Raw genomic sequence first — 131,121 nt, 5'->3', positions numbered from 1 at the left:
AATAAAGGGGATGTAAATAGTGTGCTGAAAATATCTAGCCTAGACAGGACTCGCAGCAATGGTTTTAAGTTGGAAAAATTCAGATTCAGGAGGGATATAGGAAAGTACTGGTTTGGTAATAGAGTTGTGGATGAGTGGAACAAACTCCCAAGTACCGTTATAGAGGCCAGAACGTTGTGTAGCTTTAAAAATAGGTTGGATAAATACATGAGTAGATGTGGGTGGGTGTGAGTTAGACCTGATAGCTTGTGCTACCAGGTCGGTTGCCGTGTTCCTCCCTTAAGTCAATGTGACCTGACCTGACTAGGTTGGGTGCATTGGCTTAAGCCGGTAGGAGACTTGGACCTGCCTCGCATGGGCCAGTAGGCCTTCTGCAGTGTTCCTTCGTTCTTATGTTCTTATGAATCGACCCCTGCGACCACAACTAGGTGAGTACACACACACACACACACATACAGCCAGGAGCTGAGTCTCGACCCCTGCAACCACAATTAGGTGAGTACACACACGTACCACGAAGCAAACTGTACCAAACATGAAGAAAAGAAACAAGGAAAATAAATTTCATGGTTCAGCTGGGAGTGCAGAGGCCAAGGGAAGGGAGCAAGAACGCTGGCAAGAAATCTAGAAATATAGAGCAAATCAACAGCAGATATCCGTGAAAGAAACGAGACATAAGCAAGAAAATGATATCGTACCAAAGATCAAAACAGAATCAAACTCACATAAGAAAAAAGAAAACTGCGAACAAGTTGATAATTCTGAAGGAAGAGGAACTGACGCTGACGAAGAATGACTAAGTATGCGGAGAGTATACAAATAAAGAGATCCCTACGACAACATTCTGGTACGACTTTGTAAATGGTCCAAGTCGGACCGAAAGGTAATCGTAAGCTTCTCTCTCCTGTGTGAGGGTTATTTGTATATTGTTCCAGTCACAGTATTGTGCCTTTTTGTTCTTTATACGGAGAGCTTCACAAAAGACTGACAGAAGTCTTGACGGAAGATTATTATTATTATAATGGGGAGCGCTAAACCCGTAGGGTTATGCAGCGCATGTGTGGGGGATGGTGGAGCACAGATCTAATTCCCTAGATCAAGAGCCCCTCACCAACGTCAAGGAACCTCCCTTGAGGGGCTTGACGGAAGAAAGTGGCGAGTAATCAGAAGGAACTGTAGTTAGACCAGATCAACAGATACTAGAAAGTATCAGCACAACAAAAGAGGTGATGCAATTATTTAAGTGATCTTGATCACTTAAATAGTTGCATCACCTCTTTTTGATGTAACAAAAACAATGGGGCCGGAACATATCTCCATGTGTGCTAAGAGAAGGAAAAGAACCACTATGTGATCCAATGGCAAATGTATAAAACCAGTCTCTCCAATCAGGAAAAAGTGACAAAAAATGTAAAAAAGGCAAATGTGGTGCCCAGATATAAAAAGACAACAGACAAGACGCTCATAGCTATAAGTTATTATTTCTAACATAAATACTGTCAACAACTTTGGAGAAGAGAACAAGAAAAAAGGATATCAGAGTACTTGAAGAAAATGAGATTCTTTATAGAAAGCCAATAAGGATTTAGGAAAAGAATACACTGCCTTAAAAATTCGCTGGAGGGAGTCGCAGAGATAAGAAAGACGGGGCTGGGCGAATTATATCTTCTTGGACTGTAGGACAGCATTGGATACAGTACCACACAAGAGATTATTCCAGAGATTGGAGGAATAGGCAGGGTTAAAAAAAAAAAAATTGTGTTCCTGCGGGTCAGGAAGAAACTGAATTATAAAAAGCAGAGAATAACAGAGACATCAGAATGGGAAAGAGTAACGAGTGGGGTTCCGCAAAGATCAGTACTAGGACAGCTACTGTTCCTTATGTAAGTGAGCGACCTACCGTAAAGGACTGAGTCCTGTCTCCGTTTGCGGATAATGTATAACTAATGAGAAGAACAAGAACGGGAGACATTTACTGCGTTCAGGAATACCTCAAGTGACTACAGATACACTCAAACAAGTGTCTTCTAGAGTCAGATCCAAACAAATGCAAGGTCATGCATATCTGAGGTGAGGACAGACCAAACATATAGTACATCATACGCTGAAGAAAGTTTGCAAATATCAGAGAATGAAAAGGAGACCAGGGGGATAAAGAAAACAACGAGCATATCACCAGAAATGCACATAAACTGTGTAACATCAGCAATATATGCCAGGTTAGCAAACCTCAGAATAACATTCAAGAACTTGAATAAAGAATCTTAAGTAGCCTATATATGCGATATATGTTAGGCTAGTCACTGAGTACACGGTCCCAGCATAGAGACCACACCTGATAAAGCATGTGAACAAACTGGAAAAGTTTGTAACCAGGCTAGTACCAGAGGTGAGAGAGAAGTGCACTATGAGACGTTGAAGGAACTGGATCTAACCACCCTGGCGGACAGAAGAAAGACTAGCAACGAAATTCCCTCCATAAGAAACTCTTGTTCTAGGTGAGTGGAGCTATCTTCCCATTCCTCACGACCCAAAGTGTTTATAAGAATAATGATAATAATAATAATAATAATAATAATAATAATAATAATAATAACAATAATAATAATAATAATAATTTATAATTATAAATACAACAGCAGCGAAATTAGAATACACATGGGTGCCACAAACAGCTAACAGAAAAACAGTTAAGAGAACAACAGACATGGTAAGGAAACAGTTAACGAACAACAGACATATAGTAAGCAAACAGTTAGTAGAACAACAGACATATAGTAAGCAAACAGTTAACAGAACAACAGACATCGTAAACAGTGTTCTAGATAATACGGTTGCGGGAAGTTACGTCACCAGCGATCGCAAGTCACTTATTATAATAATAAAGCTTAAGAAATCAAGAGTGAAGCCCTACCAAGCTTACTTGCAAAACTTTTATTTTACATAAGACATTTTCAATGAAAACAAAGAGAAGGAACGGCAAAGCAAATGAATTAATTAAGAAGAATTCTGGGGAGAGTCAGTCTCCTGAACGAATCTGCCTGGATTTCCTACTCTATTTCAGCAACATTGCACGTGCCTGATGATGTGTTGAATGCAACATGAAAGGCCTAAAGCTTTCATTCAACTCCCCCTGTGGTTATCTTGCATCTTTTATCGCTCGTTAGCGATTATTGCAGGGATGAGCAAGGAAGTTTTAGAGTGGGTAGGGGATGTGTAGATCAAGTGTTTACATTGAAGCATATATGTGAACAGTATTTAGATAAAGGTAGGGAAGTTTTTATTGCATTTATGGATTTAGAAAAGGCATATGATAGAGTGGATAGGGGAGCAATGTGGCAGATGTTGCAAGTATATGGAATAGGTGGTAAGTTACTAAATGCTGTAAAGAGCTTTTATGAGGATAGTGAGGCTCAGGTTAGGGTGTGTAGAAGAGAAAAAAAATTGCTTCCCGGTAAAAGTAGGTCTTAGACAGGGATGTGTATTGTCACCATGGTTGTTTAATATATTTACAGATGGTGTTGTAAAAGAAGTAAATGCTAGGGTGTTCGGGGGAGGGGTGGGATTAAATTATGGGGAATCAAATACAAAATGGGAATTGACAGTTACTTTTTGCTGATGATACTGTGCTTATGGGAGATTCTAAAGAAAAATTGCAAAGGTTAGTGGACGAGTTTGGGAGAGTGTGTAAAGGTAGAAAGTTGAAAGTGAACATAGAAAAGAGTAAGGTGATGAGGGTATCAAATGATTTAGATAAAGAAAAATTGGATATCAAATTGGAGAGGAGGAGTATGGAAGAAGTGAATGTTTTCAGATATTTGGGAGTTGACGTGTCAGCGGATGGATTTATGAAGGATGAGGTTAATCATAGAATTGATGAAGAAAAAAAGGTGAGTGGTGCGTTGAGGTATATGTGGAGACAAAAAACGTTTTCTATGGAGGCAAAGAAGGGAATGTATGAAAGTATAGTAGTACCAACACTCTTATAAGGGTGTGAAGCTTGGGTTGTAAATGCTGCAGCGAGGAGACGGTTGGAGGCAGTAAGGTCACGTCTAAGGGCAATGTGTGGTGTAAATATTATGCAGAAAATTCGGAGTATAGAAATTAGGAGAAGGTGCAGAGTTAATAAAAGTATTAGTCAGAGGGCAGAAGAGGGGTTGTTGAGGTGGTTTGGTCATTTAGAGAGAATGGATCAAAGTAGAATGACATGGAGAGCGTATAAATCTGTAGGGGAAGGAAGTCAGGAGAGGGGTCGTCCTCGGAAAGGTTGGAGGGATGGGGTAAAGGAGGTTTTGTGGGCGAGGGGCTTGGACTTCCAGCAAGCGTGAATGAGCATATTAGATAGGAGTGAATGGAGACTAATGGTATTTGGGACCTGACGAGCTGTTGGAGTGTGAGCAGGGTAATATTTAGTGAAGGGATTGAAGGAAACCGGTTATTTTTATATAGCCGGACTTGAGTCCTGGAAATTGGAAGTACAATGCCTGCACTTTAAAGGAGGGGTTTGGGATATTGGCAGTTTGAAGGGATATGTTGTGTATCTTTACACGTATAAGTTTCTAAACTGTTGTGTTCCGAGCACCTCTGCAAAAACAGTGATTATGTGTGTGAGGTGAAAGTGTTGAATGATGATGAAAGTATTTTCTTTTTGGGTCACCCTGCTTCGGTGGGAGACGGCCGTTGTTAAATACATATATATATATATATATATATATATATATATATATATATATATATATATATATATATATATATATATATATATATATATATATATATATATATATATATATATACTGCAGAAGCGTTTTCGGTCTTTGTTTAAGGTCCTCCCCAGGATGCGACCAACGAGAATTTCTGAACTCCCAGGCAACTATTCATTGCTAGGTAAGAGGGAGCAGCAGCAGGTGTTTAGGAGATTTGCTGATACGTCTCGCCTCGTCTAGGGTTCGACCCGGGGTACTTTCACTTGTGAACTGAACACTCTTACTAACACTGGTGTTGCGAGGCGCTCAAGGTCGAAGCACGTCAGTAGTGTTCTAACATTAATTTAAATTAAGTAATATTTCCTAAACTTGTAGATTTCAATGAACTTTTAAATTAAGAAAAAAAAATAGGGAAACATCATACATAGCAAAGCATAAAAAAATTATTACTTAATATCTTCACACGTTACTGGAAAAAAAATATTGGCGTCACAATGCTCAAGGAATGCTGGCATTTGCTAGCATTTTTTTTTTCTCCGTTGGCCGAGTTTTGGGAATTATTTGACTGGAAATGGGTCCCATTGTATATGCGCCTGAATCTGTAAATGCGTCATTATGAACATCTTTGGTTGTATAAAACGCATCCGGTTCTGGAGTGCCTTTGGTTGTGTAAACACGTTTGGTTCTGGAGTTCCTTTGCTTGTGTAAACACGTGGTTCTGGTAGCGCCTTTGGCTGTGTAAACACGTCTGGTTCTGGAATGCCATTGGTTGTGTAAACACATCTGCTTCTTGCAATGCCTTTGGCTGTGTAAACATGTCTGGTTATGGAGTGCCTTCGGTTATGTAAATATATCTGGTTATGGAGTGCCTTTGGTTGTGTAAACAAGACTGACGTCCGCTGTCAATTCATCCATGTCACTTATGATGCAGTCCGATGAGTGTTGTAGCAAAACTTTCCATAAACATAATAATAACGATGTTAGTAATAATAATAATAATAATAATAATAATAATAATAATAATAATAATAATAATAATAATAATAATAATAATAATAATAATAATAATAATTAATAATAATAATAATAATAATAACAATAATAATAATAATAATAATAATTAATAATAATAATAATAATAATAATAAATCAATAATAATAATAATAATGCTGACATCGGTCACGTCTCAGATCAGTTGGAAGAAAAAAAAACTGGACTCGCAGGTAATGTTTGATGTCGGAAACGAACATTCAACGCCTATTAACTCCCCCCCCCCAATCACTCCCATTGCAACTTGCAGATGCACTGCAATCCTGCCAGGTGAAATGTTTCGAACCTCCTACCAGCAGGGAGCTTCCTGCAGGTCTAACACCACGTTGATGGTGAAGGCTGCTAAACAAGAACATTACATCACTGCCTTGCAATTGATTTATCAATACATCAACAGCTGGGGCAAGTTTACACTTTTAAAGCTTCAGTGTGTTTGTTCCACTGTGTTACGATGTACATCTTTCTTTGCATGAGATAAAACTGTCTTTGCACATCTGTCGTCACTTCACAATGTAAAATAAAGTATTAGTACATCTATTTCAGGGCAAAATAGTATATATAGATTCGTAAATCAGAGAAATTTCTTCCCATTCAGGGTACACGGCATTGATTTTTTACCACACACACACTGTCTGGTTAAGAGCGAACCCGGAGGAATGAACTTGACGGAAAATAAGAAACGCGTGAGTATATGATGAAACACTAATGAGAGGTGAGAGAGACGCAGAGCGACACATCCCCTATTGCAGTCATAGCGGTACTGAGGTTCAGGCCAACTGGCCAGGTTCTTATATCTCTCTATGAAGCGTCCATTGCCAAGCCGCAACAATCAACTTCTTTGCAATTTTTCTCCCCCCAGACGGAATGATAGATCTCGATGTCACTCCTCGGAGAAGTTGTTGTGCATCATGGAGCTGTCCAGTTGCTCTGAGTCTAGTGTACTGGTAGTGGTGGTGCTGGAATATATTCGTTGAGGGCTGGTCCATTACCGAGAAGCAATGACTGCAATTCCACAGCTTCGGGGAAGTTATTATTTGCCTCCTGCTTTAGTTCGTTTTTTGTTCTTTTAGCAGTTATTGAAGTTATGGATTTAACTGTTAAGTTCATTAATACCGTTAGTTTCTAAGCTCCTTGCCGTGCTTGTGTCTACGAAAGGTACAAAACAAGAAATGCTCTCCTGCTGTCGTTGCATGTGTCTCAGCGATGAGGTGCTATGGATGAGTAAGACACATGTGTAACACCTAGGCATCTTTACTGAAGATGTTACGCCAACCCGTGTATTTTTTAAGACAATACTGAGAATGGTCGAGACAGTGGAATCTCTCTATGCTTCAGCTAAATCCCCCACTGCTTCTCACCAGCTCTTACAATTGCCGCACAATATCGACCTTATTTTTTTCGCCAGGGGCGCATTTATAATTCATATATCATCAGCTAGTGCAAGGGTAGATAATCTCTCAGCTGCCTTCAGAAACTTCAATAAAGATTCCATCTGAACAAAGTACACGCCGTATATTAGACAAGTTGTAGAATACGCAGCACCAGCATGGAGCCCACTGCTTGAGGAAGCATGTTCAGATGCTAGAAAAGTTCCAAAGGTTTCTGAAATAAGAGGGCTGAACCGTGAGGATTATTTCAGTGTGTACATTACCGAGGTATTAAACGTGTCTAATTCATCAACGTGTCGGTATCCTATACCATGAATGATACGTTTCAGCACTATGGAACGTTGATACAGACTTATACAACCTGTCTGCTAACTTCTGGACCAATTCTCGGACGTGACCTCTTTCCATGAATTCATAGTATGCATTAATGGGGTAAAATAAGAATTGGGACCAGTCACAAGTGGCGTTCCACAAGGATCATTTTTAGACCCTATACTGTTCACACTTTACATAAATAACCTTGAAGAGGGAATAAATAGCGACATGACTAAACTAGCTGACGACACAAAAACAACGTGAATAATAGATTCTGAGGAAGATACTACTGAACTTCAGGAAGACTTAGAGAAATTAATGTCGTGGTCCGAAAAATGGCAAATGCTGTTATTGTGGATAAATACAAAGTGCAGTGCCTGGAGAATGCAAATAACCTATGAAGTTATAAAGAATCTAGTCATACAGAATGTGAAAAGGTCTTTGGAGCCACGGCAAGCAGATATCTGAAGGCAAGACAGCAGGGCCTAAGCGTACGAATTAAGGCCACCTGATTGCTTGGATTTTGATCAAGTGTAACAGGAATCAAGAGGTTACACTGGTTAAACATCATCAGTAAGGTCACATTTTTTGAAGGCTGAGGGACCGATTTCCTCATTTTCTACTGTCTCCAATTAATAACCCATGTATTAAATTAATAAAATCACTGGTTGGCGAAGCGTCTTCAAAATAGAAATATCCAACAATTGCACATTTGTCTAATTCATCAATTGCTCTTTGATCCTCGGAATTCGAAATATGCCTTTTCCCCACCCCGGATCAAAGCTGATTACTTCCTATTCCCCGGGCGCTGCATAACCTCCTTCAGGTTCTGCTCCTCCTGATAATAATAATAATAATAATAATAATAATAATAATAATAATAATAATAATAATAATAATAATAATAATAATAATAATAATAATAATAATAACTTGACTCAAATCACGGAACGGATTGAACCCATGACAGTTTAGTGAGTCTTAGTACTCGCCATATTTCAGATTCAACCCATTTCGTGATTTAATATTACATGTGTTATGAACGCCCTATAGCGTCCTGAGTGACGTCTGCGTCAGTGAGCGTCGGAACACGGGTCTGCGGCGGCGGACGTCACCAACGACCTTCCTACACTCGTCTTTCTCTATCCTCACTTGATTACTGGCGACGATAGTCTCCATTTAGTAAGTAAGTAAGTAAGTAAATTTATTCAGGTATACACAATACAGTTACATAGAATTATCATACATAGCAGCATATGTGTAGAGAACCTAGGATAACCCAAAAAAGTCAGAGTGACTTATTTCCATTGGGGTCCTCTCCGGACGTTTGTCCACGTCATACACTACATGCTGGCCACTTGGTCGTCCCGGCATACAGCCATATACACTGAGTCCATCTCACTGAATCAGTTTTACTGTGAATATCATTAATGTCGCATACAAATGCATGTAAAATATTATCTCATTACATTCTGTAATAATACAGGTAACTAGTTTCACTCTTATTGTAACTTTTATCTGAATTATATTGTAAATTATGGAATAACCTTAAGGTACTATAATCTAAGTGTTCTTATTCCCGCGTAACTTACCATGATTTTAACTGCTTCATATACTTTATTTAATATTCATGTAATCTATTTTATTGTGAAAATCATTACTGTATTGTATACATATGGTAAAATTCTTTAGTCCTTGTGGACGTGGGTTAGGTTTAAGCTTGTCAGAAATGCTCTACATAACTTAAGATACTTTTTATGTGAGAGTTGTAATGTCATCTAATGTTACACAATGTTGTATTATGTGGAAATAAATGGATTAACTGACATACATTTTTTCTTTTTTTTTTCTCTCTGCTCTCGCGGATTTTTACGGCTTGGGTGAAGCCGGTTGCTGATTTATTGGTGCATGGCCGTCTGGCTATGCCGGGGTTTATGGGGGTCCACCTGACCCCATTGAAAAATTATTTTTCCCCTTCTCTTTTTCGAAAAGAAACTCATTTTCCATTCCCGGTTCCCATCTTGTTTCGGGCACAATTCCTTTCCCAGAGACCTAGGATGCAGGGTTCATTACGACGCAAGGTTTGGTGGCCCTATACACCCCCAACAAAGTTAGACGTGGCAGGGAAAGGTGTCTTCTTAACTAACTACAAATACTCTTCACTCAGCACGAAAAAAGAATAAATGGAGCTTCATGTCGTATAAAAAGAAGTAGAAATAGAACTTCTTGCCATTTTTACCTTCAAAAATTGATTGATTAACCTCTTGACGTCTAACTCAGGAACTCTGCGTAATTTTGTGGTGATTATTTCATGTTATTTGTTAATGTGGCTTTGTTGGTTTGCTTGTTTATCTTATAAATGAGTAAAGCAATAACTAAAACAAATTGAAGAAATAGTGGAAATCTAAGCCATTAAAAAAAAGAATAACTAACAGTTTGATTATTGATTTTTATTCAGGTTAATGTCAGAAACATGACTTATTTACTCCAGCCTTGAAATGACGAAGTGATTAATATTAAATATAATAAAATTTAGCTTAAAAAATGTAAATCATATGTCTAGCTTAAGTCGTCTGATGTAGACTACAGATATAGATGGATGGAATAAACTGTCTTGACCAGCTTCTTATTAAGTTTATATTAATATTGTCTCCTCAAGGGAGATTCCTTGATGCTGGTGAGGGGCTCTTGATCTAGGGAATTGGATTACATGCGCTGTATAATCCTATGGGTTTAGTGCTCCCCCATGATTATAATAATAATATATTGTATAGTATTAAAAGATTGAAGTCAGGCTAACCAGTTTACCTGAATTCCTTCATAAATGTTAACCTTCCTTATTCTTCAACAGTGCATCATACCCTAAAAATACACTTATCATCACTTATTTTAATCTAAAATCCACTTATCACTCATTTTGATCTAAAATCCACTTATCACTCATTTTGATCTAAAATCCACTTATCACTCATTTCAGTTTAAAATCCACTTATTATCACTCTGAACTAACATGCTTAAACATACTTCCATCACTTACAACATCTTGCAACCCCCATACCTCCTTTCCATTCTGGGATAACCCTATCCCTTACATCCCTCCAGCCCTGATTCATATGCCCTCTTTGCCATGCCATTCTGCTCCTTTTCTAAATGGCTAAACTCTCAACTTCCCCTTGTCAGCCCTTCAAATTGTGTCTTTAGTAACCTTTTGTTGTCTTCTAATTTCTTCACTCCCAATTCTCTGCATAATATTCACACCACAAATTGTTCTCCAAGTGGATACTATTTCCAGGGTTTCTAGCATTCTCTTCTCTGCAACATTTAAAGTCCATACCTCACACCCATATAACAATGTTGGCACTACTTTCCTCAGGTACATTCCCCATTTTGTCTTCATGGATTAACATCTGTGCATAAATGCTTCAAAACACTATTTATCTTTGGAGAAATGGGCTGCTATCTTTCTGACAGACTTAAAGAGCACAAAAACAGTGTTATGCTTGTCGACACCAATAATGCTATTTTCTGTTATGTTAGAGATCACAGTCATCCTGTTGACTGGACCTCTGCCAAAACTGTCTTATCCTACTTCTAGCCTTCACAGCCATTATCTTGTTGAAACATCCCTTAAGCACTGCTTTCTTAGTATGAATATTATTCCTGGCTTTGTCTCTGTTGATGCCTTCCTTTCTCTATACATTGTCAAATGCTCCAAACTTCAGACTTGACCTAACCCTTTCTTCTCTCCCTACTCCTTCTCCTTTCCTGTTTTTTGTTATTTCTTTCTTTGTTTTTCCTTTCTTCTGCCTAGTTTGTTCTGTCCTTCAGTTCATCCCCCCTCCTTCCTCATCCCCTGTGTTTTTGGTCCTATCCCTTGTGGGCTCTTAGCTCTCCTGCAGTGCTTTTTTTCTTGTCCTTAGATTTACCCCACTTCTACTATTATTATTACAATGACCACCACTCCTTTACTACTATTACTGCTTCTACCTTCTACCTTTTCTACTACTATTACTACTACTATTGCCTCCCTTCTCTCTCCTTTCTATCTCTTCTGGCAAAAAAACTACTCCCCATACTTTTCTGCTACTACTGTACTTCCACTACTGTTTCCATTACCAGCATTACCACTACCTTTACTTTTTCTTCCTCTCTTTCTCTGTTGTAGTGGTTGCTTATTTGTCAGGAAGTAGTGCAGTGTCTCCTGAGAAATTTTACCTAAATGATGCTTACAGCACCTTATTTTAATGTAAAAAGGTTCTTGTCAGGTTTTCTTGCAGTGTTACCAGTACATACTCTGTAAATTACATGTTTTTTTAATATAGTACTGAATTTTATTATTTAATAGTAAATTCAGTAGTACCTTTGTTTTTCAGTTAAGATGAGTAAGAGTAGCAGTGTGAGTGTGACATTAGGGGAGACTGTCGGTCAACCTAAAAAGAATGTTGTGGAGCTCTTTGGGTTCCCAGTGTCCAGGCTCCCGCCTACACCACAGTTTATTTTCCTCTCAACGGCTGTCTTTATTTTCTACATTGCCTACGGCTACATGCTTGTAAGTAGAATTAATTATTAACCATAGGGATATCTCTTTAACGATGCCATCATTTTTTGTCTTCAGATTCACCGTGTACTTTAGATTTTAGTAAACTAGTTAATTCTGATGGTGTTTCATTTTGACATTTAAATTAGAATGATAATTTATTATTTTGTTTTTATTTTATTACCTTAGGAATTTCAATATTTTTTTTACAAATAAAGTTGTGTTTACACATATAGCAGTTGATTTATTCACATGTATTAAGACAGAGTACTAATTCTTGTCCAGTTGTATACAGTATTCTTGCATAGTGTCTTCATAATATTTTGTAATCAGTCTAAACTGATTATTATTATTATTATTATTATTATTATTATTATTATTATTATTATTATTATTATTATTATTATTATTATTATTATTATTATTATTATTATTATTATTTTCTTTCTTCTTTCAATGTACCAGCCATATCCCACTGAGGTGGGGTGGCCCAAAAGAAAAAACTAAAGTTTCTCCTTTTAAATTTAGTAATATATACAGGAGAAGGGGTTACTAGCCCCCTTGCTCCCGGCATTTTAGTCGCCTCTTACGACATGCATGGCTTACAGAGGAAGAATTCTGTTCCACTTCCCCATGGAGATAAGAGGAAATAAACAAGAACAAGAATTTGAAAGAAAATAGAAGAAAACCCAGAGGGGTGTGTATATATATGCTTGTACACATATGTGTAGTGTGACCTAAGTGTAAGTAGAAGTAGCAAGACGTACCTGTAATCTTGCATATTTATGAGACAGACAAAAGACACCAGCAATCCTACCATCATGTAAAACAATTGTGCAAGAATGGTATATAATGCCAACAAGATGAAATTAAGACACATGTGCAACATCTGGGTATCTTTATTGTAGACGTTTCACCATCCAGTGGCTTTATCAGTACAAATTCCAGGACATATACCATTCTTGCACAACTTGTCAGACACTGCAACATCATGGAATCTTGATTCTGAGGACATGTACATAACCTTCACGACTACGACAACTACTACTACAACTAACCCATCTCTTTGGGAAGGACGTACTTCCACTGGGGAATCCCGCCTACCAGTGATTATGCCCTCGTCTGCTACACCTGACGTTGGTATATAAATGCCAGGCTCCTTGCTTCTGCTTCAGAATCTCCATGACTACAGTGCTCTTCGCGCCTACTCCAAGGTTGAGGGACTGATTACCTCATCTTCTGTATATAGTCCTACTGTCTTCAAGTTATGTCCTGGGATTTGTATTGATAAAGCCAATGGATGGCAAAACGTCTACAATAAAGATACCCAGATGTTGCACATGTGTCTTAATTTCATGTAAAACAATTACAGGCTTTCGTTTTACACTCACTTGGCAGGACGGTAGTACCTAAATAACAAAAAAAGGCACAATACCATGACTGGAACGATACACAAATAACCCGCACATAAAAGAGAGAAGCTTACGACGACGTTTCGGTCCGACTTGGACCAAGTCTGACCGAAACGTCGCCGTAAGCTTCTCTCTTTTATGTGCAGGTTATTTGTGTATAGTGTACAGTAGTACCTCCCTGGGTGGTTGCTGTCTACCAACCTACTACCTACAATTATTCTTATTATTATTATTATTATTATTATTATTATTATTATTATTATTATTATTATTATTATTATTATTATTATTATTATTATTATTGTTGTTGTGAGGAAGTACTGAAACCAATAAGAGTTATACTGCACCAAGGTGGTGGTAGTCTTGGAGAGGCAAATTTACTTGACTTTGGAAATATAAACACATATGCAGTATAATGTGATCCTTTATTGACTATGTTTCGCCCACACAATGAGCTTTTTCAAGTCACAAACAGATCTACCTGGGGTGGAAGGGACGCGAGTATTTATAGTCAGGTTCAGAATGCTGAGGTCAGGTGGAGAATGCTGCATCTGATGATGTACTGAGTGGGGTTATAGAGTCTAAAATCTTGGGTAGCTTGGAAAGGAGATTGGATAAATTTGTGAGCAGACCTTCTACAGTGTTCTTCCATTCTTGTGTTCTTATGTGGGATAGCGATGAAGAAGTTTCTTGGCAAGTGGTTCAGCTATGTTATAGAAGCCACTATTCTGGTTGAAGTTGTCGGATATAGAAATAAGTGATGATTCCAGGATTCTTCGGTATTGAGTGTTGTCTTCTGTGGCGATAAGTCTTGAGTTTCTGTAGTTTATCAAGTGGTTGTGTGAATTACGGTGTTGTACACAGGCATTCCTTGTGTCGTCAGACCTGCTTGCGTATTGATGTTCTGAAATACGTGTTTGGAGGTCCCTTGATGTTTCGCCCACGTATAATTTGTTGCAGTCATTACAAGGGATTATGTATACCCCTGCAGAGGGTGGAAGCTTGTCCTGTCTATCACTGGTAATGTCCTTGACTTTGTTGTTGCATTTTTAGTGATTATGACAGCTTATACCATATGAGCCCTGCTTCCTGAAGTTTGTTCACTTAGCAATTAAACATTGGACTAACCAGCTTGCTTGTGACATATAGAAAGGAAAACATAGATACATGAACAGTGGACCCTCGTTTTTTGTAAGGCTCGAAAGTTGTAATTTTAAAAAATCTTAACTTTTTTTCGTCAAAACATTGACGAATCGCCTTTTGACTTGCAAATAGTCATTCACCTCGGACGCGTACTCACAGCCCCGAGTCGCCTCGCACTCCATTCCCAGCCAGTGTAGCATCGTTTACCAGTGAGTGACCATCCCATTCATTTTAGTGCTTGCAACTGCTAAATAAGCTACCATGGCTCCAAAGAAAGCTCCTAGTGCCATGCCTTTGGTAAAGAAAGTGAGAACGACTGAATTCAAGAAAAACATCATTGAACAATATGAAAGTGGTGTACATGTGGCAGAACTGGCCAGGAAGAAACCCCATACAACCATAGCTTCTATCATGGCCAAGAAAAAGAAAATCAAGGGAGCTGTTGTTGCAAAGGGGGTAAATAGGCTGATAAAAATGAGATTGCCAGTACTCGAAGATGTTGAGAAGCTATTGTTGGTGTGGATCAACTAGAAACAATTAACAGGAGATAGTCTTATGCAGCCGCTTGTTTGTGAAAAGGCTAGGCAGTTGCATGACGATCTCGCAAAGAAATTGCCTGCAACAAGTACAGTGGTCCCTCGTTTTTCGTAATTAATCCGTTCCTGGAAGTGTGACTATTATCGAAATTGACGATTTTCGAATAAATTTTCCCCATAAGAAATAATGAAAGTACAATTAATCCGTTCCTGACACCCAGAAGTATTAAAACAAAATTTTTTTTTACGTGAAATATAGATGCAGTACATAAACAATACAATGGGACATGATGAATGAAACATTAACAGCATAACACTTACCTTTATTGGCGATTCTTCTTAGTGTATGGAAGACTGGAAGAGGAGAGAGATTGGATTAGTTACTGTTTGGAAGGGGAATCAATCCCCTTCCATTAACACCTCAGGTACCAAGTGCTTTTCTGGGGTTACTTCTCTTCTCTGTCTCTTAATGCCACTAGGACCAGCTTGAGAGTCATTGGAGTCCTGTCTCACAAAAAAAGTGTCCAGTGAGCTCTGTTTCTGGCGTCTCTTTAAAACTTCCCTAAAATGGGCCAAGACTCTGTCACTGTACAAGTTGCCGATATGGCTTGCAACATCCTTCTCAGGGTGATGTTTCTCCATAAATCTTTCCATCCTACCCCACATTTCACCATGCCTTATCACACTGTGTATGCCACTATGCTTCTTAAATCTCTCAAACCAATCTTTGCTGGCCTTAAATTCACAATTATCAGTACTCGTTGCAGGCAATTTCTTTACCAGATCGTCATGCAGCTGCCTAGCCTTTTCACAAATAATTGACGTCATAAGAGTATCTCCTGCTAATTGTTTCTTGTTTATCCACACCAATAATAACTTCTCAACATCTTCGGGTACTGGTGATCTCATTTTTGTCAGCATATTTACCCCCTTTGCAACAACAGCTTCCTTGATTTCCTTTTTCTTGGTCATGATGGAAACTATGGTTGTATGGGGTTTGTTATACATCCTGGCCATTTCAGCCACATGTACGCCACTTTCATATTGTTCAATGATGTTTTTCTTAAATTCAATCGTATTTCTCACCTTCTTTACCAAAGGCTTGGCACTAGGAGCTTTCTTTGGAGCCATGGTAGCTCATTTAGTAGTTGCAAGCACTAAAATGAATGGAATATTATGTAATATTTCGTATGAACAAGTGACGGGACCGTCACTCACTGGTAAACAATGGCACGCTGGCTGGGAACGGCTCAGAGCCATGAGTATGCGTCCCAGATGAATGACTATTCGCGAGTCAAACGACGATTAGCGAGCCAATGTTTTGACGAAAATAACGTTACGATTTTCGAAAATTACAACTATCGAGCCTTACGATTATTGAGGGACCACTGTACTGATATTTGTGAATTTAAGGCCAGCAAAGGTTGGTTTGAGACATTTAAGAATGGTAGTGGCATATACAGTGTGATAAGGCATGGTGAGGCTGCCATTTCTGACAAAAATGCAGCTACAAAATTCGTAAGTGAATTCAAGGAGTACATACAGACTGAACAATTAAAACCTCAACAAATGTTCAATTGTGACGAAACAGGCCTCTTTTGGAAGAAGATGCCAAAGAGGACCTACATTACTTAGGAGGAAAAGGCACTGCCAGGACACAAGTCTATTTATGAAAGACAGGCTGACTCTCATGTTTTGTAGTAATGATAGTGGGGATTGCAAAGTGAAGCCATTACTAGTGTACCATTTTGAAAATCCCAGAGTGTTCAAGAAAATGTCATGAAGAGTAAATTGTGTGTGTATTGGAAAGCTAACACTAATAAGACATGGGTCACGAGGGAAATTTTCCTTGAGTGGTTCAATGAAGTGTTTGGCCCCAGTGTGAAGAATTACCTCCTGGAAAATAAATTAGATCTCAAGTGCCTCCTGCTAATGGATAATGCACCTGCTCATCCTCCAAACTTGGATGACCTAATTCTGGAGGAGTTTGGGTTTATCAAAGTGAAGTTCTTGCCCCCTAATACCACTCCTCTCCTCATGCCCATGGACCAGCAGATCATTTCAAACTTTAGAAAACTCTACACCAAAGCAATGTTTCAAAGGTGCTTTAATGTGACCTCAGACACTCACTTGACCCTAAGAGAATTTTGGAAAGACCACTTCAGTATCCTCCTTTGCATAAGCCTTATAGGTAAGGCTTGGGAGGGAGTTACTACCAGGACTTTAAACTCTGCTTGGAGAAAATTGTGGCCAGATTGTGTCCACAAGAGGGATTATGAAGGGTTTGGGGTTGACCCTGACAAGCCTGTGGCAGTTGTGGAATCTATTGTGGCATTGGGGAATTCCATGGGGTTGGATGTGAGTTTGGAGGATGTGGAAGAGTTGTTGGAAGACCACAACGAAGAGCTAACTACTGACGAGCTGCAAGAGCTTCAGCTGGAACAGCAACATACTGCAGCTCAGAATATTGCTTCAGAGGAGGAGGAAGAGAGATGGAAGAAGTTGCCTTCTTCAGAAATTAAGGAGATTTTTGAAATGTGGAGTAGGATGGAAAGATTTATGGAGAAACATCACCCTGACAAAGCTGTTGCAAGCCATGTCAGCAACATGTACAGTGACAAAGTCTTGGCCCATTTTAGGGAAGTTTTAAAGAGATGCTGGAAACAGAGCTCACTGGACAAATATTTAGTGCCACAGGTGTACAGTGACTCTCAAGCTGGCCCTAGTGGCATTAAAAAACAAAGAAGAGAAGTAACCCCAGAGAAGCACTTGGTACCTGAAGTCTTTATGGAAGGGGATTCCCCTTCCAAACAGTAAATAATCCAATCTCTCCCTTCCTCCAGTCTTCCATACACTAAGAAGAATCGCCAATAAAGGTAAGTGTTATGCTGTTAATGTTTCATTCATCATGTCCCATTGTTTTGTGTATGTACATCCATATTTCATGTAAAATAAATTTTTGTTTTAATACTTCTGGGTGTCTGGAACTGATTAATTGTATTTACATTATTTCTTATGGGGAAAATGGTTTCACAGCTTGTTAATTTTGATAATAGTCACACTTTCTGGAACGGATTAATTACGAAAAACGAGGGTCCACTGTATGTTAATATTGTGGTCAAAACTAGAGTCTCTCGAAAGGACTGAAACTGTAAGATTTTGAAGCCTTCTTGAGCCAGATCCTGGCAGTCTTGTAAGAGCAGTGTAAAATGTTTGACACTTTTCACTGAGAGAAAATTAAAAAATTACACACACCCCAATTTTGGTGAAAAGTCTCTCACTCACGATATGTGAATGTACTGCTGTGAAAAACATTACACTTCTTTTCCCCACTAGTTGATCTTCCAGCATTATCAAATCCAACCTTGACTGCTACAATATTTAGGAATTTCATTTCATTTTTTTTTTAACTCACTGGCCATTTACCAAGGCATGGTGACCCAAAGAAGAAAACCCATTTATCATAATTCATTCAATTGCTGTCTTTCCAGCAGTGTTCTTCCATCACAGTCAGATTACCCTCACACTGCAACATCCCCAGTCCAAGTGCAGGCAGTTGCTTTGCTCACCTTTCATACTATCATCGTTCTTTAATTGCAGGACAGTTAATTGTAATTTTTGTTAAATTTTTTTCTAATTCTAGTTATCATCTACTGTATTATTTAAATTATAACTATGTACTGTATTTGTCAGATTAATTCTAATGCCCTGATAATGATATTTGTTTAGGGAAATATCTTAAGTTGTGCACTATCAACTGGATATAATAATAATAATAATAATAATAATAATAATAATAATAATAATAATAATAATAATAATAATAATAATAGCAATAACAATAATAATAATAATAATACAGTTTAACCTCGTTTTTTGGCCGTAATCCATTCCAGGTAGTCAGCCTAAATTCGAAACGGCCTAAATTCGAAGCAGTATTTCCCATAATAATTTTTTAAAGGCTAATTATAGTTTTACATGCACAAAACAATGAAACTAAATAAAATAAATTAAGAACATTTAAATCACTATTAAATACCTTTATTGAAGATGCTTGTTGACTTATGGAAGACTGGGAGGAGAAAGGGAGGGCAAATTATTGTTTGGAAGGGGAGTCCTCCTCCATAAGGACTGTAGGTATCAAAGCCCTCTCTGGGGTTACTTCCCTTCTTTGTCTCTTAATGCCACTAGGACCAGCTTGAGAGTCACTGCACCCCTGTTGCACAAAATAACTGTCCAGAGTGCTCTATTGCTGGCATCTCTTTAAGATTTCACTAAAATGGGACAAGGTTTTGTCACTGATCATGTTGCAGATATGGCTTGTTTCAGCTTGGCCAGGGTGATATTTCTCCACAAAAGTTTGCACCTCATTCCACTTTGCACAAATGTCCTTAATCACTGAAGAAGGCGCATTCTTCCCTCTCTGTTCCTCCTCCTCCTCTGAATCAAGTTCCTCAACTGTGGTCTGTTGCTGTTCCAGTTGAAGGTGTTGCAGCTCTTCAGTGGTTAGCTCTTCCCTGTGGTCCTCCACCAACTCTTCCACATTCTCGCCACTCACATCCAACCCCATGGACTTCCCCAATGCCACAATAGATTCGACAACAGGCAGAGGGTCGACAGCGTCAGAGTCAGCCTCAAACCCTTCAAAATCCTTTTCGAGGACACAGTCTGGCCGCAGTTGTCTCCAAGAAGAGTTCAAAGTCCTGGAAGTCACTCCCTGCCAAGCCTTACCTATAAGGCTTGTGCAGTTATAGATATTGAAGTGATTCCTCCAGAACTCTCTTAGGGTCAATTCAGTGTCTGAGGTCACTTCAAAGCACTTTTGAAACACTGCTTTTGTGTAGAGTTTTTTGAAGTTAGAAATGATCTGCTGGTCCATGGGCTGAATGAGAGGAGTGGTGTCAGGAGGCAAGAACTTCACTGTTATAAAATGGAAATCCCTAGACAATAGGTCTACCAAGTTTGGACGATGAGCAGGAACATTGTCCATTACAAGGAGGCACTTGAGTGGCAATTTATTTTCCAGGAGGTAAACACTTCATGAACCCAGTCAATGAAAGTTGCCTCGTGACCCATGCCTTATGATTAGCTTTCCACATCACACACAATTTACTCTTGACGACATTGTTTTTCTTGAACACACTTGGATTTTCCGAGTGATACATGAGTAAAAGCTCACTTTGAAATCCCTACTAGCATTAGCACAGAACAAAAGAGTTAGCCTGTCTTTCATAGGCTTGTGTCCTGGCAGTACCTTTTCCTCCTCTGTGATGTTGGTCCTCTTTGGCATTTTCTTCCAAAAGAGGCCTGTTTCGTCACAATTGAACACTTGTTGGGGTTGATATTCTTCAGTCTGTACATACCCTTTGAATTCCTGCACAAATTTTTCAGCCGCATGTTTGTCGGAACTTGCAGCCTCACCATGTCTTACAACACTGTGTATGCTATTATGCTTCTTAAATCTCTCAAACCAGCCTCTGCTGGCATTAAATTCACTAACAACATCACTAGTTCCAGGCATTTTCTTTATGAGATCAGCATGCAACTGCCTTGCCTTTTCACAAATGATCATGTCTGAAACACTATCTCCCGCTAACTTTTTTTCCCTGATCCACAACAACAACTTCTCCACATCTTCATTTGTTTGTGATTTCTTTTTTGTTAACATGTTTACCCCTTTTGCCAGGATAGAAGTGATTGTTGATTTGTTATTGCCATACATCCTGGCAAATTCCAGCATCCGCACACCACTCTCATATTTTTCTATTACTTCCTTCTTAAATTCCATTGTGTTTCTCACTTTCTTTACCAAAGGAACTTTACTAGGAACTTTTTTGGGGCCCATGGTGACTTATTTCACAGTCGCACTTAATAAAAAAAACACAAAAAATGTTTGGATGAATGCACGGAATATATGCTCACTCGCTGACAGACAAAGGGAGACTGACTTGCTATGCATAGCGTCCCAGTGGGAGGTAGGCTGACACGTCTAATACGGCCGGTATGCAAGGCAATGGCCAAAATACGGAGCAAAATTTCTGCCGAAAAAACGGCCTAAATATGAATCGGCCAATAAAAGCAACGGCTGAAAAATGAGGTTCCGCTGTATCTTTATTTCTACAAGTACATGTACAAGGTATACAGGCCTAGTTGACATCAGTGACATACTACTATATAGAAAGCCGCTTGTTATACCTGGAGTTTACCTGGAGAGAGTTTCGGGGGTCAATGCCCCCGCGGCCCGGTCTGTGACCCGGCTGATCAGGAACTGACTTTAGGTGCTTGTCCAGTGCCAGCTTGAAGACTGCCAGGGGTCTGTTGGTAATCCCCCTTATGTGTGCTGGGAGGCAAATTAGGTCAGTTTTGTCCCAGGATGCGACCCACACCAGTCGACTAACACCCAGGTACCCATTTTATACTGATGGGTGAACAGGACAGCAGGTGTCTTATGGAAACATGTTCTAGTGTTTTCCAGCTGTACCGGGGATTTAAACTCCAGACCTCAGTGTTTGAGCTGATTGCTCTAACGATCAAGCTACGGGAACACAAATAAATATGAATGAAAACTAAAATACTGCATAGGTATTTGCTACTCAGATAATCCATAATCTTATTTTTAATTAATAATTTTATAAGTTGTGATTAACTGTTTTAGTAATTTAATGTATTAGGGAGAACAGGATGCAGAGCATCATGTTTCCAGCAAACATTTAGTGTACACTAATACTTAATATAGATCCATTTTTTTAAATGCCTGATGCTATTTGCTAATCAGTTACCTTTTTGGTGACTGTGATTATTTCTCTGCTTCAGGAACTGATATTTACGTTGGAAGGCATGCAGCCTCACGGCTGGTATCTGACGTTGGTGCAGTTTGCTTTTTATACAATATTTGCGCTCCTTCAGATAATTTTATCTGGCAGTGCTCTTACTAGAAAGTAAGTAATTTTCAGATAACTATCAGGAGTAGTGAATTCTTTAAGTGGGTAAGGAAGAGTTTTAAAGTGTGATAAACAGAAATTAGGAGCATTTCAGGACAAGACAACCAGTGCCTAACACCAATTCAGATTTTGTATTCAAGATTATCCATTGCTCTGAACTCAGGTCTGTAAATCTTAGCTCAGCCTGGCCTGTAGGTCAAGAGTTATGACCTATATCATTTTGAGGTCATGACTTGGAACACCATAATATTGGTAACAACCATTTTTATACCTCTTAGAGACAGAAGCACAGGAGGTTGATTGATCTGTATATTTTGACCCCCTTCTGGGATCCTCTTCTGCTGAAGAGGATTCCAGAAGGGGGTCAAAATATACAGATCAATCAACCTCTTGTGTGTCTGTCTCCATCTGGGTTATTATTGAGTGTTGACAAGTGTTCGTTACACTTCGGTTATTTGTATCTCTTAAATTATAAGTATATACAGAAGTTAGTTCAGAGCATTGGATAACTTTGAATACCAAATTTGAAGAGATTTAAAGAGGGTAGTGTGTGTTAAATTCCAAAAATATTGGTTATCTTGTACTGGAATTTCCTGCATGAGAGGAACATTTGTTAAGAGGAAGCATTGCAGTTTAAGGAAGATGAGATTATAAACAAACAAATTTTATTTCTTTGTCCATTATAAGAATGTAGTTTACATGTAATCATGCATGCTTATGCATTTCAGGAGTACAGTGTATGTATTTTAAAATATTTGCTGGTTGAAAACCAATTTGTTTGCTAGTTAAAATAACTAATTAATTTTGTGTCTCTTTTTAATAATAAAGCTTAAAATTAACAAAAATAAAAAAAATGCTGTGCACTAATAAAATAATAAAAATCATCTCTTCGTCACGAATATTTATACTGGTTGGTGGGTAAGACACTTGAGCAACAGTTAGGCAACTTTATTCCAAAACGTTTCACTTATACAGTAGGCTTTTTCAGTCGAGTACAGAAAGCAGGCAGGAGCAGTAGAGATATGAAGACGATGTAATCAGTCTGGCACCCTTGAAGTCGTAGATTTGAGGTTGTCAGTCCCTCAGCCTGGAGAAGAGTTCTGTTCCATAGTCTGAAACAGTTGGAGGAGACAAGTGACAGTGTGGAGACTTATATACTGTCGGAAGGAGAGGTGCAGGGTTGTAGAAGAGAGACTGTAGTCACTGAGAGGTCATGTCCCTCTCAGATCCAACAGGTCTCGCTTGAAAAAATTGTCCAAGGTGTTTTCCCTTCTGTACCAAGATGGTACAGAAGAGTACTTTCTGTACTCGACTGAAGAAGCCTACTATGTAGGCAAAAAGTTTTGGTATAAAGTTGATTAACTGTTGCCCATGTGTCTTACCTACCATCCTGTTGGTATTGTATGCCATTTTGATACTCACAATATTTGTACTGGAGAACTTAATAATAAAATATTATTGTGTTGTAAGCGTGCCTCTGGCAAGACAGTGATGGAGTGAATGATGATGAAAGTGTTTCTTCTTCTTTTTTGGGTCACCCTACCTTGGTGGGAAATGGCTCATGTGTTAATAAAAAAAATATTGTATTGTATGTGGTATTATACAGTGGACCCTCAACCAATGGCTTTAATCCGTTCCAGAGAGCTAGCCTTTAGTCGAATTAGCCATTAGTTGAATTAATTTTCCTTATAAGAAATAATGGAAATGGAATTAATCCGTTCCAGACACCCAGAAGTATTAAAAATATTTTTTTTTACAAGAAATATACATTTCCCTACACAGAAACCAATGGTACATGCAAAATAAACAATAATTAAATGCCACTTACCTTTATTGTGGAGTTGTTGATGAGTGATGTGCCAGGAGCAGGGGAGATTCAAGTGTTCTATTGTTTGGAAGGGGAATCCCCTTCCATAAAGACTTCAGGTACCAAGTCCTTTGCTGGGGTTACATATGCACTCCACTTTCATATTTTTCAATTATCTCTTTCTTCAATTCCATTGTAATTCTCACCCTTTTTATCACAGGATTGGCACTAGAAGCTTTCTTGGGGCCCATGGTGGCTTATTTAGTGGTTACAAGCACTAAAAACAAAGGAATAATACAAAATATATCGCAGGTACACATGGAATCGACTGCAATGGCTTGTAAACAATGGCACACTGGCTATATATGGGGTCTTGAAGTGGCTGGGCCTGCTCAGGCTGCATGGACACGTTCAGGATGCAAGCCTTTAGATGAGTTTTTTACCGTTGGTAGAGCCAATACAGTGGACCCCCGGTTAACGAACTTTTTTCATTCCAGTAGTATGTTCAGGTGCCAGTACTGACCGAATTTTTTCCCATAAGGAATATTGTGAAGTAGATTAGTCCATTTCAGACCCCCAAACATACACATACAAACGCACTTACATAAATACACTTACATAATTGGTCGCATTTGGAGGCGATCGTTAAGCGGGGGTCCACTGTATTTTGATGCCAAAGAGCGCCGTTAGTCGATTTTGGCGTTAGTCGATGCTGCCATTGGTTGAGGGTCCATTGTAATTCTTAAAATTAAATTACCTAGTTTAGATTGTTCTCATTATCTCTTACAGAATACCTTTGAAAACCTATGTAATAATTGCTATACTAACCGTTGGCACAATGGGATTTTCGAATTCATCTGTTGGGTATCTTAACTACCCTACTCAGGTATGATGGCACTGCTAAATTATTGCAATTGCTTGAAATTAATAGAATATCGCTACTATAGCTTTATGTATAATAGGTATATATGACATTAATATCAAATTCCCTGTAGAATATGTAAAAGCTGACTTTGTTAAGTTTCAATACTGTACTTGCTTGTCAGGGAGGAAGTATAAGATTTATTTCTCATATTCAGGTTATATTCAAGTCTTGCAAGTTGATACCAGTCATGATTGGGTCAATACTCATTCTTGGAAAACGATACTCAATTTTGGAGGTCGTAGCGTGTCTGTGTATGAGTTCAGGCTTAATCTGGTTCACACTCGCAGATTCCACATTACAACCTGATTTCTCTTTTACTGGTAAGTTATATTGTTTGTCAAAAATATAGTTTTAACATGGAGTAGATATATCAAAATTATAACACTCTAGTAAGTACAGACTATAGCTTTATGCCTTTTTTCTTACTGTAATAAAATATTTTCTCCTGAGATATTGTCATGGCAAGTACAGAATTATTTTGCACTGCATGACATGAGTAGAACATGGGCAACTGTTTGTAGCAGTGGAAGAGCAACTGCCCAACCACTGGATCAGACCTGTGTTAAGAGAGAACAACTATATTTGGGAAAAAATGGTATGGTAATATTGACAAGATGTGGAAAAAAGAGACTTATGGACAGTTCAGGACATTTATTAGAGGAAATGTTTTGACACATGGCAAAATGTTTCCTCTAATTAATGTCCTGAACTGTATGTAAGTGTCTTTTTCCACATTCACAGTATATTTATGTCAGTCTCTGAGTTTCCCTGTCCTCTTGCACTCCCCAAAAAATGTTTGCCCCAATCCTGGGAAAAGTTCTAGTTGAGGGAACCATCCTGTGAATTGAAGCCATGCATGGAGAAATTAAGTGGTTAAGTGTTGCTCTTCGGTGAGGCTCTCACACGTATATAGAATTTGTTAGAGTAATTATTTTCTTCCATACTATCCCACATTAAAATTTTATGTGGCTTCTCTTGGAGATTATTATTGTCAAATGTTGGTTCTTTATATTAATAATTCAGTAACAATGCCCAGTCATCAGAGAAAATAATTTTGTTCATCATTGTTATAATGTACTATATTTAGAGTACAAACAGGAAGTGCATCTGCCTCGCACTCAACAGACAGAGGATCAAGCCTTCACCATGTCTTACACTGAATGACCCATAGGGGTTTAGTGCTTACATGAATTAAATATAAAATATTTAAATTTAAAAAATATAGTATGTATTGTGCACCTGTATTGTAGAACAGAATTTTGTTTTTCAACGAACTGGCCGTATCTCACCAAAGCAGGGTGACCTAAAGAGAAAAATGAAAGTTTCTCTTTTTAAATTTAGTAATGCATGCAGGAGAAGGGGTTAAAAGCCGCTTGCTCCCGGCATTTTAGTTGTCTCTTACAACATGCATGGCTTGTGGAGGAAGAATTCTGTAGAATGGAATTATTCTTTTTTCAACAAACCGGCCATATCCCACTGAAGCTAGAATAGAATTATAATTGGTATATTACTCCAAGTACACACTGTATGTATTGTTATTTTGCAGGGGTGATGTTAGTAAGTCTAGCATTGATATGTGATGCTATCATTGGAAATGTTCAAGAAGGAGCCATCAGAAAGTACAGTGAAAGTACAGCACATGTTGTTCTCTACTCGTATAGCATTGGCTTCTTCTTGATTTTGATTGGTCTTTTATTAATTGACCAGTTGGTACCTGCTGTCTCCTTTGCCTCTCAGGTGAGAAAAGTCAATTCTTTACTTTTATTTCTTAATAATATTTTGACTTTGCAAGTTAAATCATAAAATAGTTCAGGATCTGCCAGTGTAATTCAGTTTCATCTGGCTGGGTGTCAGTTTTCTTTTGATGTGGCGCAAGATATAGACTGAAATTGGAAATTGATCATAGTATTTTGTTCAAAATGTGCTCATTGGATTTAACAAACAAATCTGTTTTCTTTCCTAAAAGTCTTTCATACAATATCAATATAAACCCTTTTAAAATGATATTTTAAGAGATTTTTATTTTTTTCAACAAGTCAGCCAACTCCCACTGAGGCAGGGTGATCTAAAAAGAAAGAAAATCCCCAAAAAGAAAATACTTTCATCATCATTCAGCACTTTCACCTCACTCATACATAATAACTGTTTTTGCAGAGGCACCCAGATGCAACAGTTTAGAAGCATACATAAAGATATATAACATATACTGCAACATATCCCTCCAAACTGCCAATATTGCAAACCCCTCCTTTAAAGTGCAGGCATTGTACTTCCCATTTCAAGTCCAGCTATATAAAAATAACCAGTTTCCTTGAATCCCTTCACTAAATATTACCCTGCTCACACTCCAACAGCTTGTCAGGCCCCAAAAACCATTCGTCTCCATTCACTCCTATCTAACACGCTCACATACGCTTGCTGGAAGTCCAAGCCCCTTGCCCACAAAACCTTTACCCCCTCCCTCCAACCTTTTCGAGGATGATCCCTACCCTGCCTTCCTTCCCCTACAGATTTATACGCTCTCCATGTCATTCTACTTTGATCCTTTCTCTCTAAATGACCAAACCACGGTCAACAACCCCTCTTCAGCCCTCTGACTAATACTTTTATTAACTCCACACCTTCTCCTAATTTCCACACTCCAAATTTTCTGCATAATATTTACACCACACATTGCCCTGAGACAGGACATCTCCGCTGCTTCACACCCATATAATAGAGTTGGTACCCCTATACTTTCATACATTCCCTTCTTTGCCTCCATAGATAACATTTATTGTCTCCACATATACCTCAACACACCAATCACCTTTTTTTCTTCATCAGTTCCATGGTTAGCCTCATCCTTCATATACTCATCCACTGACATGTCAGCTCCCAAATATCTGAAAACATTCACTTCTTCCATACTCCCTCTCTCCAATGTGATATCTTCCACACTCCCTCTCTCCAATGTGATATCCCGGGTCACCACTCTTGGAAAAGACCCGGGCCGGGAGAGTACCGGCAAATAAAAAAAAAAAAAATATCCAATTTTTCTTTATCTAAATCATTTGATACCCTCATCACCTTACTCTTATCTATGTTCACTTTCAACTTTCTACCTTTACACACCCTCCAAAACTCGTCCACTAACCTTTGTAATTTTTCTTTAGTCTCCCATAAGCACAATATCATCAGCAAAAAGTAATTGTGTCAGCTCCCATTTTTAATTCCCCATAATTTAATCCCACCCTTCTCCTGAAAACCCTAGCATTTACTTCTTTCACAACCCCATCTGTAAATAAATTAACCTTTTCACTTTTTCGGTCGTATATATACGGTTTATGAGCCAATGTGTTTGATGTACAGTGGACCCCTGGTTAACGATATTTTTTCATTCCAGAAGTATGTTCAGGTGCCAGTACTGACCGAATTTGTTCCCATAAGGAATGTTGTGAAGTAGATTAGTCCATTTCAGACCCCCAAACATACACGTACAAACGCACTAACATAAATACACTTACATAATTGGTCGCATTGGGAGGTGATCGTTATGCGGGGGTCCACTGTATATAGTATACTCAAAAATTCTAGTGGCTTCAAATCAAGCAGGAGAAAGCTGGTAGGCCCACATGTGAGAGAATCGGTCTGTGTGGTCAGTGTGCACAACATGAAAAATATCCTGCAGCATGCAATGCATAATGAGAAAAAAAAACTCCAACCCTGTTTTTGGATTAAAATGCTGACTTTGAGGTGTATTTTTGTATAGTTTTTATGGTTATATTATTGTTTTCGTAGTCACATTTGATAGAATGGAAAATATGTTATAGAAATAGAGGTGATTTTGATTGGTTTTACTATGAAAAGGACCTTAAAATGGAGCTCAAAGTAGGGGAAATGTTTGATTTTTGCTGATGTTCAAGAGTAAGCAAATGATGTCATTTTCCAATAAATGTCCAACTAGCCATTCTAATATGCAGTCATGAATGGGTTGATATTATTTTTACAAGTATTACAATATTGCAGTAGTCTGCATAACAGTGAATCTTCTATTTTTTGTTTGCATAAAAATTCAAAATAGAAAGCAAGAGTAATATCAGAGGGGCCTGGAGATGTGACTGATGAACAAAGAAAATGTTGTTTTAGAGCCAAGAATGTCTGCATTGTTCATTCTGGACCCTATTTTGAAATTGGCATATTTTTTAATTTGCATGAAATTGGCCAAATTGCCAATTTCTGACCACTTTATTGGGTAGTTGAAATTGGTAAATGGGGAGTTTCTTGTACTCAATTGATAGAAGAAATGGAGTTCTAAAGAAATAGTTATGAGTTTGCTCAACTGGAACAATGGAATTAGCGGAAAATAGGGCTCAAAGTGGGTGAAATCGCCGATTCGTAAATATCACCAAGGTCACTAACTTTGCGAGAGTGTAATTTCGTAAGTTGTCCATCAAATTTCGTGCCTTTGGTGTCATTACCATCGGGAAAAGATTCTCTATTATTTCATAAGAATTTTTTTTTTTTTTTTCAAATACAGTGGACCCCCGCTTAACGATCACCTCCCAATGCGACCAATTATGTAAGTGTATTTATGTAAGTGCATTTGTACGTGTATGTTTGGGGGTCTGAAATGGACTGATCTACTTCACAATATTCCTTATGGGAACAAATTCGGTCAGTACTGGCACCTGAACATACTTTTGGAATGAAAAAATATCATTAAACGGGGGTCCACTGTATTTTGCGACACCAGGAGACACCTCAGGATTTGCGGTTGTGTCAGTCAAAGGGCTGAACAACTGTAGTTACATTGCACATCCCTGTCTAAGACCTACTTTTACCAGGAAGTAATTTTTTTCTCTTCTACACACCCTAACCTGAGCCTCACTATCCTCATAAAAACTCTTTACAGCATTTAGTAATTTACTACCTATTCCATATACTTGCAACATCTGCCACATTGCTCCCCTATCCACTCTATCATATGCCTTTTCTAAATCCATAAATGCAATGAAAACTTCCCTACCTTTATCTAAATACTGTTCACATATATGCTTCAATGTAAACACTTGATCTACACATCCCCTACCCACTCTAAAGCCTCCTTGCTCATCTGAAATTCTACTCTGTCTTACCTGTAATTCTTTCAATAATAACCCTACCGTACACTTTTCTTGGTATACTCAGTAAACTTTTTCTCCTATAATTTTTACAATCTCTTTTGCCCCCCTTCCCTTCATATAAAGGAACTTTACAAGCTCTGCCAATCCCTAGGTACCTTCCCCTCTTTCATACATTCATTAAACAAAAATACTGACAGTAAGAGATATTGTTAAAAAATTGTCTGGCTGGGTGCCCATCTTTGTTTGGTGTGAGACACTGAATTTAAAAACTAATCATAGGATTTCATTCAAAATCTTTAGGGATATTAATGCATACTGTGCTTATTGGGACAGACCAGATATGTATTAGTAATGGCTGATGATGATTATAACAGTTGGAAAAAATACTCTTTTATCTCGGACCATTTTCATTAGCTCTTTTTTGTGAATGATGCTTAAAAATAATTCTCCTTTCCAAAGGAAGTGCATAAAAAAATTAGTAGAAGGAATGTTCATCCTAGTTTAATTGTGAACACTTGTCTAAACTTTTATTATTCAACTCTTTTTGTTTTTTATTTCTTAAGATGCATTTGATGAAATGTAAACAGTTATTATAGTTGTAAATTGTAAACTGATGTATATTACATTATGTATTATATTTTCTCTGGAAGTTTCCTTGGGAGGTGTATGGGCGTGCAGTGGTACTCTCTGCTGCCGGGTTCTGTGGGGTGCAAGTAGTACTAACCTTGGTAACACTACACGGTGCCCTGGTGGCAGTCACTGTTACCACCTTCCGCAAGGCCCTCACTATATGCTTGTCCTTCCTCCTCTTCAGGAAGCCTTTCACTGTGCAGTAAGTTCTTAGACTTCAGTACTAAATTTGAATGTAGAGAAGAGTTAATAATTTCTCTTAAGTCTTTCTTAAATAATTAAAATTGTACTATACAACGCTCATTGTAACTTAATCTGTTGTTTCTTGTAATGGTGTGCATATATATGTATCAGAATTTATTCGTGATTATATTATTATTTATTTTTTTGATATATCATCCATCTCCCACTGAGGCAGGGTAACCTAAAAAGAGACACCAGAGTCTTTTTGTATTTAGTAATTTATACAGGAGAAGGGGTTACTAGCACTTTGCTCCCAGCATTTTAGTCACCTCTTATGACATGCCTGGCTTACAGAGGAAAGATTCTTCGCCACTTTTCCATGGAGTATTTCAACTACACATCTATATAATGTCAAGTAGTTTTAAGTTCTAGTTTTAGTTTGCTCAAAATGATGTGCGTGATCAGGGACTTTCCATAATGTATGAAATGACAATTATGTAGTACTTTTTTTGTAAGTGAAACATGTTTTTATACCTCTCCATTCATAAAATATTATTTCACATGCTTAGTCTAATCTTTCTCGAAGTCAACAAATGAATACAAAAATTACTTTTTATTAAATTTTTTTTTTTTTTTTTTTTTGCTCTTTCTTCAGATATGTATGGGGTGGGCTGCTAGTTGTAGCTGGGATATATCTAAATATTTATGGAAAGAAGAGCAAGAGTTCTACTCCTTTCCTTGTGTCCATTCAGCAGATGTACATGCAGATCCAACAACAACTTGCTCCAAAGATTAGCCAAATCCACAAAGGTGACAGCTCCACATTCAACGTGTGAAGTATTCGCAATTTTTAATTTTGTTATTCTTTGCACTTTTTATTTGGCACTTTGGTTCACTGTTCATCTGGGGTATTTTTGGCTATTTTAATGTGAAGTTTTATATTGCAATATCAGTCTTCAAGGATGTGACTTAAGAATCAAATATAATTTGGAGAAATTAGAATATATTAATTAATTTGATACATTCTTGTGACCAGCAGCAGATCTACTATGAAATTAATGAAGCTTAAGCTTCAAGGCCTCTAATCCTGGAGGGGCCCCAAAAGAGACTTTAGACCACATTGCTTAAAAATTTTGGCTACTGTATGAGAAGGGTTTTTTAAGAAATAATAATAATAATAATAATATAGTGTAATTCAATACACAATAATAATTAAAATAAAAATTAGAAGGTTATTAAAGTTTGTAGGCTAGTTGTTGCTGGTTGCAAAGGTTACCCCATACAGTTCAAGCTTATGGGCCCCAAAAATGTAAGTCCGCCGCTGGTTGTGTCAACGAGGTGGATTAGAACCATGTTTAGTGCTCTGCTGTGTTCAGTGGTAGTGCGTTTGTCTCGCATTTAGCAGACAGAGGATTGAGCTACTACTGTACCACTACTTTTTGTTGAGTGGTCCTCGTATGGGTTTAGAGCTTCACATAACCTGGAGTTTACCTGGAGAGAGTTCCGGGGGTCAACGCCCCCGCGGCCCGGTCTGTGACCAGGCCTCCTGGTTAGGCCAGTAATTTTATATTGTGATTGAACAAAGCAAGTTAAGTGTATTTGCACTGTCCATCAGTGCTGTATGACCTTTGAAGGTGGCAACAACAAGTAAGAGGGAAGTGAAAGTGTATAAACTAAGGGAGGAGGAAGTTCGGGTGAGATATAAGCGACTATTGGCAGAAAGGTGGGCTAGTGCAAAGATGAGTAGTGGGGGGGTTGAAGAGGGTTGGAATAGTTTTAAAAATGCAGTATTAGAATGTGGGGCAGAAGTTTGTGGTTATAGGAGGGTGGGGGCAGGAGGAAAGAGGAGTGATTGGTGGAATGATGAAGTAAAGGGTGTGATAAAAGAGAAAAAGGTAGCTTATGAGAGGTTTTTACAAAGCAGAAGTGTTATAAGAAGAGCAGAGTATATGGAGAGTAAAAGAAAGGTAAAGAGAGTGGTGAGAGAGTGCAAAAGGAGAGCAGATGATAGAGTGGGAGAGGCACTGTCAAGAAATTTTAATGAAAATAAGAAAAAATTTTGGAGTGAGTTAAACAAGTTAAGAAAGCCTAGGGAAAATATGGATTTGTCAGTTAAAAACAGAGTAGGGGAGTTAGTAGATGGGGAGATGGAGGTATTGGGTAGATGGCGAGAATATTTTGAGGAACTTTTAAATGTTAAGGAAGAAACAGAGGCAGTAATTTCATGCACTGGTCAGGGAGGTATACCATCTTTTAGGAGTGAAGAAGAGCAGAATGTAAGTGTGAGGGAGGTACGTGAGGCATTACGTAAAATGAAAGGGGGTAAAGCAGCTGGAACTGATGGGATCATGACAGAAATGTTAAAAGCAGGGGGGGATATAGTGTTGGAGTGGTTGGTACTTTTGTTTAATAAATGTATGAAAGAGGGGAAGGTACCTAGGGATTGGCAGAGAGCATGTATAGTCCCTTTATATAAAGGGAAAGGGGACAAAAGAGACTGTAAAAATTATAGAGGAATAAGCTTACTGAGTATACCAGGAAAAGTGTACGGTAGGGTTATAATTGAAAGAATTAGAGGTAAGACAGAATGTAGGATTGCGGATGAGCAAGGAGGTTTTAGAGTGGGTAGGATGGATTTAGTACCTACAATGAATTAATAATAATAATAATAATAATAATAATAATGATAATGATGTATTGCCAAGGATGAATGCATAGGCTTTATGTTTTATCCAGAGGATAGTGTAGACTCTGTAGTGCAATGACTGTGTATAACACTACAGGTGTCCCTTGTTTTATGCTGTAGATATATTCCAATCCCTGACACATCTGTACTTAGCTCAACCTGGACATAAACACTTAATTATGCATAATAGAAATCTTCAGTGCACCTTGCAAAGTGTGCTGTTCGAATATACCTACTATAAATTGCATATACAAAATTGCTAATAGAAACAGGATCTGGCTTAATAGCCAGCTTGCAGAAAAGGAATCTGCTTAGAGCGAGAGAAACCTGTATTCGACTGTCTGTCAATAATTTTTCATCTGCTAGATCTCATGACTTTTTTTTTTTTTTAGGTTGTATTACATTCTTTTTGTATTGTGGTATTGTTATCAGTAATATAAATCATTACAGTATTTATAAATGTTTGTATATTTATAATTGTTTAAATATATTGTATATAATACTAGTATTTCTTTTATTCAAAATGTTATATTACATATACTGGAGTGTCGGACTTGAGTCCTGGAAACAGGAAGTACAATGCCTGCACTTTAAAGGAGAGGTTTGGGATATTGGCAGTTTGGAGGGATATGTTGTGTATTTTTATACGTATATGCTTCTAAGCTGTTGTATTCTGAGCACCTCTGCAAAAACAGTGATTATGTGTGAGTGTGGTGAAAGCATTGAATGATGATGAAAGTATTTTCTTTTTTGGGATTTTCTTTCTTTTTGGGTCACCCTGTCTCGGTGGGAGACGGCTGACTTGTTAAAAAAAAAAAATGTATAATAACAATTGGATGTATTTTTTTCTTATTTGATAAGGAAAAATATTAATAGAAATCAGATATATCTTTATTTTGATAAAGTAATTCTCAAGCAAAATATGAATGTATTAAGTTTTACATGCAATCTGCAACTGACAGACGTACCAGCTATGAACTTCCAAGTCATGAATGGATCTCTTTGAAACCTCTTAGTTTCTTATGACTGTTACTTTGTAGATACATGCATGCATTGTAAACATTTTCACACAAATTATTTTTCAAATATTATTTCTTTGTCTCCTTCTGAGGTACGGTGACCTGATAGAAGAAAACACTTTCACTGTCACTCATTCAGTCACTGTCTCACCACCAGAAGTGCACTTTCATTACAGTTCAGATGACACTCCAAACTGCAACTTCCCTAACTCAACTTCAGGGTGCAGGCACTGTACTTTCCACCTCCAGGACACAAAGACCAGCTAACCCGTTTCCCTGAATCCTTCAATAAATGTTACCTTGCTCACTCTCCAGCAACATGTCAAATTATAAAAACCACTTGCTTCTACTTACTACTATCTAACATGCTCATACAAGCCTGTTGGATGTCCAAGCATCTAGCAGTTAACTCCTCTACTCCCCCCTTCCTCCTTCCCTCTACCCCAGATTTATATTTCCTTTTAGCTAACCTGTTTTTCTCCATTCTCACTAAATTTCCAAACCACTTAAGCAACCCCTCCTGAGGCCTCTGAATAATATTTTTCCTACCTCCACACCTCTATAATCTTCAACCTCTGAATTCTCTGCATGATATTTACACCACACATTGCCCTCAAACACGACATCTCTACTGCCTTCAGCTTCCTCCTCACTGCAATGTTCAAAACCCATGCTTCACACTGCTTCACACCCATACAACAGTGTTGGTTCCACTATACTCTGGTACATTCCCCTTTTTGCCTCCATGGATAAAGTTCTTTGTCTCCACAGATACCTCCATGCACCATCCACCTTTTCCCCTTCATCAATTCTATGGTATTTATGTAATAAGTTTGTGCATGAATTGTAGGCTCATGTTTTCTGGTAGAAATTGGTCATGAACTGTAGAATTAATAATTATGATTTTTTCTAGGTTATTTTTTCAAGCAAATACTGTTAATTGATATTTTTTATGTTAATTTTATACATGTGTCAGATGCAGAAACCTTATTGACTCTTTTTATTAAAGAAGCAGTGCAAAAGCCCAAATGAGCTCTTCTTATTTTAAGATTACAAAATGACACTATATTTTTTTATAATCAGTTGTGTGGTTACATGATGTAGCAGAATGGTTAATTAAGTTTTTCTTCTTTCTTCATTTACATCTGTAAGAAGCCAGCTGTAATGTCTTAACTATGTCCAACATATTTATCACATATTTCTGTACTATAATGTATTCAGATACTCACTTATTTTTAATGATTCAAAACTTTTTTTTTTTGCATGATACTGGACATTCATATTGTTTGCATTGAATATATATCTGTCATCTATTACCACCATTTTTATAGCTCTCTGGTCTACCATTGGCATTATTCGAGGTAGCTAGATTGTAGATAAAGTAATTCTGATTCCATTTTCTTCCAAGACACTGTATGACCTCTACAGGTTTAGTGCTGCATTGTGAATATAATCATAGTCACGTAGCTGGTTGTAAGCAGATAGCCATGATATGGAAAGTTTGTTCTTGAACTGTCTCTTTCCCAAGTACTTCCACATACCCTTATAGTTGAAGCAAGCCTTTCGGTTAGGGATTCTGTGTTCTTAGTATCTGCATCACTGTGTCCAAATTTTGTTATTTTTTTTTTATTGCTAGTGCTTTCCCTTTCCCTTTTGAATATATTGTACTTTGGTAAATGTGTAATGAAGTTTCAAGACTGATAATTTGAGTACCATCTACTGTTCCCTTAAGCTTACCATTCCTTCTATTGAATTTTAAAAATGCCCTGTAGGGGGTAGCATTGTCCAGGTTGGGAAATGCTGATCCATGCCATCCAACCATTATTTTTTTTTTATCATAGGCACTGGCTGATTAGTCTACATATATCTTTAACTTTTTCATTATCTTGTCTGCTTCTCACTAAACAAATTTTTATGATTTGCATTCCAAGCTGCAACATATTTGTTGTAATTATTTATTTAAACCATACTATAAATTCTTGTGTGACATTATTTAAGGAGTACAGTATTTTGTTATTAATTTTTAAAAGAAAACCATATGCTTTATTTTTTTAGTGTAAACAGACTAGTTGAAGGAAAAGGATATGTGAGCAAACACTTAGGATTTTTTATTAGGAAAACATTTCAGTCCAGGGCATTATTCATTCCTTGTTCACTTCATCATAGGTGTGAATAAGGTTCCAGGACCGATAATGTTACCTTATAAAATGTTGTGTGCTTTTCCTCAGCATGGCAGTATCATACACTGTACTGCATGTAGCATTTTTAAACTTTGTAAGTTAATGATGCATTGTGGCAAGTCAGGAATTTCAGTACTCTTTATGATGTAAATGATTTAGAAAACTGACAAGTTGAAGAATGAGACATTTGTGCAGCTTTTGAGATTCTTTATTAAGGAAATGTTTCGCCAGTGGCTTCTTCAGTCCAGTGCAGAAAAGAATGGTGGAAAATGAAGTGTTTGAGGTAATCAGTCCCTCAGACTGAAGAAGCCACTGGCTGGCAAATATTTTTTATTATTTTTTTTATTAACACATTGGCCGTCTCCTACCAAGGCAGGGTGGCCCAAAAAAATAAAAACTTTCATAATCATTCACTCTATCACTGTCTTGCCAGAGGTGCACTCACACTACAATTCTAAAACTGCAACATTAACACCCCTCCTTCAGAGTGCAGGTGGTTGGAGGCGGTGGAGCTGTCCTGTCTAAGGGCAATGTGTGGTGTAAATATTATGCAGAGAATTCGGAGTGTGGAATTAGGAAAAGGTGTGGAGTTAATAAAAGTATTAGTCAGGGGGCTGAAGAGGGGTTGTTGAGGTGATTTGGTCATTTAGAGAGAATGGATCAAAGTAGAATGACATGGAGAGCGTATAAATCTGTAGGGGAAGGAAGGCAGGGTAGGGGTCGCCCTCGAAAAGGTTGGAGGGAGGGGGTAAAGGAGGTTTTGTGGGCGAGGGGCTTGGACTTCCAGCAAGCAAGCGTGAATGAGCGTGTTAGATAGGAGTGAATGGAGACGAATGGTATTTAGGACCTGACGAGCTGTTGGAGTGTGAGCAGGGTAATATTTAGTGAAGGGATTAAGGGAAACCGGTTATTTTTATGTAGCCAGACTTGAGTACTGGAAATGGGAAATACAGTGCCTGCACTTTAAAGGAGGGGTTCGGGATATTGGCAGTTTGGAGGGATGTGTTGTGTATCTTTATATGTATATGTTTCGAAACTATTGCTTTCTGGGCACCTCTGCAAAAACAGTGATTATGTATGAGTGAGGTGAAAGTGTTGAAGGATGACGAAATTATTTTCTTTTTGGGGATTTTCTTTTTGGGTCACCCTGCCTCGGTGGGAGATGGCCGACTTGTTAAAAAAAAAAATATATATATATATAAATATAAATATAAATAAAAGTAGGTCTTAGACAGGGATGTGTAATGTCACCATGGTTGTTTAATATATTTATAGATGGGGTTGTAAAAGAAGTAAATGCTAGGGTTTTCAGGAGAGGGGTGGGATTAAATTATGGGGAATTAAATACAAAATGGGAATTGACACAGTTGCTTTTTGCTGATGATACTGTGCTTATGGGAGATTCTAAATAAAAATTGCAAAGGTTAGTGGATGAGTTTGGGAGTGTGTAAAGATAGAAAATTGAAAGTGAACATAGAAAAGAGTAAGGTGATGAGGGTATCAAATGATTTAGATAAAGAAAAATTGGATATTAAATTGGGGAGGAGGAGTATGGAAGAAGTGAATGTTTTCAGATACTTGGGAGTTGACGTGTCGGCGGATGGATTTATGAAGGATGAGGTTAATCATAGAATTGATGAGGGAAAAAAAGATGAGTGGTGCGTTGAGGTATATGTAGAGACAAAAAACGTTATCTATGGAGGCAAAGAAGGGAATGTATGAAAGTATAGTAGTACCAACACTCTTATATGGGTGTGAAGCTTGGGTTGTGAATGCAGCAGCGAGGAGACGGTTGGAGGCAGTGGAGATGTCCTGTCTAAGGGCAGTGTGTGGTGTAAATATTATGCAGAAAATTTGGAGTGTGGAAATTAGGAGAAGGTGTGGAGTTAATAAAAGTATTAGTCAGAGGGCTGAAAAGGGGTTGTTGAGGTGGTTTGGTCATTTAGAGAGAATGGATCAAAGTAGAATGACATGGAGAGCATGTAAATCTGTAGGGGAAGAAAGGTGGGGTAGGGGTCGTCCTCGAAAAGGTTGGTAGGAAGGGGTAAGGGAGGTTTTGTGGGCGAGGGGCTTGGACTTCCAGCAGGCGTGCATGAGCGTGTTAGATAGGAGTGAATGGAGACGAATGGTATTTGGGACCTGATGATTTGTTGGAGTGTGAGCAGGGTAATATTTAGCGAAGGGATTCAGGGAAACCGGTTATTTTTGTATAGCTGGACTTGAGTCCTGGAAATGGGAAGTACAATGCCTGCACTCTAAAGGAGGGGTTCGGGATACGTATAAGCAGTTTGGAGGGATATGTTGTGTATCTTTATACGTATATGCTTCTAAGCTGTTGTGTTCTGAGCACCTATGCAAAAACAGTGATTATGTGTGAGTGAGGTAAAAGTGTTGAATGATGATGAAAGTATTTTCTTTTTGGGGATTTTTCTGTTTTTTTGGGTCACCCTGCCTCGGTGGGAGATGGCCGACTTGTTAAAAATAAATAAATAAATAAATAAATATATATATATATATATGCAAAACAACCACTCTGAAAGAATAGAGAAATTCCAAGCGCTTTCGTGACTACTCACATTATCAAGGAACTATGAAAGTGAAGCATCCAAGGAAGCTATATAAGGGGTCCGGCCAGCACCTCACTATCAGATCCCACAACGGTTAAACACGTGACGTGCGGCGAGCCAACTTGGATAGGTCCTTTGCAAAACTCACCCCCAAGCTATTTATTTGTCCAGTGTATTATTAAATTCTTCCCAAATTCTATTAATTATAAATGGATCTAATTTATATAAACCAAAGGAAATATTCATATTATTGTCAAAACTGCTTTTTATGAAACAAGATTCAATTATATTCCTGTCGACCATGGACTTGAGAAAGTAGTATCAAGCAAGTCCATGGTCGACAGGAATATAATTGAATCTTGTTTCATAAAAAGCAGTTTTGACAATAATATGAATATTTCCTTTGGTTTATATAAATTAGATTCATTTATAATTAATAGAATTTGGGAAGAATTTAATAATACACTGGACAAATAAATAGCTTGGGGGTGAGTTTTGCAAAGGACCTATCCAAGTTGGCTCGCCGCGCGTCACGTGTTTAACCGTTGTGAGATCTGATAGTGAGGTGCTAGCCGGACCCCTTATATAGCTTCCTTGGATGCTTCACTTTCATAGTTCCTTGATAATGTGAGTAGTCACGAAAGCGCTTGGAATTTCTCTATTCTTTCAGAGTGGTTGTTTTGCATATTTTGAAATCACCTGTTTACTGTGATCTTATTGTGTGTGTGTGTATATATATATATATATATATATATATGTATATATATATATATATATATATATATATATGTATATTATATATATATATATATATATATGTATGTATATTATATATATATATATATATATATATATACAGTGGACCCCCGGTTAACGAACTTTTTTCATTCCAGTAGTATGTTCAGGTGCCAGTACTGACCGAATTTTTTCCCATAAGGAATATTGTGAAGTAGATTAGTCCATTTCAGACCCCCAAACATACACGTACAAACGCACTTACATAAATACACTTACATAATTGGTCGCATTTGGAGGTGATCGTTAAGCGGGGGTCCACTGTATATATATATATATATATATATATATATATTTATATATATATATTTATATATATATATATATAGATATATATATATATATATATATATATATATATATTATATATATAGACATATATATATATATATAGACATATATATATATATATAGACATATATATATATATATATATATATATATATATATATATATATATATATATATATATATGGAAGAAGTGAGTGTTTTCAGATACTTGGGAGTTGACGTGTCGGTGGATGGATTTATGAAGGATGAGGTTAATCATAGAACTGATGAGGGAAAAAAGGTGAGTTGTGCGTTGAGGTATATGTGGAGTCAAAAAACGATATCTATGGAGGCAAAGAAGGGAATGTATGAAAGTATAGTAGTACCAACACTTATATGGATGTGAAGCTTGGGTGGTAAATGCAGCAGCGAGGAGATGGTTGGAGGCAGTGGAGATGTCCTGTCTAAGGGCAATGTGTGGTGTAAATATTATGCAGAAAATTCGGAGTGTGGAAATTAGGAGAAGGTGTGGAGCTAATAAAAGTATTAGTCAGAGGGCAGAAGAGGGGTTGTTGAGGTGGTTTGGTCATTTAGAGAGAATGAATCAAAGTAGAATGACATGGAAAGCATATAAATCTATAGGGGAAGGAAGGAGGGTAGGGGTCGTCCTCGAAAGGGTTGGAAAGAGGAGGTAAAGGAGGTTTTGTGGGCGAGGGGCTTGGACTTCCAGCAAGCGTGCATGAGCGTGTTAGATAGGAGTGAATGGAGACGAATGATACTTGGGACCTGACGATCTGTTGGAGTGTGAGCAGGGTAATATTTAGTGAAGGGATTCAGGGAAACCGGTTATTTTCATATAGTCGGACTTGAGTCCTGGAAATGGCAAGTACAATGGCTGCACTTTAAAGGAGGGGTTTGGGATATTGGCAGTTTGGAGGGATATGTTGTGTATCTTTATGCGTACGTATATGCTTCTAAACTGTTGTATTCTGAGCACCTCTGCAAAAGCAGTGATAATGTGTTAGTGTGGTGAAAGTGTTGAATGATGATGAAAGTATTATCTTTTTTGGGGATTTTCTTTCTTTTTTGGGTCACCCTGCTTCAGTGGGAGACGGCCGACTTGTTGAAAAAAAAAAAAAAAAAAAAAAAAAAAAAAAAAAAAAAAAAAAAAATATATATATATATATATATATATATATATATATATATATGTATATATATATATATATATATATATATATATATATATATATATATATATATATATATATATATATATATATATATATATATATATATATATATATATATAGAGAGAGAGAGAGAGAGAGAGAGAGAGAGAGAGAGAGAGAGAGAGATATAGATAGATAGATAGATAGATAGATAGATAGATAGATATAGATAGATAGATAGATAGATAGATATAGATAGATAGATATAGATAGATATAGATAGATAGATAGATATAGATAGATAGATAGATATAGATAGATAGATAGATATAGATAGATAGATAGATATAGATAGATAGATATAGATAGATAGATAGATATAGATAGATAGATATAGATAGATAGATATAGATAGATATAGATAGATATAGATAGATAGATATAGATAGATAGATAGATATAGATAGATAGATATAGATAGATATAGATAGATAACAGAGTTATAAACTAAACTCAAATTTGAAGCCAAATTTGTAATGAAGGTATCATTTTCGAGGGTTAAGTATACATAAATTGGTAATGAAAATACAATACACCATTATTGATACTACAAAAATACTGGTATTTTTTGTTTAGTTCTTTAACCAAAGCATAGTTTACTAGACCATAATCTAAATACATGATTAATAAACTATACACTAAGCTCTTGATATAATGGACCTCGATATAATGGACTTGTGAAATAACAGACAAAATCCACTGAGTAAATTGTATCTATAAATCCTTCATTTTCAATATTTATTGCAGTATATGTATAAACTGTGAGTACTGTACTGTATTAGGTTTACAGTGGAGTACCTTAGTGCTTTTTTCTGCATTTTTTAACCTGATTTTGATTTTTACGGACACTCAGAGAATCCCCCCCCATTAATTCGTTATATCGAGGGTTAACTTTTAGTTTCATGGTGCAGGCAGAGCAGAATAGAGTACAGTACTGTAGTGTCATTTTTATGGGTATGCTGAATTAGTCACTTCCATACTGGTTAGCGTTCTACGGTATACTACTTAACTTTGCAATGAGAGTTAACAGAGTAGTAATAGAAAGCAATGAAGTGCAATATTTTAGTGTGTTTGTGGTATTCTTTTTGTTAAGTATATGTAAATTAAAACAGGTAGAGGGTTCTGAAAAGAGTGCATCCAGTTGATTGCTCATAATAGGTATATGAAGGATGTGATTTATACCTACCACTTCTCTCTGAGACCTGTGTACCTTAAGGAAGGCAAGATTTGCTATCTGAAGAAGAGAGAGGACATAGCTGTAAACCATTTTTTTTGGATAAGTTTTCAAATTTTGATTTGCTGTAGCTGTTAAAATGTTGTGTAGTTATTTCTTTTATGGAATACTTGTGATAATCATTGGGTGAGCTGTATATTGTTTGCTTGTACAGTATATGCCTTTAAAAAGATATTTTTTAAGTCGTGCTGTACACTAATAATTTACTCAAATATTTGTAATTCTTAGGTGTAACACAAGTACGTGTTATAGTCATTGAAATTGTTGCATAATTTAGATAAAGCGTTTACTATCAAATCGCAAATTGAATATTTTAATAATATTTATTTATGATTGTATACTGGCTCAGCTGTTCTGGGCTAAATTTTGAGTCCCTGGATGATATGTGTAGAAGGTAAGAAGGCCAGTCTGTTCAGTTTGAGTCGAGTCATTTCAGAGTGGATATTTTTAGTTTTTACACACACGTCTTGCTGCACTTACCTTGCATGGTATTTGTTTGCTTTTAAGTATGTACATTTTTTTTATACAGTAGTCTATTCTTAATAGAAATATTTATTCCTGTTCTTAGTTTTTATTTTTATAAGCTGAGTTATAGGAAACTCCCACATGATAAAGCTCCCAAAAACTAACCATTAATTGGTACACTTCCCTTTATGTGGTAAATTAGTACTGTACTTTAATCATACTAAAAGTAGAAAGTATACAATAGTAAGGCCACTGATGACGAAGAATTAAAATGAATGTCATTGCCCTGTGTCTCATGATTCCTGCTCAAGTGGCCTTGTGACATGATGCAGTAATACTGGTTGTTGTGTGTATTAACTCCGGCTTTGCTATCATTTCTTTACACTCTTGTGAAAGTCTCAAAATATAAGGTAGAATACAGGAGTTTTATCGAATATACAGTATTATGTTTATTTTTAGTCTAGCACAAAGTGGAATCAAGGAAAATAGTAATGTGCATGTCTCCCAACACAAATATATTGGTGTCGTGAAAATGTTTCAGTTGGTCATCCAATGTTTATTGTTATTAACGTTCGCAATGTTTAGTACAGTTTAATAAAAATCTGATAATTTTAATCTTTATTTAGTAAAGAATGAAATAAACAGTGTTGGTACTGTATATATATTTTTAATTACCCTATTTTTAGTGTAGTGACAAAACTCAATATTTTTATCTATATTTAGTCAAGACTAAAATACAGTGCTGGCAATATTTATTTTTCAATTAAACTTTTATTTTAAATAACTTACCGTTATATTCATCAGGAAGATTTGAAGGTTGGCAGAATCGATGTAGCATTTCCAGTGTTAGCTAGTAAGTACTACAAGAAATTCCAATTTCTGCACAACTTTGCCAACTTTAGGCTTCAAGGAAGGATGCCTCTGTACTTGTCAAGGTCTCTTGATCAAATAACTGCATCTACACTCCCCACCACCTATCCCTTCCTCTTGGATCAAATCTGATTACTTTCCATTTCATAGGTACTGTATGAGCCCCTACAGGTTTAGTACTTCATTGTGAATATAACATTAACAATTTTCCTGCTTTGATCCTATTAAAAGTTTTTTTTTTTTTAGAAAAAATTTTGACTACAAAATTAAATTTTGAAGATGTGCTTAGTTGTAATTATTCAAGGGAAATGCCTAGATGTGGGTGAAAGGTTCTTGATCCAAGAAATTTGAGCTAACTTTTTCCTCATTAAACCTGATTCTCTCCCCATTTTCTGGATAGTGAAGGACCCCAAAGAGCTAGAGCTGTTCATAATGTAATAAATAAGAATGTCTAACTACAGTTGTAATGTTATTGACTCTAACCTAATGGTGTATTATTTTTGCATCCTCAGGTGAAGATGATGGTTTTAGAGTGATAGCTGATACTCAAACAACGCAAATGAAAGACAAGCGAGCATTCTTAGTACTCGTAGATGTCCACGCCTCGATAATGACTGGGCGGTAGTTGATACACTTCCAGTTGTTCGCAAAAATTGTTTTTGGAGTTAGAGGGTAATGCTATTGGAGTGTGAGCAAGGTAACATTTATGAAGGGATTCAGGGAAACCTATTAGCTGGATTTGAGTCCTGAAGGTAGGAAGTACAGTACCTACGCTCTGAATGAAGGGTGTGGTGAATGGTTTGAAAAACCGACAAGTTGAAGATTGAGACACTTATGCAGCATATGGGAATCTTTATTCAGGAAACGATTCGCCACACAGTGGCTTCATCAGTCCAATACAAAGAGGAAGGCGTAAGGAGAGGAGTATGAGGTAATCAGTCCCTCAGCCTGGAGTGATGTGTTCAGTCCATCAATCTTGTAGAATTGATGGACTGAACACATCGACTCCAGGCTGAGGGACTGATTACCTCATACTCCTCTCCTTACGCCTTCCTCTTTGTATTGGACTGATGAAGCCGCTGTGTGGCGAATCGTTTCCTGAATAAAGATTCCCATATGCTGCATAAGTGTCTCAATCTTGAATGAAGGGTGTAGACGTTATAGTTCAATGTCATCTGAACTGTGATGTCAACACGCTTTTGTCAAGACAGTGAATGCCTTTCCTCTTCTCTGGTGGACTCTATCTTGGTGGGAAATGGCCTGTGTGTTAAAAGAAAGACTAATTTGAATACACAAATAATCCGCACATAGGAGAATGACTCTTATGATGATGTTTCGGTCCGACTTGGCCTATTAACTAGTCACATGACTGAAAAGTTGTCATGTGACTAGTTAATGGTCCAAGTTGGACCAAACTATCATCATAAGTTTCATTCTCCTAAGTGTGGGTTATTTGCGTATTGTTCCAGTCATACCTTTTTATTCACTGAATTGAATATTATGAATGAACTGAAAAATTATTTTAAATGCCTGTTTACAAATTGGAGGTAGCAATGATAACTAGATTAGGAAAGAAGGTCAGCTTTTAATAGCCTTTTTATCCTTTCAATTGAGGAATTTGGTACCAGTGAAGGCAGGGAATTTGAAATACTCTCCCCCCCCCCTTTTGTTTTGTTTTTGATCAAGCCATTGCCTCCTATGGGTTGAGCTCTTCCCATAAATTTAATAATATCAATAATGTGACTGCTAATGGAGGAGGAACACTGCATGCATGGACATGACAGATCTATATTATTTCTCTATGTACAGTGGACCCCCGGTTAACGATATTTTTTCACTCCAGAAGTATGTTCAGGTGCCAGTACTGACCGAATTTGTTCCCATAAGGAATATTGTGAAGTAGATTAGTCCATTTCAGACCCCCAAACATACACGTACAAACGCACTTACATAAATACACTTACATAATTGGTCGCATTCGGAGGTGATCGTTATGCGGGGGTCCACCGTACTTTCCAAAATTGCATGACAGTAGGATTCTTCTTCTTTCAACAAACCAGCCATTTCCCACTGAAGCAGGGTGGCCCAAAAAGAAAAACAAAAGTTTCTCTTTTTAACTTTAGTAATGTATATAGAAGAAGGGTTACTAGCCCCTTGCTCCCGTCATTTTAGTTACCTGTTATGGCACGCATGGCTTATGGAGGAAAAATTCTGTTCCGCTTCCCCATGGACAGATGGTAGGATTATGTTCAATTATTCTTATTCATCCATCCATCACTTAATAAGAAATGTCATAGCTGTTTGATAATTTGTGTAAGAATTTTCAGGTCAGAATAAAAAGTTGAATGAGGTGAATCATAGAATTGATGAGGGAAAAAGAGTGAGTGGTGCACGTAGGAGTCTGTGGAGACAAAGAACTTTGTCCTTGGAGGCAAAGAGGGGAATGTATGAGAGTATAGTTTTACCAACGCTCTTATATGGGTGTGAAGCGTGGGTGATGAATGTTGCAGCGAGGAGAAGGCTGGAGGCAGTGGAGATGTCATGTCTGAGGGCAATGTGTGGTGTGAATATAATGCAGAGAATTCGTAGTTTGGAAGTTAGGAGGAGGTGCGGGATTACCAAAACTGTTGTCCAGAGGGCTGAGGAAGGGTTGTTGAGGTGGTTCGGACATGTAGAGAGAATGGAGCGAAACAGAATGACTTCAAGAGTGTATCAGTCTGTAGTGGAAGGAAGGTGGGGTAGGGGTCGGCCTAGGAAAGGTTGGAGGGAGGGGGTAAAGGAGGTTTTGTGTGCGAGGGGCTTGGATTTCCAGCAGGCATGCATGAGCGTGTTTGATAGGAGTGAATGGAGACAAATGGTTTTTAATACTTGACGTGCTGTTGGAGTGTGAGCAAAGTAACATTTATGAAGGGATTCAGGGAAACCGGCAGGCCGGACTTGAGTCCTGGAGATGGGAAGTACAGTGCCTGCACTCTGAAGGAGGGGTGTTAATGTTGCAGTTTAAAAACTGTAGTGTAAAGCATCCTTCTGGCAAGACAGTGATGGAGTGAATGATGGTGAAAGTTTTTCTTTTTCGGGCCACCCTGCCTTGGTGGGAATCGGCCAGTGTGATAATAAATAAAAAAATAATAAAAAGTTGTCATACACTGGCCAGGGAGGTATCACATCTTTCAGGAGTGAAGAAGAGCAGGATGTGAGTGTGGAGGAGGTGTGTGAGGCATTACGTAGAATGAAAGGGGGTAAAGCAGCTGGAACTGATGGGATCATGACAGAAATGTTAAAAGCAGGGGGGTATATAGTGTTGGAGTGGTTGATATTTTTGTTTAAAAAATGTATGAAAGAGGGGAAGGTACCTAGGGATTGGCAGAGACCGTGTATAGTTCCTTTATATAAAGGGAAGGGGGACAAAAGAGATTGTAAAAATTATAGGGGAATAAGTTTACTGAGTATACCAGGAAAAGTATATGGTAGGGTTATTATTGAAAGAATTAGAGGTAAGACAGAGTAGGATTGCAGATGAGCAAAGAGGCTTTAGAATGAGTAGGGGATGTGTAAATCAAGTGTTTATATTAAAGCATATATGTGAACAGTATTTAGATAAAGGTAGGGAAGTTTTCATTGCATTTATGGATTTAAAAAGCATATGATAGAATGGATAGGGGAGCAGTGTGGCAGATGTTACAAGTGTATGGAATAGATAGTAACTTATTAAATGCTGTAAAGAGTTTTTATGAGGATATCGAGGCTCAGGTTAGGGTGTGTAGGAGAGAGGGAGATTATTTCCCGTAGGTCTTAGACAGGAATGTGTAATGTCACCATGGTTATTTAATATATTTATAGATGGGGTTGTGAAAGAAGTAAATGTTAGGGGGTTGGGGAGAGGGGTGGGATTGAGTTGTGGGGAATCAAGTACAAAATAGGAATTGACACAGTTGCTTTTTGCTGTTGATAATGTGCTTATGGGTGATTCTAAAGAAAAGTTGCAAAGGTTAGTGGATGAGTTTGGGAGGGTGTGTTAAGGTAGAAAGTTGAAAGTGAACATAGATAAGAAAAAAGTGATGAAGGTATCAAATGATTTAAATAAAAGAAAATTACATATCACATTGGAGAGAGGGAGTATGGAAGAAATGAATGTTTTCAGATATTTGGGAGTTGACGTGTCGGTGGATGGGTTTATGAAGGATGAGGTTAATCATAGAATTGATGAAGGGAAAAAAGGTGAGTGGTGCATTGAGGTATTTGTGGAGACAAAAAACATTATTCATGGAGGCAAAGAAGGGAATGTATGAAAGTATAGTGGTACCAACACTCTTATATGGGTGTGAAGCTTGGGTTGTAAATGCTGCAGCGAGGAGGTGGCTGGAGGCAGTGGAGATGTCCTGTCTAAGGGCAATGTGTGGTGTAAATATTATGCAGAGAATTCGGAGTGTGGAAATTAGAAGGTGTGGAGTTAATAAAATTATTAGTCAGAGGACTGAAGAGGGGTTGTTGAGGTGGTTTGGTCATTTAGAGAGAAATGATCAAAGTAGAATGACTTGGAGAGCATATAAATCTGTAGGGGAAGGAAGGTGGGGTTCATCCTTGAAAAGGTTGGAGGGAGGGGGTAAAGGAGGTTTTGTGGGCAAGGGGCTTGGACTTCCAGCAAGAGTGCATGAGCGTGTTAGATAGGAGTGAATGGAGATGAATGGTTTTTGGGACCTGACGAGCTGTTGGAGTGTGAGCAAGGTATTATTTAGTGAAGGGATTCAGGGAAACCAGTGATTTTAATATATAGCCAGACTTGAGTACTGGAAATGGGAAGTACAATGCCTGCACTTTGAAGGAGGGGTTTGGGATATTGGCAGTTTGGAGTGATATGTTATATATTTTTATATATGCTTCTAAACTGTTGTATCTGGGCACTTCTGCAAAGACAGTGATTGTGTATGAGTGAGGTGAGTGTTGAATGATGATGAAAGTATTTTCTTTTTTGGGATTTTCTTTCTTTTTGGGTCACCCTGCCTCGGTGGGAGATGGCTGACTTGTTGAAAAAAAAAGAAAAAAAAAAAACATACGTACATGGCATACAGGCCTAGCTGACATCAATGACATACTACTACATAGCAAGCCCCTTGTTATACTGAGCATTTTGGGCAAATTAGATCCTTGTCCCAGGATGCAACCCACACCAGTCGACTGACTCCTAGGTACCCATTTTTACTGATAGGTGAACATAGTCAACATTTGTAAAGAAACACGCGCAATGTTTCTACCCTGGCTGGGAATCAAACCCAGACCCTCACCATGTGAAGCGAGAGCTTTAGCCACCAGAGCCCTATCAGTAACCAATTTCTCATGAAGTTCTACATTCAGGTCTGCAGGAAAACAGTGTGTACAGGCAAGATGTGTGTCTTATGGGCAAATTTCTAGTCGTATTTCTTCAATTTTTATATTGAAGAATTGAGACACTCTTGCAACATATGGGAATCTTTAGTGAAGAAACGTTTTGCTACAGTGGCTTCATCAGTCCAGTACAAGGCAGGAAGGTATAAGGAGAGGAGTAGTTTGAGGTAATCAGTCCTACAAGAGTGTTGGACTGAACACATCAATTCCAGGCTAAGGGACTGATTACCTCAAACTCCTCCTCTCCTTATACTGTACCTTCCTGCTTTGTATTGGACTGATGAAGCCACTGTGTGGCAAAACGTTTCTTCACTAAAGATTCCCATATGTTGCATAAGTGTCTCAATTCTTCAACTTGTCGGTTTTCAAAACCATTCATCACAATTTTTATATTGCCAGATCTAGTCAAAACTGTGATGATTTATTTTATTTCCATTCATACATATATATCATTGTGGAATGTGCACAGAATTTGTCTTTGTGCTCAGGCAGACTCATATCTTGTATACAGTTAGTCACTGCAAAAACTAAACTGATTCACCATGTGAAGTGTGCTGCTTGATTATTGAAACTGAATCTACCCACACCTTCCTTTGATTAAATGTAATTATCTCTTTATCCCATCCCAGACCTTTAATGGTATAGTGTTTTCCTGCAAAATCTTCACAAGGAATACCTTACTTGTATTAGATTTCAATATACATGTTATAGCAATATTGTTTCTGTATTAGACATTGTCATCTTGTTCAGCCGATGCTGGAAGTTTGCCAACTTTGTAGCATTCATGATTTGATTATCCAACACTTTTACTTTTATCTTATGATTCTTCTCTTATTCACAAGTTTTTTTCACAGTGCTCTTTTTTATTGGCTTATCCCATAATGCCTACATTTAAAACTAACCATATGATTGCACTGAATGATGCCATAGATCAAAGAGTTCTTCAAATCTCACACCTTCCTCTGTCCTCAGACTAGATTATCACCTAATGGAAATTTCTATCTTCACCTCAACCTTCACACTTCCTTCCTTTATCAGTATTTACTTCCTGAGTACTATTTTCTGCTGTATTCCTTCAAGGGTGGTGCTTTTATGCTAGTAAAGAGCTCTTGATCCAGTTATTAATTGTTTGTTAAAACTAGCTTCTGTATCATTCTCAATAAGCCCTACACTCTTTTATCAATTCTCTCCTCTTTCAACTTCCATGTAAAGATCATAATATATATTAATATATTAACAACAAACTTGTGGCATTAATTTGTGCATTTATTGTAGTTTTAGTATGTACTTACCTTTATGTGGTTGGAAGGATTGAGTCCATGCTTTTGGTCCTCCTCTCAACTTGCCTCCATCACTTCCTCATCGAGATTATTCCATTTCCTGACCACTCTGAGATTGAAGAAATAAACCATACCACGGGCGGGATTTGAACCCGCGGTCAGAGAGTCTCAAAAATCCCGCCCGTGGCATGGTTTGTTTGCAATCGTGTCATTACGATTTCGTGAGTCACATTGAAGAAATACTTCTTAACTTCCCTTGGCTCATCCTATGTGTCTTTAACTTACATCTGTATCGTCAAGTACTTGTTTCTTTCCTCTCAAACAGCCTGTTCCTGTCTAACCTATCAATTCCTCAGAGTATATTGTATTTTGTTATCATGCCTCCCTTGGTTTTTCTGTCCTCTGTGTGTGTGTGTGTGTGTGTGTGTTTTGTTTGTTTGTTTGTTTGTGTGTGTGTGTGTGTGTGTGTGTGTGTGTGTGTGTGTGTGTGTGTGTGTGTGTGTGTGTGTGTGTGTGTGTTTTGTTGTTTGTGTGTTTTGTTGTTTGTGTACGTGTGTTTTTTATATGGGATTAAATGTGAGCTTTGTCATAGAGTGTGCTTAACAATCTTTCAGTGCCAGGGCTGTGTATATTCACAATCCCATCATCTTACAGGAGGTTGCCCATTTCTGACTAGTAACTAGGATTATTCCCACTTATTGAATGACCCATGTGGGTTGAACACTTTTATTATGAATATACTAATACAGTACCAATACTTCCTTGACTGCAAGAAGCACTGTTGGTCAAAACTACTGACCAACAACTTATCATCTTAAAATTCAGTTGCATTTTGGGTTATTCTTTTGTCACTTGAGTTTTGTGTTTTTTTAATACTATATTATGCACACACAGGTGACTTCTGTGCAGCTTGGGTGGGTACAAGTGAGCATTGACCCTGCCCTCAGCAGCCCAGGTGTGTTGCAGGCACTCTGACTCTCCCTGCTTGGTGCCATGCTTCTTAATGTATTGGTAATTTGAGTTCTGGTGATGTTCTGTATTCAGGTCTGTGGGAAAACATGATTTACAGGGAAGACATGTTAATTCCATGGCAAAATATCTAGTCCTATTTCCTCATTGTTGACATTCCCAAATGTAGTCAGAATTATTATAATAATTTTATGTATTTTATTTTCACATACACCTCCTCTACACCTCACCATGTCTAGTCAGCTCAACATTGTTATAGACATAATAAGTAGTAAGCCATAGAAATCATCATAGAATTATTTACTAGGATTTCTTTTAAGTGCTGTAAGACTGATTTTTTTATTTGCTCACTAATAAACTTTAATTAAAACCTTTTATTGAATTTTAATTACATTTTGAAGTGATTTTTTAGGTATCTTTGAAAGTTTCCTTTTAAGCAGTTGCCTGATTTAGATTCTTTTCCTTCATTTAGAACTTTAGAATGCCTCATTTGATCAACTTCAAATTTTCAGCACAGTTGTGCTGTAACTAGGAAAAAATTCATGCAGCTATTGGCATGTCCAGGAGCCCTCTGGTGAGTTTTATACACAATATTTCTGGATTTAGTTTCCATGGGATAACTTGAGAAAACCTCTTCTGATCAGCTTCAAGCTTTTAACACTGGTATTGCTAACTCCCCTGGGTTACTAACCCTCTGGGTTACTAACTCCCCTGGGTTACTAACTCCCCTGGGTTACTAACCCTCTGGGTTCACTAACCCTCTGGGTGTAGTAACCCCCTGGGTTACTAATCTGATTAACGTCTTGTTTGTTTATATCTTGTGTATTTTGCGGGGCTAAATTATTCACTTCTCCATGGGGAAGTGGAATAGAATTCTTCCTCCGTAAGCCATGCGTGTTGTAAGAGGCGACTAAAATGCCGGGAGCAAGGGGCTAGTAACCTCTTCTCCTGTATATATTACTAAATGTAAAAGGAGAAACTTTCGTTTTTCCTTTTGGGCCACCCTGCCTTGGTGGGATACGGCCGATGTGTTGAAAGAAAGAAAGAAATTATTCACTGCACTGCCTTTGTGTAGAAATTCATTATAATCCAGGAAAGGGGCTTTTGATCCAAGAAATAGAACCCTTTTCCTCCCCTTCCTTGGATCTAGCCTGCTTCTCATTCCCACGGCAGTGTGACCTGCTATGTGTTTAGTGTTCCTTCCTTCATAAATTTAATGATAATCAAGAACCCCCCTACTGTTTTAGTGTTTCTCCCTGAAGATATTAAAAATGAAAATAATAATCATAATAATAATAACTTCAACATGAGTAAAATGGCAGGTAATAAATGAAAAGTTATAGAATTCTTTCCTCTAAGTTTATATACATTATACTGTATTTACATCACTACAATGTGGATCAAGAGCCAAGACACAGAACTATAATCCATCCTCAAATTTACATTTGTCTTGCAGCACCGCCACCACCTTATGATAGGGGACCTTGAATACTGTAAACTCTTCTATCAAGCTATTCCATATAGTTCAGTTTTTCTGCAAGTACAATTGAACTCCATGTACTATGAAGGTCTTTTTGTAGTCTATTCAATTTTAGGTGCACTTTTTCTGTCGCTTTTACAAAAAAAAAAAAAAATGAAAATTGCCTAGTATAGAGGAGCTTTATACCATTAAGGCATCCTCTTTCTTAATGGTGGTGAGGGGCTCGTGATCCAAGGAATTGTGACTGCCTTTCTCCTCCTAGACTTGAATCTAATTGCCTCCCATTTCCTGGGCACTGCATGACCCCTATGGGTTTAGAGCTTCTTATGAATGTGAGACCCCAGTTCAACAGACTAATAGGTAGAAAATACAGGTTGTGCATTAAAACTGATTGATGAAATTATTTTTTCATGATTGTAACAGTAATAAACAGTTTTGTGAACAAATTTTGTCCAGTAAATCAGAAATCAATTTACTCAAGGGACTGTATTATTATTATCATAACTAAGCACTAAACCCATAAGAGCCACATGGCACTGCCAGCAGACTGTAACAAGACTGGACAGCTCTTTGAAACCTCTGGCCAGTAGACTGTAACTAACCAACAATTCTGGAAAGGGCAGACTTCGACTGTTGTTCACTGACTGTCCAGCCTGTTAAATCCAAAACCCGTTAACTGAGAGCCTATTAAATCAAGGTTTTTATTATAACGAATATAAGAAAATAATGGAGTCCTGAGTTGGGCATCATTATGGCATATGATTCAAACTCATCAATGAAAGTGCCTTGATGCCAGTAATGGGCTTTTGATCAAGGGAAGACTTATCCTCCCATTGAATCAAACCTGAATGCCTCCCATTCCCCAAACATTATATGATTCCTACAGATTTAGAGCCTCCATCCAATTAAAAAAAAAAGTATATGGCACATTACACTAAAATTACAAGTTTTGGGTAGTGGTCAGAGTGGAATTCCATCAAGGAAGGTGTCTCGATGGTGGTGAAGGGCTTGTGTTAATAATAATAACAATAACAATGATAATAATAATAATAACAATAACAATGATAATAATAATAATAATAATAATAATTAATAATAATAATAATAATAATAGTAATAAAAATAGGGGAAAGTGGAGGAGAATCTTTCCTCTGTAAGCCATGCGTGTCATAAGAGGAGGCTAAAATGCCAAGACCAAGGAGCTAGTAACCCCTTCTCCTGTATAAATTACTAAATGTAAAAAGATGAAAAACTTTCGTTTCTTCTTTTTTGGGTCACCCTGCCTTGGTGGGAGACAGCTGGTGTGCTAAATAACAATAATGAGTGGAATGAGACAGGCTGAATCTTCATTCTTTAACTCATATAGAAGTCTGCCCTGAGATGATCTTTCTGCTTGAAAGACTGAAAATGAGCTGAAAAATGATGCACCTTGGAGCACTTGGGAAAAGTAAATAGTCTATCTTTCAGTCGACATTGACTTGTCCCCAACAATCAAGGGATCTTTGGAGATGAGATTTTGTGATCCTTTGACTGCAAGATGTGTTTCTTTCCATATCTGAAGAGATCATCAATCTGCTCTAGGGAAAGACCACTGGTGTCTGGCAGTATGTGGCCCACCACCAGTGCTATGAGTACACAAGTGGCGGCATAGCTCCAGAAGGCGCCATACTGCCCGATTGTGGCTACCATAGCAGGGAAGGTGTAAGTAGCTGCAAACATCCCCATGAAGAAGAACACATACACGATGGCTGCCGAAAATGCCCGGATGGAGGTGGGTAAAATCTCTGCACGCAGGATGGTTAGCACTGCCTGAATTATGCAGACGAATGGTGTGTATACCATGAGGGCGGTCAGAGGTAACCAGCCTATGTTACTGACATCTAAACCTTGGTTCTGAGCACAGAAGTACCCCCCGAGGGTTAGCAACGTTGCTGTGCATGCCAGGCAAGGACCTATGAGCATGAATCTACGGCTCATACGATCTACCACTAGCTGGGAGATCACCGTCCCCACCACACGGATACCCCCAATCAAAATGGCACTAGTGTAGGAGCTCATGTTGGAATTTGTCGCTTGGAAGATCGGCACGACGTAAGTGGCTATTGACATGTTCCCAGTGAACTGCACTGCCACCATAAGGAAAACTAGAAACACCAGGCGGCGGAACACAGAAGGTTCACGCATCTGGTGCAGCTGGTCCATAAAGCCCATCTTGCTGTTGGTTGTCTGTTCGAACTGATGAATAATGTCGTCATATTCCAACTGGCAGTTATAGTGAGGACCTCGGAAGAATGAGAGAGCCTTCTGAGCTTCATCCAAACGACCTTTGGTAACCAACCAGCGTGGGGAGTCTGGCATGAAGAGGAAGCCGATGAAGGGAGGAATAGCAGTAACACAGCCACATACAAGCATCACCTCCCGCCACGTCAGATCCAGACTGCCCATTATATACACCAGCAGGAACCCCACCTGCCGACCAGTGTCTGTGAACCCTGTTAGTCGTCCACGTATGTCTTTTTGTGAAATTTCTACTACGTAGTTACCGGAGGCAGCACCGACGAGCCCCTGCACTGCTCCCAGCAGTGTTCGAAGAAAGAGGAGGAGCCAGACAGCGTTGGTGAAGAACAGTGCCACCCATAGCACCAGTGTCATTGGCATTGATATCAGCAATGTGATGCGCTGGCCAAGATGTATATTCAACACTCCACCTACCACAGAGCCGAAGATTCCACCAATGTGGATCAAACTTCCTGCAAAGATACTATATGTGAGGGTCAATGTATTTTTTCTTCTAAAATGAAAGCATTTGTTCACATTTCCTGAAGTAAATTATTACAAAATGACTCTTAAATCTTTGATTTATAACAATTTTCTAATACATTTGCATTTTTATAGTCCTAGGAAATGTACATACATTATAATTTATCAATACTACAGTTAAGAGATCCCCTGGGAAAGATAGACAAAAAGTGTTACGATCTATATCGATATTAGATGTGTGATCCCTACAGATCTAGGGTTTCCCTATGAGTATATGTCGAGGAGATCTGCTTAGGACTACCTAGTTTTATATCACTACTACAGCTATACCTAGTTTATAAACTAGGAGTACATGTGGTGTGGTCTCTGACCTGAGATACATGGTCTATGCCACTTGGTCTGGGACTGAGAGATTATTATTATAATCATGAGGAGCGCTAAACCTGTAAGGATTATACAGTGCCTGTAGGGAGGTGGGGAATAGAAGGTATTCAGGCTCACTTCAGGTAACTGGAGCACAGATCCAATTCTATAAATCAAGAGCCCCTCACCAGCATTAAGGAACCTCCCTTGAGGGGTGGGACTGAGAGATATATAGTCTATGGCATCTGGTCTGGGTCGTGAGAGATACATGGTCTATGATACTTGGTCTGAAAGATACATACTCTATGGCATCTGCTCTGAGAGATACATGCTCTATGATGGTAAAATTTTTGTGTTGTGCGAGGTCTGGTCATGGACTGGGCCGGTGGGCGTTGACCCCTGAAATGCCCTTCAGGTAACATGTTGGTAAATTATTGTAAATATGACACATAATGCTCTTTATGGCATTCTATTGTGAAGATGTTTCATGCACCGGGGACATCAAAAAGTCCCTTGTGGGCGAAACAATTAAATGCCATAACCCACATTGTGTGTCTTATTTACATACTGTATGATCCCTAATCTGAGAGACAGATGCTTGGTCTATGATAAAGCGAGATAAATGTTATTTACAACATCTACAAATGCTTTGTAAAGACAGTCGCATAAATTTGTTTATTGGGTTTGAGGGCAAATAGATGATGTAGGCATATGTGAAAAAATTAGTACATTATGTAGGTTTAACATAAATTAACAAAATAAAATGTGATTTTTATTCTATTGTGAATTATATATCTGCTTTATCTGGGTTTTCTGTCTATGATTCAAGCCAAGGTATGTACTAAAGTCCTACCTGGCTAGTACTAAGGTCATGGTGCTTACCAAGGTGCTACCTGGCTAGCAGTAAGACTACGACACTTAAGTGCTATCTTGCTAGTGTCAAGTTGCTTCCTAAAGGGCTATCTGGATAGTACTAAGGGCAGGGTACTTACTGTGGAAAATTTTTGAATTTTCCTAAATTCAGCATGTGTAGATTTGAATAATATGATAATTGTTTATTAAAATGTGATGCTGATTTAACCCTTCGAGAAATTTTGAGTGAGGGGGAGATATGGAACAGCCGCAAGGAAGATGTGGGAGGATGTCATAGTGAATTTAATGTGTGTGTACTGGTTGTTACAAGAGCCATGTAACCAGGAGTCATCAAAGTTCAGTTTGTGTAAATAGGTCTGAATTTGAAATCTAGAAATTGTTGACAAGTTCCTTCTGAAGAACTGGGATAAATAGTGTGGAAAACCCTTACAATTCAGGTACAGTGGAACCTCAAATATCGAACTTAATCCGTTCCAGGAGTTAGTTCTAAATTTGAAAAGTCTGAAAAGCAAAGCAATATTTTCCATAAGAAATAATGGAAATACAATAAATCCGTTCCAGAAACCCAAAAATATTCACAAAAAAAAAAAATACATTTTATAAAGATTAATTATAGTTTTACATACACACAACAAATATAGTGTTCAATTATGTATTAATAAATTTAAACAAACATATAAAATAACATTTTACTTACCTTTTTTGAAGAGTGGTGATGGCATCTGAAAGATAGGGAGGAGCAGAGAGGGAGTTGGGGTTAGTGTTTGGAAGGAGAATCCCCGCCCATGAGGACTTCAGATATCAAAGCCCTCTCTGGGGTTACTTTCTTTCTATGGCTTTTAATGCCACTAGGACCAGCTTGAGAGTCACTGGACCCTTGTCTCACAAAATAACTGTCCACAGTTCTCTGTTTCTGGTGCCTCTTTAAAATTTCCCTAAACTGGGACATGCCTCTATCACTGAACTTGTTGCAAAGATGGCTTGTTTCAGCTTGCTCAGGGCGGTACTTCTCCACAAACATTTGGACGTCATTCCACTCGGACATCATTCCACTTCTGTATTATTTCCTTATTCACATCTATGGTGTTTCTCACTTTCTTTACCACAGGGGTATGACTAGCAAGTTTCTTTTGGCCCATTGTAGCTTATTTCACAGTCCCACAAGCACTAAACACAATGAAGTAATCGTAAAATGTTTGGAGAGTGCAGGTTAGTGTTCACTCAAGCATCAACAAAACCAGACTGGCTTATGGTGCCTGCGTGGGGACGCAGACAGAGCAGGCTGCTGGACAGGTCCGGTACCCGGCGGTTCGAAAAAAGGGGCGAGTTCGATATTAGGGACAAAGTTGGTTTGAAAAAAGGGTTCTATTTTCGAAGAGTTCGATAAGCGGTACGTTCGAAATTGGATAGAAAACTAAGGGGACTCCAATCCTTCCCAGTAGCGTACAAGGATAGAAAACTAAGGGGACTCCAATCCTTCCCAGTAGCACACCTTAACTAAGTGATGCTTACCCATAATGTATAATAGTTTTGTATTGGCCATCGTAAACTCTAGCTATTGGGGTAGCATTACGATGTGTTGCAAATAAAAATTGTGGTCCACTAATTAAATGGTAAGTAGTAATACGAATTTCTTTTCTAAGAACACCATTATAATTTATGTACAATAATTATATTCTGTTACCCAGCAAGCCAAATCATATACAGTTCACATTATTTTATAATTTACCATTACAGTGGACCCCCGCATAACGATTACCTCCGAATGCGACCAATTATGTAAGTGTATTTATGTAAGTGCGTTTGTACGTGTATGTTTGGGGGTCTGAAATGGACTAATCTACTTCACAATATTTCTTATGGGAACAAATTCGGTCAGTACTGGCACCTGAACATACATCTGGAGTGAAAAAATATCGTTAACCGGGGGTCCACTGTATTAGTATAAATGTTTATTACTGTAATTATTAATTTAATATTAAGTCAAGCTTTTTGTGAGAGTGGTGATGAAGTGGGCGTTGAGGAAGTAACAGTTCGGCAACCTACTGTGACTAAGTCCCACTTACCGTGCCCAAATTACTTGCATGTAATAATTCAGGTAATACCCTGTAAACCTCATGTACGCAATTTCTCACATAATAATTCATACCAAAGAGTGCCACTTAGCTAGTTCTAATGTTAAGGTACTTAGAAAAAAGTGCCTCGTAGCTAGTACTAAGGTCAGGGTACTTACTAAAGAGTGCCACCTAGATAGTACTAAGATAAGGGTACTTACCAAAGAGTGCCACTTGGTTGATGCCAAGGTAGAGGTCGGAGGAGTGTCTGTCTGTGAGCTGGGGCAGGATGACCCCAGGAAGACCAATGATGGTGCCCAGAGCTACTTGGGTCAAGGCTGCTAGCACAGAAGCCACGACCTGCATGGGGTCAAAGGACATACTTACGAGTCATCATACCTTAGCTATTTAACATACTTGATTAATTAGTTGTATACCTGTGTGTATGTCTGCTTATATATATATTCTTCATTGAAGCCTTTTTATCCACTTCTCCGAGGCTATGGGTCCCACAATTTACACCAGAGGTGGACCCCATCTTATATGTAAAAAAAAAAAAAAAAAAAAAAAAAAATATATATATATATATATATATATATATATATATATATATATATATATATATATATATATATATATATAATAATATATATATAAAGAGGTCTTTGTGGCATTTATGGATTTGGAAAAGGCGTATGACAGGGTGGATAGGGGGGCAATGTGGCAGATGTTGCAGGTGTATGGTGTAGGAGGTAGGTTACTGAAAGCAGTGAAGAGTTTTTACGAGGATAGTGAGGCTCAAGTTAGAGTACATAGGAAAGAGGGAAATTATTTCCCAGTAAAAGTAGGCCTTAGACAAGGATGTGTGATATCACCGTGGTTGTTTAATATATTTATAGATGGGGTTGTAAGAGAAGTAAATGCGAGGGTCTTGACAAGAGGCGTGGAGTTAAAAGATAAAGAATCACACATAAAGTGGGAGTTGTCACAGTTGCTCTTTGCTGATGACACTGTGCTCTTGGGAGATTCTGAAGAGAAGTTGCAGAGATTGGTGGATGAATTTGGTAGGGTGTGCAAAAGAAGAAAATTAAAAGTGAATACAGGAAAGAGTAAGGTTATGAGGATAACAAAAATATTAGGTGATGAAAGATTGGATATCAGATTGGAGGGAGAGAGTATGGAGGAGGTGAATGTATTCAGATATTTGGGAGTGGACGTGTCAGCGGATGGGTCTATGAAGGATGAGGTGAATCATAGAATTGATGAGGGGAAAAGGGTGAGTGGTGCACTTAGGAGTCTGTGGAGACAAAGAACTTTGTCCTTGGAGGCAAAGAGGGGAATGTATGAGAGTATAGTTTTACCAACACTCTTATATGGGTGTGAAGCATGGGTGATGAATGTTGCAGCGAGGAGAAGGCTGGAGGCAGTGGAGATGTCATGTCTGAGGGCAATGTGTGGTGTGAATATAATGCAGAGAATTCGTAGTTTGGAAGTTAGGAGGAGGTGCGGGATTACCAAAACTGTTGTCCAGAGGGCTGAGGAAGGGTTGTTGAGGTGGTTCGGACATGTAGAGAGAATGGAGCGAAACAGAATGACTTCAAGAGTGTATCAGTCTGTAGTGGAAGGAAGGCGGGGTAGGGGTCGGCCTAGGAAAGGTTGGAGGGTGGGGGTAAAGGAGGTTTTGTGTGCGAGGGGCTTGGACTTCCAGCAGGCGTGCGTGAGCGTGTTTGATAGGAGTGAATGGAGACGAATGGTTTTTAATACTTGACGTGCTGTTGGAGTGTGAGCAAAGTAACATTTATGAAGGGATTCAGGGAAACCGGCAGGCCGGACTTGAGTCCTGGAGATGGGAAGTACAGTGCCTGCACTCTGAAGGAGGGGTGTTAATGTTGCAGTTTAAAAACTGTAGTGTAAAGCATCCTTCTGGCAAGACAGTGATGGAGTGAATGATGGTGAAAGTTTTTCTTTTTCGGGCCACCCTGCCTTGGTGGAAATCGGCAAGAGTGATAATAAAAAAATAATAATATATATATATATATATATATATATATATATATATATATATATATATATATATATATATATATATATATATATATATATATATATATATATATATATATATGTCGTGCCGAAGAGGCAGAACTTGCTATCTTGGCTTAAATAGCAACGCTCATCTTGCCATATAGGACAAGTGAAAATTTGTGTATGCAATAATTTCGCAAAAATCATTCTAAACCTAACGAAAAAAACATATTTCATTGTGTTTGTTTAGTATTAAATTACTGTAAACGTATTTAAAATATATTTAGTATGATTAGGCTAAATTAAATTGCGCTTGTTATAATAAGGCTAGGTAAGTTTTCTAAGATTCTTTTGGTGCAAAATTAAAATTTTTTACATTAACATTAATGAAAAAAATATATCCTTAAACGTATAAGAGAAATTTTTTTAAAGGTCTTAATTTTAAATGAGTTCTTGCTAATTGGCCAGTTTTACATATTCGGCACGACACACACACACACACACACACACACACACACACACACTCACACACACACACACACAAACACACACATATATATATATATATATATATATATATATATATATATATATATATATATATATATATATATATATATAATGTCGTGCTGAATGGGTAACTTGCGATTTTAGCTTAGATAGCAATTATCTTCTTGCCGTATAAGAGAAAAGTATAGAAAGGACTTAATTTTAAATGAGTTCTTACTAAGTGATCAGTTTTACCTATTTGGCACCACACACACACACACACACACACACACACACACACACATGGGGCAGAGAGAGAGAGAGGACCTAGTAGCAATCAGCGAAGAGGCGGGGCCAGGAGCTATGAATCGACCCCTGCAATCACAAATAGGTGAGTACACACACACACACTGGACTTAGTATTCACCTTGAGTAGTGCAGATATCGAGGACATCACATATGAAAGACCCCTTGGGGCCAGTGACCATGTGGTTTTAAGCTTCGAATACACAGTAGAGCTACAAGTGGAGGGAGAAGCAGGAAGGCCAGGACGAATGAAGCCAAACTACAAGAAAGGGGACTACACAGGAATGAGGAACTACCTGAACGGGGTTCAGTGGGACAGAGAACTGGCAGGGAAGCCAGTTAATGAGATGATGGAATATGTAGCAACAAAATGCAAGGAGGCTGAGGAGAGGTTTGTTCCCAAGGGTAACAGGATTAATGAAAAAGCCAGGATGAGCCCATGGTTTACCCAAAGGTGCAGGGAGGCAAAAACCAAGTGTGCTAGGGAATGGAAGAAATATAGAAGGCAAAGGACCCAGGAGAATAAGGAGAACAGTCGTAGAGCCAGAAACGAATATGCACAGATAAGAAGGGAGGCCCAAAGACAATATGAAAATGACATAGCAGCGAAAGCCAAATCTGACCCGAAACTGTTGTACAGCCACATCAGGAGGAAAACAACAGTCAAGGACCAGGTAATCAGGCTAAGGAAGGAAGGAGGAGAGACAACAAGAAATGACCGTGAAGTATGTGAAGAACTCAACAAGAGATTCAAAGAAGTGTTCACAGAGGAGACAGAAGGGACTCCAGAAAGACGGAGAGGTGGGGCACACCACCAAGTGCTGGACACTGTGCACACAACCGAGGAAGAAGTGAAGAGGCTTCTGAGTGAGCTAGATACCTCAAAGGCAATGGGGCCAGATAACATCTCCCCATGGGTATTGAGAGAGGGAGCAGAGGTGCTATGTGTACCCCTAACAACAATATTCAATACATCTATTGAAACAGGGAGATTGCCTGAGGCATGGAAGACAGCAAATGTAGTCCCAATCTTTAAAAAAGGAGACAGACATGAAGCATTAAACTACAGACCAGTGTCACTGACATGTATAGTATGCAAAATCATGGAGAAGATTATCAGGAGAAGAGTGGTGGAACACCTAGAAAGGAATGATCTCATCAACAGCAGCCAACATGGTTTCAGGGACGGGAAATCCTGTGTCACAAACCTACTGGAGTTCTATGACATGGTGACAGCAGTAAGACAAGAGAGAGAGGGGTGGGTGGATTGCATTTTCTTGGACTGCAAGAAGGCGTTTGACACAGTTCCACACAAGAGATTGGTGCAAAAACTGGAGGACCAAGCAGGGATAACAGGGAAGGCACTACAATGGATCAGGGAATACTTGTCAGGAAGACTGCAGCGAGTCATGGTACGTGGCGAGGTGTCAGAGTGGGCACCTGTGACCAGCTGGGTCCCGCAGGGGTCAGTCCTAGGACCAGTGCTGTTTCTGGTATTTGTGAACGACATGACGGAAGGAATAGACTCTGAGGTGTCCCTGTTTGCAGATGACGTGAAGTTGATGAGAAGAATTCACTCGATCGAAGACCAGGCAGAACTACAAAGGGATCTGGACAGGCTGCAGACCTGGTCCAGCAATTGGCTCCTGGAGTTCAATCCCACCAAGTGCAAAGTCATGAAGATTGGGGAAGGGCAAAGAAGGCCGCAGACGGAGTACAGTCTAGGGGGTCAGAGACTACAAACCTCACTCAAGGAAAAAGATCTTGGGGTGAGTATAACACCAGGCACATCTCCTGAAGCGCACATCAACCAAGTAACTGCTGCAGCATATGGGCGCCTAGCAAACCTCAGAACAGCATTCCGACATCTTAATAAGGAATCATTCAGGACCCTGTACACCGTGTATGTTAGGCCCATATTGGAGTATGCGGCACCAGTTTGGAACCCACACCTAGCCAAGCACGTGAAGAAACTAGAGAAAGTGCAAAGGTTTGCAACAAGACTAGTCCCAGAGCTAAGAGGTATGTCCTACGAGGAGAGGTTAAGGGAAATCAACCTGACGACACTGGAGGACAGGAGAGATAGGGGGGACATGATAACGACATACAAAATACTGAGAGGAATTGACAAGGTGGACAAAGACAGGATGTTCCAGAGATTGGACACAGTAACAAGGGGACACAGTTGGAAGCTGAAGACACAGATGAATCACAGGGATGTTAGGAAGTATTTCTTCAGCCACAGAGTAGTCAGTAAGTGGAATAGTTTGGGAAGCGATGTAGTGGAGGCAGGATCCATACATAGCTTTAAATGATAAAGCTCACGGCTCAGGGAGAGTGACCTAGTAGCGATCAGTGAAGAGGCGGGGCCAGGAGCTCGGACTCGACCCCCGCAACCTCAACTAGGTGAGTACAACTAGGTGAGTACACACACACACACCCAACCAGGTCAACCCCAGTGCAGCCAAACACTCTAAACCAAAACACCCATGCCACATCCAATGCCCCCACCCACTACATTACAAACTCCACCCCCACAGCAACCACCCATAGTTCCTTATCAGGTCTCCCACTTCCCCAACCCCAATACACCTCCCAGACCACAGTCTTAGAAAAGAAGTTGAAGGTGTGGTATACAAATGCAGATGGAATAACAAATAAGTATGAGGAGTGGCACGAAAGAATCAAGGAGACATCCCCAGACATAATAGCACTCACAGAAACAAAACTCACCAGAATAATAACAGATTCAATCTTTCCACCCGGATATCAAATCCTCAGGAAAGACAGAGGGAGGAGAGGGGGAGGAGGAGTTGCACTGCTCATTAAAAACCAGTGGGGTTTTGAGAAAATGGAAGGAATGGATGGCACGGGTGAAAGGGACTACTTAGTAGGAACAATCCAGTCTGAGGGACATAAGATGATAATTGCAGTAATGTACAACCCACCACAGAACTGCAGGAGACCAAGAGAAGAATACGATGAGAGCAACAGAGCCATGGTCGACACACTAGCCGAGGTGGCCAGGAGAGCACACATGGGGGGAGCAAAGTTACTAGTTATGGGTGATTTCAATCACAAGGAGATTGACTGGGAAAACCTGGAGCCCCATGGGGGTCCCGAAACATGGAGAGCCAAGATGATGGATGTAGTACTGGAAAACCTCATGCATCAACATGTTAGAGACACTACCAGAGAGAGAGGAGAAGATGAACCAGCAAGACTGGACCTTGTATTCACCTTGAGTAGTTCAGACATCGAGGATATCTTGTATGAAAGGCCCCTGGGAGCTAGTGATCATGTGGTTCTGAGCTTCGACTACATAGTTGAGCTCCAAGTGGAGAGAGTAGCAGGAATAGGGTGGGAAAAACCAAACTACAAAAGGGGGAACTACTCAGGCATGAGGAACTTCCTTCAAAACATTCAGTGGGAGAGGGAACTGACAGGAAAACCAGTACAAGAAATGATGGACTATGTGGCAACAAAATGCAAGGAGGCAGAGGAGAGGTTTGTTCCCAAGGGAAACAGAAATAATGGGAAGAACACAACGAGTCCTTGGTTCACCCAAAGGTGTAGGGAGGCAAAAACTAGGTGTACTAGAGAATGGAAAAGGTACAGAAGACAGAAAACTCAGGAAAATAAAGAGATTAGCCGAAGAGCCAGAAACGAATATGCACAGATAAGAAGGGAGGCTCAGCGACAATATGAAAATGACATAGCATCGAAAGTCAAGACTGACCCGAAGCTGTTGTACAGCCACATCAGGAGGAAAACAACAGTCAAGGACCAGGTAATCAGACTGAGGAAGGGTGATGGGGAATTCACAAGAAACGACCGAGAGGTATGTCAGGAGCTCAACACGAGATTTAAAGAAGTATTTACAGTGGAAACCAGTAGGACTCCAGGAAATCAGAACAGGGGGGTACACCAGCAAGTGCTGGATGAGGTACATATAACCAAGGAGGAAGTGAAGAAGCTGCTATGCGAACTTGACACCTCAAAGGCGGTGGGACCAGACAACATCTCTCCGTGGGTCCTTAAAGAGGGAGCAGATATATTGTGTGTGCCATTAACAAAGATCTTCAATGCATCATTTGAAACTGGGCAACTCCCTGAGGTATGGAAGATGGCAAATGTAGTCCAATTTTTAAAAAGGGAGACAGACATGAGGCACTAAACTACAGACCTGTATCACTAACGTGTATAGTATGCAAGGTCATGGAGAAGATCATCAGGAGGAGAGCGGTGGAGCACCTGGAAAGAAACAAGTGTATAATTGACAACCAGCACGGTTTTAGGGAAGGAAAATCCTGTGTCACAAACCTACTAGAGTTTTATGACAAGGTGACAGAAGTAAGACAAGAGAGAGAGGAGTGGATCGACTGCATTTTTTTGGACTGCAAAAAGGCCTTCGACACAGTTCCTCACAAGAGGTTACTGCAAAAGCTAGAGGATCAGGCACACATAACAGGAAAGGCACTGCAATGGATCAGAGAATACCTGACAGGGAGGCAACAACGAGTCATGGTACGTGACGAGGTGTCAGAGTGGGCGCTTGTGACAAGCGGGGTTCCATAGGGGTCAGTCCTAGGACCTGTGCTGTTCTTGGTATATGTGAACGACATAACGGAAGGGATAGACTCAGAAGTGTCCTTGTTTGCAGATGATGTGAAGTTAATGAGAAGAATCAAATCGGATGAGGATCAGGCAGGACTACAAAGAGACCTGGACAGGCTACAAGCCTGGTTCAGCAACTGGCTCCTTGAGTTTAACCCTGCCAAATGCAAAGTCATGAAGATTGGGGAAGGGCAAAGAAGACTGCAGACACAATATAGTTTAGATGGCCAAAGACTGCAAACCTCACTCAAGGAAAAAGATCTGGGGGTGAGTATAACACCGAGCATATCTCCTGAGGTGCACATCAATCAGATAACTGCTGCAGCATACGGGCGCCTGGCAAACCTACGGATAGAGTTCCGATACCTCAGTAAGGATTCGTTCAAGACTCTGTATACCATTTACGTCAGGCCCATACTGGAGTATGCAGCACCAGTTTGGAATCCACACCTAGTCAAGCACGTCAAGAAATTAGAGAAAGTGCAAAGGTTTGCAACAAGGCTAGTCCCAGAGCTACGGGGATTGTCTTACGAAGAAAGGTTGAGGGAAATCGGCCTGACGACACTGGAGGACAGGAGGGTCAGGGGAGACATGATAACGACATATAAAATACTGCGCGGAATAGACAAGGTGGACAAAGACGGGATGTTCCAGAGAGGGGACACAGACACAAGAGGTCACAATTGGAAGTTGAAGACTCAGATGAATCAAAGGGATGTTAGGAAGTATTTCTTCAATCATAGAGTAGTCAGACCGTGGAATAGCCTAGAAAGTGACGTAGTGGAGGCGGGAACCATACATAGTTTTAAGGCGAGGTATGATAAAGCTCATGGGGCAGGGAGAGAGAGGACCTAGTAGCAATCAGCGAAGAGGCGGGGCCAGGAGCTATGAATCGACCCCTGCAACCACAAATAGGTGAGTACACACACACACACACACACACACACACACACACACACACACACACACACGTTCAAGACTTTGTATACCATTTACGTCAGGCCCATACTGGAGTATGCAGCACCGGTCTGGAACCCACACCTGGTCAAGCACGTCAAGAAGTTAGAGAAAGTACAAAGGTTTGCAACAAGGCTAGTCCCAGAGCTCATGGGAATGTCGTACGAGGAAAGGTTGAGGGAAATCGGACTGACGACACTGGAGGACAGAAGGGTCAGGGGAGACATGATAACGACATACAAGATACAGCGGGACAGAGATAGGATGTTCCAGAGAGGGGACACAGGGACAAGGGGTCACAACTGGAAGCTGAAGACTCAGAAGAGTCACAGGGACGTTAGGAAGTATTTCTTCAGTCATAGAGTTGTCAGGAAGTGGAATAGCCTAGCAAGTGAAGTAGTGGAGGCAGGAACCATACATAGTTTTAAGAAGAGGTATGACAAAGCTCAAGAAGCAGAGAGAGAGAGAGGACCTAGTAGCAATCAGTGAAGAGGCGGGGCCAGGAACTGAGTCTCGACCCCTGCAACCACAATTAGGTAAGTACATATATATGTCGTGCCGAATAGGCAGAACTTGCGATCTTGGCTTAAATAGCAACGCTCATCTTGCCATATAGGACAAGTGAAAATTTGTAAATGCAATGATTTCGCCAAAATCATTCTGAACCTAACGAAAAAAATATATTTCACTGTGTTTGTTTGGTATTAAATTATTGTAAACAAATCTAAAATATATTTAGTTGGGTTAGGCTAAAATAAATTGCACTTGTTACAATAAGGTTAGGTAAGTTTTCTAAGATTCGTTTGGAGCAAAATTAAAATTTTTTACATTAACATTAATGAAAAAATATATCTTTTAACGTATAAGAGAAAATTTTAGAAAGGACTTAATTTTAAATGAGTTCTTGCTAATTGACCAGTTTTACATATTCGGCACGACACACACACACTCATATATATATATATATATATATATATATATATATATATATATATATATATATATATATATATATATATATATATATATATATATATATGGTGGTGATAATAGTGGTAGGGAATTATATACAATTTTAAGGGTCAGAAAAGGAGAGTCCATGAGACAGACAACTAGTCAAACTGGCAGGGCCAGGAACCGAGTTTGCCTAGAGATGCTTCTGGAAGTCACCGCCCCCGTAGCCCGGTCCTGGTTGCTAGCCGGGTCGATTGAGCTGTTAGTGTCCACAGTTCAATGTATGCACCACAGCCCGGTTGATCAGGAGCTGTTTTGAGGACTGTCGAATTCCCTCTTGAAGATACCTAGGAGATTGTTGGTGATTCCCCTTATGCATGATGGGAAAGCGCTGAAGAGTCGTGGTCCCTTGACACTAAGTGTTAAGGGATCACTTGAGGTTTCCCGCACCGTCTGCCAAACCTCTGGTGTTCAATAATTAGTAATTTCGGAGTGCAGGTCTGATACCAATCCCTCAGCTGTCACTTCCTTTCTCACCTCCCCTTCCCTCTCACTCTTCCCTTCCCTCTCACCCTTCCCCATCCCCCCACTTCTTTCCCCCACCTCTCTCCTTCCCCTCACCTCAAACGAGTGAACCTGAACAATAATAACAAGGCCAGTGAGACTATTGACTGTTCAAAGTCAGGGTCACTCTCTTCACTCTCCATATTATATTATGTTCTTCCCCCCACCACCACTACCCCTTCCCCCCACCACCACTACCCCATCCCCCCACCACACTACCCCATCCCCCACGACCGCAACCCCATCCCCCCACCACCACTACCCCTTCCCCCACCACACTACCCCATCCCCCCACCACCACTACCCCTTCCCCCCACCACACTACCCCATCCCCCCACCACCACTACCCTTACCCCAACATCATCTCCCCACCAACAGCGGGTGTGTAAGGTATCTTGTCAACACGTTTCGCCCTCTTCCCCTCCCGCCTAATATCACGAGTATACTTGGAGAGGGTTTCGGGGGGTCAACGCCCCCGCGGCCCGGTCTGTGACCAGGTCTCGCGGTGGATCAGGGCCTAATCAACCAGGCTGTTACTGCTGGCCGCATGTAAACTGACGTACGAACCACAGCCCGGCTGGTCAGGTACTAACTTTAGGTACCTGTTCAGTGCCTTATTGAAGACAGCCAGGGGTCTATTGGTAATCCCCCTTATGTATGCTGGTAGGCAGTTGAACAGTCTTGTTTCCCTGACACTTACTGTGTTATGTCTTAGCATGCTCGTGGCTTTTCATTGTTGGAATGTTGCACCGCCTGCCAAGTCTTTTGCTTTCGTAGGGAGTAATTTTCGTGTGCAAATTTGGTACTAAGCCTCTAGGATTTTCCAAGTATATATTATCATGTATCTTTCCCGCCTGTGTTCCAAGGAATACAAGTCAAGGAACTTCAACCATTCCCAGTAATTTAGGTGCTTTATCGCACCTATGTGTGCTATGAAGGTTTCTCTGTACACTCCAGGTCTGATTCATTACCTTTGTAACTTATTATGATTGTGACCAGATCTACCTGGAGTTCATTACCTTTGTAACTAGTTCAGCTATGTGAGGGAAAAGTTCAATAGATAGGAGTAGCGATATAGTAACAATAGTTTCATTGCCGGCTACAAGTTAAGGTAGGGTAATTCAAGCTCCCGTTTTTCCAGCCTTTTTTTCCCCCTCCCTGAAAGTGATAGTTTGACTGCCGGCTGCTTGTTAACGTAGGGTCAGTCTAGCTCCCGCTATCCCTTTCCCTCCCTCTTCCCCCCCCCGAAAGGTGACGTGTGGGGCTCTGGTCAAACAGTAAATCACTCGACTCACAGCTCCCAACACTACTGTAAGTACATGCCTGCCTTGTATTCTAGTGGATTTATTGGTTAAAAGCTTCACTTTTGACCAATAATAAAATTAGTCCTTTCAGTCTTGCTCTAGGTTGACTGTTGTAATAATCACCACGTCTTTTGAGTATTGTACTTGCCATGGAGAGTGATTATTTAAGCAGTGGGTAACCTGTCTATCTTTTCAGCTTGGATGACAGGGAGGGTCACCTGTCAATCAACGAGCAGAACAGAAGACGGACTAACGTCCTGGAGACGTCTCATTTTGGATTGAATTACCTGTGCACCTGTATGAAATTGCAGGACGTAACCCCACATCATTGCAGCGGTAAAGAACCTGCTTTCCTGTCATCGGGATACTACTCGAGGCTCTATCTACTGTGAAGAACTAGCCAGTGGGTCGTAACCAACACCTGCGACCCCCCTCCCCCATCATCAGCAACGGCTACGATTTCAACAACAGTGTCACCAACACCAGACACCCCTATCTACATTAGCGTTGAATTCAGTTATCATTTATATTTTTCATTTTTCATTTTCTTTAATGTAGGATTAATATTTCATATTTAAGTGTTTTACATTTTATATTTTCTATATAATAAAGTGTTTATGTTTGTCTGTTATTATTTCTTTTTCTATTCACTAATTTTCCTGAGGAGCCAGCCTTGGTAATACTGTCTGAAGTTGTTACAGGGCTGAGTAAGCCTTCACAAGTGGCGACCTTGCCAGGATCAACTCTACTGAATCAAGATTCGACTCCATCTCGAATCTACCATTGGAACTTCAACGCCGCATACCACAGACAGTTACCACCAGCCATGAGTAATCATTCTCTATGGTAGGACTACAGTACAGGTATTTAAAAGATTTGGTGATTGTTATAGTCTCAATTTATTGTAAGTCAAGTCAGGCAGGATATAATATTTAATTCTGCCACCTAATTGTGTGTGAGCTTGAAACACTTTGGAGGATTAGACTCTAGGGACCCGAGATTTTCCAGTGACAACTTGTTTCATTGAGCTCTTTATTATATCAAGGGAACTGTCATAGGACACTCTTGATTTGTTGGTGAGAAGATTGGATGGTCAAGTGACCCCATTCTACTTACTGTTTGCTCGGAGCCGGCATAGAACCCTTCGTTTTCATTAATACATATTGTTTAATTGAAGCAGGGATCGAGCCCTCTGGTTTATTTACAGTTTGAGTGGAGCAGGAATTGAACCCTCCATTTTCTTTAATACCCGTTTTATTTCCCCTGATAGTTTAAGTTATTCTTGCAAGTATGGATGAATACCAGTTTTGGATGAACGCTGGAAGTAAGTTAGGAATAACAGGGAAAAATTTAGAATCTTTCATTAGTGCTAAGATCCAGGAAAGACTTGAAAGAGAGAGAATTGAGAGAGAAGAAAGACAGCTAGAAAGGGAAAGAGAAGAGAATAAGGAGAGAGAGAGAATCGAAAGAGAAGAGAAAAAGGAGAGAGAGAGAATTGAGAGAGAAATCCAAGAAAGACAATTAGAAAGAGAGCGAGAAGACCAAAAAGAGCGTGATAGACTTGATCGTGAGAAAAGAGCTAGGGAACGTGAGGAACAAGCTAAGATACGTGAGGAACAGGTTAAATTAAGAGAACTTGAGGAAAGAGCAAAGGATAGAGAAGTTGAGGAAAAAGCTAGAGAACGTGAGGAAAAAGCTAGAGAACATGAGTTAATAGAGAGAGAAAAGGATCGCGAGCTCGAAAAATCTCACCTTGAATTGGAGAATAAAAAGCTAACTCTTACACAACAACAATTAGAGGAAGGAGTAATGGAACAACGGGCAGTCAGTGCACATATTCCAACACCTAATTTGCCTCCCTTCACAGAGGGGGAAGACATAACTTCATACATTATCAGGTTTGAAAATACCGCTACCCTCTGTGAATGGCCTGCTGACACCTGGGCTACCAGGTTAGGAATGTTATTTTCTGGTACCGCTTTGAATATCTATGCAACTTTGTCGCAGGATATCATATGTAATTATAACCTACTGAAGAAGGCAATCCTTAAAGCATATCAAAAAACCACTAATTCTTACAGGAAAGATTTCAGGTATGCCACCTTACAGCCTGGTCAGAACTTTCAGCAGTTACAGGTAACACTCGTTTGTTCGACTTTTGGATAGAGAGTTCAGGAATTGATCACAGTTATGAATCTCTTAGAGACTTCATGGTTGCTGACCAGTTCCTGACAGCTCTTCCCCATCAGATACGAACATTCATCAGAGAACGTAACCTGATTAAAGCTGAGGAAGTTGCTGAGGCTGCTGACCTGTATGCTGAGGCTCACAATTCCTATAAAGACCTAAAGGGATCGAACCCTAAAGGCATGGGTTCATCAGACCTTAAGAAATCAAAGCCTCTAGTGGAAAGTAAAATGACTTCTTTTGTTCCTGTTTGTCATTTGTGTGGTGTTAAGGGACATAAACGTCCAGATTGTCCTTCTAAGAAGGTCCAAAAAGTTGGAAGATGTTTTAAAGACTGTAATGACCAAGCACCCTTCTGTTCAGGAACAGTTAATGGACTTAATGTATCTACCATTTTACGAGACACTGGATGCACATGTATAGTCATTTCTGATAAGCTGTTCCCTAACCTTAAGAAACTCATTCCTCTGCTATACTTTCAGACTACTTGGTCCGTACGGACACTTTTCCTACCATCCGTTGTTACATTAAGTCTAAATGGTTCACAGGTTGGTCTGAAGCCTTACTAGCTCCCATCACTTCTTGCTCCGTACTAATAGGTAATGTAAAAGGTGCAATTCTTCCTTCTGAGGTTGACCTTTCATCACCAAAGATGGATATAAGTGTTTCAGATCCTCTTCCTGTAGAGTCAGAGAAGCCCCTCGAAAGCTCAGATGAGACAATGTCTTGCGATATTCATGTGGGATTAAAAACCAGTGATGCTACTCTCGAAAGCGAGGAAGTAGGATCACAAGTTCAATTGTTAGATGAAAGTGAAGATATCACCTCCGATACCATAAATGTCTTGACTAGGGCTCAGACCAAAGCCCAGGCTTCTCCTACTATCCATACTTTGATTTTCCCTGACTTTAAGTCTTTAGACATATCGAAGGACTCCTTTGTCAAGTTACAACGTAATTGCCCTTCTCTTCAGAGTTGCCATAATGCCGCTAAACAAAATCAAGTTATCCAAAGGAAAAACTTTTCATATAAATCTGAATATATAAAAGATATCTTGTACAAGTCAGTATTCAAATTAAATTCAGATGAGATTGACTATTCCATCTTAGTTGTTCCAAGTCAATGCAAAGAGACTGTTCTTAAAATGGCTCATGACCTGCCAGTGGCCGGACATTTCTCGCATCGTAAAACCTTAAATAAAATTAGGGAAACCTATTTTTGGCCAAAAATGTCCTCAGCTATCACTACCTATTGTAGATCGTGTAAAGTTTGCCAACTGTCATCCTCCCGAGGTACCAGGCGAGTACCTATGGTCAAAATGCCTATCTTTACGGTACCGTTTGAAAGAGTAGCTATTGACATCGTTGGTCCTTTATCTCCACTTTCATCTGGGGGACACAGATATATATTAACATTAGTTGATTATGCTTCGAGTTTCCCTGAAGCCATACCCTTAAAGACCATAACTACTACAGAGGTGGCTGAAGCCCTTTTGTCCATCTTCTCCAGAGTGGGCATCCCTAGAGAAATTTTGTCTGACCGGGGGACACAATTCACATCTGACTTAATGCAACATCTATACCAACTTCTGGGAGTGAAGCCTCTCTTCACCACACCCTATCATCCCAGCTGTAATGGGAGGATTGAGCACCAGCATTCGATTCTCAAGTCCATTTTAAGGAAACTTTGCTCCCTTAAACCTAAGGAGTGGCATCGTTACCTACCCTGTGCTTTGTTTGCCATGAGGGAAGTTCCCAGTGACTCTTTGGGATTTTCACCTTTTGAACTTCTCTATGGTAGACAGGCCAGAGGCCCATTGTCCATCCTTCATGACTTATGGACTAATGAGGAGGTAAATGCTGAGGTTCAGTCTTCTTACCAGTTTCTCCTTGACCTTAGATCCAAACTTGAGGAGACCTCTGACATAGTTTCGAAAAACCTAAGCTTGTCAATGGACCAGTACAAAACCTATTTTGATTCCAAAAGTCAGAGGAGAAGTTTTAAAGTAGGAGATGAAGTTCTTGTACTTTTGCCTATTAAGTCAAATAAATTATTAGTAGCATGGAAAGGTCCATATAAAGTATTAAAAATTTGTGGGAAAGTTGACTACCTCATAGAAGTCAAGGGGAAACCTAAGCTTTATCATATCAACATCCTTAAGAAATATTACCGAAGAAATTCGGTTAAGTGCCTTAATAACTTTGACTTAGTTTTTCCACACGAACTTGATAAGACAACTGAAGAATGTAAAGTGTGCGTAATTGACACCTCTAACTTAGACCATGATGAAGAACTACATGACTTGGTGACTCTTGACCACTCGGACGCAACCACCATTAATATTAATGAATCTTTGGATGACCATAAGAGACATGAACTACTTCAATGTGTGAGTAACTTTTCAGACGTCTTTACTGATATTCCAGGTGTTACCTCCACGGTAGTCCATAAGATTGACTTAGTGACGGACAATCCTATCAAACGAAAATTATACCCAGTTCCAGTTCACCTTAGGGATGCATTTGACCGAGAGGTAGACAAATTATTAAAACTAAAGATCATTGAACCTTCAGTATCTTCATATTGTTCACCAGTAGTCATGGTTAAGGAGGAGGATAATTCATATGGACTTGCTATTGACTTCAGAGGCCTTAATGCTATAACTCGGTGGGATACTGAGCCTATGTCCTTAATAGATTGCGATCTACACAAATTTTATGACGCTTCCTTCTTTTCAGAGATTGATACTGCGCAGGCATATCATCAAGTAATGTTAGATCCTTCTTCTAAGCAGTACACTGCTTTTCCTACACACCAAGGACTGATGCAGTATAGAACTATGCCCTTCGGTTTGGTAACTGCCTGTGCTACCTACGTGAGACTGATGAGAAAGGTCTTGGGTAATATGCCAAATGTTTCAGTTTATTTTGATAACATTTACATAATGACATATACGTGGGGCGAACATATCCAAATATTAACATAAGTTTTGCGTAGGTTACGCTCACATGGCCTCACTGCCAAGCCGAAGAAATGCTTCCTTGGGTATAATAAGATTAGATATCTTGGACTGATACTTTCTAATAACTCTCTGCAGCCTCTCCCCAGTAAGATCAAAGCTTTATTAGAATTTAAATTCCCCAAAACCAAGAAGCTCATGCGAAGCTTTCTTGGTTCTGTAAATTTTTATGCACGGTTTATCCCTAACCTTACTGATCTTACAGGCTTCTTATCCGACTTCCTTAAAAAGTCTGTGAAGGAACCTCTTGAACTTTCCGACGTAGCTCGGGAAAAGTTGAATGAGATTAAAAGCATCTTTTCGAAAGACCCTATACTTAAGATTCCAGATATTAATAAAACATTTTGTTTGAGAACTGATGCCTCCAATACTGGCTTAGGTGTGGTGTTACTACAATACCATGATGGTACTCCCTTCCCTGTATGCTTCCTAAGCCGGAAACTCCTTCCCGCAGAAACAAGATACTCTACAATAGAAAAGAAATGTTTAGCCCTTGTGTGGGGTATCTCCAAACTTAAATTTTATTTGCTGGGAAAAGACTGAGGGGCTGACCCCCAAAACTACTTCCCTGGCTGAGGGACTGACCACCCCAAACTGCTTCTCCAGACTGAGGGACTGACCACCCCAAACTACTTCCCCTGGCTGAGGGAGTGACCACCCCAAACTACTTCCCCTGGCTGAGGGACTGACCACCCCAAACTACTTCCCTTGGCTGAGGGACTGACCACCCTAAACTACTTCCCCTGGACTGACCACCCCATATTTACATCTCCACGACTTATCTAGCCTTCTCTGCATTTCGACTGAAGATACCTACTGAGCAAGCATAACTGTCTCATCAACACAGATACTGACACACAGAGGTTCCTCACTCATCCATACATAGAACCAGCGTCAGCTAGATGAACCAGCATCAACCATGAGACACCACTGACAACGCCGGTCCTTTTTTTTTGCAACTGAGACTGGAATTAATGTGGTTGAAAATATACATTTCTGAGTGTATACCTTAATATGCATAGACAGTCCTGGAAATGTGTGCAAGTGTATGCAATGTTTATATATATATATATATATATATATATATATATATATATATATATATATATATATATATATATATATAGGAAAGTCAGGTAAAAAGAAAAACAAAAACACGCTACGGTTAACATGATCACAGTAATTCTCAAGTGTCAGAAGGTAATGGAGGTTGTGTGAGAGAGAGAGAGAGAGAGAGAGAGAGAGAGAGAGACAGAGAGAGAGAGAGAGAGAGAGAGAGAGAGAGAGAGAGAGAGACAGAGAGAGAGAGAGAGAGAGAGAGAGAGAGAGAGAGAGAGAGAGAGAGAGAGACAGAGACAGAGACAGAGACAGAGACAGAGACAGAGACAGAGAGAGAGAGAGAGAGAGAGAGAGAGAGAGAGAGAGAGAGAGAGAGAGAGCACAAATCAGGAAAATAGTGGGAAAATTCAGAGTGAGCAATTTGTTATAGAATCTCCCACAAGGAGGAGAGGCGTCACGACACACACAAACACACACACACACACACACACACACACACACACACACACACACACACACATAAACACACACACATGAGAAATGGCAAGAAATAATCAATTAGAAGTCCCCAGACATCATAGCAGTTACAGAAACAAAACTCACAGAGACAATAACAGATGCAATCTTCCCACCAGGATACCAGATCATGAGGAAAGATAGAAGGGGCAGAGGGGGAGGAGGGGTTGCTCTGCTCGTAAAAGCAGATGGAAATTCGAGAAAAAAGGAGGCATAGACGAGACGGGAGAAAGAGACTACATAGTAGGTACACTTCAGTCTGGGGAGCACAAGGTGGTCATTGCAGTGATGTATAATCCACCACAGAACTGCAGGAGGCCAAGAGAGGAATATGAAGTGAGCAACAGAGCAATGGTGGACACACTTGCTGAGGTGGCAAGAAGAGCTCACTCCAGCAGAGCAAAGTTGCTGGTTATGGGGGATTTCAGCCACAGGGAGATTGACTGGGAAAAACTGGAGCCACATGGGGGTCCCGACACATGGAGAGCCAGGATGTTGGACGTGGTGCTGGAAAACCTCATGCACCAACATGTTAAGGACACTACCAGAGTGAGAGGGGAGGATGAACCAGAAAGATTGGACCTTGTGTTCACCCTGGGCAGTTCAGACATTGAAGACATCACGTATGAGAGTCCCCTAGGAGCTAGCGACCACGTGGTTCTGTGCTTTGAATACATAGTAGAGTTGCAAGTGGAGAGAGTAACAGGAGTTGAATGGGAAAAGCCTGACTATAAAAGAGGGCACTACATAGGGTTGAGGAACTTCCTGCAGGAGGTTCCATGGGACAGAGAACTGGCAGGAAAGCCAGTAAACGAAATGATGGAATATGTAACAACAAAATGCTAGGAGGCAGTGGAAAGGTTTATTCCCAAGGGCAACAGAAACAATGGGAAGACCAGAACGAGCCCCTGGTTTACCCGACGGTGTAAGGAGGCAAAAACAAAGTGCAATAGAGAATGGAAAAAGTACAGAAGGCAGAGAACACACGAAAATAGGGAGATCAGTCGCAGAGCCAGGAACGAGTATGCACAGGTAAAGAGGGAGGCCCAGCGACAGTATGAAAATGGCATAGCATCGAAAATCAAGACTGACCCGAAACTGTTGTATAGCCACATCAGGAGGAAGACAACAGTCAAAGACCAGGTGATCAGATTGAGGACAGAAGGTGGAGAACTCACAAGAAATGATCAGGGGGTATGTGAGGAGCTAAACAGGAGATTTAAGGAAGTTTTCATAGTAGTGACAGGAAGGGCTGTGGGAAGACAGCACAGAAGGGAACATCAAGAGGGAATATACCAACAAGTGTTGGAGGACATACGAACAACTGAGGAGGAGGTGAAGAAGCTCCTAAGTGACCTTGATACCTCAAAGGCGATGGGACCGGATAACATCTCCCCATGGGTCCTAAGAAAAGGAGCAGAGATGCTGTGCGTGCCCCTAACCACAATCTTCAACACATCCCTTGAAACTGGGCAACTACCCGAGAAATGGAAGACAGCAAATGTAGTCCCCATATTTAAGAAAGGAAACAGAAATGAGGCACTAAACTACAGACCTGTGTCTCTGACATGTATTGTGTGCAAAGTCATGGAGAAGATTATCAGGAGGAGAGTGGTGGAACACCTGGAACGGAACAAAATTATAAATGAAAACCAGCATGGGTTCACGGAAGGCAAATCCTGTGTCACAAACCTCCTGAAGTTTTATGACAAGGTAACAGAAGTAAGACACGAGAGAGAGGGGTGGGTTGATTGCGTTTTCCTAGACTGCAGGAAGGCCTTTGACACAGTTCCCCACAAGAGATTAATGCAGAAGCTGGAGGATCAGGCGCATATAACAGGGAGGGCACTGCAATGGATCAGGGAATACCTGACAGGGAGGCAGCAACGAGTCATGGTACGTGAAGAGGTATCACAGTGGGCGCCTGTGACGAGCGGGGTCCCACAGGGGTCAGTTCTAGGACCAGTGCTATTTTTGATATATGCGAACGACATGATGGAAGGAGTAGACTCTGAAGCGTCTCTATTCGCAGATGATGTGAAGTTGATGAGAAGAATTAAATCGGATGAGGATGAGGCAGGACTGCAAAGAGACCTGGACAGGCTGGACATGTGGTCCAGAAACTGGCTTCTCGAATTCAATCTTGCCAAATGCAGTCATGGAGATTGGGGAGGGGCAAAGAAGACCGCAGACAGAGTATAGGCTAGGTGGACAAAGACTACAGACCTCACTCAGGGAGAAAGACCTTGGGGTGACCATAACACCGAGCACGTCACCGGAGGCACATATCAACCAAATAACTGCTGCAGCATACGGGTGCCTGGCAAACCTGAGAATAGCGTTCCGATACTTTAATAAGGAATCGTTCAAGACACTGTACACTGTGTATGTTAGGCCCATACTGGAGTATGCAGCACCAGTTTGGAACCAACACCTGATCAAGCATATCAAGAAGTTAGAGAAAGTACAAAGGTTTGCAACAAGGCTAGTCCCAGAGCTCAGGGGAATGTCGTACGAGGAAAGGTTGAGGGAAATCGGACTGACGACACTAGAGGACAGAAGGGTCAGGGGAGACATGATAACGACATAGAAGATACTGCTGGGAATAGACAAGGTGGACAGAGATAGGATGTTTCAGAGAGGGGACACAGAAACAAGGGGTCACAACTGGAAGCTGAAGACTCAGACGAGTCACAGGGACGTTAGGAAGTATTTCTTCAGTCATAGAGTCGTCAGGAAGTGGAATAGCCTAGCAAGTGAAGTAGTGGAGGCAGGAACCATACATAGTTTTAAGAAGAGGTATGACAAAGCTCAGGAAGCAGAGAGGGAGAGGACCTAGTAGCGATCAGTGAAGAGGCGGGGCCAGGAGCTGAGTATCGACCCCTGCAACCACAATTAGGTGAGTACACACACACACGTGGACAAACATGAACGAAAGAAAACAACTGCCATCGTAATATTTTTTTTCTGTCAGCAAATTAGAAAATAAATCGACAGAGATCTTGATCTACAAGTAGCAGCAATAGTAGTAGTCTTGTATAGTAATAGCAGTAGTAGAGACATGGAGCATCAGCAGGAAGTGGAGACGTGTAATACTGAGGAAGATGTTACAAAAGTTGAGTAGGATAAAAAGACGAGGCGGAGGGTGCCAAGGGAGGGGGGTTAATGGACACTTAATGGGTCAGTAAACCCTCCCAGAATACCATTCATGGTTGTCCATTGTACAACACCTGAGACGACGGGAGAGACTGTATGGTGGATGAAATCATGAGCTAATCTTGCGACTGTAGGAGGCTGTGGTCTTTTCAATGTCTTTTCGTGGATGTGAGATGTTGTATGTGTCTTTTAGATGTGGGAAGCAGTGGGAGTCTTCCAGGGGATGTGGGAAGCTATAAGATCATTTTAGGAGATGCGAAAATGTGTGAAAGTGTTTTAGATGTGGGAAGTTGTGAGATCATGTGAAATATTAGGAGAGTGGAATACGTAGGCGGGGTATGGAGGGTATAAAAAACTGACGTGGGAGGCAGTGACAGGTTTTGGGGGATGACGTTGGAAAATACCGGGAAATATTTCTGGCAATCTGGATCAGAACAGTAGCCTTTTGAAGGGTAAGAGGAGGTGCGGGTGGTGATCCAGCTGCCCCCGTCTGGCCGCCCTCTCCAGTAGTTGGAATTAGTTTTTTTTAAGAGTCATTCCTTGTAAATGTTTATACTCACTCAACTGAGGGTGCTGGAGGTCGATTCTCTGTTATTGGCCTGTCTTCATAACTACGTACGACTGGTCTTACTAGTTTCCTGATCAGTTGGTCCTGTTGTGCCTAACCTCTCTGAGGATGAAGAAGTATTTCCTAATATTCCTGAGATTCAGTTGCGTCATTTACTTTAGTTAACCCTCCACATTTCCAAAGCCAGATATTTATCCCAGTCGGTCCTGGTCTGTTTTGGTTAGTTGGGTACTGGGGGTTTGAAGCCTCTCCACCACACGGGGGGTCATTAAATCAAGAATATTTTAATCCATAAAACAGGGATTGAAGTAAACTCTTAGCATATATACGCTGAGTGAAATACGCCTCTCGGTGTATATATCCCAGCGTCTCTCTTTTCAAGTCATCCGAGTATCTTGTAAGAGTGTTTGTATGAATGTATGAGGCACAGATTACCTATGCGTGTTTATTTTTAATGGCAGGAGCAGATCAATGCTCACGGTGCTCTGTTCTCCTTGTTTTTCTAAATATTTCACCTTTTCTTCGAACTGCGACCCACAACATCCCACTAACAACCAGGTGGATATTTGCTTCTGGGTAAACAGGAATAGCTGGCGTAAGGATTTTATTATTATTAAAGGTTCGCCGGTATTCTCCCGGCCCGAGCCTTTTCCAAGTGGCGGGGCCGCCTTGGCTCCCTGTCTTGGGAGTATCTTGAGACCTAAGTCTCTCACTGGAGGAGGCACAAGTACCTCCTCATCTTTGGGACCAACTGTCCCCAGGCCTAGCCACATTCCCCGCCCTCACGGGGCTTGTAGGGAGAAGCTAGGCCTCTCTGGTCTGCCATCCCCGCCCCAAGGGGGCTAATGGGAATGACAGTCTTGTGAGCTACAAGCTCTGGCTCAGGCACCTACCCTACCCTAAAAGAGCTAGGCATGGTGTCGATCGGCGTAAGGATGATTTAATTATTATATTTCTGGAGAGCGCTAAGACCGTGCGAGTTACTCAGGGTGAGAGGAACGGCGGTGCAAATACCAAAAAAAGAAAGAAGAAAGACTTTTCCGTAATGTTTGTTCAGCGCTGATATTGAACCCAAGACCTTTCCGTTGTAGGCCTACTGCTCTAGCAGATGTAGATTGTGCTAATCAAAATATTCTTAAAAAAATCATATAAAAATTCATCAAAAAATCTATCGCTCTATGACCCTTGAGAATTTAGAGCTTAACTTTGCTAATAATAATAATAATAATAATAATAATAATAATAATAATAATAATAATAATAATTACAGCATATAAGATTATGCAATTTTACTAAAAAATAAAGAAGTTTTAGCCAAAATATTATTTTTAGCTAGCTGTGGTGCGCGAGTACTGGAGCGCGAGTACTGGAGCGCGAGTACTGGAGCGCGAGTACTGGAGCGCGAGTACTGGAGCGCGAGTACTGGAGAGCGAGTACTGGAGCGCGAGTACTGGAGCGCGAGTACTGGAGAGCGAGTACTGGAGCGCGAGTACTGGAGCGCGAGTACTGGAGCGCGAGTACTGGAGCGCGAGTACTGGAGCGCGAGTACTGGAGAGCGAGTACTGGAGAGCGAGTACTGGAGCGCGAGTACTGGAGCGCGAGTACTGGAGCGCGAGTACTGGAGCGCGAGTACTGGAGCGCGAGTACTGGAGCGCGAGTACTGGAGCGCGAGTACTGGAGAGCGAGTACTGGAGAGCGAGTACTGGAGCGCGAGTACTGGAGCGCGAGTACTGGAGAGCGAGTACTGGAGCGCGAGTACTGGAGCGCGTGTACTGGAGCGCGAGTACTGGAGCGCGAGTACTGGAGCGCGAGTACTGGAGCGCGAGTACTGGAGAGCGAGTACTGGAGAGCGAGTACTGGAGCGCGAGTACTGGAGCGCGAGTACTGGAGCGCGAGTACTGGAGCGCGAGTACTGGAGCGCGAGTACTGGAGCGCGAGTACTGGAGCGCGAGTACTGGAGCGCGAGTACTGGAGCGCGAGTACTGGAGCGCGAGTACTGGAGCGCGAGTAATGGAGCGCGAGTACTGGAGCGCGAGTACTGGAGCGCGAGTACTGGAGCGCGAGTACTGGAGCGCGAGTACTGGAGCGCGAGTACTGGAGCGCGAGTACTGGAGCGCGAGTACTGGAGCGCGAGTACTGGAGCGCGAGTGCTGGAGCGCGAGTACTGGAGCGCGAGTATTAGAGCGCGAGTACTGGAGCGCGAGTACTGGAGCGCGAGTACTGGAGAGCGAGTACTGGAGCGCGAGTACTGGAGAGCGAGTACTGGAGAGCGAGTACTGGAGCGCGAGTACTGGAGAGCGAGTACTGGAGAGCGAGTACTGGAGCGCGAGTACATTCTCCTGTGCTTAGTACATGCGGAAAGTTACAACTTCTGGCCTCGCCTCTCAGAAACTAATAGCCAATCACTTCCTGGCATCAGGAGCCCTTTCCTGCCCATTCTTAATATTATGTGCATGACCTGATTTCATCACCTCCAGATCATTTTCCATTCTAACTACTGATAAACTGATACAGTTCCTTCACCAGTGTTCCTATGTCTCACTTGCTGGTATGTCCGGCTCTTATATCCTCTTGATTTTGTGTCGTCTTACTGAGATCTCCGAATACCTTCTACGTCGTAATAGTATCGACCCTGGTTCTCCTTTCTTCTGCGATGGAGTGCTTAATTCCTTCATAAATCATTCCTCTCAGAACTAAAGTAAATTTATATTCTCCAGAATTACCTACGTCGTTGTGGATATTCAGTTGATGTTCGTTTACAATGATGTGGCCAGTATCATGACTACATTTAAATTATTTTTTCTTGACCTTTGTAGCTGTTGTACTTCCAGCCTTCCCTCTTTCGTCAGTCTTCATGACCTTGTCGTATCAGTCCTTCACTCTACACAGGTTTCAAATTCAAATTCAAATTCAAAGTTTATTCTCTATAAGGATTACAATGCTGAGTTTACAGAATTTGGTTATTGTGTGGTTTACATGTAGTAAAATAATAATTACAGAGTGTACCACTAGAACACCTAGCATGGCTAGGCATTTCGGGCAGACTTAGATTAAATCTTAAATTTAAAATATTACAAATTATGAGGTAAGTTGGTATTATGGCTGACTAAATACTAGTTTGTGAGTTTAGCAATGTGAATGCTTTTGTTTTGGCATAATACATAGTTTCAGTATTGGAGTATCACAGGCCAACTTATGACTAGTTAGGATTCATTATTTTAAGATTGAGATTGATATTTCTGTTTATGGTCAAATGGGAGAGTGAGTGTAAGTGTGAACCACCAGGTGGTATTCGTGTAATTAGTTGACAGGGTGTATCAGGGAGATAAGATGTTTTCTAATGGTAGTTTTGAAGGTGATGAATGTGTCTGCAGTTCTAAAGTTTTCAGGTAGGGTGTTCCAGATTTTAGGGCCTTTGACATACATTGAATTTTTGTAAAGGTTTAGTCGGACACGGGGAATGTTGTAGAGATGTTTGTGTCTGGTGTTATGCCTGTGGGTTCTGTCACAACTATCAAGAAAGCGTTTTAGGTCATGGTTACTATTGGAATTTAAGGTCCTGTAGATGTAGATTGCACAGTAGTAAGTGTAGATGTACTGAACAGGGAGTAAGTTTTGATCTATGAAGAGTGGGGGGGTGTGTTGCCAGGGATGGGATTTAGTGATTATTCTTACTGCGGCTTTTTGTTGGGTTATTATTGGCTTTAGGTGTGTTGCTGCAGTTGATCCCCAAGCACAAATAGCATAGGTGAGGTATGGATAAATAAGTGAGTGATATAGTGTGAGAAGGGCATTTTGCGGCACGTAGTATCGTATCTTGGAGAGGATCCCAACCGTTTTGGATACTTTTTTGGTTATGTGTTGGATATGGGTGCTGAAATTCAGGTTGTGGTCGAGGTTTAGGACTAGGAATTTGCCCTCATTATGTCTGGCAATTAGAGTGTTGTCGATCTTAATGTTATTTTGCGCAACTCCTGCTCTGCTACCAAACATAATGTAGTAGGTTTTGTCAGTGTTAAGCGTAAGTTTATTGGCTGTCAACCAAGTCGATATTTTGATCAGCTCCTCGTTAACAATGGTGTTGAGGGTGGCAAGATTAGGGTGGGAGATGACATAAGTTGTGTCGTCAGCAAAGAGAATGGGGTTCAGGTGTTGGGATACGTTTCCGTATAACTTGCCCGGTGTTTTTCTGGTATGTATTTTGTCCACTGTTTACATCGACAATAGAGATACATACAGTTACCCCGTCAAACGTGGTATAAATCTGTAAGGGAAGGGAGGCGGGGTAGGGGTCGTCCTCGAAAAGGTTGGAGGGAGGGGGTAAAGGAGGTTTTGTGGGCAAGGGGCTTGGACTTCCAGCAAACATGTGTGAACGTGTTAGGAGTGAATGGATTCGAATGGTTTTTGGGAACTGACGAGCTGTTGGAGTGTGAGCAGGATAATATTTAGTGAAGGGATTCAGAGAAACCGGTTATTTTTATATAGTCGGACTTGAGTCCTGGAAAAGGGAAGTACAATGCCTGCACTTTAAAGGAGGGGTTTGGGATATTAGCAGTTTGGAGGGATATGTTGTGTATCTTTATATGTGTATGCTTCTAAACTGTTGTATTCTGAGCACCTCTGCAAAAACAGTGATAATGTGTGAGTGTGGTGAAAGTGTTGAATGATGATGAAAGTATTTTCTTTTTGGGGATTTTCTTTCTTTTTTTGGGTCGCCCTGCCTCGGTGGGAGACGGCCGACTTGTTGAATAATATATATATATATATATATATATATATATATATATATATATATATATATATATATATATATATATATATATATATATATATATATATATATAATGTCGTGCCTAATAGGTAAAACTGGTCAATTAGCAAGAACTCATTTAAAATTAAGTCCTTTCTAAAAATTTCTCTTATACGTTTAAAGATATATTTTTTTTATTTATATTAATGCAAAAATTATTAATTTTGTACCAAAAGAACCTTAGAAAACTTACCTAACCTTATTATAACAAGCACAATTTAATTTATCCTACTCCAACTAAATATATTTTAGATAAATTTACAAAAATTTAATATTAAACCAACGGAATGAAGCATATTTTTATCGTTAGGTTCAGAATGATTTTTGCGAAAGTATTGCTTACACAAAATTTCGCTTGCTCTATTCAGCAAGAAGAGCATTGCTATTTAAGCCAAAATAGCAAGTTTTTCCTATTCGGCACGACATATATATGGAGCAGTGGAGGTCCCGGGAAAGATCCTTGCGGAACACCTTTCGTCACCCTTTTTTCATCACCTTATCTCTTCCCTCACTATTATTTTTTTTTTCCACTTTGATATTCCTTGATCAGTTGCAACTGTTATTGTCGTCTCTTCCTCTGTAGGAATTAGACGCTTGTGATGCACGCTTTTAAATAACTCATTAATATCTAAGAATGAACAGTTCACCCAGGCTTGTCTTCCTAACATGATGTATTGTTCCATATATAAAGGAAGTCCAGTAGATTTATGGAATAGTTCTCTAATCCCATGATGGTTCAAGTCTTTGATGACGTTTTTCTTCGGGCATTTCATTACTTTCTTTATCTTCCGCGTCTATTATCAAAGATATATTAATTAAGTAAACCGGCTTGCTGCCTTTCTATACCTTGTGTATATAATATAATAACGTCTGTTGTTTACAGTTTTTGGAAGGTTGCCTGTTGTTAATGACTATTGTAGAATTCCGCTAGTGTTCCATTGTTTTCAACTTGACCATCTTGATTAGGAAAAAGGGAAGGATGCAGCAGAGAAAGATGGATGCGAGATGGGGCAAGAACAGGTGTGAGAAACATGGTACGGAATATAGAAGAGGATAACGAAGGTTGCAGGTCGGGAAGTTCAAGAGCAGGAGTTATTAGTGGTCGTGTTAACTCCATGTATGAAGTTAACTTTCACTACATCCCCTTTTAATGCATTCCCTTCGTTTACTACCCTCACAGTGAAAGGATTCTTTCATATGTCCTTCTAGCTCATGTGAAGATCTAGTCTACATTTATGTCCGCCTCGTTCTGTTTCCTTCCTCTTCTTTGTGTGCGTTTGTGTGTACTCGCCTAATTGTGGTTGCTGGGGTATAGTCTTAACTCCTGGCCCCTCTTCTCTGCTGGCTTCTACTGGTTACGCTCACCGGTAAGCCAGCGAAAGGCCTCGGTCAGATGGTCAAAAGCTCCAATGGCGGGTCATCATATGACTAAGACCCGCGTCAGGAGACACTTGTCCTGTTTCCTGAAGAATTGTACCTAACCTAGCTTAACTCTATCCTGGTCTGTTTGTGTGTGTGTATACTCACCTAATTGTGGTTGCAGGGGTCGAGTCATAGCTCCTGGCCCCGCCTCTTCACTGGTCGCTACTAAGTCCTCTCCCTGCTCCATAAGCTTTTTCAAATCTCGTGTGTGTGTGTGTGTGTCAGATGTCAGAGATACCGTTCTACAAGCGCACATAATTGTTTACTGGGCAGAAAAAATAATTCCACGTCAAATAATAACAATATTACTCTCCTTCACATTTCTTAGATAAACTGTGTCCAATCCTCGTCAACCTGTGGTCGAGGTCCTTCCTCTTAGCGTAACAGAAACTCAACTTTCTATTAATGTCAAGTCACAATGTGGAACAGATAACATTGCATTATTCCTGATACCATTACAATCCAGAGAACCATAGCTAATAATAAGGTATACAACTGAAGTCATGACAAGATGAACTGTGGTTTAAAAAAAAGTTGAAAAAACTCATCAGCCATAATGCGAGTGAAGATTTCCAAGCCAGAGTTTTTTCTCTGTGTGAAGAGGCCACTAGAGACGATGGCCTCAGGTCTGTCCCTAAAAAGGACATCAGAGACGATGGCCTCATGTTTCTTGGCCTTAAAGAGGCCACTTGAGATGGTGACCAACATGTAAATATACACCATACCCCGGCCGGGATTGAACCCGCGGTCAGAGACTTGCATTTGTGGTCACAGTGGTGCCTGTGCTAACCTTCCTATGGTGTAGAAATATACCTAGTTGGACGAATCTTATTGTGGCTAGCTGGTCTAGTGGCTAACGCGACGGGCTGGAGTTTTGAGACTCTCTGACCGCGGGTTCAATCCCGGCCGGGGTATGGTTTGTTTGTTAGGTAAGACACATATGCAACAGTTAGACAACTTTATTCCGAAACGTTTCGCCTACACAGTAGGCTTCTTCAGTAGGCGAAACGTTTCGGAATAAAGTTGTCTAACTGTTGCATATGTGTCTTACCTAACAACCTGTCGGTATTGTATACCATTTTGATGTTCATGGTTTGTTTGCAATCGTGTCATTACGATTTCGTGAGTCATGTAAATATACACGTACACCTCAAGACAACTAATCCGTAAATTTTAAACGAAACCTAGACTATGTTTCTGCCCGTGCTGAGTCATTGTCAGTCACGAGTGAGAACGATCTACGGCAGACTAACAGGGCGTAAAGATTTTTTCTAATCTGTGAATGAGTTGTGAACTGTTCCGGCACCCACAACCCTCTCTAAATCTATTCCTTGCAGTCTGTATGATCCTTATAGGATTAGTGCTTTCATTAATAATAATAATAATAATAATAATAATAATAATAATAATAATAATAATGATAATAATACTTTTAATATTACTACTGCTACTACTAATAATACTCAAATTAGTTTAAAATACATAATTTCTCCCCACAATACACATTTACAAATAAATTAATAACAAACAAATATATCATTGAATACCATGAGCCGCCGCGTCTTACCTGCGGAGCAACAGCAGACTTGCCCTCCTCCTCTGAGCTGTGGATATCTTCTTTTGGTGTCTCACGCTGCTGGGATCTCTTGTCCTTGGGTAGCTCCTGCGTGTTTTGCTTGAGCGAGAGAACTTTCTCGGGGAGGGCGTGGCCCTTGCCTGTCTGAGGTGATACGCTGATGGTGTGTACAGCAGCGTCATGAGTGCTGCTGCTGGTCTGCGGGCTCGCTGTGGCTTCGCCTTCTTCAGTTACTCCGACGAAGGCTGGATTGTCGTGGCCCCACGAGGTAATGGTGTCGTCCTCGTCTTCATGTCTCATTCTGTATCGGTAACCTACCACTGGGCTCTTCGAGGAAGGCATCGCTCTGTTTCCTCCACCAGTTGAAGCTCTTCCAAGCAAGATCCAAATATAAGGCAGCAACAGCCTTCAGAGGCACTCGTGAGCGATCGTTCCTTATTTTCAAAAGGCAATCACCGTATCATATTTAATGTGAAGCGCAAAACCCGTGTAGGTTATTAAGCACCACGGCTAATGGAGGTTCAGTGGTCCGTCGGCTAATCACTAAAACAAAGTTACAAAACCGCAGCCACTCTAAGTTACCTCTGAACAGCCTCTTCAGTTACCTCTTCGCACCGACAAGTCCAAGCACTGAGTGGTCACACCAGCCTCCCATGGAAGGCTGCGCTCACTACCTTGTCTCAGCACCAAGTGATCTTACCTAGCGTGGAGACTCCATGACGTGGGAATACCTGATTGGCTCTTGCTCTTTTATGTATATATTTTTTATTGCTTTTGTTCTCGTTGTAACTAACATTTTTTGTATTTCTGTAAGAAAAAGCATGTGTCCTTCAAAATATATATTTAATTTTGTGTTTTGATGAAGTCCAGACAGTTTTCCTTCAGCGACAACCCTCAGGGAAGGTTCCTTGATGTTGGTGAGGGGCTCTTGATTTAGGGAATTAGATCTGTGCTCCAGTTCCTCGAATTAAGCCTGAATGCCTTCCACATCCCCCCCCCCAGGTGCTGTATAATCCTCCGGGTTTAGCGCTTCCCCCTTGATTATAATAATAATAATTATCTTCAGCGACAACCAAATTCATTTTTTATTATGAATTCTTACTAGTTACATTTACCCATTATATATATTTTTAATATCATAACTATTAAACTAAACATAATAATAATAATAATAATAATAATAATAATAATAATAATAATAATAATAATAATAATAATTATTATTATTATTATTATTATTATTATTATTATTATTATTATTATTATTATTATAATTATTATTATTATTATTATTATTATTATTATTATTATTATTATTATTATCTCCTCAAAAGAGGCCTTTTAATTAATGCAGATGGAGGTCTATGAATAAATTGCATAGAAAACTGTTTAGAAAACTGACAAGTTGATTCAACCTCACATTCCCCAGGCGCTGCATGATCCACAGGGCAGCACGAGACCCTAAGATTCAGAGCTAGTTGAGCACTCACACAGCACCAACAACCCGAAACAGAAGGAAGATGCCAAGAGATACAAATCCTTAATGAAGGTGATTAGGATGAGAGAACTGGCTTCCCCTACTCTGAGAATCATCCTTCAAGTCAGATGCGGAAAACCTAGTTCACTCACCTGGTTAATGGTGGTGTGAGCCGACGGGCGAAGAAAAACTCCCAGGGTGATTTCCGGGGTGAGCGAAACGTATAGAGACAAAGCTGGGACACATCAGCTGTGCTGCTACCCTACTCTATATAATAGTCACACGGTGGGAGAACCAAAGTTAGCTAGATTTCTTCCCCCTTTCCCTGTCGTATGCCATTACACAGGATGGGTCATACAGATTGGGGAAGGCCAAAGAAGACCGCAGATAGAGTATAGGCTTGGTGGACAAAGACTGCAAATCTCACTCAAGGAGAAAGATCTTGGGGTGACCATAACACCGAGCACATCTCCGGAGGAACATATCAACAAGATAACTGCTGCAGCATATGGGTGCCTGGCAAACCTGAGAATAGCATTCCGATACCTTAGTAAGGAACCGTTCAAGACACTGTACACTGTGTACGTCAGGCCCATACTTGAGTATGCAGCACCAGTTTGGAACCCACACCTGGTCAAGCACGTCAAGAAGTTAGAGATGCAAATTACTGCGTGGAATACATAAGGTGGACTAAGATGGATGTTCCAGAGAGGGGACACAGAAACAAGGGGTCAAAATTGGAAGTTGAAGACTCAGACGAGTCACAGGGATGTTAGGAAGTATTTCTTCAGTCATAGAGTCATGCGAAACAAAATTATTTGGTGTTTCTGGTAGCGCTGGTTTCTTGCTGACTCTCTCAGCGGCCTAGACTCAGTCAACAGGGTGACTCCTATCTCCTCGCAGCCATGGCCCTCCTGGGCCATGGGGACTTAACACACGGCATGGGCACCCCAGATACCGCAGTTAAAAGAAGTGTCCTGGAACCACATCTGTAATTGAACCCCGCTTCCAGCATCACCAAACAATCTGGTTATAAATGGTGGGAAGAGGTGGTCGCAGCAGTTGTGTTTGCCTGGAGAGAGGAAGGAATGAAGTTGTTCACTTCATCACCCTGCACAACAAGCATCCGTCTCTCAACGAGTTATCCTGATGTCGTGTCTGCACGTTTCATCATCCAGACACAGGTACAAGCAGGATCTAGCCGAAATTTGCCGAATTTCTTCGAGAATTGTAAGAGGCGTCCCAGCGACCCCACGTCACAGCATCCCACCGCTGCCACCAATGTGAAACAAAATTATTTGGTGTTTCTGGTAGCGGGGAGTAAATGATACGTCTTCAGAGGCTTCTTATTTTATTTGCAAAGTTGTGGTGGGTACACAGGCTTGTGTGTTGTGCCCATGGCTAGGGAGGGCAATGCCCACGAAGGAGAGAGGGAGTAGACTTGTTGACTGCTTCTAGGCCGCTGAGTGAGTGAGCGAGTGGGACCAGCGTCCCACTGACCTGGACAGGCCTAGAGGGCAGCACCTGAATGCCGCGAAATATGAACTAAGCTGGCACACAGCATAGGCTGTCTATGCAGACAGTACAGGCTGTCTACAGTCGTCAGAAAGTGGAATAGCCTAGCAAGTGATGTAGTGGAGGCAGGAACTATACATAGCTTTAAGAACATAAGAACATAAGAAAGAAGGAACACTGCAACAGGCCTACTGACCCATGCGAAGCAGGTCCATGCCACCCCCCGGCCTAGAACAATGACCACCTAGTCAGGTCACTTCCACTTAAGGAAGGAGCACGGCACCAGACCTGGTAGCCCAAGCTAGTCAGGTCCAACTCACACCCACCCACACCCACTAATGTATTTATCCAACTTATTTTTAAAACTACACAAGGTCTTAGCTTCTATGATGGTACTCGGGAGTTTGTCCCACTCATCCACAACTCTGGAGATGGGGTAGCGAAGATGGAGATACGGCAATTGACCGAGGAAAACAAGAGGATTAGTAGTAGTCCTCCTGTTTCGAGTCCTCAGGTCAAGAAGGGATCGTGGTCAGTGGCTGGACAGCAGGGGACGACGAAGTTGACGATCAAGAAGACGAATGGAAAGCCAGAAACGATGAAGAAGAAAGAGACTGCTGTGGAAACTCTTGTGAAACCTCCAACGCATTCTCGGTGCTACCGGACGAATGTGAGTCGACTACTGGGACCCTCACGACGAACGACAACAAGGAAGGTAAGAATATTGTTGCTGTTGGGGACAGCCAGGTTAGATACATGGATAGGGCATTCTGCTTGAAGGACAGGAGTAGGAGACAGAGGGTTTGCTTTCCTGGGGCTGGGATGGAGGACATTGTTAGCCGGCTTGACAACATCATGAACGGTAATGGGATCAATCCTATTATTTGCCTCAGTGCTGGAGGCAATGATGTAGGCAAGCGTGGAAGTGAGGATTTAGTTAGAAAGTTCAGGACAGCTATAGACATCATTATGAAGAAGGGGGGCGCCCTGTTATATGTGGCATTTTGCCAAGAAGAGGTGTTGGTAATGAATGGTTGTCCAGAGCAATTGGTATTAATTGTTGGCTGGATAAACACTGCAAGGATAATGCAGTACCATTCATTGACAACTGGGACAACTTCTATGGCCGAAATGACATGTATGCCAGGGATGGGGTTCACTTATCCAGGGCAGGTGTGGGTTTTCTTGCTAACTCAGTTGAGGGGGTTGTTAGGACTTTAAACTAGGATTAGTTAGAGGTATGGGTTTAGAAATGATAAATAATGAGTATGGATATATTGACTTATGCTCTCATATTAAGAATCTTAATAGTAACTGTCATGGAGTAACTCTGGGTAATGATAATTTCAGAAATTGTGTAAAAACAAAGATGAATAGGAAAAATGTGCAGAAGAAAAAACATATGATGGTATTTTATGCTAACAGTCGAAGTGCAAGAAATAAAATTAATGAACTACGTTTGGTAGCATGTGCTGGGAACTTTGATATCATTGCATTAACTGAAACGTGGTATGATTTAAAGAGTCGGGATATGACTGCTGAGTGTAATATTCAGGGATTTAAGTTGTTCAATGTGGATAGATGTAATGGGAAGGGGGGAGGAGTTGCATTATATGTTCGAGAAAATATTAATTGTTGCATAAAAACAGGTATAAAAATAGATGGAGCAGTAACAGAATCTGTTTGGGTAGAGTTTGTAGAGGGTCAAGAAAAACTAATTCTAGGTGTAATATACCGACCTCCAGGCTTGGATCACGATAGAGGGAGACTTCTTTGGGACGAAATTGTTAGGGCTTCTAGACACAATAACATAGTCATAGTAGGGGACTTTAACTTTAGTCAAAATGACTGGAATTCTTTGACAGGTAATCTAGAGTCCAGTGACTTTATGGAAACAGTTCAGGACTGTTTTCTGAAGCAGAGAGTGACAGAGCCTACCAGGGGTGATAATTTGCTAGACCTAGTCTTGTCAAATAAGGAAACACTCATGAATAATTTGGAGATCACTGAAGAGCTTGGCGCAAGTGATCACAAATCCATCACTTTTAGCATTAACTGGGAATGCAAGAATAATGATAATACAGTAAAAATCCCTGATTTCCGTTCTGCTGACTATAATGGACTTAGAGAACATCTGTCTAATCTTGATTGGGGTTATCTAGCTAATGATTTTATTGGCGATGATCATACTTATGATTATGAAAGGATCTGCTTTTATGATTTTTTTCTTAATAATGTACACCGTGCCCAGAGTATATACATTCCCCAGAGAGATATTAGGTCTAATAATAACGATCCCAAATGGGTTAACAGTAGGTTAAAGCATCTATTAGGGGAGAAAAGGAGAATTTATAGGCACATCAGAAGAGGAGAGGTTAACCTTACTGACCAATATGTTCAGCTTAAAAGAGAAGTAAAAAAGGGGATTAGAAAGGCTAAACGTGACTATGAAATTAGAGTTGCTAGTGAATCAAAGACTAATCCAAAGGGGTTCTTTCAAGTGTATAGGACGAAGGTGAAGGAAAAAGTAGGACCTCTGAAAACTGGGAATGGACAGCTGACGGATAACGAACTGGAAATGTGTTCCTTATTTAATGACTATTTTTTGTCAGTTTTTACACAGGAAAATGTAAATGAAATTCCAGTAATTAACAATTATTTAGTTCCTGATGAATTTAAATTAACTAATATTACTGTCACGAGGGACATGGTTATTAAACAGATAGACAAACTGAAGCAAAATAAGTCCCCGGGACCCGATGAGTTGTTTTCCAGGGTACTTAAGGAATGCAAGATGGAGCTTAGTCAGCCATTAACGAGTGTGTTTAATGCGTCCATCCTTACCGGTGTTGTGCCAGAGTTGTGGAAGATGGGTAATGTGGTTCCTATATTCAAATCAGGGGATAAGTCCGTTCCTTCAAATTACCGTCCAATAAGCCTGACATCTATAGTGGGCAAGTTATTAGAATCAATTATAGCTGACATTATCAGAAGTCACCTTGAAGAGCATAACTTGATAAATGAATCTCAGCATGGATTCACGAGAGGTCGTTCCTGCCTGACAAACTTGCTGACGTTCTTCAATAGAACATTTGAGGCAGTTGACAGTGATAAGGAATATGATATTGTTTATTTGGATTTTAGTAAAGCCTACGATAGAGTACCTCACAGGAGACTCTTGAAAAAAGTGGCAGTTCATGGTATAGGAGGTAAAGTCCTAGCATGGATAGAGGCATGGCTTACCAATAGAAAGCAGAGAGTTACCATTAATGGAGTGAAATCTGAATGGGGATTAGTCACTAGTGGCGTTCCACAAGGATCAGTTTTAGGCCCTCTCTTGTTCATAATTTACATTAATGACCTTTGTAGATGAATGGTTCAGAGAACCGACATGTTGATAAATTAGACACATGTGCAACTCTTGGGTATCTTTATTGAGGAAACGTTTCGCCACACAGTGGGTTCATCAGTCCATACAAAGGAGAATCTTGAAGAACAGGAGGAGAATGAGGTAATCAGTCCCTCAACCTTGAGTCGATATGGTCAGTCCATCAATCTTGAATAGAATCATTCTATTCAAGATTGATGGACTGACCACATCGACTCAAGGTTGAGGGACTGATTACCTCATTCTCCTCCTGTTCTTCAAGATTCTCCTTTGTATGGACTGATGAACCCACTGTGTGGCGAAACGTTTCCTCAATAAAGATACCCAAGAGTTGCACATGTGTCTAATTTATCAACATTAATGACCTTGATGAAGGGATTACGAGTAACATGAGTAAGTTTGCTGATGATACAAAGATAGGCCGTATAATTCACTCTGAGGAGGATAGCAATGAGCTCCAGGAGGATTTGGACAAATTAATGTCCTGGTCTGAAAATGGCAGATGAAGTTCAATGTTGATAAGTGTAAGGTAATGAAAATAACCCTCGAAGCTATAATCTAGGTGAAGTAGAGCTTGATCATACAGAATGTGAAAAGGACTTGAGAGTCTTGGTGAGCAGAAATCTAAAGCCAAGACAGCAGTGCCTTAGTGTGTGCAACAAGGCCAACAGATTACTTGGATTTATCTCAAGAAGTATAAGTAACAGAAGTCCAAAAGTTATTTTACAGCTCTATACATCACTATTGAGGCCTCATTTAGATTATGCTGCTCAGTTTTGGTCCCCTTACTACAGGATCGATATAGACTCATTAGAGAACGTACAGAGAAGAATGACTAAAATGATTTACTGTGTAAGGAATCTCCCGTATGAAGATAGACTTAAAGCCTTAAATCTCCACTCTCTGGAGAGGCGTAGAATGAGGGGAGATATCATTGAAGTGTATAAGTGGATGACGGGCATAAACAAGGGAGATATTAATAAAGTACTGAGGGTGTCGAACCAGGTAAGAACCAGAAATAATGGATTTAAGTTGGATAAATTTAGATTTAGAAAGGACATAGGTAAGTACTGGTTTTCTAACAGAGTTGTAGATGCGTGGAACAGTCTTCCCAGTGGGGTGATAGAGGCTAAGACCTTGGGTAGCTTTAAGAAGAGATTGGACAAGTATATGAGTGGGAGGGGCTGGGTTTGATTGGTGTCATGGGGTACGGGAGTTATTTCTTGGGTAGCTTTAGGTAGAGGTTGTTTTGTTAGGTAAGACACATATGCAACAGTTAGGTATCTGTATTATGAAACGTTTCGCCTACACAGTAGGCTTCTTCAGTCAAGTACAGAAAAGTTGATAGAAGCAGAAGATACTTGAAGACGATGTAATCAGTCCATCACCCTTAAAGTTTTGAGGTGGTCAGTCCCTCAGTCTGGAGAAGAGCATTGTTCCATAGTATGAAACAATATGGAGAAGAAGTGACAGGATGGAGCTTTTTATAGCGCCAAGAGGTGAGACGTAGGCCACTAGGAGAGGTAAGAACTCAGATGTTGAGAAGTCAGGTCCCTCTCAAATCCAGCCCCTCTCACTAGTGGAAGTTGTCGAAGTTGATTGCAGGTCTGTACCAAGATACCCTTGTGTTGCAGTGTCTGACAGATTGAACATTAAAATGGTATAAAATACCGACAGGTTGTTAGGTAAGACACATATGCAACAGTTAGGTATCTTTATTATGAAACGTTTCGCCTACACAGTAGGCTTCTTCAGTCAAGTACAGAAAAGTTGATAGAAGCAGAAGATACTTGAAGACGATGTAATCAGTCCATCACCCTTAAAGTTTTGAGGTGGTCAGTCCCTCAGTCTGGAGAAGAGCATTGTTCCATAGTATGAAACAATATGGAGAAGAAGTGACAGGATGGAGCTTTTTATAGCGCCAAGAGGTGAGACGTAGGCCACTAGGAGAGGTAAGAACTCAGATGTTGAGAAGTCAGGTCCCTACGTCTCACCTCTTGGCGCTATAAAAAGCTCCATCCTGTCACTTCTTCTCCATATTGTTTCATACTATGGAACAATGCTCTTCTCCAGACTGAGGGACTGACCACCTCAAAACTTTAAGGGCGATGGACTGATTACATCGTCTTCAAGTATCTTCTGCTTCTATCAACTTTTCTGTACTTGACTGAAGAAGCCTACTGTGTAGGCGAAACGTTTCATAATAAAGATACCTATCTGTTGCATATGTGTCTTACCTAACAACCTGTCGGTATTTTAAACCATTTTAATGTTCAATCTGTCAGACACTGCAACACAAGGGTATCTTGGTACAGACCTGCAATCAACTTCGACAACTTCCACTAGTGAGATGGGCTGGATTTGAGAGGGACCTGACCTCTCAACATCTGAGTTCTTACCTCTCCTAGTGGCCTACGTCTCACCTCTTGGCGCTATAAAAAGCTCCATCCTGTCACTTCTTCTCCATATTGTTTCATACTATGGAACAATGCTCTTCTCCAGACTGAGGGACTGACCACCTCAAAACTTTAAGGGTGATGGACTGATTACATCGTCTTCAAGTATCTTCTGCTTCTATCAACTTTTCTGTACTTGACTGAAGAAGCCTACTGTGTAGGCGAAACGTTTCATAATAAAGATACCTAACTGTTGCATATGTGTCTTACCTAACAACCTGTCGGTATTTTATACCATTTTAATGTTCAGAGGTTGTTTTGATAAGGACCTGCCTCGCATGGGCCAGTGGGCCTTCTGAAGTGTTCCTCCATTCTTATGTTCTTATGTTCTTAAACCAGTGCTTTCCTATATCCTTCCTGAATCAGAACTTTTCCAACTTGGCTGGATATTTTCAGCACTCTATTTACATCCCCTTTATTTATTCCCGTTTTCCATTTATACACCTCAATCATATCCCCCCTAAATCTACGCCTTTCGAGAGAGTGCAGATTCAGGGCCCTCAGTCTATCCTCATAGGGAAGATTTCTGATACATGGGATTAACTTTGTCATCCTCCTCTTTACGTTTTCCAGAGCATTTACATCCATTCTGTAATATGGTAACCAGAACTGTGCAGCATAATCTAAATGAGGCCTAACCAAGGATATATAGAGTTGAAGAACAACCTGAGGACTTGAATATCAAAATGGTATACAATACCGACAGGTTGGTAGGTAAGACACATAGGCAATACTTAGGCAACTTTAGTCCGAAACGTTTCGCCTACACAGTAAGCTTCTTCAGTCGAATACAGAAAGTAGGCAGGAACAGTAGAGATGTGAAGACGATGTAATCAGTCCATCACCTTTGAAGTCGTAGATTTGAGGTTGTCAGTCCCTCAGCCTGGAGAACTTCAGTTCCATAGTCTGGAATTACAGTTAGTTGCCTAACTGTTGCCTATGTGTCTTACCTACCAACCTGAGGACTTCTATTATTTATACTTCTTGTTAGCTTTATTGCTAACACTTATGCGCTGTTGTCTTGGTTTCAGATTACTGCTAACTAGAACTCCTAAATCCTTTTCGCAATCAGTAGAATTAAGATCTTCACTATTCAGTTTATAAGTGACATGGTTATTGTCCTGTCCAGCATTTAGCACTTTGCATTTGTCTATATTAAACTGCATCTGCCACTTCTCCGACCACTGCATCAATCTATTGAAATCATCCAGGAGTGCACTAATGTCCTCAATAGAATGAATTGGACGGCCTATTTTGGTGTCATCAGCAAATTTGCTTATTTCGCTATTTATTCCCTCATCTATATCGTTTATGTAAATTGTGAACAACAAGGGGCCCAACACTGACCCCTGTGGAACACCGCTTGTGACGTGCCCCCATTCTGATTTCTCCCCATTTATGCAAACTCTTTGCTGCCTATTTGTCAACCACGCCTCTACCCAGGAAAAAAATTCTCCTACTATTCCGTGTGCCTTAAGTTTCCTCAAAAGTCTCTGATGTGGAACTCTATCGAAAGCCTTACTGAAGTCCATATACACAATATCACATTCAATACCATGATCTACCTCCTTAAACACCTTAGCGAAAAAAGTTAGTAAATTCGTAAGACAGGAACGCTCTTTAGTAAAACCGTGTTGAGATTCATTTATCAATTTATGCCTATCAAGATGGCTACGAATTGCCTCGGCAAGTATTGATTCTATAAATTTTCCCACTGTGGAGGTAAGGCTTGTTAGGTAAGACACATATGAGGTAAGGCTTATTGATCTATAGTTCGAAGCTAAGGACCTGTCACCTGCCTTGTAAATAGGTATTACATTTGCCATTTTCCACTTATCAGGCACTATGCCAGTTTGATAAATTAGACACATGTGCAACTCTTGGGTATCTTTATTGAGGAAACGTTTCGCCACACAGTGGCTTCATCAGTCCATACGTAGGAGAAACTTGAAGAACAGGAGGAGAATGAGGTAATCAGTCCCTCAACCTTGAGTCGATGTGTTCAGTCCATCAGTCTATTCAAGATTGATCATCCAATTTAGCCCATCCAGGTAATTTTTCAGTCCCATGAAATCAGCCAATCGAAAGTCTGGGACAGAGACTTGATTGCAGTTTACTGGGTAATTCCATAATATATTGAAACTAAGTGATTTGTGATCACTTTCCCCAAGCTCATCATTAACCTCAAGATTATTAATTAGTGAATCTTTGTTGGCAAGACCCAAGTCAAGCAGACTGTTTCCTCTAGTTGGTTCTGTCACAAACTTTTAAAAAGCAATCCTGAACTGTATCAAGAAAGTCACTAGACTCAAAATTTCCTGTCAAATTGTTCCAATCAATTTGTCTAAAGTTTAAATCCCCCATTAACACAACATTTTCATATCTAGATGCCTTATGAATTTCGTCCCATAACAGCTTACTGCACTCCCTATCAAGGGTTGGGGGCCTATATATCATAACCATTATTATTATTATAATCAAAAAGAAGCGCTAAGCCACAAGGACTATACAGCATATCATAACCAAAATTAATTTTTCATACCCCTCGAGAAACTATAGCCAAACAGATTCTGTGTCCGATGTTTCTATTCTTATATCATGTCTAACACAACAATTTAAATTACCTGACATATATCGCCACACCACCACCCTTCCTGTTGGCCCTGTCAGTGTAGAATAGTTTATAACCCTGTTGTATTCAGAAGGCATTTCTCTATCCTTCAAGTTGAACCAGGTCTCAGTTATGGCAATAATATCTATATTACCTACACTTGCAAGTAATCTTAGCTCATCTATCATCTATCTCCTACTGTTTGTATAGTAAACCTTAAGAGAGCTAGTCACTCGTTGCTCTCTACTATCTCCCTTTGTTTGTTGATCAGTTGCTTTGCCTTTATTAGGAACTTTATTTTGAATATTGTCTTTTAAACATATCCCTGAGGTATCCTGGTAATATTTGCTGTTTTCAACAATAATATGACAAAGCTCAGGAAGCAGAGAGAGAGGACCTAGTAGCGATCAGTGAAGAGGCGGGGCCAGGAGCTGAGTATCGACCCCTGCAACCACAATTAGGTGAGTACACACTGTTGCACTCTCTTAACCTTGGAGGTTGTCGTCAAGTGCCCCATAGCGCTCACTTCTTGCTATGTGTGTTAGTCGGCTGTTCATGACTAAGACACATGTGTAACATCCGAGTATATTTGAGAGACGTTTCGTCCCACAACGGGTGAAATTTCTTAAATAAAGGTACCCAGATGTTGTGCATGACTCTTGTTCGTTAACTAACCTTTGAGCTGACTATACACAAATAACCCACACATAGGAGAGAGGATTCTTACGACGATGTTTTGTGTTGTATTGCTCCAGTCAAGGTACTGTGTATTTTTGTTCTTCGAGCTGACTTTGACTGAAGTGGGAGGCGTACATACATGCTACCATCCTGACCTTGTTACCACTTGGTATTATCTTTTACTGCTCTCTGCCTGACCTTCGTACCAGGCCTGATGCTGGGTAGCGTCCTACCAGACTTACCTTGTTACCAGGCTAGCAGTTATTCACCCCCGCAATTATCCAGCCTTGAAGGAGTGACTTATTGTGTTGGTCCTTAGCTTCACTGAAGTCCCGTAGCTTGGTTGGTAGCGCACTCAGCTTACATACTGAATGTCTGTGGTTCGATCCACGGTTAGTTTTTTTAGTTTAATATGTTTATTATGCACCCCATACCCATCCTGTGGGCGGTAGTCAAAAGATTACAGAGGTACATAATTGGTCCAGGGACTGGACTCCAAAGTTTTGAGAGCTGAGCAAGTTACAGAGGTAATGAACTCACAATTTACAAAGGTAATGAACTCACAATTTACAAAGGTAATGAACTCACAATTTACAAAGGTAATGAACTCACAATTTACAAAGGTAATGAACTCACAATTTACAAAGGTAATGAACTCACAATTTACAAAGGTAATGAACTCACAATTTACAAAGGTAATGAACTCCAGGTAGGTCTGGTCACAATCATGACAAGTTATAAAGGTATTTACAAATTACAGAGGTACGTAATGGGTCCAGGGACCGGGCCCCTAAAGTTTTGATAGCTGAACTAGGTACAAAGGTAATGAACTCAAGTTACAAAGGTAATGAATCCTGTATGAATGGTTACTTACGTTTATACATGGGTACAATCATGAACAAATTATAGAGTAATGAGCAATTCACACTTCCACACCCGGTCACAACTGTAGTGAGTTATTGGTGCAAATATTGATTGTTGAGTTACACACACACACACACACACACACACACACACACACACACACACACACACACGGCCGGGTGAAAATGTTGTGGGTCGCATCCTGGGGCTGGGCTTTGAAATGAGTTGAGACAGGATAACAAACTGATATGTAAAAAAAAAAAATCTCTCATGGCAGAGTTGAAGCATCTCTCACCACCACAACAACACCATGTACTGACTATTCCACATATATATCAACAATGACCTTCTACAGTGTTCTTATGTGGGATAGCGATGAAGAAGTTTCTGGGCAAGTGGTTCAGCTATGTTATAGAAGCCACTATTCTGGTTGAATCGGATATAGAAATAAGTGATGATTCCAGGATTCTTCGGTATTGAATAACCCATGCAGCCGACTTCCAAACAAACAGTCGGAGTCATTATAAAACATGTAGGAATGAGTCCTACAATCATATATATGTGTATACATATACGCATGCATATACACACATACGTGTATGTGCACTTGTTCGTACAGAACAAACTGGATCATACATAGAAATAAAGCGCTAAATGACTTGTCTGCAAATAAACTAAAAAATATTGCATTCAATGATAGAACTATACCTAAGACATTGGTTCCCACAAACACACCTACACATACACAAAGTTAATGTTACCGATTAACACTCAATATATAATAGGACCTTCCATACAAAATAAGGGTATATATAAACCCCATCAAATACTTATATATGTTAGTACATAGTTCATAAAGTACTCATTCAATACGATAAAAAAGAGACGTATGACAAGGATAAATCTATCATCAGATTCGAATATATAAATCATAACCTCACAATATACATATAAATATAAACCCCCTATATAAAATGGTTCTTATAACAATAAGAGAAAAAACAGAAAATCACATACAACTTTTGACTCTGTGATTTTACAAAATCATAAGGTCTACATACCCCGGAGCCCCCGACGGCTCCCTGCAAATAAACTTTACCCACATCTACCACCTTGCAAACCAATCAACCTTCCTCATCAGGCTTCCAATCACTCCAAGAGGACACACCACTGAAGAGACCAACCCCTTGCCTCTCACCCCGTCACCAAACGGAGTAGACGTTCAACAGTAAGTTCACGATATCCCTCCGGAAAACTAATTACCCACCTTCCCCCATATAATTGTTTGTTCCTACATGCTGTTCTATAAAAACACGCCGCCAACGCTTTTATCCTAATGTTTCCCTCCACCTCCCTCATCCCCCAAGAAACATACAAGTAATCAACTATTACGTATCTGATAGCCCTCCCCACCTCTTTGGGTACCCCTCCTATATCTAACATTAAAGCCCTAAGGGGTGATATCTGTCCCCCCCCAATAAAAAGAAAACCCTCTTCAACCACAATCTTACCACCTCCAAAGCAGAACAAAAATATACTACATGAAAAGCCGTTTCAACTTCCCCACAAAAACCGCATGACGCCTCTCTCACAAAACCCATTCGTCTTAGCACCTCTTTCGATGCTAACGTCCCCATAAGAAATCTATATACTAATTCCCTCGCTCTTGCCGGTATTCTTAATTTACTAAATTCCACCCATATCACTCTCCAATCATATGTGGGATACACTGCCATCCCTTGCATTGATTCCTGACGACGACCCACACCCACTAACCGTTTTACCTTGAGTTTTTTAACATTGCGTACCTTTAACATAAACCGCAACATATCTTCACACTCCACTAAGTCCCTGCCACCCCACCATTTGCGGATATCCCCCATCACCTCCCCCACCCGAAGACCCCTTTCCCCCGCTGCCCGAATATACCTCTGCTTCACATATAGCGCCTTCACCCTAGACCCTAATGCCATCAATCCCAATCCTCCCTGTCTTACCGCAGTCATTACTACATCTTTGCCCAACCATGCCCTCCCATAACCCCACACATATCTTAAGACTCTTCTTTGTAATTCCATAATATCCTGACTTCGTAATGGGTAAATTTCCGCCACTCCCCACACCTTACTATAAATCAGCGTATTTACCACCACAACCCTTTGATGCAAGGTTACATCCCCGGCCCTTAGACTCCTGAGCCTACTCAAAGCTCTGTCCATTACCATTTCTGAATTAACCCTCCTGCTCTCCTGTGCATCTGCCAAATACAAAATCCCACAAATCTTTAGCCTATCTACAGTTATCCAACCAAACTCCTCCCCCAAGGTCCCGCCTACCCAAGCGCCTACCTCCAGCAATCGTGATTTCTGCTTATTAACTCTCATCCCAGTAGCATTCCCAAAAATCTCAATTACCCTTCCCACTTTACTTAAATCTTCTATCTCATTAAGTAAAACAGTTGTATCATCTACATAACCAACAACATTCCCACAAAATCCTCCACTCTCCCCCATCCTTCCCATCCCACCATCAACCAGAACATAGAAAGGATTCTGCATACATGCAAAGAGTATTTGGGAGAGTGGACACCCCTGCCTTAAACCCCTCCCCATGCTTACAGAACTACCCAACCTCCCATTTACCTGTACTCTCATTGATGCATTCTCATACAAAGTCCTCACCCATCCAACCACCCTCCCTCCAAAACCCATTCTCACCATACTCTCAATCAAAAATTCCCTATCCACATAATCATAAGCTTTCTCCCAATCCAGACCTAGAATACCTCCCTTATTACTACCCTCAAGGAAATCCCGAATACGTCCATGACCTACCCGCATACTCCTCCCCGGGATACCAAACTGTCCCCCATGTATCACCGACCCCATGACCTTCTTCAGTCTCTTACCCAAAATTTTTGCAAAAACCTTGTAATCTGCGCACATCAAAGATATTGCACGGTAAGCACTCAACTCTCTACCCCCCCTCTTCTTTGGCACCAAAACTATGACACCCGTACTTTGCGATGTGCCCAACTTCCCACTAGTTAACATATGGTCCAATAGCCTAACAAAGCACTGCCTAATACACCCCCAATGTGCTCTATAAAAATCATTTGGTATACCATCTATCCCTGGTGTTTTCCCGGTACTCATCCCGAAAACTGCCTCTTCCACCTCAACCTCACTTATACCAACCTCCAACCCCACTCTATCCTGCTCACTTAAAATGCTATGGAACCCCCCTTCAAAAATACCCTCCCAGGAACCCCCCTCCCTCCAACTCCATTTCTCCCTAAACCAACTATCTGCATAGAGACTCATACTTTCCGTATTGGATAGGACTCGACCTTCTGGATACCCTCCCACCCCAGGGCTTGTCTCCAATTGTAGAATGGTGGTTACACTCTGTCGGTCCCTAAATTTACGTAAAACAAACCCAGACGGCTTATCACCCCACAAAACATCCTCTAACCCCGCCCTAACCCTAATTGCATCAAACCTATCATTGTGTAATTCAGTGATTCTACTCCGCAGACTGTCCATATCATCCCTCCTACCACCTCCCCCAACATAACAATCTTGCAACTGTCCCTCCAGATAATTTTGCAACCCAAAACGCCACCTCGCCTCTTCTCGTCCCCTAACCTTAAAAAAATTCGCTATTCCAGGTTTTGCCTGCATTTCCCACCAATCTAACAGATCTATCTCCCTGTCCCTAGCCTCCCAAAAAGGCAACCACCAATCACTGAATAAAGGTCCCTCCCCCTCCTCCTTAAGAAGCCTTACATTTAATTTCCAGTACCCAGAATAAATACGCACCACTCCATCCCACATCAAATCTGCTATTACCGCCCTGTGATCCGAAAACCCCACGTCAAAGGTTTGCACCCTCACAACATCTATACCCTGCTTAATATAAATTCTGTCCAATCGCGCTTCATATCCCCTACGGACGAACGTATGCTCCACTAGGTATCCCCCCCTCCCCACCACATCAACAACCCCCATATCTCGCAATACATCCCTCAGCACACTCAGCACACAACCCCCCCCTCTCGGTTCGACATCACCACTCCTAATCACACAATTCCAATCACCTCCTATTACTGTTATAGCAGGCAAACCTCTCAAGTGATACAGCAATACCTCTCTGACAAAATCTACTTTTACCCTGATATTACTAGTTGCTGGCATGTAAACTCCTATGAAACTAGCTCGACTCTCACCCCAGACTCCATCCACCCTCACGATTCTCCCCCCCCCTCTTCCCAACCGATGACACGCAAGGGGCTGGTCTCCTTTACCGCCACTGCTACCCCACCTTTCAATTGCAAACCACTGGTTACATACATTCGATATCCTTTCACCCGCAACACACAACCAGCCCTGTGATTATGCTCTTGCAAAAAGCATATGTCAACATCAAACCGCCTTAAAAACCACTCCAACCAAACTTTCTTGACCTCAGTCTTAAGTCCATTAACATTAAGCGTGACACATCTGAAAATTACAGAAGGGGCGGCTTTCCCCTATGCCTCTGGGATTTACCCACTGCACTTTTCATATTACGTGTTCCTTTGCCACTCGAGTTTTCCTGTGCAGTCACCTCCCCCCTCCCTTTCCCACTTTGCAACTCAGGCACACCTCTACCACTATGTGGCATCGGCTCCACAACCGCTGCCCATGACTTCTTCCCCGGCCTCTGCCCCGGGGTAATGACCTCGTCTATTTCTGATGCAGCAGTTCGTTTCCTAGAACTCCCACTTACACACATATCACCCTCAGACGAATCCTCCTGGTGTACCTCCACGGGCACCACACGCTCCAGCCCAATCTTACTCAAGTCTTCCTCCACAATTTGTTGTCCCTCCAACGCTCCAGCTTCACATGAACTGAGGACACCTTTTGCACAGGGTTCCTCCTCATCCAAAAAATCCTTGATCACATCTGCCAATAAACCATCCTGGGTTGAAGCTTCCTGGACGAAAGTCTCCTCAGATGTCACCTTCGACTCCCCCGACGCCCCTGGGAGAGTGACACACGTCTCCGCCGCCGCCACCTCCCGGTCGACTTCTTCGCTCCAGAGGTCAGGCCTCCGGCCTCCCGAGGCATCAGAGCCAGGCACCAAATCACACGACTGTTGAATCACAGTTGGAGTGTCCAGAATTCGAGAAGCCCGCCTCCTAGGACACTGGGCTGCCATGTGCTCATAAGAGCTACACAGACGACATGTTTTCCGTTGCCCAGCATAGTACACATAAACCTGTGTTCTACAACCGATCATCGTAACATAGGATGGTATAGGCCTTGTTAAAGACATTTTAAGGATGTAAGAACCTTCCGGCATTCCTTCATACGGACCATCCCTCCACACCCCCATTGTTGCAGAATGCACTGTCCCATAACTGCGAAAAAACTCCTGTAGGCCATAAGCCGTAGCCTCGAAGGGTACATTCCGTACCTTCACCCATGTGAAGTACTTAGAGACGTCATGTAACACAACATCCATCGTTGAATTCACACTCATGCGTTGTTCCTGGTAATGCTCGACAATTCTTGTGTAGAAACCGACTCGTAGAAATTTCACAAAGATTCTTGTTAAACCATTAAGAGCGACGCCATACAATTCCTCGTTGGGAATACCATATGTATCCCTGATGATGTTAGGGAGAAGGACGTTCATCATATCTCCACTTAACGTACCACGAACCAGCTCTATGCAGATAGTATTTACTCTCCGTACTGTATGTTCCGCCATTTTGATATCCCAATGAGCAGCGCACGTCCTCACTACTCAATGGTTGTTGCTGAACTAAGGTAGCTCGCCTGAAAAACAGCAGAGGGGTGCTGAGCACAACCGCACTCCACCGTGGTCAGGCAGCGAATCAGGAAGAATGCGTAATAGAGCCCCTGGCCTCTCTGGAATAACAATGAAACAAATAAAGTTCCTCCCCAGAAATTGTAAACAGTCTTTGGTAAATATCTTTAATGCCATCTTGGCCTCAGGACATTTTCCAGTGGTTTTTAAGACTGCTAGGATGATCTTTCTAGGTAAGCCCAATAAAGACATTCACCAACCTGGGAACTATAGACCTATATCTCTACTTTGAAGTCACTGGAAAAGTTCTTGAGAAGGTCATTTCCAACAGATTGAACTACTATATGGAGTTTAATCACTTTTTTACTGAAAAACAATTTGGCTTTAGAACACATAGAGGTACCAATCATGCAATAAATGTTATTTTCGATACTGTAGCAAGTCTAAAACATCAGGGGAATCTTGCCTTAATTGCCACCAGAGATGTTCATAAAGCTTTTGATAGCTTATGGCATGATGGCCTTATATACAAACTCATTGACCTACCAGACCATAACTGGACTTTCCTCAGAGTAATATATAATTTCTTAACTCAAAGAAAAATCATTCCCACCTTTCATGGCAAGTCGACAGAGCCTTTTATACCGACGGCTGGTGTCCCACAAGGTTCTTGTCTCAATCCACTTTTGTTCAACATTTATGTGAATGACCTTCCTCAACCAGAGTTTAGTGATACGATTGTGACACAGTTTGCAGATGATGTTATTCATGTCGTCTCATCGACTCCGGTAACAAGAAAATACAGGTATGAGAGAGTCATAGAAAAAATGAATATTGAACTTCGTAGAACATCTAATTGGGAAAAGAAATGGAGAATTACGACTAATCCTGACAAGGTCCTTGTTAGCACGATAGGATGTTTTGCATCAACAATTGAAGATAAAGGGGGTATCTCCATCAGAGGTACACCTGTAGCCATTAGAAACCCTAACAAGATTTTGGGATATGAAATAGACAGGCTGCTCCACTCAACATCTCATGTAACTAAAAAGATCAACATAGCCAAAGCCGGTCTTAGCAGTCTCTTTCGATTCAATCAAGCCCCTCAACATGTCAAAAAACATCTGTATAAAATGATAATAAGACCAATACTCGAATACCCTTGTGTCCCAGTGTCATTAACAACAAAGACCAACATGCTACGGCTACAAAGGGTCCAGAATAGAGCTCTTCGCTTCATTACCGATACCAGGAGGAGAGACAGAGTTAAAATGGCAGATTTACACATACAACAAGATATTACTGCCATAAATGTACGCCTCGACACTCTAAAAAAGAAACAACTCTATTCAATGCAAGAACTATACATGCCAGATAGAGAATATCCTATACAAGTGGTAAATGGAAATAAATGGTATCAAATACCGACAGTGGAAATATAAACACATATGCAGTATAATGTGATCCTTTATTGACAACGTTTCACCCACACAGTGGGCTTTTTCAAGTCACACACAGATCTACCTGGGGTGGAAGGTACGGGAGTATTTATAGTCATGTTCAAAATGTTGAGGTCAGGTGGAGAATGCTGCATCTGATGATCTACCGGGTGGAGTTATAGAGTTTTGGGTAGCTTGGCAGGGGTATTGGACAAGTTGTGAGTAGACCTTTTGCAGTGTTCTATGTTCTTATGTGGGATAGCGATGAAGAAGTTTCTTGGCGAGTGGTTCAGCTATGTTATAGAAGCCGTTGTTCTGGTTGAAATTGTTGGTTATAGAGATAATCGATGATTCCAGGATTCTTCGGTATTGAGTGTTGTCTTCTGTGGCGATAAGTCTTGAGTTTCTGTAGTTAATTAAATGGTTGTGTGAATTGCGATGCTGTACACAGGCATTCCTTGTATCGTCAGTCCTGCTTGCATATTGGTGTTCTGAAATACGTGTTTGGAGGTCTCTTGATGTTTCGCCCACATATAATTTGTTGCAGTCATTACAAGGGATTATGTATACCCCTGCAGAGGATGGAGGCTTGTCCTGTCTACTACTGGTGATGTCCTTGATGGTCGTGGTTGTGGAGGTAGATACTTGGAATGATGTATTGGAAAAGATGTTGGAAACATGTTTGGCAATGGAGTTGGTGGGGAGGACTATGTATCTCTTCTCGGCAGTGTCTTCTCTGGGTGTGTTGAAGATGTTTAATGCCCGCCGTCTGCAGTCTCTGATGAAGTGACGAGGATAGTGGAGTTTAGAAAATACTTGTTCAATTATAGTGCATTCTTCTTCAAGGAACTCATTGCTGCAGATTCTGAGTGCACGCAGGAAGAAGCCTATAATTACACCACGTTTGGTTTTGGTGTCGTGGTGAGAGTAGAAGTGGAGAAGATCGTTTTGGTTGGTGGGTTTTCGATAGACTTTAAAACGAAGTTCGTGGTCAGCTTTGCAGAGCAGAACATCAAGGAAAGGAAGAGTGTTGTCGACTTCTTCTTCAAGTGTGAACTGGATTGAAGGCTCGACCTGGTTGAGCTTGTCTTGGAGAGCTTGAACGTTAAAGCGTTTAGGAGTTATGAGGAGTATGTCGTCAACATAACGGAGCCAGGTGACAGACGAAGGAATAATGGTGGAGAAACGTTCGGCTTCTAGATGTTCCATGTATAGGTTCGCCAGGATCGCACTGAGTGGCGAACCCATGGGTAGTCCAAAAGTCTGCTGAAAGAGGTGATTTTCGAAAGAGAAACACGTAAAGCCAACACATAGTTCAACAAGGTCGATGAAATCGCTGGCTGGAATGGGAAGATCAAGTGAATCGTCAATTTTCCTGCGCAAGAGATCGATGGCTTGTGTAGTAGGTACTTTGGTGAATAGGGAAGTCACGTCAAGGCTGGAAAGTTTCTTGTTCCTGATGTTGATGTTGCGAATGCGACTGAGATCACCCGAGTGTTTGAGATGTGCTGGACTGATAGTGCCCAAGAGTTTAGAGAGGAGTTTTGCGAGAATTCCTGAGAGCTGGTGGGGAGCACTGCCTATTCCCGAGGATATGGGCCTCAGTGGGATACCAGGCTTGTGAGTTTTTGGCAGACCGTACATTCTGGCAGGTCTGGGGTTGCTTGGGATGGTGTGCAGAAGTTTCTTCCCTTGTTCTGAGCCCCTCAGAATGCGGCGAGTCCTTTGAAGAAAAGTTTTAGTAAGGTTGTCCACTTGGTTAGTTGTGAGAGGTTTGTAGGTATCTGGGTCATTAAGTAGATTGAGCATTTTGTTCCTGTAATCGTCAGTGTTCATGATAACAACACCACCTCCTTTATCAGCGGTGGTGACCCTGATGGTCGTGTATTCTGCTAAACCTTTGAGTGCATTGATGTAACGTCGAGGAATGACTGGGGAGCCGCGTGTTGAGATGGCTGCTGAGATAATGCTTTGAAGATAGCCTTTTTGGAAGTCCGAGTCATTGTGTCTGTAGTTTTTGGCGATGAAATTGAGGTCTTGTTTTGGTTTCGTAACTCCTGTTGCGAATTTGAGGCCTAAGCTGAGGGCTTCAGTTTCTGTGGTTGACAGTGGACGAGATGAAAGATTTTGAATAATTTCAGGTCTTCCTAAACTTTTCCAATTACTATTATCGCAGAGTGTTTGTAGTTTCCTAGTAAGTCTCCACCCGGTAGATCATCAGATGCAGCATTCTCCACCTGACCTCAACATTCTGAACATGACTATAAATACTCCCGTACCTTCCACCCCAGGTAGATCTGTGTGTGACTTGAAAAAGCCCACTGTGTGGGTGAAACGTTGTCAGCAAAGGATCACATTATACTGCATATGTGTTTATATTTCCACTGTGTCGGTATTTGATACCATTTATTTCCATCCTGGTCCTGGCGAACATTATAAGGTTTATACCAAAATTATACATACATAGAAGTCGTGAAGAAGGTCATGTAGATGTCCTCTGAATCAAGATACCATGATGTTGCAGTGCCTGACAAGTTGTGCAAAACAGGTATACAATACCGACAAGATGAAAGTTAAGACATTTGTGCAACAATGTTCATTCTCTTCTGCTTCTATCAACTTTTCTGAAGAAGCCTACTGTGTAGGCGAAACGTTTCGAAATAAAGATACCTACCTTGCATATGTGTCTTACCTAACAACCTGTCGGTATTTTATACCATTTTAATGTTCAATCTGTTAGGCATTGCTGTCTTGGTTTAAGGTTGCTGCTCACCATAACCCCCAAGTCCTTTTCGCAATCTGTATGGCTAAGTTCTACATTATTTAACTTATAAGTGCTAGGGTTATGGACACTCCCGAGCTTCAGAACCTTGCATTTATCTACATTGAACTGCATCTGCCACTTTTCTGACCAGGAACAGAGTTTGTTTAAATCCTCCTGAAGTTCCCTAACATCTACGTTTGAATCAATTATCCTACCTATCTTTGTGTCATCGGCGAATTTGCTCATATCACTAGTAACACCCTCATCAAAATCATTGATATATATAATAAACAACAACGGGCCCAAGACTGATCCATGTGGAACGCCACTTGTTACAGATCCCCACTCGGATTTAACCCCATTTATGAACACTCTCTGCTTCCTGTCTGTGAGCCATGACTCGACCCACGAGAGCACTTTTCCCTCAATGCCATGAGCTGCCACTTTCTTTAACAGTCTTTGGTGCGGAACTCTATCAAAAGCCTTACTAAAATCTAAGTAAATAATATCAAATTCTTTATCGTGGTCAACAGCCTCAAAAGCTTTACTGAAGAAAGTTAATAAATTAGTTAGACAAGACCGGCCTCTTGTGAATCCATGCTGAGTATCATTAATCAAGCTATGCTTATCGAGATGGCTTCTTATAATCTCAGCTATAATTGACTCTAGTAATTTGCCTACAATTGAGGTCAGGCTTATTGGGCGGTAATTTGACGGTAACGACTTGTCCCCTGTTTCAAAAATAGGAATTACATTAGCCATCTTCCACAAATCAGACACTACACCATTTTATTGTGGCAACGTTTCGCTCTCCAGGAGCTTTATCAAGCCATTACAAACAATACATGGACACAGAGGGTATATATAGGCTCAGAGTGAGGCGCAATACTAGTGGTAGTAGTAGTAGTAGTAGTAGTAGTAGTAGTAGTAGTAGTAGTAGTAGTAGTAGTAGTAGTAGTAGTAGTAGTAGTAGTAGTAGTAGTAGTAGTAATAGCCTTTATATCCTTTTACTCATGTACGAATTAATTGCTCTACCATATTGTATTACTACTACTACTACTACAACTTTTGTCACTACTACTACTACTACTACTACTACTACTACTACTACTACTACTACTACTACTACTACTACTACTACTACTACTACTACCACTAGTATTGCACCTCACCTCGTGCTAAATCTCCACGTGTTTAGCGCTTACTATAATAAAAGTTTTCCTGTCATACTCCATCACAATATATGTTTTCCTGACCTCCTTCATGTCGGAATGGGTCAACGAGAAAACAGTAATGAAATTCATTATTTTGAGTCGGGAGATTTCTGTCGGGAGATGAGCATAGCCACGAAGCCTCGCATCTTGCTGGTGACAGCGGCTACTGTAGCTACAAAAATTGTCTTTCAGCAGGGCTGGTGTTGCATTTTGGGGTGACCATTGACGATGGGCCTATTACACACACACACACACTAAAAATAATATTTTTTCGAAATGTTTCTGCGGTAGGTTGCATTTAGTGCACGTACTTGGGATGGGTCAAGCATACATGGGCTACCGTAGTTCACGTAAGGCTGGCAGTATGATAAACATGCATGGTGGGACAAATTTCTTGACACCACTGGTCATGCTGGAAGATCATCCACTTCATGCTTAATGATGTTGATGTTGATCTACTGATGTTGTTGACGGTCACTCCTTTTTTTGGTGATGACTGTTTACATGTAAAAAGAAAATTAGGGTATAACATGTGTGGCTACAATATCTATTTGTTACGTAATATAAAAAAAAGAAAGCTAATTTTTTTCCTAGTTATTTTCCCATACACAGGACATGGTTTCTTCTCCGGATGGTAAATTCGTTTTGAAAATGTTGGGGTTCATGCATGAAGCAGTGAAAGATGTTAACCTGAGCTTGGAGGGTTCAATAGATGAGGACATCATCAAGAATTCAACCACAGTGTTCAGAGGATGTCGGAGGTTGAAAGTGATCCTCTCAGTAGAGCTGCAGTTGCAGGACAAAGATAATTTTAGTCCAGCATTTCTCTGCGAGTGATACACCATATTTACCTCGCCACAGCTTCTTCTGTCTCTTAATTTTGGTCACGCTGTATTCGACTGAATAAGCCCACTGTGTAGGCGAAAAGTTTCGGAGATAAAGGTACCAAAGTGTTGCGCTTGTGTCTTATTCCTCAACTTTTCGGTATTGTGTAGTACATCATTATTCAAGGAATTGTATCTGTCCTCGTCTTTCTCGAGTGGAACCTGGTGACCTTCGGTCCTCCAGGCACTGTATGGTAGCTATCAGCATTTATCTCTTACATTTGGTTATAACAATAACATTCGAGACAAAAATGGCAGATAGCCAAGAACAGAAAAAAGACCCTGTTAAAAAAGTATTGGAAATTTCAGGGAGGGAGAGAGAGAGAGAGAGAGAGAGAGAGAGAGAGAGAGAGAGAGAGAGAGACTGGGGAAACCGATGGCAGGTAACATTTGCTTCTGAGAAAACACAAATGATGATGGTCTCTAGGCACCATGATGGTAATGCCGGAGCAGTAGTATGTAAGAATGGAAGAGTGTTGGTACCTGGGGACGAAGTTGATATTTTTGCGGTGAAATTTGAATCCAAACTGATCATGAAGAACCACGTTGTAAATCTTGCAAACAAGGCGGCCAGGAAGCTTAGAGCACTTCGCCGTATCTTCAATCTACTTGACAGTAGAGGTTGCAAAATTCTATATGAGTCATAAGTACGCTCACACCTTGAGTATGCTCCACTTTCTTGAATTGCCTGCCCCCCCCCCCGTCTCATCTGCGACTTCTTGAGAGAATAAAGAACAAAACAAGACGCCTCATTTCTCTCCTGGATAGATATGTCATTTAACCAGAGCCTTCAACACCGGAGGGATGTGGGCGCCCTTACTGTTACGTACAAGGCCGCCAATATTGTCAAAATACCACACTTGGCTCCACTCTGAAGCGAGAAGTAAGCTTCTACTCAACACAAATGGCAGCAAGCAACAACTTCACTCTGTACCCTTCTCCAGACCATCACTACACCTGAGATCATTTATTCCCAGGATGACTCGAGTTTGGAACATGATCGTACAGTATGATGATGTCCACGAAATAAAGTCAGTGTACTTAATGAAATCGCTTTCTCACAGATGAATCCAACTTCATCCTGTTCTCTGTCTCATAACAATGGAAAGGCTTTAATGAACTGATGTAGGTAACAGTTCTTAGCTTGAAAATAGTGTTAGGAATCTTTAACCTAACCTTGTAAAACCATGTGTAAGAGAGAGAGAGAGAGAGAGAGAGAGAGAGAGAGAGAGAGAGAGAGAGAGAGAGAGAGAGAGAGAGAGAGAGAGAGAGAGAGAGAGAGAGAGAGAGAGAGAGAGAGAGAGAGATCTAGGAGCAATCACAAACTAACAGTCACGTGAAGGTCACGCAACAATCATGAGAGAGAAAGTCATGTGCTACACTCCCAAGCGTCAACATAACCCTGAATCACACGGATGGCGAACTGCTGGATATACATTTTCTATACATCATGCTAGACCTGAAGTACCATTCACAGAGGCAGTGTGGAGTCTACCCCAAGAATTAGAAAAACATGGACGCAGAGAAAATAGAAAATGTACTAAGTTACGTGCTGGAAGAAGAAGAGATGCTAGAACTGAAGAATATCAGTAACAAAGATTGTCCATAATAAAGATGGTATGCAGTGAAGATAATAATGAACTCGTGAAATAGCGGAAATATTTTAAAGTTTTATTCATACACACACATACACACACACACACTCCCCAGAAACACCTGCAGAAGGACTCCAGCCACGACACCCCCAAGGCAACTGAACAATCCAAACCAACCATCACACACCGATCCCTCTGTTCCCACCCCCCGCACCACAGTTACAGTATTAGAACTGAAGTTGAAGGTTTGGTACACAAATGCAGATGGATTAACGAATAAACATGAGGAATGGCAAGAAAGAATCAATGAGAAGTCCCCAGACATCATAGCAGTTACAGAAACAAAACTCACGGAGACAATAACAGATGCAGTCTTCCCACCAGGATACCAGATCATGAGGAAAGATAGAAGGGGCAGAGGGGGAGGTGGGGTTGCTCTGCTCGTAAAAAACAGATGAAAATTCGAGAAAATGGAAGGCATAGATGAGACGGGAGAAAGAGACTACATAGTGGGTACACTTCAGTCTGGGGAACACAAAGTGGTCATTGCAGTGATGTATAATCCACCACAGAACTGCAGGAGGCCAAGAGAGGAATATGAAGAGAGCAACAGAGCAATGGTGGACACACTTGCTGAGGTGGCAAGAAGAGCTCACTCCAGCAGAGCAAAGTTGCTGGTTATGGAGGATTTCAACCACAGGGAGATTGACTGGGAAAACCTGGAGCCACATGGGGGTCCCGAAACATGGAGAGCCAGGATGTTGGACGTGGTGCTGGAAAACCTCATGCACCAACATGTTAAGGACACTACCAGAGTGAGAGAGGAGGATGAACCAGCAAGATTGGACCTTGTGTTCACCCTGGGCAGCTCAGACATTGAGGACATCAAATATGAGAGTCCCCTAGGAGCTAGCGACCACGTGGTTCTGTGCTTTGAATACATAGTAGAGCTGCAAGTGGAGAGAATAACAGGAGTTGAATGGGAAAAGCCTGACTATAAAAGAGGGGACTACATAGGGTTGAAGAACTTCCTGCAGGAGGTCCAGTGGGACAGAGAACTGGCAGGAAAACCAGTAAATGAAATGATGGAATATGTAACAACAAAATGCAAGGAGGCAGTGGAAAGGTTTATTCCCAAGGGCAACAGTAACAATGGGAAGACCAGAACGAGCCCCTGGTTTACCCGACGGTGTAAGGAGGCAAAAACAAAGTGCGATAGAGAATGGAAAAAGTACAGAAGGCAGAGAACACACGAAAATAGGGAGATCAGTCGCAGAGCCAGGAATGAGTATGCACAGGTAAGGAGGGAGGCCCAGCGACAGTATGAAAATCACATAGCATCGAGAATCAAGACTGACCCGAAACTGTTGTATAGCCACATCAGGAGGAAGACAACAGTCAAAGACCAGGTGATCAGATTGAGGACAGAAGGTGGAGAACTCACAAGAAATGATCAGGAGGTATGTGAGGAGCTGAACAGGAGATTTAAGGAAGTTTTTACAGTAGAGACAGGAAGGGATGTGGGAAGACAGCACAGAAGGGAACATCAAGAGGGAATATACCAACAAGTGTTGGATGACATACGAACAACCGAGGAGGAGGTGAAGAAGCTCCTAAGTGACCTTGACACCTCAAAGGCGATGGGACCGGACAACATCTCCCCATGGGTCCTTAGAGAAGAAGCAGAGATGCTGCGCGTGCCTCTAACCACCATCTTCAACACATCCCTTGAAACTGGGCAACTACCTGAGAAATGGAAGACAGCAAATGTAGTCCCCATATTTAAGAAAGGAAACAGAAACGAGGCGCTAAACTACAGACCTGTGTCTCTGACATATATTGTGTGCAAAGTCATGGAGAAGATTATCAGGAGGAGAGTGGTCGAACACCTGGAAAGGAACAAGATTGTAAATGAAAACCAGCATGGGTTCATGGAAGGCAAATCGTGTATCACAAACCTCCTGGAGTTTTATGACAAGGTAACAGAAGTAAGACACGAGAGAGAGGGGTGGGTAGATTGCATTTTCCTAGACTGCAGGAAGGCCTTTGACACAGTTCCCCACAAGAAATTAGTGCAGAAGCTGGAGGATCAGGCGCATGTAACAGGGAGGGCACTGCAATGGATCAGGGAATACCTGACAGGGAGGCAGCAACGAGTCATGGTACGTGAAGAGGTATCACAGTGGGCGCCTGTGACGAGCGGGGTCCCACAGGGGTCAGTTCTAGGACCAGTGTTATTTTTGATATATGTGAACGACATGATGGAATTAATAGACTCTGAAGTGTCCCTGTTTGCAGATGATGTGAAGTTGATGAAAAGAATTAAATCGGATGAGGATGAGGCAGGACTGCAAAGAGACCTGGACAGGCTGGACATGTGGTCCAGTAACTGGCTTCTCGAATTCAATCCAGCCAAATGCAAAGTCATGAAGATTTGGGAGGGGCAAAAAAGACCGCAGACAGAGTATAGGCTAGGTGGACAAAGACTATAGACCTCACTCAGGGAGAAAGACCTTGGGGTGACCCTAACACCGAGCACATCACCGGAGGCACACATCAACCAAATAACTGCTGCAGCATACGGGCGTCTGGCAAACCTGAGAATAGCGTTCCGATACCTTAATAAGGAATCGTTCAAGACACTGTACACTGTGTATGTTAGGCCCATACTGGAGTATGCAGCACCAGTCTGGAACCCACACCTGGTCAAGCACGTCAAGAAGTTAGAGAAAGTACAAAGGTTTGCAACAAGGCTAGTCCCAGAGCTCAGGGGAATGTCATATGAGGAAAGGTTGAGGGAGATCGGATTGACGACACTGGAGGACAGAAGGGTCAGGGGAGACATGATAACGACATTCAAGATACTGTGGGGAATAGACAAGGTGGACAGAGATAGGATGTTCCAGAGAGGGGACACAGGGACAAGGGGTCACAACTGGAAGCTGAAGACTCAGACGAGTCACAGGGACGTTAGGAAGTATTTCTTCAGTCATAGAGTTGTAAGGAAGTGGAATAGCCTAGCAAGTGAAGTAGTGGAGGCAGGAACCATACATAGTTTTAAGAAGAGGTATGATGCAGCTCAGGAAACAGAGAGAGAGGACCTAGTAGCGATCAGTGAAGAGGCGGGACCAGGAGCTGAGTCTCGACCCCTGCAACCATAATTAGGTGAGTACACACACACACACACACACACACACACACACACACACACACACACACACACACACACACACACACACACACACACATTGTATCTTGGCCGCCCACCTTGAAGATAACTAACATGGCCACCCATCTTCAAGATAATTATCTTTGCCACCCACATTCAAGATAACTATTGTGGAAAATTGCATTTATCTGAATGTAACTCATTATGTACATAACAGTAAATGATAACAAAGATAATTATTATTTATCAAAGTTACATAGACAAGTAGGAATTTGGGACACCTAGGTCGCAAAAATGTCCCCCTTCGATACCTACAACTGTCATATCCACAAGTTGCTCTAGACCTATTAATTACAAATGAAATATGTATCACCAGGAATTCTGGTAAATATATAAATTTGTGGACTGTATATTAAAAATAATAAATGATTATATATATACACATTTACATAACAGAAGGAGAATATATCTTAATATCACTCACCAATTTGACTGGAGATTAAGGTGTATCATACTCAGAAAACCCCCCTGTCTACATTTATGATAATAATACTGGCCAGAACTATAAACATAAATATATAGACATGACTTAGCTGGGGGTAATATCCTGTTTTCAACTAATTACGGAGTCCTGTCCAGTCGCCTGATTCTCTCGTTATGCAGGACTGCACATCCAACAATTTCGGCTCCTATTTGAGAGGTGTCAGCCCAATTTTACCTCTAGAGCACGAAAATTCTTCCCATTATTCACTAACGTTTGTGTTGTCCAGTTCAAACATGGCGAGTCTCTTCGTCTGCGCAGGCTCAGAGTTTCCCATTTTTTATAACATAATTTTTATTAAATACAGTATGGCCATCTATTTACATATAACTACTGTATTTCTGGAAAATATATACAGTATTTTCCACAACTATCTTGGCCACCCACATTAATGATAGCTCTCTTGGCCACAAACCTCCAAAACTATGTTGGCTGCCCACATCCAAAACAACTGTATCATGGCCGCCCACATCCAAGATAACTGTATCTTAGCCACCTTCTCACTAATAGCTTAATATAACCTTGAAATTTGCAAGAAAAAAACTGACAAGTGTATGTAGCAAGTGAAGGGTCCTGCCTGCAGAGCTATTACCTTGCCTCAGCTCATTGATAAGCTAACAGCTGTCACCCTATCTCAGCTCATTTATAAGCTAAGAGCTGTTATCCTACCTCAGCTCATTGATAAGCTAACAGCTGCTACCATATCTCAGCTCATTTATAAGCTAAGAGCTGTTATACTACCTCAGCTCATTTACAAGCTAAGAGCTGTTATCCTACCTCAGCTTATAAGCAAACAGCTGTTGTTATACCTCAGCTCTCAAACACCCATCCTAGAATACTACCCACACCAGTCACCTAACATCCAGGTACTAGGTTACTGATAGGTGAATTTGGTTAACATTACATATAAAGAAGTCCAACGCTTCCACTCGTCCCAGGATGGAACCCGGGTACTTTAATTGTGAGCTGATGGGGCTGCTATTCAAGCCACAAGATTTTTCAGTCTTGGTATTTTGGTGCTAAGCTTAAAAAAAAAATGGCAGCACTTTAGTAATGGTATTTGGTAACGGCAAGTGGTTTGAAAAAAACCGATGAGCAAACACTAGGATATATCTTGGTCTAGCAAACACTGGGATATATTTTGGTCCAGCAAACAATGGGATATATCTTGGTCTAGCAAACACTGGGATATATTTTGGTCCAGCAAACACTGGGATATATGTTGGTCCAGCAAACACTGGGATATATCTTGGTCCAGCAAACACTGGGATATATCTTGGTCCAGCAAACACTGGGATGTGTCTTGGTCTAGCAAACACTGGGATATATTTTGGTCCAGCAAACACTGGGATATTTCTTGGTCTAGCAAACACTGGGATATATGTTGGTCCAGCACACACTGGGCTGTATCTTGGTCCAGCAAACACTAGGATATATCTTGGTCCAGCAAACACTGGGATATTTCTTGGTCTAGCAAACACTGGGATATATTTTGGTCCAACAAACACTGGGATATATCATGGTCCAGCAAACACGGATATATCTTGGTCCAGCAAACACTAGGATATATGTTGGTCCAGCAAACACTAGGATATATATGTTGTTCCAGCAAACACTGGGATATATCTTGGTCCAGCAAACACTGGGATATATTTTGGTCCAGCAAACACTGGGATATATTTTGGTCCAGCAAACATTGGGATATATCTTGGTCCACAAACGCTAGGATATATCTTGGTCCAGCAAACACTGGGATATATGTTGGTCCAGCAAACACTAGGATATATATGTTGTTCCAGCAAACACTGGGATGTATCTTGGTCCAGAAAACACTGGGATATATCTTGGTCCAGCAAACACTAAGATATATTTTGGTCCAGAAAACACTAGGATATATCTTGGTCCAGCAAATACTGGGATATATCTTGGTCCAGCAAACACTGGGATATATCTTGGTCCAGGAAACACTGGGATATATCTTGGTCCAGCAAACACTAGGATGTATCTTGGTCCAGCAAACACTGGGATATATCTTGGTCCAGCAAACACTAGGACATATTTTGGCTCAGAAAACACTAGGATATATCTTGGTCCAGAAAACACTGGGATATATCTTGGTCCAGCAAACACTGGGATATATCGTGGTCCAGCAAACACTAGGATATATTTTGGTCCAGAAAACACTAGGATATATCTTGGTCCAGCAAACACTGGGATATATCTTGGTCCAGCAAACACTAGGATATATCTTGGTCCAGCAAACACTGGGATATATCTTGGTCCAGCAAACACTGGGATATTTCTTGGTCCAGCAAACACAGGGATATACTTTGGTCCAGCAAACACTGGTATATATCTTGGTCCAGCAAACACTGGGATATATTTTGGTCCAGCAACCACTGGGATATATCTTGGTCCAGCAAACACTGGGATATATTTTGGTCCAGAAAACATTGGGATATTTCTTGGTCCACAAACACTAGGATATTTCTTGGTCCAGCAAACACTGGGATATATGTTGGTCCAGCAAACACTAGGATATATATGTTGTTCCAGCAAACACTGGGATGTATCTTGGTCAAGCAAACACTGGGATATATCTTGGTCCAGCAAACACTAGGATATATTTTCGTCCAGGAAACACTAGGATATATCTTGGTCCAGCAAATACTGGGATATATCTTAGTCCAGCAAACACTGGGATATATCTTGGTCCAGGAAACACTGGGATATATTTTGGTCCAGCAAACACTTAGGATATATCTTGGTCCAGCAAACACTGGGATATATCTTGGTCCAGCAAACACTAGGACATATTTTGGCCCAGAAAACACTAGGATATATCCTGGTCCAGCAAACACTGGGATATATCTTGGTCCAGCAAACACTGGGATATATCTTGGTCCAGCAAACACTAGGATATATTTTGGTACAGCAAACACTAGGATATATCTTGGTCCAGCAAACACTGGGATATATCTTGGTCCAGCAAACACTGGGATATATCTTGGTCCAGCAAACACTAGGATATTTCTTGGCCCAGCAAGCACAGGGATATACTTTGGTCCAGCAAACACTGGTATATATCTTGGTCCAACAAACACTGGGATATATTTTGGTCCACAAACACTAGGATATATCTTGGTCCAGCAAACACTGGGATATATGTTGGTCCAGCAAACACTAGGATATATATGTTGTTCCAGCAAACACTGGGGTGTATCTTGGTCCAGCAAACACTGGGATATATCTTGGTCCAGCAAACACTAGAATATATTTTGGTCCAGAAAACACTAGGATATATATTGGTCCAGTAAATACTGGGATATATCTTGGTCCAGCAAACACTGGGATATATCTTGGTCCAGCAAACACTAGGATATATCTTGGTCCAGCAAACACTGGGATATATCTTGGTCCAGCAAACACTGTGATATTTCTTGGTCCAGCAAGCACAGGGATATACTTTGGTCCAGCAAACACTGGTATATATCTTGGTCCAGCAAACACTAGGATATATTTTGGTCCAGCAAACACTAGGATATATCTTGGTTCAGCAAACACTGGGATATATCGTGGTCCAGCAAACACTGGGATATATCTTGGTCAAGCAAACACTGGGATATATCTTGGTCCAGCAACCACTGGGATATATCTTGGTCCAGCAAACATTGGGATATATCTTGGTCCAGCAAACACTGGGATATATGTTGGTCCAGCAAACACTAGGATATATATGTTGTTCCAGCAAACACTGGGATGTATCTTGCTCCAGCAAACACTGGGATATATCTTGGTCCAGCAAACACTAGGATATATTTTGGTCCAGGAAACACTAGGATATATCTTGGTCCAGCAAATACTGGGATATATCTTAGTCCAGCAAACACTGGGATATATCTTGGTCCAGGAAACACTGGGATATATTTTGGTCCAGCAAACACTGGGATATATCTTGGTCCAGCAAACACTAGGACATATTTTGGCTCAGAAAACACTAGGATATATCTTGGTCCAGCAAACACTGGGATATATCTTGGTCCAGCAAACACTGAGATATATCTTGGTCCAGCAAACACTAGGATATATTTTGGTCCAGCAAACACTAGGATATATCTTGGTCCAGCAAACACTGGGATATATCTTGGTCCAGCAAACACTAGGATATATTTTGGTCCAGCAAACACTAGGATATATCTTGGTTCAGCAAACACTGGGATATATCTTGGTCCAGCAAACACTGGGATATATCTTGGTCCAGCAAACACTGGGATATATCTTGGTCCAGCAACCACTGGGATATATCTTGGTCCAGCAAACATTGGGATATATCTTGGTCCAGCAAACACTGGGATATATGTTGGTCCAGCAAACACTAGGATATATATGTTGTTCCAGCAAACACTGGGATGTATCTTGCTCCAGGAAACACTGGGATATATCTTGGTCCAGCAAACACTAGGATATATTTTGGTCCAGGAAACACTAGGATATATCTTGGTCCAGCAAATACTGGGATATATCTTAGTCCAGCAAACACTGGGATATATCTTGGTCCAGGAAACACTGGGATATATTTTGGTCCAGCAAACACTGGGATATATCTTGGTCCAGCAAACACGAGGACATATTTTGGCTCAGAAAACACTAGGATATATCTTGGTCCAGCAAACACTGGGATATATCTTGGTCCAGCAAACACTGAGATATATCTTGGTCCAGCAAACACTAGGATATATTTTGGTCCAGCGAACACTAGGATATATCTTGGTCCAGCAAACACTGGGATATATCTTGGTCCAGCAAACACTAGGATATATCTTGGTCCAGCAAACACTGGGATATATCTTGGTCCAGCAAACACTTGGATATATCTTGGTCCAGCAAACACTGGGATTTACTCTGATCCAGCTAACAATGGGATATATCTTGGTTCAGCAAACACTGGGATATATCTTGGTCCAGCAAACACTAGGATATATCTTGGTCCAGGAAACACTGGGATGTATCTTGGTCTAGCAAATACTGGGATATATATTATTCCAGCAAACTCTGGGATATTTCTTGGTCCAGCAAACACTGGGATATATTTTGGTACAGCAAAGACTAGGATATATCTTGGTCCAGCAAACACTGGGATATATCTTGGTCCAGCAAACACAGGGATATACTTTGATCCAGCAAACACTGGTGTATATCTTGGTCCAGAAAACACTGGGATATATCTTGGTCCAGCAAACACTAGAATATATCATGGTCCCATGACCTAAACATTGTCTATTAATAATTATCCCTTTATCGTGCAGATCCGAAAATTTTCTTACTTAAACCCGTGCACCTTTACGCGTGTCATCTTACATGCGCCGCGCATCTGGATTCCCGTTCTTTAATTCTAACCAATCACAAGCCTTCCCTGAGTCGCTTCAGCTAAGTGGTGAAGGCGTTTGCCGGCTTCCCATTGGTTGAGAGAACATAATATAAACACGTGTGGCTGGACGTCGCCCAGAGTGGGTTTTTTCCATCCAGTGTCACTAATATACTCTTGGATTTTACCTTCTACAATGTCGGTAAATACTGATTGTTGTGTTTATTGCATACATGAATAGTTTAGGCATATTTTGATATATACATAAAGTCCGTGTGAAGCATAATGTGAGTGTAGCATGCAGTTGAAAAAAGTGCAACAAAGGAAGTACAAAATTTTTCGTACCTGCCCGAGAAGTGACATAGTACAATTTCAGTAAAATAACTATTTATAAAAAAATTTCTATTGCATATATGAATTCTGTAGTGGTCTGGATCTATACAGAAGGTTTTTATTGTCCTTCCAGATCAATGAGAAATTGTTTTATGGGGAGCTCTCCAGCACCAGGTCGAAATATGTCTGCATTTTGGATGACAGTGACTCAGAACCAGAGGTAGATGACTCAGAATTGCTGGATAGTGGTGATGAATACTTGCCACCAGATGCAGAGGTGTCAAGTGATGATGAGGAGGAAGAAAGGCCAGCCAAAAAGCAGAAATTAGTGAAGAAAAAGAAAGGTATTACGATTGCAAGTATTGCAGCCACTCGAAGAAATTGGTCACATCCTCATTCCAGTGTTCTGTATAAAGTAAATCTGTGCATAAAGAGTAATAGAAATTGCCTCAGCAACTACCATACCATCAATTAGCAATATAGAATAATTGGTCTTCCTCATGAATCTCAGGAAAATGGGACTTGAAAGTTTTATCCCTTTGCAATGTGTCCATGTTGCTATTTGTTTCATTTTTATATTTTTCTAATACATACAAACTGTTTTGATACAAGTTCCGTTTATGTTTTTGATATTGTCTGTTTGTACAATAAATTTAAAAAATAGTTATTGGGTATTTTATTAACAATTGCAAGTTTGCAACATTCAGATTTTTACTCCCTTTTTCGGGCAAGTGCGAAAATTTTCGCACTTCGAAGGTTAGCAATTGCTTGAAAACTAACCATCAGAAATCCATTTATATAGGCTCATTGACCTTATATTGAGTTACTCTATCCACCATAGAGAGTTCAGTTCGAATTTCTAATTTTATGGCCACTTGCCCGATAAAGGGTATGTCCTCGTGTACAACCAGTCACTGACGTCTGGTGAGAGCCAACTTTCTGTTTGCCCTGGAGATGGTAGCACCCAGTGACTATAATTACCAACACTCAGTCTGAATTAGCAGTCATTAATGCATGTTTATGTACACTGTCGCTGTATATACAATGCTACATCGATAAACGAATTGGCAGTCAAACCGGGGAACTTTCGCCAGGCTACAACCCTTCCACGAAATAGAAATGGAAATTAGAGGACTTATTTGTGCGGCCTACGCTTCCTGTTTATTGTTTGCCCACCATGCTGGTTCTGTCAGCTTGTTTGTAAGTTATAAAGATCGACGGCGATAACAGGTAAAGCAGGGGCGGTGGATAGGGGACCCTGAATCCCCAAAAATTCAGTTACCCCCCAAGCCTCATAATAATAATAATAATAATAATAATAATAATAATAATAATAATAATAATAATAATATTATGATGATGAAGGAGATGATGATGATGAAGGAGATGATGATGATGATGATGATGATGATGATGATGATGATGATAATGATGATGATGATGATGATGATGATGATGAAGAAGAATAAGCGGCCTGACCACTTTGAGTGGGTTTTAAGAGAATGCCTTATGTCATTTTCTTACAAAACAACTTCGTAACTAGTGCAATAATACTTTATACATCTATCACCAGCTCACAAGAGGATCATTTCAGTATATTACGTAAGTCAAGCATAAACAAAGAAAACGTTTTAAGGTTCTCCTCAATACCGATTTTTTTGCCTACCTGACGCGAGAAAATTTGTCATAAATGTCAAGCCATTGTAACGTAACTAACCAGGGAAGAATTTTCATCCTTACAGTTTTATACAGAGTTTGTTCATGTGGTCCATGACCTTAGTGACAAATTCATAATTACTCAGCTGCGGGGAATCAAGCTAAAACACAGCTGATGATACTCTAGAAGGCTATAGTGTGTCCAGCTTTACCAGGTCAAGCTATGACCCCCCAACACCCGCTCTTCAGTACCCAATAATCAAGTAAAAAATAAATGTTTTCTTAGATTCAAGCAGTATAAATGTTCGTAATATACTGAACACAGTAGCAGGCCGGATAGAATTCCTTGACGAGCCTGATACATCCCACAGGAACTATTTTGCAAGTGTGCAGACAACCTCAAGATTTCAGATATTTTGACAGTTATTAACATTGAAGTGACTTATCATTTCCTGTAGAGTTTTACGTTAATCTAGATAATTGGAAGTCTGGACGTCAGACAACAGTTCAGTTTAGACATCATAACAGTCTACTGCGGTCATGAATATATCAGTCGCTAGCCTCGTCTAGGTTTCAATTTACAATTAGTAGGTTTGTCGTAACGCTTTCCACAGTGTTGTGAGTTTATTCATCCCTTGTGCGTCACCTTGGTAAACAGTCCGTTTTATCTAATTAAACACTTCTTGACCTAAATTCTCACACTGTTAACTTTATGATGTTAAGGCAACGGCATGTGCATGTGTGTGTATGTGTGTGTGTGTGTGTGTGTGTGTGTGTGTGTGTGTGTGTGTGTGTGTGTGTGTGTGTGTGTGTGTGTGTGTGTGTGTGTGTGTGTGTGTGTGTGTGTACTCACCTAGTTGAGGTTGCGGGGGTCGAGTCCGAGCTCCTGGCCCCGCCTCTTCACTGGTCGCTACTAGGTCACTCTCCCTGAACCATGAGCTTTATCGTACCTCTGCTTAAAGCTATGTATGGATCCTGTCTCCACTCCACTACATAGCTTCCCAAACTATTCCACTTCCTGACTACTCTGTGGCTGAAGAAATACTTCCTAACATCCCTTTGATTCATCTGTGTCTTCAGCTTCCAACTGTGTCCCCGTGTTGCTGTGTCCAGTCTCTGGAACATCCTGTCTTTGTCCACCTTGTCAATTCCTCTCAGTATTTTGTATGTCGTTATCATGTCCCCCCTATCTCTCCTGTCCTCCAGTGTCGTCAGGTCGATTTCCCTTAACCTCTCCTCGTAGGACATAACTCTTAGTTCTGGGACCAGTTTTGTTGCAAACCTTTGCACTTTCTCTAGTTTCTTTACGTGCTTGGCTAGGTGTGGGTTCCAGACTGGTGCCGCATACTCCAATATGGGCCTAACGTAGACGGTGTACAGGGTCCTGAACGATTCCTTATTAAGATGTCGGAATGCTGTTCTGAGGTTTGCTAGGCGCCCATATGCTGCAGCAGTTATTTGGATGATGTGCGCTTCAGATGTGCCTGGTGTTATACTCACCCCAAGATCTTTTTCCTCGAGCGAGGTTTGTAGTCTCTGGTCCCCTAGAATGTACTCCGTCCACGGTCTTCTTTGCCCTTCCCCAATCTTCATGACTTTGCACTTGGTAGGGTTGAACTCCAGGAGCCAATTGCTGGACCAGGTCTGCAGCCTGTCCGGATCCCTTTGTAGTTCTGCCTGGTCTTCGATCGAATGAATTCTTCTCATCAACTTCACATCATGTTAGGTAAGACACATATGCAACAGTTAGGTATCTTTATTGTGAAACGTTTCGCCTACACAGTAGGCTTCTTCAGTAAAGTACAGAAAAGTTGATAGAAGCAGAAGATACTTGAAGACGATGTAATCAGTCCATCACCCTTAAAGTTTTGAGGTGGTCAGTCCCTCAGTCTGGAGAAGAGCATTGTTCCATAGTAAGAAACAATATGTTTCATATTGTTTCATACTATGGAACAATGCTCTTCTCCAGACTGAGGGATTGACCACCTCAAAACTTTAAGGGTGATGGACTGATTACATCGTCTTCAAGTATCTTCTGCTTCTATCAACTTTTCTGTACTTGACTGAAGAAGCCTACTGTGTAGGCGAAACGTTTCACAATAAAGATACCTAACTGTTGCATATGTGTCTTACCTAACAACCTGTCGGTATTTTATACCATTTTAATGTTCAACTTCACATCATCTACAAACAGGGATACTTCGGAGTCTATTCCTTCCGTCATGTCGTTCACAAATACCAGAAACAGCACTGGTCCTAGGACTGACCCCTGTGGGACCCCGCTGGTCACAGGTGCCCACTCTGACACCTCGCCACGTACCATGACTCGCTGCTGTCTTCCTGACAAGTATTCCCTGATCCATTGTAGTGCCTTCCCTGTTACCCCTGCTTGGTCCTCCAGTTTTTGCACTAATCTCTTGTGCGGAACTGTGTCAAACGCCTTCTTGCAGTCCAAGAATATGCAATCCACCCACCCCTCTCTCTCTTGTCTTACTGCTGTCACCATGTCATAGAACTCCAGTAGGTTTGTGACAGGATTTCCCGTCCCTGAAACCATGTTGGCTGCTGTTGATGAGATCATTCCTTTCTAGGTGTGTGTGTGTGTGTGTGTGTGTGTACTCACCTATTTGTACTCACCTATTTGTGGTTGCAGGGGTCGAGTCCTAGCTCCTGGCCCCGCCTCTTCACCGGTTGCTACTAGGCCCTCTCTCTCCCCGCTCCATGAGCTTTATCAAACCTCGTCTTAAAACTGTGTATGGTTCCTGCCTCCACTACGTCATTTTCTAGGCTATTCCACTGCCTTACAACTCTATGACTGAAGAAATACTTCCTACTATCTCTCTGACTCATTTGTGTCTTCAACTTCCAATTGTGGCCTCTTGTTTCTGTGTCCCCTCCCTGGAACACCCTGTCTTTGTCCACCTTGTCTATTCCACGCAGTATTTTATATGTCGTTATCATGTCTCCCCTGACCCTCCTGTCCTCCAGTGTGGTCAGGCCGATTTCCCTTAATCTTTCCTCATAGGACATTCCCCTTAGCTCTGGAACTAACCTTGTCGCAAACCTTTGTACTTTCTCTAGTTTCTTGACGTGCTTTATCAAGTGCGGGTTCCAAACAGGTGCTGCATACTCCAGTATGGGCCTGACATACACGGTGTACAGTGTCTTGAATGATTCCTTACTAAGGTATCGGAATGCTGTTCTCAGGTTTGCCAGGCGCCCATATGCTGCAGCAGTTATCTGATTGATGTGTGCTTCCGGAGACATGCTCGGTGTTATACTCACCCCAAGATCTTTCTCCTTGAGTGAGGTTTGCAGTCTTTGGCCACCTAGCCTATACTCTGTCTGTGGTCTTCTGTGCCCCTCCCCCATCTTCATGACTTTGCATTTGGCAGGATTAAATTCGAGAAGCCATTTGCTGGACCAGGTGTCCAGTGTGTGTGTGTGTGTGTGTGTGTGTGTGTGTGCATTCTCATCTCCACTCAAATGAACAATTATGGAGGCTATAATGATTCCTATTGTGTTCAGTGACTTTGCCAAAAGTTCGACGTCTGGCATCAGTAAAGTATTTGCACAGGTCTGATAATTTAAATTTAATTTTTATTTTTTATTTATTTTTTCATAAATCTAAGATATCTTCACTAGCGACATGATTGTTCTCCGTCTATATATATATATATATATATATATATATATATATATATATATATATATATATATATATATATATATATATATATATATATATATATATATATATATATATATATATATATATATATATATATATATATATATATATATATATATATATATATATATATATATATGTAAATTAATATAGGGAGGTACCACCTCTAGAACTTTAATGGGGACCCTCATCCTCAGAGAAGACAATAAACGTACCTCAGGGAAAACTCAAGGTTCTCCCCGGAGCTGTTTGAATATTTTCTTCTCCTACCGCCCCCTATATTTTATATTCTATGTGAACATTTATTAATAAACAGAAAACATTTACAGAAAACACAAAAATTTATACAATGGACACGAGCCAAGTATGCAGCAAGCATTTCCCCTCTGGATGGCCAAGCTGAGGAGCTGGAACATGAAAGTGGCTAGCCTTGGGTCCCTGGTGGTGTCGATGAGTCTGTAACCCAATTCTTTAAGGAAACGTGTGGCATTTTTTCCTCATGATCCCAAGGTCTTTGATCCCACTGGGATAAATTGATACTGTTGGCTTATGTTCCTGTACTTGCTGAGCTTGTACTCCTCCTTGTGGTCAGCAGCTCCTCCCTGTCGCCCGACACTGTGATGGATATAAGTGTCAGCCAGTGTGGACGCACAGGTATAGTCCCATGCTAAGAGCTTGCCATTCTTCCAAGGATAGATGTTGATCCCATAGGGGCGGTTTGCTGGGTTGTGGGTATTGTTGGCTGCTAGTGATTGGGGCCTCTCGGCTGGGCATCTAGCTGTAGCAAGGGTTCTCTTTATGATGTCGTCTTGCATGCCAGCCCTTGGTTTTGGGACAGTTAAGACCATGTAGACCGTATTGGTCTGCTTGCTCTTCGCCGCAAATACAAGTATATTCTGTGTGACCTGGGGCAGCAAGGCGCAGAACCACTGCAATACGTTCCCATTGCCGATATGGGAACTGTTTGGAGGAAG

At 40.6% G+C, this 131,121-nt stretch overlaps 3 protein-coding genes across 11 annotated transcripts in view; 1 reads left to right on the top strand and 2 right to left on the bottom strand.

Moving 5' to 3' along the window:
• LOC128690445 (uncharacterized) overlaps positions 1-6,529 on the bottom strand; it is a 46,545-nt gene extending 40,016 nt beyond the window's left edge. The window contains exon 1 of one of the 6 annotated variants that reach the window (XM_070089708.1): positions 6,406-6,529. The gene's annotated coding sequence lies outside the window, so the exon portion shown is untranslated. Of the gene's footprint in view, positions 1-6,375 lie in introns of all 6 variants that reach the window. The other 5 variants (XM_070089703.1, XM_070089706.1, XM_070089707.1 and 2 more) reach the window with 5 other exon arrangements.
• Positions 6,530-9,528: 2,999 nt separating this feature from the next.
• Papst2 (PAPS transporter 2) lies at positions 9,529-52,002 on the top strand. Of its 4 annotated transcripts, none has more exons than XR_008407318.2 (10): positions 9,529-9,760; positions 11,834-12,009; positions 21,902-22,026; positions 24,626-24,722; positions 24,916-25,081; positions 26,308-26,498; positions 30,517-30,698; positions 31,335-31,489; positions 44,510-44,694; positions 51,554-52,002. XR_008407318.2 is itself a non-coding variant. In XM_070089700.1 (10 exons), the coding sequence occupies exons 2-10, from the start codon at positions 11,839-11,841 to the stop codon at positions 51,555-51,557; spliced, it is 1,200 nt and encodes a 399-aa protein (XP_069945801.1). In that variant the 5' UTR covers positions 9,529-9,760; positions 11,834-11,838; the 3' UTR covers positions 51,558-52,002. The 4 variants fall into 4 exon arrangements, 3 of the variants coding, with proteins under 3 accessions (XP_069945801.1, XP_053635264.2, XP_069945802.1); XM_070089700.1 differs by having other exon boundaries at positions 44,510-44,618; XM_053779289.2 differs by having other exon boundaries at positions 44,510-44,669.
• A 970-nt stretch (positions 52,003-52,972) lies between these two features.
• LOC128690443 (facilitated trehalose transporter Tret1) lies at positions 52,973-89,321 on the bottom strand. Its single transcript, XM_070089699.1, has 3 exons — positions 88,679-89,321; positions 59,380-59,518; positions 52,973-55,858 (listed from the first exon to the last, which is right to left on the bottom strand). The coding sequence occupies exons 1-3, from the start codon at positions 89,027-89,029 to the stop codon at positions 54,600-54,602; spliced, it is 1,749 nt and encodes a 582-aa protein (XP_069945800.1). The 5' UTR covers positions 89,030-89,321; the 3' UTR covers positions 52,973-54,599.
• Between the last annotated feature and the right edge of the window lie 41,800 nt (positions 89,322-131,121).

Source organism: Cherax quadricarinatus, chromosome 29 (genome assembly GCF_038502225.1).
Source record: "Cherax quadricarinatus isolate ZL_2023a chromosome 29, ASM3850222v1, whole genome shotgun sequence".
Classification (NCBI taxonomy): Eukaryota; Metazoa; Arthropoda; class Malacostraca; order Decapoda; family Parastacidae; genus Cherax; species Cherax quadricarinatus.
This window is presented reverse-complemented; position numbering and strand designations above follow the sequence as displayed.

What these genes read in the sequence shown, in the direction of transcription:
- LOC128690443 (XM_070089699.1), bottom strand. Translation starts at nt 89,029, where the DNA reads ATGCCTTCCTCGAAGAGCCCAGTGGTAGGTTACCGATACAGAATGAGA. An exon ending in AGTCTGCTGTTGCTCCGCAG is followed by an intron (nt 59,519 to 88,678) that starts GTAAGACGCGGC and finishes GACCCCATGCAG; the next exon opens with GTCGTGGCTTCTGTGCTAGC. An exon ending in CAACCAAGTGGCACTCTTTG is followed by an intron (nt 55,859 to 59,379) that starts GTAAGTACCCTT and finishes GTATCTTTGCAG; the next exon opens with GAAGTTTGATCCACATTGGT.
- Papst2 (XM_070089700.1), top strand. Translation starts at nt 11,839, where the DNA reads ATGAGTAAGAGTAGCAGTGTGAGTGTGACATTAGGGGAGACTGTCGGT. An exon ending in GGCAGTGCTCTTACTAGAAA is followed by an intron (nt 22,027 to 24,625) that starts GTAAGTAATTTT and finishes TATCTCTTACAG; the next exon opens with AATACCTTTGAAAACCTATG. An exon ending in ATCTTAACTACCCTACTCAG is followed by an intron (nt 24,723 to 24,915) that starts GTATGATGGCAC and finishes TCTCATATTCAG; the next exon opens with GTTATATTCAAGTCTTGCAA.